General features: G+C 35.9%; 2 protein-coding genes and 1 non-coding gene across 3 annotated transcripts; 1 reads left to right on the plus strand and 2 right to left on the minus strand.

Moving 5' to 3' along the window:
* Positions 1-11,179: 11,179 nt before the first annotated feature.
* LOC140162363 (alpha-N-acetylgalactosaminide alpha-2,6-sialyltransferase 1-like) lies at positions 11,180-59,734 on the minus strand. The gene is made up of 8 exons (XM_072185575.1): positions 59,561-59,734; positions 32,971-33,086; positions 27,619-27,787; positions 26,877-27,057; positions 22,832-23,080; positions 21,096-21,179; positions 17,384-17,471; positions 11,180-12,470 (listed from the first exon to the last, which is right to left on the minus strand). Exons 1-8 carry the CDS (start codon positions 59,727-59,729, stop codon positions 12,297-12,299), a joined length of 1,230 nt encoding a protein of 409 aa, XP_072041676.1. The 5' UTR covers positions 59,730-59,734; the 3' UTR covers positions 11,180-12,296.
* A 13,515-nt stretch (positions 59,735-73,249) lies between these two features.
* Positions 73,250-73,322, minus strand: Trnat-agu (transfer RNA threonine (anticodon AGU)). Its single transcript has one exon. It is a non-coding gene; the product is annotated as a tRNA-Thr (tRNA).
* A 13,787-nt stretch (positions 73,323-87,109) lies between these two features.
* On the plus strand, positions 87,110-115,134 carry LOC140162364 (CMP-N-acetylneuraminate-poly-alpha-2,8-sialyltransferase-like). Its single transcript, XM_072185576.1, has 7 exons — positions 87,110-87,212; positions 105,483-105,768; positions 106,586-106,847; positions 110,316-110,421; positions 113,138-113,250; positions 113,398-113,484; positions 114,285-115,134. The coding sequence occupies exons 2-7, from the start codon at positions 105,594-105,596 to the stop codon at positions 114,751-114,753; spliced, it is 1,212 nt and encodes a 403-aa protein (XP_072041677.1). The 5' UTR covers positions 87,110-87,212; positions 105,483-105,593; the 3' UTR covers positions 114,754-115,134.
* The last annotated feature ends 29,045 nt before the right edge of the window (positions 115,135-144,179 follow it).

A 144,179-nucleotide genomic window follows, 5' to 3' on the forward strand; every position in this document is an offset into this window, starting at 1 on the left:
TAAAAGTTCAATGAAATAGACCCCTGGTGTGCATCTTCAGTGTTAAAATTATACAAATCTATTGTTATCACATGTTACACCCCGGGTTATACCATGTTTCAAAAGTTGTAATGTACTACAGTGCATGTTAAAGATAATTTTCAGTCAACATATTGATCTGAAAAAACACAATCCAACATTTGTTGACAATTAATAACACTTTATTCACATGGTCACATGCTTAGAACAATGCTGAAATAATTGGCTAACTCCAGTGTGACTGACTGGACAGTTTGATAGACCTTTTTTTTTTTCAAATACCTCAACAAAAAAGACATATCCCAAACTTTTATACTCCAAGTCAAAGAGAACATGTCATAATTTAATTTAAAACACTCAATGAAGTGATTCAATGACTGTATGGTTGCAAATTGAAATACAGCGTGACTGACTGACGTCATTTGGCTCTGTTTCTTTGAGTTTATTCATGCATATCATTCAATTTACAGACTTCATATTAAAAAACAGAGAATATAAAAAGACATTAAAATTACATTTAAAATTACAATATACAATACAATTGCAGATATGCATAGGATAACCCTTTAAGCCCTAATAAGAAGGGCTTGTTTCCGAAGGGGTCCTTTAAAATTTTTAACATTGCACACATTAACATCAAAATATCAAAAAAACTAAATATGATACTATCAAAAATCAAAAATTATTATTGCACAAATATTAATCAGGAAGCCAATATTGCAGACGTGTATGAAAAGGCCAGTCCATCATGATAAGGCCCTTCACAATTGAGTCTTAGTTTCCTGTTTCATGGTTGAAAACAAGGGATGAGGCGACTTTTAATTATTAATTATCTATTATTTTCTTTATTTTAAAACAAGTGGTCGCATTAACCTGTTTTGATCGGAACATGCATTTAATTATTTTACAACTATGTTTGATTTTATACATAAGTAATGGTGCAGTTATGTTCTTTGTTTATTCATCATTATAGTTGATACAAGGAAAGTAGCAAATGGAAGTCATTAAAAGTTATTTTAAAAGAGAAAATCCAAAATAAAAATAAAATAATTAAATATTTAGCAATTCTCTACTTTGGACGCGCGCGGGAAACATGAAACTAAGTATTAATTGTAAAGGGCCTAATTGGGATTCAATGCCAGACCCCACCCCCACCAACCCAACCTCCACTACAAGCCCACCCAAAAAGCACCCCCCGGTACATAGGGGAATTGCCTTTTCATAATTTCACAGCTACAAAGTAAGATTTTGCATAAGATATTCTTTAACAGCCTTCTTAAAGTTGACCCTATCAATTACCTCCTTGATTGACTTAGGGAGATCTCAAGTGAGATTTATTGAAAAATTCTGTCAAAATTAAACATTGGTACATAAACTCTCAGTAAACATCATGGGCCTACTCAAAAAATACAAAGCTGATATTTTTATACCTGGGCTCGCCAAAGTTGTGACTGACGGGACGTAACTGACGGGACATTTTTGAACATTTTTTACAGTATTCTTTAGGGCAATGGCGAGTTGCTCATATACTTTGTGGACACAGAAATTACAAACAACATCTAATCATGATAAAATATTACCTTAAACGTCATTTGAGGCCTCTCATGCGAGTGGAGTCAACCTCAAAGACACAGAGCCAAATGACATTAAATATAATAAATATATACCATATATATATATATATATATAAATAAATAATGATTGAATGCAGAACATGCCACAGATGACACAAAGACACAGAGCCAAATGACATTAAATATAATAAATATATAGCACATATATAAGGAATGATTGAATGCAGAACATGCCACAGATGACACAAAGACATAGAGCCAAATGACATTAAATATAATAAATAATATAGCACATATATACAAGGAAAGATTAAATGCAGAACATGCCACAGATGACACAAAGACACAGCAAAATGACATAAAATATAATAAATAATATATCACATATATAAAGGAATGATTGGATGCAGAACATGCCACAGATGACACAAAGACACAGAGCAAAATGACATCAAATAAAATAAATAATATAGCACATATATATAAGGAATGATTAAATGCAGACCCTGTCACAGATGACACAAAGACACAGAGCCAAATGACATTAAATATAATAAATAATATACCATATATATATAAGGAATGATTGAACGCAGAGCATGCCACTGATGACACAAAGACACAGAGCCAAATGACATTAAATATAATAAATAGTATAGCACATATATATAATTGAATGCAAAACATGCCACAGATGACACAAAGACACAGAGCAAAATGACATAAAATATAATAAATAATATAGCACATATATATGCGGACCCTGCCACAGATGACACAAAGACATAGAGCCAAATGACATTAAATATAATAAATAATATACCATATATATATAAGGAATGAATGAACGCAAAACATGCCACAGATGACACAAAGACACAGAGCCAAATGACATTAAATATAATAAATAGTATAGCACATATATAATATATATATATATATATAAGGAATGATTGAATGCAAAACATGCCACAGATGACACAAAGACACAGAGCCAAATGACATTAAATATAATAAATATATACCATATATATATATATATATATATATATAAATAATGATTGAATGCAGACCCTGCCACAGATGACACAAAGACACAGACCCAAATGACATTAAATATAATAAATAATATACCACATATATATATAAGGAATGATTGAATGCAGAACATGCCACAGATGACACAAAGACACAGAGCAAAATGACATAAAATATAATAAATAATATAGCACATATATATAAGGAATGATTGAATGCAGATCCTGTCACAGATGACACAAAGACACAGAGCCAAATGACATTAAATATAATAAATATATACCATATATATATAAGGAATGATTGAATGCAGAGCATGCCACAGATGACACAAAGACACAGAGCCAAATGACATTAAATATAATAAATAATATACCACATAGATATAAGGAATGATTGAATGCAGAACATGCCACAGATGACACAAAGACACAGAGCCAAATGACATTAAATATAATAAATAATATAGCACATATATATATAAGGAATGATTGAATGCAGACCCTGCCACAGAAGACACAAAGACACAGAGCCAAATGACATTAAATATAATAAATAATATACCACATATATATAAGGGATGATTAAATGCAGACCATGCCACAGATGACACAAAGACACAGAGCAAAATGACATAAAATAAAATAAATAATATACCATATATATAAGGAATGATTGAATGCAGATCCTGTCACAGATGACACAAAGACACAGAGCCAAATGACATTAAATATAATAAATATATACCATATATATATAAGGAATGATTAAATGCAGACCATGCCACAGATGACACAAAGACACAGAGCAAAATGACATAAAATAAAATAAATAATATAGCACATATATATAAGGAATGATTAAACGCAGAACATGCCACAGATGACACAAAGACACAGAGCCAAATGACATTAAATATAATAAATAATATAGCACATATATACAAGGAAAGATTGAATGCAGAACATGCCACAGATGACACAGAGACACAGAGCAAAATGACATAAAATAAAATAAATAATATACCACATATATATAGGAAAGATTGAATGCAGAACATGCCACAGATGACACAAAGACACAGAGCAAAATGACATTAAATATAATAAATAATATAGCACATAGATATAAGGAATGATTGAATGCAGACCCTGCCACAGATGCCACAAAGACACAGAGCAAAATGACATAAAATATAATAAATAATATACCACATATATATAAGGAATGATTGAATGCAAAACATGCCACAGATGACACAAAGACACAGAGCCAAATGACATAAAATAAAATAAATAATATAGCACATATATATAAGGAATGATTAAACGCAGAGCATGCCACAGATGACACAAAGACACAGAGCCAAATGACATTAAATATAATAAATAATATACCACATATATATAAGGAATGATTAAATGCAGACCCTGCCACAGATGACACAAAGACACAGAGCAAAATGACATAAAATATAATAAATAATATAGCATATATATAAGGAATGATTGAATGCAGAACATGCCACAGATGACACAAAGACACAGAGCCAAATGACATTAAATATAATAAATAATATACCACATATATATAAGGAATGATTAAATGCAGACCCTGCCACAGATGACACAAAGACACAGAGCAAAATGACATAAAATATAATAAATAATATAGCATATATATATAAGGAATGATTGAATGCAGAACATGCCACAGATGACACAAAGACGCAGAGCCAAATGACATTAAATATAATAAATAATATACCACACATATATAAGGAATGATTAAATGCAGACCCTGCCACAGATGACAGAAAGACACAGAGCAAAATGACATAAAATATAATAAATAATATAGCACATAGATATAAGGAATGATTAAACGCAGAGCATGCCACAGATGACACAAAGACACAGAGCCAAATGACATTAAATATAATAAATAATATACCACATATATATAAGGAATGATTAAATGCAGACCCTGCCACAGATGACAGAAAGACACAGAGCAAAATGACATAAAATATAATAAATAATATAGCACATATATATAAGGAATGATTGAACGCAGAACATGCCACAGATGACACAAAGACACAGAGCAAAATGACATAAAATATAATAAATACTATACCACATATATATAAGGAATGATTGAACGCAGAACATGCCACAGATGACACAAAGACGCAGAGCAAAATGACATTAAAGATAATAAATAATATAGCACATAGGTATAAGGAATGATTGAATGCAGAACATGCCACAGATGACACAAAGACACAGAGCCAAATGACATTAAATATAATAAATAATATAGCACATAGATATAAGGAATGATTAAACGCAGAACATGCCACAGATGACACAAAGACACAGAGCCAAATGACATTAAATATAATAAATAATATAGCACATATATACAAGGAAAGATTGAATGCAGAACATGCCACAGATGACACAGAGACATAGAGCAAAATGACATAAAATAAAATAAATAATATAGCACATAATATAAGGAATGATTGAACGCAGAACATGCCACAGATGACACAAAGACACAGAGCAAAATGACATTAAATATAATTAATAATATAGCACATAGATATAAGGAATGATTGAATGCAGAACATGCCACAGATGCCACAAAGACACAGAGCCAAATGACATAAAATAAATAATATAGCACATATATATAAGGAATGATTGAACGCAGAACATGCCACAGATGACACAAAGACACAGAGCAAAATGACATAAAATATAATAAATAATATAGCACATAGATATAAGGAATGATTGAATGCAGACGCTGTCACAGATGACACAAAGACACAGAGCCAAATGACATTAAATATAATAAATAATATACCATATATATATACGGAATGATTAAACGCAGAGCATGCCACAGATGCCACAAAGACACAGAGCCAAATGACATAAAATAAAATAAATAATATAGCACATAATATATAAGGAATGATTGAATGCAGATCCTGCCACAGATGACACAAAGACACAGAGCAAAATGACATTAAATATAATAAATAATATAGCACATAGATATAAGGAATGATTGAATGCAGAACCTGCCACAGATGCCACAAAGACACAGAGCCAAATGACATAAAATAAAATAAATAATATAGCACATATATATAAGGAATGATTGAACGCAGAACATGCCACAGATGACACAAAGACACAGAGCAAAATGACATAAAATATAATAAATACTATACCACATATATATAAGGAATGATTGAACGCAGAACATGCCACAGATGACACAAAGACGCAGAGCCAAATGACATTAAAGATAATAAATAATATAGCACATAGGTATAAGGAATGATTGAATGCAGAACATGCCACAGATGACACAAAGACACAGAGCCAAATGACATTAAATATAATAAATAATATAGCACATAGATATAAGGAATGATTAAACGCAGAACATGCCACAGATGACACAAAGACACAGAGCCAAATGACATTAAATATAATAAATAATATAGTACATATATATAAGGAATGATTAAACGCAGAACATGCCACAGATGACACAAAGACACAGAGCCAAATGACATTAAATATAATAAATAATATAGCACATATATACAAGGAAAGATTGAATGCAGAACATGCCACAGATGACACAGAGACATAGAGCAAAATGACATAAAAGAAAATAAATAATATAGCACATAATATAAGGAATGATTGAACGCAGAACATGCCACAGATGACACAAAGACACAGAGCAAAATGACATTAAATATAATAAATAATATAGCACATAGATATAAGGAATGATTGAATGCAGAACATGCCACAGATGCCACAAAGACACAGAGCCAAATGGCATAAAATAAAATAAATAATATAGCACATATATATAAGGAATGATTAAACGCAGAACATGCCACAGATGACACAAAGACACAGAGCAAAATGACATAAAATATAATAAATAATATAGCACATAGATATAAGGAATGATTGAATGCAGACCCTGTCACAGATGACACAAAGACACAGAGCCAAATGACATTAAATATAATAAATAATATACCATATATATATATATATACTAAATGATTAAACGCAGAGCATGCCACAGATGACACAAAGACACAGAGCCAAATGACATTAAATATAATAAATATATACCACATATATATAAGGAATGATTGAATGCATACCATGCCACAGATGACACAGAGACACAGAGCAAAATGACATAAAATAAAATAAATAATATACCACATATATATAAGGAATGATTGAACGCAGAACATGCCACAGATGCCACAAAGACACAGAGCCAAATGACATTAAATATATTAAAAATATACCATATATATATATACGGAATGATTAAACGCAGAACATGCCACAGATGACACAAAGACACAGAGCCAAATGACATTAAATATAATAAATAATATAGCACATATATATATAAGGAATGATTGAATGCAGGTCCTGCCACAGATGACACAAAGACACAGAGCAAAATGACATTAAATACAATAAATAATATAGCACATAGATATAAGGAATGATTAAACGCAGAACATGCCACAGATGACACAAAGACACAGAGCCAAATGACATTAAATATAATAAATAATATAGTACATATATATAAGGAATGATTAAACGCAGAACATGCCACAGATGACACAAAGACACAGAGCCAAATGACATTAAATATAATAAATAATATAGCACATATATACAAGGAAAGATTGAATGCAGAACATGCCACAGATGACACAGAGACATAGAGCAAAATGACATAAAAGAAAATAAATAATATAGCACATAATATAAGGAATGATTGAACGCAGAACATGCCACAGATGACACAAAGACACAGAGCAAAATGACATAAAATATAATAAATACTATACCACATATATATAAGGAATGATTGAACGCAGAACATGCCACAGATGACACAAAGACGCAGAGCCAAATGACATTAAAGATAATAAATAATATAGCACATAGGTATAAGGAATGATTGAATGCAGAACATGCCACAGATGACACAAAGACACAGAGCCAAATGACATTAAATATAATAAATAATATAGCACATAGATATAAGGAATGATTAAACGCAGAACATGCCACAGATTACACAAAGACACAGAGCCAAATGACATTAAATATAATAAATAATATAGTACATATATATAAGGAATGATTAAACGCAGAACATGCCACAGATGACACAAAGACACAGAGCCAAATGACATTAAATATAATAAATAATATAGCACATATATACAAGGAAAGATTGAATGCAGAACATGCCACAGATGACACAGAGACATAGAGCAAAATGACATAAAAGAAAATAAATAATATAGCACATAATATAAGGAATGATTGAACGCAGAACATGCCACAGATGACACAAAGACACAGAGCAAAATGACATTAAATATAATAAATAATATAGCACATAGATATAAGGAATGATTGAATGCAGAACATGCCACAGATGCCACAAAGACACAGAGCCAAATGACATAAAATAAAATAAATAATATAGCACATATATAATTATAAGGAATGATTAAACGCAGAACATGCCACAGATGACACAAAGACACAGAGCAAAATGACATAAAATATAATAAATAATATAGCACATAGATATAAGGAATGATTGAATGCAGACCCTGTCACAGATGACACAAAGACACAGAGCCAAATGACATTAAATATAATAAATAATATACCATATATATATATACTAAATGATTAAACGCAGAGCATGCCACAGATGACACAAAGACACAGAGCCAAATGACATTAAATATAATAAAAATGACATTAAATAGGAATGATTGAATGCAGAACATGCCACAGATGACACAAAGACACAGAGCCAAATGACATTAAATATAATAAATATATACCATATATATATACACACATATATATATATGTGTATATATATATATATATATATATATATATATATATATAATGATAGAATGCAGACCCTGCCACAGATGACACAAAGACACAGACCCAAATGACATTAAATATAATAAATAATATACCACATATATATAAGGAATGATTGAATGCAGAACATGCCACAGATGACACAAAGACACAGAGCAAAATGACATAAAATATAATAAATAATATAGCACATATATATAAGGAATGATTGAATGCAGATCCTGTCACAGATGACACAAAGACACAGAGCCAAATGACATTAAATATAATAAATATATACCATATATATATAAGGAATGATTGAATGCAGAGCATGCCACAGATGACACAAAGACACAGAGCCAAATGACATTAAATATAATAAATAATATACCACATAGATATAAGGAATGATTGAATGCAGAACATGCCACAGATGACACAAAGACACAGACCCAGATGACATTAAATATAATAAATAATATACCATATATATAAGGAATGATTTAATGTGGCACATACAATATACATGATGTTAACAAAATATATATACATATATTTATATATATACATTTAAACGTCTGTAGCACTATTTTGTATATAGTTGATGTACTTACTTACATATATATCTAGTTATAAGATAAACGATGCAAATGTTGACTACGGAAAAAAAAAAATGCGGGCGGGGCCTAAAATTGGTCACTCAAGTGGGCCTCATTGATCAATTGAAAATGTCAGTTTGGGTTGCTGTAAATTGATTTTCCTCACAGTATTACTATAGAACCTAATGAAGCCAATACATTAAGTGGTACCACCTTTCTCTGTGTGATGGCGCTCTAACATGGTTCTAACCCCGCTACTCGTCATCCGAGCTTCTTGACTCCCTCCACTGGCTACCCATTGAAAAACGCATCATGTTCAAAATCCTCTTATACATCTACAAGTCACTGAATGATCTGTCACAAATCTACCTGTCTGATTGTTTGACGATCTATATATATAGACCACTTGATATCACTGTTTATCAACAAAGGCAGGGACTCGTCTATCGATATGCTCGAACGAGCCGCTACACTGTTCAATGGCTTTCCTGTACTATATGAAATGTGGCGGGCGATTTAAAATGCACGTGCCCTTAGCAGACTACGATGCGTACGCACACTGCAGGGCAAAGAACAATTGAAATTGCCATAATGCGCGCGCATACTGCCGGGCAATGACGTCAGATGCCAAGTAGTCTATATCCCAACCAGAGAGGGTTTACGCTCAGCGTTAGAGGCAACTCGTCTAGTTGTCCCCAGGAACAACAGATTAATTGGTGATAGGTCTTTCAGTGTGCAGGGACCCAAACTGTGGAACAAGATCCCTTTAAACATCAGAGTTTCCCCCACTGTAGATAGTTCCAAGAGTAACCTAAAAACTCACTTGTACTGATTGTTGCTGTTTTTACGCCCTTTTTTCTGGTATTATATTTTTTTGTATATATTTTGTATCTTTGTAAAGTGCTTTGATCAGGTTGGAAAAGCGCTATATTAAGTGCTGTTATTATTATTATTATTATTAATTTACAGCAATACATATTTATATTGGAGCATTTGAGCAGTTGAGTATTATTAATGATAAAATGTATTTTTGAGCGCTTGACTTCAAAAGCAAATTCACTAAGCGCAAAATACATGAAAGCAAGAACACACACATTATTTAAAAGTACAAACCAGCTGTACAAGAAAATATCATAAAAACAAGGTTACACTATTTTAAATTAAGTACAATAATACATCTTAAACGACAATTTATAAAGGTGCGCATGTTTTAAAGTTCTGCAGATAATATATGCTGCAAATGATTGTTCTGTGAATGTCCGGGCGCTTGAGGAGATGCGCAGATGATGAGCGAAGTGTGCGAGAAAAATTAGGCGAGAAATGACTTCAGTGATGTAACCATGTGATATTCCACGCAGGCTCTTGAAAGTCATGAGAGCAATTGTATAAGTGATGAGATGACGAACTGGTAGCCAGTGCAGATCATGTTTGGCTTTTTCAAACTAGATTTTTTACACAATAATACTGTCAAAATGGTCCACCAAATGGCTTTAACTATGTCTTCATTTTGCATAAGTTTCTCAGCCTTAATGTATGGATGGCGGATATCACGTGTGACGCGATGACCGCTTTGGGCCATTTTGAAACTTTTAGATGTTTTTCTCTAATTGGGACAACCCACATTCTAGATCAGCCACTGGTGATGTAATCTCGTGCGCAACCCTCAGGCTTTCAAGTGCGGACGGGAAATAGTGTCCACTTTCTGTTTGATACGGATTCAAGACTGAAATTGTCCGTATGATTTAATTTAAAAAGGTGCCCAAAGTGCTTTTCCGGGGTTGCTCCTACAATAGGGGGGGTCAAAATTACTAAAAATGTATTCTCAGGCCAATGGTGGCAATGTTGAGGTCTAAATATAATTATGTTTATGGACATGAGTTAGTCATTTAGACAGTTTACGAAATATAAAATGTCTTCTGTATATTTAAAAGTCATTTTTCGTAACTTTTATTTCGATTTGCTATTTTATAACATGTGATAGTTCTGCATTATCTTTGTATACAGGCACATTCAACTTATACCACACCCTCCACAACCCCCACCCCACCCAACATTTGTCAATGTTGGGAGACTGTACTGTAGAAATGATGACGATGTTGTCAAAATCAACTTTGCAGAATTGGAGGTTGGGCGTGGGAGGATGTTGTACAGTTAATACTAGGGTGTGGCAAATATTTTCGTCAGGATTGTGGGTCGAATTGAGATCATGATAAAGAAATACTGTACCAATGCATTCCTCAGGTCATAATGGTTCATTAGGGGAAATATAGTTTATCCTGTCTGCCTTGCACCGTTTTCGAGTAAAAGTAAAACTGTTAACCTCCCATGACATTTTGCGATCACATTATGCATAACAGTTTACGCATCTTTCGCCAACGATGCCACACAGTGACATCGCCCCGATATCTTCATAGTAGAAATCGCCATGGTAGGTTGAATCCACAGCCACACATGGATATTTTATTCGGACCTTATGAGATGCATATTATTAGCGAAGTGACCTGACTAAGGCTATGACAATAGACGGGGTAATTGATTTCTCGCTGTGTAAGCAAGCTTGTATACGACATTGCGGTCAATGGTTAATATACTGTCTCCACTTGAGTGAGTGCCACTATAGCCTGCTGCGCGCTGTAGTCCATAGGCCTACAGGACCAACGCAATATAAAATTGAGAGTTTTGGTCAAATTTTGAGTTCAAAGCGCACGGCCAATTTTCAAAGCGCACGCTAACGACTATAATATCTGTTCAACACGTATTTTCAAGTGTATGAGACCACATCTGGTTTCTTGAGAAAAATTCATTTACGGGAGATATTCATCATTTTCTAAACCAGTATCCGAAGATTTTCGTCTGATATCAAAATCGTGCATAGCAATTCACGTGTATCGATCCCGTGTATTCATTTTAATGTCTCCGCTGCACCAAATAATTATTAGCCAGGCGATGTCGGTGTGTGCCATCAGTCTGACCGCTGCATGTTTCATCTCATTCTTATATTATAAAAATTTACAAAAACGTTTTAGCGATTATCTCACTCTCCGAACATGGAAACATTTTCAGGAGTGTTCATGTATCCATCATCAATCCCTAGTATACATGTGGAATATGCCTTCATCTATCAGCAGTTTCCACAAAGTATTCTCTCTTTGCCAGTCGTGGTTAGAAGCCTTAGTTAAACTTTGTTTCACAAATGTTTGGTCGTAGTAATAATATGTAAACCTGTCTGGATCACCCATATATCCAAAGCCATTGACCTGGAAATGTATTGCCAATATATATATATATATATATATATATATATATATATATATATATATATATATATATATATATATATATATATATATATATATATATATATATACTTTCAATATGTAAACGCGTGCATCTGATTTAACAATTGCTGCAATAGTTTACATGAAATAAATAAGCGTACATAAACATCTACAAACAAGTTATACCCCACTCCCATTTAAATAATGGTCATTGTTCATTCATTCATTCATTTTTTTTTCACTCATCAATATATATATATACATAAAAATAACAGAACACAATAGTAATGTCGGAAATGCACAACACAAATAAATAATATATCAAGTATAAATATCCAATTTGGTCATATAAAACAGATGCACACTCCTCCCTACACCATACATAAATTTCCCAGCAACAGTTCCCTAATATGAAATTAAAAAAAAAGTAAATTAAGTTCGGCAGAGGTGGGGTTCGAACTCACGCCGCGCCGCTATTATGGACACAGTATCGTCCTAGCGCCTTAGACCGTTCGGCTACTTGTTGGACCGACTTGTTGGGAGACATCAACCACTTCAACATAGGCCTACCACATGACAATGAAAGACAGAAAACGTACCATATTTTGAAATTTATTTGATTAAAAACATTAATGTGTATTGATAGCGCTCAATTGTTGATAACTGTGTGTTCTACATACAGAAATCAGACAATAAATAGGCTTCTATACATACACAATACATTATATCGATTTTGACTCGCCGGGCTGCACGTGCTACTCATATATACACCAGGCACAAAAAGAAACTCGTCAGTTATATTCATCCTTGCTGTTCAATAACTTGATAATTTTGGATTATTCTGAAATATAAATTTTGTAAATTGGACTTTGCTTTCTCATTTGACACCCTGTTCGTGAAAAACAAACAAGAATTGACCAAGATATGCGCCTCCAACGCCTCAAACCCCAAAATCAAAAGTTGCATTTTCAACGATTTTCAATGGGAACGCATCGTTGTATTGCACACAAGCACCACCGGCCAATCAATAAAGCACACAGTGTAACAGGCAGAATTGAATCGTTAAAATTGCAACTTTTCATTTTGGGGTTTGAGAGTTTGGAGGCGCATATCTTGGTCAATTCTTGCTCAATGTTCACGAACAGGGTGTCAAATGAGAAAGAAAAGTCCAATTAACAAAATGTATATTTCAGAATAATCTAAAATTATCAAGTTATTGAACAGCAAGGATGAATATAACTGACGAGTTTCTTTTTGTGCCTGGTGTATATATATATACATGTCAGTATTTGAAGCCTACCATTTTTCTTGTATACACGTTCGATGTTTTCATCATTTATGTAAAAAAAAATCCACACTCTACCCCAAAGTTTATTTCAGAAAATAAAAGATTAGATTACCATAAAAACGAAACAATATTCTTTGTAATTTTTACATAGAACTTTCAACGTTTTTTCTTACTTCATTCTCACTAAATTGAAAAAAAAAAAAAATATTGTGGCGTATATAAATTTAAAATACAATTATCTGCCTCCTAAACCACATAAACTGTAGCAAAATTGGGTATCACGAATCCTTATATATGATGTACAGTTAATATTCACATAATTTTTCTTTTATACATAGGATGCTTCAGTTTTTAAACACGAATAATTTTCCTGGAAAACCCCTCACTCGGCTATTTCAAAAAGGTAACCAAGCTTCCCTAGAATGTGCAATAAATTAGCATTAAAATTTCTTTATTTTAACAGCATTCTAGGAACACTTGCAGTTGGCGAAAAGAGGAGTGCCAGATACAATACGAATTAATAGTAACTTTGCATAAGACTTTTTTTTAAATACATGGCGGAATAATGATAAATCGGTGATGAACTTTTAATGCTGTTATCAACATTTTTTTATTTGATGAGTGAAAATGAATGAATGAATGAATGAATGAATGAATAAATTATTAAATGAATAAATGAATAAATGAATAAATGAATAAATGAATAAATGAATAAATGAATAAAAGAATGAATGAATGAATGAATGAATGAATGAATGAATGAATGAATGAATAAATGAATAAAGGAATAAATGAATAAAAGAATGAATGAATGAATGAATGAATAAATAAATAAATGAATAAATGAATGAATGAATGGATGAATGAATGAATGAAAATAAATAAATAAATGAATGAATGAATGAATGAATGAATGAATAAATAAATGAATAAATGAATAAATGAATAAATGAATAAATGAATAAATGAATAAATGAATGAATGAATGAATGCATGAATGAATGAAAACATCATTATTAATAGCAGTGGTCTTTGTTTACTTAATACCATAAAACATCACAAGTTTCTGTGGCCAAGAAGGTCGCAAGAATGCCTCCCAATCAGTAAATTGTGAATATAACTTTACCACTGAAAGGACAACTTGCAATTTTAGACCGTTTATGACCTCGTTGTTCAGAAACCGATAATTGAAATCGTCAAATGTCTTATCCAGTTATAATGCGGTACTAATCCAGTGATACCAAAATAAGTACAAACATTCCCACATAATATCGCAAAATTTTGAAATTTTGGCTATGTACAAAAGTATAGGCAAATTTCTGGCTAAACATTCTACGAACAAAAGAAATTACTATATCAAAGTAACTTGATTTATAAGTCAATATCTCTTGAAATACTACAAGAGCGAAATGAAATCGTGGATTTTACTGTAGAAATATATGGTGCCCCCCCATCATTCTATCATTTTCGATGGTCGGTCCGACCTGCGGGTAAGGTGCTGGGGTAAACAGTTTATCACTAAAGTGACTGCTAATGATTAGTCTACGATTAGTTTAAGTTGTTTGCAAGTAAAGACGCGCATGTTTTACGACGGAAGACAAACTTAAATCACAAACTCGTTGTCCTAGAGTTATTAGAGAGATTGCGATGTTCCATACGCAGCACGTGGACCGTACGTTTTTACGTATGTTAATACGGTGTTAAATATTGCTAGTCTCGGTTCCAAACTGGATTGTGCTTATTCGTCACGAAGAACAAAATGTAGATATTCATATAGCGCTTAATGCCGTAAACAGCCTCAACGCGCTTTACATTTATTCCGCCGTTATTAGAATATGTCGGAACCACGTTTGCTGCCTACAAATGGCGCAGGGTTCATCAGTACAACGACTGTGACTACCCCTAACAGCTTCCCATTGCACCTGGGTGGGGTGAGGCAAGCGAGACAAAGCGCCTTGCCCAAGGGCCCAACACGGTGGCGGGACGGGGACTAAGAAGAATAAGGCGCCTGGAACAAAGACTATAAGCTACTAATAATATCTGATCTAGGTCAATAGAGGGCACAGTGATTGAATAAATAATGGTTAGCGTAGGCTACTGAGTCTCTGCCTAATTCAAACAGCACGCTTTTGATTTTGACTAAAATATTGTATTTTTATGCTCCCCGAATATTATAGTTGCCCCAAAACAAATATTTTGGTAGATTAAGGATCACTCCATCCATTATCATAACTTCACTTTCAAAATGAGACGTTTTCGTTCTGCATATTTTAACGTAGCACCTGCGTTTTATTCCACGTTGGAATCCAAAATGTGAAATCGCAATGTTATTTTTTATACGCAAAGTTTCACACACATTTCAATGGGGAATCTCTGCCTATGGACATCGCGTATAAATTTTGTCAATTTTTAACACATCGCTGCACCTTTATTATAATGATTTGTTACAAAAAAAGGATCATAATAATAATTAGACTTTCCTTCGTGTGTTCATTATCCTTGACTGGCTTTAACACATTGTGACATTTTGTGCATTTTCAAAGATGTATATACGTTGATTTCGCACGTGGAAAATCTTAAAAACTGGCTAAATGGTCATAGTGACCTTGCTTCGATGCAGGAGAGTGTGTTTTGAATAGATAAACGTACGTCCGATACCTAGGTTTGGAAATCGCAATCTCTCTTGAATGCACGTTTATACCCACGTACAACGTATCGGATGTACCCGGTATATATCTCAACGATTTTAGATATGACGCTCGGCCCTCTTGTGACCAAAATGCTTGTGACAAAAGTCTGGTAAATTCTGAATGGCGGTTGACTGGTTTTTATCGCCGCCTCTCCAAAGCTAAGCTCAATAGTGCGCAGAGGCTATTAAATTCAATGAATGCCATCCGGATATGACGGGACAGGGATATGGGAAGAGGTCCGATTGTAGATGCAGGAGGAAAACCGAAGCGCCCGGAGAAAATGGATCGGTAACCAAACTCACAAGGCACCGTGGGGGATTGAACCGAGAAGCGAGTGAGAAGACCACTACCATGACTACATTAACCAGCCCTCCTACGCTAACCTATAATAATTTCTTACCAACCAAAATGGATCAAAGTAATAGTTAGAATTTCCTGCATGTGTTCATTACCCATGACTGGTTTTAATATGGTTAAATGGATACCTGTTTATGCATTTTCAACGTTGTCCCAACTTTTATTTTGTACGTGCCAAATCTTCAAAACTGGTTAGAGACGCATCCTTGATTCGTGTCAGAAGAGTGGTTTTAATAGATAGAGGTGCGTACGATTACGACGTATGGAAATTGCAACCTCTCTATTACTGATACAGGTGACTGCCCAAATATAATTAATGTGAGACCTATTTATTGTTATGTTTTCGTAGTGGGTGTCTCCCTTTCGTATCTTTCGTTAGCTCCCCCCCTCCAAAAAAATAAAAAATAAAATAAAATACTTCTTTAGAGGCATAGTTTCTTTTAATCAGAATTCTACGGTATTTCAAACATAACCTTACGTATAGGATGCAGGTGGAGGGGCGCAATGTATCATATTTTTCAAGCACGAATTTCACCAATTATACACTTCTGTCTTACCTCGTCACATGTGTGAAGTGCAAGAAATAGCATGATGGCTCCAGTCGTTGCTCGGCCCCCTGTTCGTAACTTTGGAGACTTTAACCAGCTGTTGGCAAAACAAAATAGTGTATATATCACTCAAGTGTCTATTCTCAGGGTATTCTTTTGTAATCTCGGTGGAAATATTTCAACGGTCTTATATTTTTACAGTGAAATAAGCCAAGGCTATTTCGAAAACTAAATCAGGCATTCACAATATAATATAATTATATTGAATTGTTCGACTTCTCTGCTCGTGAAATTTAAAAACCTCGTTTGTATAATTTGATCAAGGTAACTTCAAACCTGATTTCACACGATAATATAACAAACTGAATTGAAAACTGAAACGACTTTTTATCGATAATGACGTCAATCAAGGAAATGACGTGACCAAAACCACAAACCAAAACTAAAATTTGTCTTGAGATCACGCGCGTTTGGTACAATAGAGTACCAGACGACAATACTCTATTTATGTGGATCGATATAAAGGAAAGCTACATGACTTCCAATTATAGTCTGGTTTAAATTAACTTTTAAAGGTGCGAGTTTGCTTACAACGTAACTTAGAGACGAAAAAGACAACCTAAGTTGTTGTACAGTTATATGTGACACGATCTGGTCCATGGGGGCCAAAGGTGGCAAATTTGAAACTGAGATAAAGGTAAACCTATGGAGAAAAAAACAATAAAATACATAAGAAAATAGACATCATCAAAAAACTTCATAACTTTAGAACCAAGTATGCTAGGCCTTTGGTGTTTTCACCAATTCCAATCCCTCATTTCAAATGATTCGTTTTGGTTTCTCTTTTGTTCAGAAACCAAAAATCAATGGATTAAAAAGTGGAGATGGACTGATCTGCAATCATAACACTATTGTGCTGGGAGGACACAAGAGGGTATATATAACCAAAAGTATAATGGCCTATAACCATGCGTATATAATAGCCTATTGTGCTAACATTTTCATTATCGGATATCTATCAACGCGGGCGTCAGTTGATGCTCTCTGTCGTAGGTGGCACACTTTCATGACACCTTATAATTACACCCGAGTTCTACGAGGCCTACATGTAGAAATCATGTGCATATATTGAGGGGGTGGGGGTGTTTTGTTTATTTGTCTGAATTATACGATGCATGATGATGTAGATGATTTGATTATGAATTAGTTTATTCCCCGGAAAGCACAACCCATACCTCTTACCTATGCTCCCTCGGCCACATATATAACCTCCTCCCTCCCCCCTCCCCACACTCGATATCGACTCTTCCCTATTATTCCACTCCACTCTTGAGCTCTCCTCTCCCCCTCCTTCCATTCCCACTTCCAATGCTCTCTCCCTTCTGTGTCTCTTTCTCCCTTACCCTTAACCCCCTACACACACACACCCTCTTTCTCTGACGATCTCTTCTCTCTCTCTCTCTCTCTCTCTTCTCCATCTTTCTTTTACTCTAAGTCTAGGCCTATCACATCATGCGATACCCACATTTATTTTATTTTATTTATTAAAACTTCTTTTGCCTGGGTAACAAAACTCAGTGTAAACACTGTTTTTCAGTTTGGCCCAGGGGTCAAACTTAAAACATCAAAAAATAAACAATACATATTAAAATACATTATAAAAGTATATATCAGATTGCACATTTTAACAAAATTATGAATACATTAAGAACTAGACCAGCTAGGCATACAATTTGCATACAAACAACAATGATATATAAAAACAGTGATATTGCACTATAGGACATCATCAGGTGAAATTTACTTGCAAGCATATTTAAAATAACCGACTGTAGCTGGCAACGGATTTTTGGCTCTGGTAGGAAGAAGATTAAAGGACAGTGCACCTCTGGAGGAGAATTTTCTTTTGGCAGAGGCACTTCTGTTAGTTGGAGGGACAAGATTACCTTGGGATGCAGATCTAGTAGAGTGGCCATGACTGTTACTGACTGTGGAAAAGATGTTACATAAAGGGAGTGGAAGGATGTTGCTAAGGCTCTTATAGACCATGATGTTAAGGTGGATACTGCGACGGGCATCAAGTTTATCCCACTTCAAGGTATTTAGAAGAAAATCAGTGGGGTACCTACGTGGGAGACCAAGAATAATTTTGCCAGCAGTGTTTTGCAACCTGTCAAGCGTTTTCAGAAGGGTCGTACCAGCATTTCCCCACACTGAGTCGCAGTAGTCCATGTGAGGTAAAATAAGAGCCTTAAACAGGAGATTGAGGTTTTTTTGAGGTAAAACCTTTCTGAGTCTGCGCATAATAAATTAATAAATAAATTGAATAAAAGTCAATTTAAACCAGCTTTCTATGGTATTGATCTTCCGTCATGCGACATGCACATAAATACAGTTGTGTACAATAGTGTTTATATCACTGAAGTGTCTATTATATCACTCAAGTGTATAATCTGTCAAGTGTCTATTGTAATGTCTGTGGAAATATTTCGTTGGTCTATATATTTTCACAGTGAAATAAGCTAAAGGCCGACTTACACGAGGCAATTTTCCAAGCAATTGCCTGTTGCACAGACCTTGGAAAAAGATTGCTCCGTGTATTTTGGATTTGCAAGGAATTAATCCCCCAAGCATCAGGCAATTAATCCCCCGAACAACAGGCAAAAAAGGTAGAGACATGCTCTACTTTCAAGGTTGTTGCATGCAATCTAACCTCCTTCAGCCAATCAGCTGAGTGAACACGAGCTGGTCGCTGCATTCATTTGGGAAATGTAGGGACCAACTTGATTCACCATCCACAACATGATAAATGTGTGCACATGCTATTATAATACACTTGTAGGCCTATGTTGTTGGCGGTGGTGGTGTTAACTTTTGTGATCTTAGTTTTCCTTAGCCTTTTCTTTATGGAAAATTGTATAGATATACAGGAGAGGATGGCAATCTTTTGCTTTCAGGACAAGACATGAGCCATTTGGATATGACTACGAAAATCATTAGCCACTACTTATGTTTTGAGTATATCCCCAAATCTATGAGCACGCTCAAGGAATTGCAAGGCCACCCATTGCTTCGTGTATTTTGTACAATTGCGTAGCTTCATGGTCAGTGAGCACATACTCTATGTAACTTAGTAATGGGCCTTGCAATTGAAATTTCCTCGTGTATGCCCACCTATTTCGTAGTCTCAAGTCAATGCTTTCAATCTAAATCAATGCTTTCAATTAAATGTAGACTGCTTTGTTCGACTTCTCTGCTCGTGAATATTGCACTGCGAAATTTAAACATTTCTTTTGTATACTTAGATCAGGTAACTTCAAACCCTGTAATTTTCTTCTTCACACCACTTATAAGAAACTGAAACGAAAACCGAATCTGCCTGATACAAATGTTTAGTTTTTAACAAAAGGTAGAAACAAAGAGTTCGATATCTTGTGACTCAAGTGATTAGGCAGGATAATTCGGAAACCACGTGACCAAAACCAAAACTAAAACTAAATATTTGAAATGACCGAATGTTAATTAAAAGGATATCGCGTGGGACTATCAGAGAGTTAGACTATTCCAAAGAGATCTTCCAAATAAAATATTCCAAAGAGATAAGATCTTCCAATAAGATCTTCCAATAAGAAATCACAATGAGATCTTCCAATAAAAATAGCAATAGCAATACATGAGTTCTTGTATGCTTATGTACGCATTGGGTAGAGTTAATACTCACGTCTTGTCAACATATCTACAAAAGTCTGGATGAATAATTTTAATTTCCTCAGCAATCAGTGGTTTTGGGAATATGAATGGTTCTCTGAAACAAAACAAAACAAAAAAAACAAAATAATGCATGGTCGGGGGAATGTCAGGAAATAAGGTTGTTGAGCTCTGCGGAAAATGCTATGATGTGGGCGCTACATGAACTTTATTGAGGGTGCAGCCATATATGACCGTTATTACTAAATATAGTCAGCATTTTGGATAAAGAATAATACAATTAAATTTGACGAAAATTGTACATGATGGCTTTAAAATTAATTTACGTTCTTCAGCAACAATCTCCTTTTCATAGAGAGAGAGAGAGAGAGAGAGAGAGAGAGAGAGAGAGAGAGAGAGAGAGAGAGAGAGAGAGAGAGAGAGAGAGAGAGAGAGAGAGAGAGAGAGAGAGAGAGAGAGAGAGAGAGAGAGAGAGAGAGAGAGAGAGAGAGAGAGAGAGAGAGAGAGAGAGAGAGAGAGAGAGAGAGAGAGAGAGAGAGAGAGGCCCATCATTTGTTTCTACAGTAACAAAAATGATTTTCATTTTCATTTCGATCTTGTCAAATTATTCCTTACCTGTTAGTTTTATATTTAGGAGATAATTCGGTGTAAATCGCATGTTCGTGGAATTTTTAGCCGAAAATCAATTTTGCCTATACTTTTGTACACAAACATAATTTCCCAGTTTGCATGGGCGCGCTCACATTATGACGTCATAGCGACATTTTGATTGCTAATAGATCAGTTTGACACCATATACTATACTTGCTAATCTAAGTACCCAGCAAACACAAAACGGTCTCGACATGATTCACAAAAGGTTATAATGTCGGGTTAAATGTCGGGTTAGATAAAGGGTATATTAAGGTTATAACACGTTTTTTTGATAATCTACTACCCAGCAAACACAAAATGTTTTACAGAAAACGATTAAATGTCGGGTTATATAAAGGGCATAAAAACGTTTTAATAACATACATTCCAAAAACATTTTTGAAAACTTGATACGAAACATTCTAAACAGAATATTATTTTGGGGTTGAACAAATATTTTGCGAAAAATGTTTGCCCAAAACGTTTTCATGACCTTTATATAACCCGACATTTAAACGTTATTAAAACGTTTTGGAAAAAAAATATATTTGCAAAAATAGTTAACAATAACATTTTGAACACATTTTAAAAATATTGTTGTAGTGTGTTTCATGCAAAACGTTTTAAAACGTTTTCATGACCTTTATATAACCCGACATTTAAATGTTATTAAAACATTTTGGAAAAAACATTAAGATCATTTTTGTGTTTGCTGGGCACAAATATTTTAACATAATGTTATTTAAGTGTTGACAAAATAGTTGGCCAAAAATGTTTGCAAAAATAGTTTTTTATAACCTTAATATAATCCGACATTTTAATGTTATGGTCCAGTAACGTATACATGGTAGCTTGGTGGTGTTCGCATTCTAACGCAGTTCGCAATCCATGCCGCGATTCCCTTTCTTTTTCTTTTTAGGTCATAAACATTTATATTTTGGAAATAAACGAAAATGAGAGCTGTTAATACCATATCTTTTGATGTTGCTAATATTTGGGGAGACGATCGTTTCTGATCCAAACAATTGAGAATGTCACCTTGATTTTTGAGATTTTTTTTACATTTTACGGCAATGTTACGGGAGGATGTTTAGCTTGTGCATCTTACCCACTTACCGTTTAGCGTAAATTCCTGTGTTTCCTTTAGGTAAAGTTCTATTTGTCAATGCAGCATAGATGTATCGATACGCCCAATCATTCTCTGGAAAAAATATGTAACGTATCTTTGGGTTCCATGGTGGCTTCGGAAAGCCTTTATTTTTCATTCTTGATATTGCATTAGAGAGAGTTACCATTCCAAAGCAGTAGAATGATGTTTTACTCCCGACGTCTTCCTCGTGTCCTTCTGTAATTGCCGCGTTAGTTCTACAATGTATAAAAAATAAGCATGATTTAAGCAAAGAGTATGGTAAACGAACTGAGCTGTCCCCTTTGGTCAACTAGATACGACGAATTAACTTCGCTCTACACAATTAAGCCATGGCGTTCGTTGACAGGGAAATACTGTTTCTGCATTGTGTCGTTGTTATAGGTTTGTCCAGAAATCAGCGGGCAAAAACATCAAATGTCACTAAATCCAAAGCCATTGACCTGTTTTGAAACTATGTTTGTCTTTCATTTCCTGGATAACATGGTAAACAACATGTAATAGCCCACTGATTTCACTCAACTTTTGACCTTTCGTAACTCAACTAACCATTCATAACAAAGGGTAGTTTAGTGAAATTAAACTGACGACTCGTCGTAAGTTGCGAACGATTTCGAGACTTACGAAGCTTCGTAAAGTTTAGTGAAATGGACCCCTCGACATATTTTGTGAGGTAACAATTTGAAACAATTTTTTTCATGATGGGTGTGGAGAAATAAAGATTTCGGGGGCAAAGACGAAAACAATTTCCCGGTTGCATCATATTATCGATGTATAAATATCGATGTTTATATTTGGGACAATGTTCGTTTAAATACTCTATTTTAGCCCATTTTATGCAATTTTTTCATTCCCGATTTTCTCTTTCCTTTTTTTTTATCAGAGGCCCCCTGCCCCCCCTATATCTCCACAACATGACAGGTGATGAGAGCAGTGATCGTTTGCCCGTCTATCTATAGAGGTTATCCGTGTTCTATAGAGTGTATGCAATAAACCAACCGGAACGGTATAACAATTGAAATGGCAGCCACTTACCGGTAATAACTCACTTATGTCCGACCATGTGAACACGACTTAAGATAACTTAAGATGACAGATGGACAGGTCTCTAGATCGATTCCACAACCATTCATACCTATCACACGTTTTATTGTATTATCGTGCGAATTTGTCCGTGGTACCGTATGGAGGACAGAATGTTATTTAAATGAGGATGACTCTGTTTGAGTGACGTCGTATTGCATACCCTCTATAAGCTGCATAATATATCAGCGACTGATATACCTTGTTTAGGACTTTCCAAAGAAGTATCTGCATGTTCAACCACGCAGGTTTCAAAATAGCCCGCCAAAGCCATACCGGTAACTCCGAGGTCATGCATTGAATTGGTTTGGATGAGGCATACTACGGGGACCAGCGCATTTTGCACATGAGTAAAGTGGATAACCTCTATTCAAAAATCACTCTCCTCTCGCTATTAACCAGTTTTGAAGATTTTACATATACGAAAAGAACATGTAAACAACGTGGAAAATACACACAATTTAACCATTTAACAATATAATTGAACACCTTCAAGGATAATGAACATATGACAGAAAGTCAAAATATTAAAATGATTCTTTTGTTTGTAAGAAATCATTATAATAAAGCAATAGAGAGGTGTGGAGATTTGACTTTATTTGTACGCGCGGTTCATTGAAATGCGTGAGAGAACGTCGGTATAAAAATGAGATTGAGATTTGACTTTTTGATAAAATCACACGGTATATACGCACGGTCCAAGTTGAAATTTACATTAATTTCGGCGTCAAGACGGTTCATGCAACGCGACTAATTTTCACCTTGAAAAACTTTCATTTTGATAATACAGCCTGTCTCAAAAAAAACTTGTGCAAGTGAAAAGCACCCTCTTTGGCAATTAGAAAATACCGTTGTGACATGATGCTTACATCAACGTCAAGGGCACAGTCTTAGCTCTCAAATACCTTTTGTTCTGTTCAATTTGCTCTTTTTAATCTCGAGATATGTTTAGTTAGCAACGAAAGAGTAAAATCACAATTGTGCCAATTTTACTAGGGAACAACATAAGCGCGCGTGCATTATTTTGTCTAATTTCATTAATTTGTCAAATTTCATGAACTTGTCAAAGTTCATTACCCTATAAGTGTGCAATGTTTGTTTGCTTTTAACATGTCTTGAATGACAAAGAGAACTTAACTGTATTTACCATAATAAAATCATTGACATGCACATGTACTTAATTTACAGCAGAATGTGAAATGTTTATTTATCGTTTAATTTGTCGTAAGTGGAAAAAGAGAATCATTATACCTTTGCCATGATAAAACAGTTTTGTATTGTTGTGTAATTGATGCATTCTTTTGATTTCACGAAGGAACTCTTGAAAAACTTGATGCTATCGTTGATTTAAAGCCCTCTTCCCTAGTAAAAGTGGCACATTATTGTGATTTTACCCTTTCGTTGATAAGTAAGCACATCTCGAGATTAAAACAAGCAAATTGAACAGACTAAACGGCATTTGAGAGCTAAGACTACGCCCTTGACGTTGATGTAAGCATTTTGTCACAACTGTATTTTCTAATTGCCAAAGAGGGCGCTTTTCACTTGCACAACTTTTTTGAGACAGGATGTAAAGCCATGTTTTGCATCTAGTGGGCAATGATCTACAAAAATATTTGTTTTGGCAACTATAGTATTTGGGTAGCACGGAACTGCAATTGCTTTTAAGCAGGATATTGAACTTGGTTTTATTCAAACTCAAAATCATGCTGTATTGAAGCAGACGTAAAACCCAGAGACCACTAAATTCCATGTGACCAGATCAGATGTTGGTACTTTTTTTCCAGCCGCCTCGTGCTCCTTCGTCTTACGCATGACGTACACGGTGTCCCAAAAAAAAGGCCCCTCATTGCGCCCTCTTTTTCTCCTATTTCTGAAAAGTTGATTAAATATATGTTGGTATGTAAAGAAACCTTTATCCTTAGCTTTAATAAACCAAAACAATTATTTCAAACGGCTCACAACTTTTGAAGATATGCTCTTTTGAATAAAGGTACCCGTTTTTCACTCTGATAGCAAACAGAGTGGTTGGGATGGCTCGTGCTGTGGAGTGGCCTACACGATCATCAGACCTCACACCACTTGAATTTTTTCCTTTGTGACAATATCCAAGATTTTCGCAAACGTATTACTGAATGCATTCGCAAGTATCCGGCGCACAAGGATGATACGCAACGCAATTGATGCAATGAGGACCATGGCCGAAACCTGTATTTGCCAAGGAGGCAACCAGGTAGAGTAAACTACAGAAGAACCAAAGACAAACCAAACAGCCTTTTAGGGCTACCTTTTATCCTAAAAAGAGAAATGACTTATGTTGTAAATAAAAAATAAAAAAAGCAAGAAACAGCAAAGTAAGAAACATAATAAAACAATAAGGCATAAATAACCAAGAAAAAATAAGTAATTGCAAGTAAAGCAAAAGAAGTTCCATTCGGCATCCATTTTACCCACAAATTAATGACACTATTAACAAAATCCATTGCCCATAAACCCACCGGTAAAGCCCATTTCATAAATAAAGTCATTTTATAAAGTTATCATTGAGGAATGTTTGATATTCATGTATGGAATGTGTACTCCTTTTCAATCTTTGAAGTAGCCAAACCTTCTCCGTGGACAGAGTGTAAAACGGGTACATTTCTTTTTAAAAGAGCATATCTTCAAAAGTTGATTGATATAATTGTTTTGGTTTATTAAAGCTAACGACTCAATGTTTCTTTACATAGCAAAATATATTTGATCAACTTTTCAAAAATAGGAGAAAAAGAGGGCGCAATGAGGGGCCTCTTTTTTGGGACACCCTGTATGAAACAACGCAAACTCTCGCAAACATTAAAAAATGTAGACTCATTGCTGTGGTAATTGATCCTGTTACATCACTACTTCTACAGATATTAGAGAGGACGTCTGTATCATAACCCTACTTGCCTGAACACATAGTCATGTGAGTCGATTTCTTTTCCCATTCTTGAACCATTCAGGATCCCTCCGTTTCCTATTACAGCACACCGGGTACACGTTCCAGTACCTCTTGTGTTATTATCCAGTATATCGTCAAACAGATACTTATGACTAGTAGTGTTTAACAAAGACATGGCTTTTGCAACAACTGAAAAAAAAAACCCGAAATCAAAGTTAAATTCAAGAGGATTGGAGCGGTCTGGACTAACGGTGTTTGAGCTGACATAATATGAAAAACAAAGCCCACACTTATTGGCAAAGATCTGAGAAGACCTGAGATCCCAGAACTAATTGCAATGTGTTATATTTTCTCAATGTGCATGCTTTTCACTGAAAGGTGGCAAATAACGAAAACTTGATTCTGACCTTTTAAGTCAGTACTGCAATACACATGGAAATATAAACGTGACCAGCGGCTTCCTGTACTTTCTGGACTCCTTGACTCTGCAAACAGAAACTGTATTATTTAAAGGGACGTGTAGAGACCCACAACTTCACCTACTACTTTTCTGAAAATAAAAATGATATTGTTATACCATTGGAAGCCTCTAGTTACATAATGTGCCAAAATATTATTGCAGATTCATTAGTTCGGCTAGAGGGAGTAATAGCGCACTATCCATGGCTATAATACCTTCAGTGATCAGTTATTCGTTCAGTTGTCTTTGTAAAGAACAGACATAACCACCGATAGATACAAATTACGTACATTCATATTTGCTGTGCTTCCATCCCATCATATCTCGAAATGCCTTCAGCCGGTCGTACTCAGATTTGGTAACATGTTCAGGTGTTAGCAAAATGGGAACATCCGGAATATATTTTCCTTTTAGCGCTTTTCTGCTTTTCATTCTGTGCCTCAGTGAGTTGGAGCATTGCTGGTATTTAAAAAGAAACGGTTAAGACCAGATAACGCATGATCACATGTATCATTGTTTTAATGTAATGGCAAAATCAGTTGGAAAGAAGGTTAGGGATTAGGAAAAATTGATTTTTTTTAAAACCTGTTCATAATATAGAGTATATACACACACATAAACATATGTAAAAAATATCACTAACAGTTTGAGAGTGCTCGATACCCAAAAGGGTAGAGATGTTCTAGACTGCTGAAATTATCTGCTCCTGTAATTGGTAACATTCTTGCTAGAATATTCAATCTTTCTGTGGTCTCGGGAACTTTTCCCGAGGACTGGAAAAAGGCAAATGTTGTGCCTATTTACAAACAGGGTTCCAAGGACGATTTTAGTAACTACCGGCCCATATCTCTGTGCTCTACAATTGGAAAAGTTGGAGAGGAGTGTTGCCAATAGACTACAGTCGCACCTGATACGGCATGGTCTAGTCGCAGAGGGTCAGCACGGTTTCTGTCCAGGAAGATCGTGTGCTACTCAGCTTGTCACCATGTACCATGTCTATTCTCGACGAACGCTGTCCTCCTAGAATTGATGCTGTGTTACTTGATTGGTCCAAAGCCTTTGACAAGGTCAGCCAAGTCTTCTTCTGTCTAAGCTTCATGGATATGGTATATGTGGTCAAATACTTAAATGAGTCACCTCGTACCTCTATAATAGAACCCAAAGGGTGCAATACCTTGGTGAATTCTCCGACTGGATTTGTGTTAGGTCTGGGGTCCCACAAGGCTCCATTCTTGGCCCCCTACTTTTTAATGTCCATGTTCTTGATCTTCCCTGTTTTGTTTCATCGTCTCTTCTACAGTATGCCGACGACACGGTCCTTTATAGACCTATCACATCTTCCCAGGATGAAGATATTCTTCAGAATGACTTGGATGCAATAAGGACGTGGAGTACCATCAATGCACATTACCAGATCCCATCGCACTCTTTCCGTTATATATCAGATGGGTGATATTCCTCTTGAAACCGTGTCTACGCATAAGCACCTCGGCGTTGTCTTGTCTTCTAACCTTGAGTGGGGTCCCCATGTTGATACTATCACTAGTAAGGCCCAACGTCTGCTTAGCTTCATCCAAAGAACGGTTGGATCCAATGATCCGGATACCATGAAGAAGCTTTTCTTTGCTCTGGTGAGACATATCCTGGAGTACTGTGCTCCAGTTTGGCCTCCTATCAGGGAGGGTCACAAAAGTAAGCTGGAATGGGTCCAGAGAAGGTTCACCAGATACTGTTTTCCTGGTCCTTGGCAGTCTAGGCCTTCTTACAGTACAAGGCTCCAGACCCTTGATATTCCCACCATTCTTTCTCGCTTTGATTATCTTCGCATTATGTTTGCTGCCCGGTTTGCTGTTGGATGTCTATGGAATAAATACAATATTAGCTGGGCTGACTATATCACGCTGAATACTCTTTCCTCCAGACAAGCAGTCAACGCAGATTTCCGACATTTCCATCGCAGCAGAACTGACGCTTTCCATAATTCCCTCTTTGTCGCTTTTCCTAGGTTATGGTCCGCCTTGCCAAATGAGGTCTCCAGTGAAATTGTTTTAGTTTGTTTTCTTTTTCGCGCAAAATGCTTAGTTGTATGTACCTTTATCAGTAATATGTTGTGTGTGCGGGTTTTTTTAATCGCTTTTTTATATAATATGTTTCTTTTTTCGTCAACGGGCTTATCGGAGATTTAGTTTGTTATTAGGGATAACAGTCAACATTTGCCGACAAAATCAAGAATTGGGGGTGTCTCACCCCCACATCCCACTCTAGTGACAACCTACACATAATATAGACTATAGGCCATGCGTCTCTACGGCCCTTGGTTTTCCACTTTCGTTGTCCACTCTTGGGCAGAACATGAAAACACAACAAATCAACAGTAAAGATATGTCTGAATTGATATCCAAAAAGTTCCCACGTTTTACTTTACTCATTTAGGAGTTATTTGGGGTTAAAAATGTGTTTTCGTGATTTTTTGCCATTTTGCCCAAAATGTCAAATATTAAAATAGCTGTAACTTTCAAAATAGAGTAGAAATTTAATTTCTATTGTAGATGTTACATATCACATGGATGTCTTACACTGGTGAATAAAAATGTCACAGCACAACTCTAAAATATAAAAAAATGGCAAAAACCATATTTTTGTGCTATTTTGGCAATTTTTGAACTAAAAAGGTAATTTTTGCATGGGGAAAAAATAAATATATATTTTATTGATTTCAAAAATATGTCATTATGTCAACCTAGTTATTCTGAACAAAAAAGTTATATGATGGTGAATGTCTGTGACCTATAGTTTTTGATCTATGGCCCTTTCAAATTCACATATGGACTAAAATAGCATGTTTTTGTTCAATATTTCCAATATTACCCCAAAAATGGTCCTTTATGGCCATTTTAACCAACTCGTTAGTTTTTGGAAAGTGGGAACTTCACTTAATAATATGATCATGTAATTGTACTTAAATGTTAAGCTATTTCAAGATCCACTAGTATGCCCGCTACCGTGGTAGCAGCAATTTTATCTACTTTCAATGCAGTAAAATGATGACTAAAATGATTTTGCTGCATTGAAAGTAGTAAAATTGACGATATAATTGCTTCTGCCATGGAAACCGAGCTACCAGTGTATCTACAACTAGCTTAAAATAAAAGTACTATAATATATCCATAATATATGTGAAGTTCCCACTTTCCAAACACTGACAATTTTGTTAAAATTACAAAAAGTACCATTTTCAGCCTAATATTGGAAAAATTAACAAAAACATGCTATTTTAGTCCATGTGTGAATTTGAAAGTGCCATAGATCAAAAACTATAGGTCACAGACATTCACCATCATTAACTTTTTTGTTCAAAATAACTAGGTTGATATAATGACATATTTTTTAAATCAAGAAAATATATATTTATTTTTTTTCCCATGCAAAATTACATTTTAGGTCAAAATGGCCAAAATAGCACAAAAATATGGTTTTTGCCATTTTTTTATATTTTAGAGTTGTGCTTTGACATTTTTATTCACCAGTGTTAGAAATCCATATGACATGTAACATCTACAATAGAAATGAAATTTCTACTCAATTTATTTTTAAAGTTACAGCTATTTTAATATTTGACATTTTTGGGCAAAAATGGAAAAAAATCACGAAAAACTCATTTTTAACCCCAAATAGCTCCTAAATGAGCAAAGTAAAACGTGGGAACTTTTTGGATATTAATTCAGACATATATTTACTCTTGATTTGTTATGTTTTCATGTTCTGCCCAAGAGTGGACTACGGAAGTGAAAGATAAATGCCCATGTCTCATAGTCTAATATAACGATACACCAAACTCACCAAAATGTCTCCAAATGGGATATTCATTTGCTAAGAAAACTTGATTTTAGAGAACAGGTTTATACGATTTTTATACGTTTTTATACGTTACTTCCCGAGCCCTTAAAATATTGAAATACCCATAATTTTCATTCTACTCTACCATTTTCTTTGTTTAATATGTCCATGCTACATGTTGCAAATACAAATAAGTAGTAGGTTAATATAACCTGATACATCAAATAATTATAAAACTTGACGACTGATAAAAAAGAATGCTAGAGATTTTTTTTAGGCTTAGGATTGAATAATCATTGGATGATATCCTTAGCTTTAATAAACCAAAACAAATATTTCAATCGGCTCACAACTTTTGAATAAAAGTATCCGTTTTTCACTCTGTCCGCGGATAGCAAACAGAGTGGTTGGGATGGCTCATGCTGTGGAGTGGCCTGCACGATCACCAGACCTCACACCACTTGATTATTTTCCTTTGTGACAATATCCAAGATCTTCGCAAACGTATTACTGAATGCATTCACAAGTATCCGGAGCACAAGGATGATACGCAACGCAATTGATGCAATGAGGACCATGGCCGAAACCTGTATTTGCCAAGGAGGCAACCAGGTAGAGGGCAGAGCAGCACATTAAACTCACTTCAGAAGGACCAAAGACAAACCAAACAGCCTTTTAGGGCTACCGCTTAATCTAAAAAGAGAAATGACTTATATTGTAAATAAAAAGAGAAAGCAAGAAACAGCAAAGTAAGAAACATAATAAAACAATAAGGCATTAATAACCAAGAAAAAATAACTAATTGCAAGTCAAGCAAAAGAAGTCCCATTCGGCATCCATTTTACCCACAAATTAATGACACTATTAACAAAATCCATTGCCCATAAACCCACCGGTAAAGCCCATTTCATAAATAAAGTCATTTTATAAAGTTATCATTGAGGAATGTTTGATATTCATATATGGAATGTGTACTCCTTTTCAATCTTTGAAGTAGCCAAACCTTCTCCGTGGACAGAGTGTAAAACGGGTACATTTCTTTTTAAAAAAGCATATCTGCAAAAGTTGATTGATATAATTGTTTTGGTTTATTAAAGCTAACGACTCAATGTTTCTTTACATAGCAAAATATATTTGATCAAGAAAAAGAGGGCGCAATGAGGGGCCTCTTTTTTTGGGACACCCTGTATGAAACAACGCAAACTCTCGCAAACATTAAAAAAATGTAGACTCATTGCTGTGGTAATTGATCCTGTTACATCACTACTTCTACAGAGATTAGAGAGGAAGTCTGTATCATAAGCCCATTTTTGGTAGCCCATTCTTGTGCTAGTGACAACCTACACATAATATAACGCTACACCCAACTCGCCAAAATGTCTCCAATTGGGATATTCATTTGCTAAGAAAACTTGATTTTAGAGAACAGGTTTATACGATTTTTATACGTTTTTATACGTTACTTCCCGAGCCCTTAAAATATTGAAATACCCATAATTTTCATTCTATTCTACCATTTTCTTTGTTTAATATGTCCATGCTACATGTTGCAAATACAAATAAGTAGTAGGTTAATATAACCTGATACATCAAATAATTATAAAACTTGACGACTGATAAAAAAAAAAATTACTAGCGATTTTTTAGGCTTAGGATTGAATAGTCATTGGAAGCAGACTGACATAGACTACATGTGTTTAGACAAATGATTCCGACCAATGCAAATTTACCGATGCTGTCATATTTACGTTTGGAAGTCAATACCCAAAATGCGTAGTCTGGCATATTCCTTATTTAACACTCACCATATATTTAAGATACTGCAAATCATGTGTGTAGTTCTCCGAAGAATCTTTAGTAGTTTTGGCCGCTTCTAGCTTCGGGGTCCCCCTGGTTGTTTGATTTGCTTCTACCGGAATCCCTTCAATGTTAGGGTCAATGAACAGACAATATTAAGGTTATTAATTATTTTAAACTGTTGTGATTTGGTAGTTCACAGCATCTTACAAATGGTAGTGAGCTTTGGCAAAAACTGCATTGCTTAATTCATAGCGAGCGTGTAGAAGAATTAAAATATCACAGATATACTTTTATAGGTGCTGCGGTTCTTGAGTTACGTTGTGAAGAGGGCTGAAACAACAACACTTTTGTAAAGCGTACATAACTCATTAAAAACAATAAATTAAGCAAGTTTACAAAGCATATGATTTGTAGAATGAACTTTTGCAAAACATCAATGTGTTAATTTTCAATAATATATTGATCTAGATAATAAAAATCAATGTTTAGGTTGCTTCGACCAACAATACCTCGTCTACCCTTAATTGGTGATTAGCGAACATATGTTTACATAAGTTGACAAAAGAGCTTTCTGATATATTCCAGATTTGAAATTCCAGTTTTACATCATTTAAAATTATAACAAACATGTTACGATGTCTCCCTGCTTTGGTGTTAAGGATTAATATTTCCTCCAGATTTTTTTTGTGTTCTGTTGAATCTTCTCATGTTTAAGTTTTCGATGTCCTCATTTATGAGCTGTGGAATGCTATGCACCTGGCCGTACTTGGGCCGGGGTCTGCCGTGGAAATAATATTAATAATCCACTGAGTCGCCACATTGTTAATGTTCATAATCCGATTCCAAAACAAAATCATGGATATTGTTTCCAAATTCTGCAGTAGACCCACCTGCTTTTTAGCGGGGCTCTTAGCCAGATCATACTGGCTTCTTGACACGTGTGTGCAAACAAAATGTATATTTCAGAATAATCCAAAATTGTTAAGTTATTGAACAGCAAGGATGAATATAACTGACGAGTTTCTTTTTGTACCTGGTGTAGTTTTGTCAGAATTTCCATTTTGATTTCACCTTTTTTCACGTCATGCTCCTAAAATGTCAAACTTTATCTCGAAAGCAAGTAGCAGAAATAGTCGATATTCCAGGTCAATCCAGGTCACTTCTGCACTGAAAGCAAGTATTACTCGACTAGCGATTTTGTAGCCCAAATATCCTATTTGGATGCTTTGTTAAAATAACGTGAATTTTGGATATTTGCTTCCGTGATCATTGTGATAGCCTGCAATGGCAAATTATATGGTTTCCGTGATTATGTCGACCATTTGTCTGTTTATTGGTTTGTTTGTTTGTTTGTTTACCTAGGTTAGTCCGTATTAAGAGACGAGGGGATTTTAATTTTCTGTCCCTCCTACGCGGGTTGGCATTTTCATTATACCCTTCAGACTTGTGTTCGGGTTTGTTTTTAATTTGACATGTAGGCCTATTTGTCATAATTTAGCGCTATAGGACCTACTTTCTAATGTATAGCTATAGTCGTGCTATATAAATATATTATACCGGTATGTAATATTATGTAGGCCTATGTAGTTGGAGTGGGTGCAGAGGTGTGTGAGGTGGGTAGTGGGGGTGTATGTAGGGAAACTTTCATTTTTGGGGTGGTACTCGACACATTTTAACCATGACTTTCAATGCAAGGCTCATTGTTGCCACAAATGTTTTTTTTTTCCTTTAGGTCATTTAATAGGTTTTTATAAACGTCAGTTTTATTGTTTTAGCTGCTTCAAAGCGCGTAAAGCCCGAAATTGACAAACAAACATAAAAACAATAAATTTACAAAGATTGGTTTTAAGCTGGCGTTTAAATAACGAAAGTCTCGGGATGTTACGAAGGTTACTAGTATTAGGAAGTGTAATATTTATGTTTTGTAAATGAAGTTTAATTTTGTTTAAAATATTGCCCAATTGCATATAAGATTGTTGATTTTTTTACCAAATGTTGGGCAAATATATTTTGAGGAGAAGCAAATTTCAAAACATTGGTACGATGATCACCGTAATGATGAAATCATATAATGAATCACTCACGTGATGAAAGATCCTCATGGTGCTTAACATGATCATGTCATAGGAGCGCTATTATATGCCTGGGTATCTCTTTGCTATATTGAAGTTCTGGCAACACTGTAGCAAGGCCGGGCACCCAGAGATATCGATCCACAATGCTAATATTAGCCTCAGATTTCACGCGTTGATTTTGAAAATTTTTCAGCCGGCAGTAAAACATTGTGAATCAAAACGGAAATTCTGACAAAACTGATATATCGCTCACGGTGATGTGCGTTAGAAAGTTGGGAAAAATCCTTCATTAGCGAACTATATTACTTTGAAAAGCTAAAAGGTTGATCAAAAAAAAGGCTCGCGGGCAGAGTTGAAGCCTATCAAAATCGAAAATCTAACACTAAATGACTGAATTTCACGCCTAAGTTTAACACTAGGATTTGAAAAAAAATATAGTATCAAGCATTACAGTTTTTTCTGACATTTACTGAAAAAAATGAAAATTATTGTTTTGCATTTGGTCGAGAAAATTAATTTTACATTGAAAAGGTGTAACTCAAAATTTACATTGAAAAGGTGTAACTCAACACCAAATACGATCGTTTGTATTGCCTCATTAAATGGCTGAGTGCGCCTTGTACAACAATAGGCCCATTGTTGACCATAGTTCGGAGTGATTTTATCATGTTTATTATCTATTCCAAATCTTGTGACACCTCATGCATATCAGTTCTGGGGCACTGCTAATTCAAAGACGTCTCTGATATCAAATACTCTTGAAGCGTCATGTCACATAACAGTATCATATTTCAGAGACGTCTCATAAATCACATACTCCCTAGTTTCAAAACCTAGTCGCAAACGATATTAGTAATTTTGCCAGCGCAGTGGGAATAACTTGTGATAGATAGATAGATAGATAGATTTATTATTATCTTTTCACTCATTACATGATACAAGAAAAATACATAAGAATAATACATTATAAAGATATAAATAATGATACAAATATAATAATTATGGAAATGCATAATACAACGATGAGTGAAGGAATTACAGTAAAGGCCCAAAGGCCTGTAGCTCTGTAACCCCTTGATACAGGTATATGGCATTTATTTGACATGGCAGCAGGTTGGTAGACAACAAAATGCCGAGTCCAACCAACCAGCTGTCATGTCCATCAATGACATATATCCTATGTTAATATTTAAGGAAAAAACAAAGAAAAACAAAATGCACATATCAAAAACTAATTATTGAAGTAAATTAATGAAATTAGTGAACAAAATATTGGTGAGGTACACATGATTGAAAGACTAAGAATAGCTTTGCATAAGATGTTGTTTATACTTTTTCCGGAATTGCTTCACTGATGACGAGCACTTGATATCAGAATCAATAGCATTCCAAAGCTTTATACCTGCATATTTAATAGATTTCTCACAAAAGACTTTCTTGACTCGAGGTAAGATGAGATTGTTTCTATATCTAGTGTTTATAGCGTGAATTTCAGAGTGCTTTGTAAAAGGTCGTCAAAAACATTGGGTAATAAGCAATTTGTATGTTTATACATGAATGTCCCAAGCTCTAGAGCGTACATATCTTTGATGCTTAAAGTATTATATTTAAGTAACAGAGGATTAGTTCTAGATCTGTAATTACTGTTACTAATAATACGCAATGCTCTTTTTGAATTTTAAACAGATTATGAATATATGAAGAGCAGGCACATCCCCATGCTAAAATACTATAATTCATGTACGGCAAGACTAACGAACAATATAATGTATACAAAGCTTCACTGGGTAGAAAATGTTTAACTCTGTTAATAACGCCGACATTTCGAGAACAAGTTTTAATGACATTTACAATATGCTCCTTCCAAGTAAGATTTTGATCAATTTGAAGGCCTAGAAACTTTGTGCTGGTGACTCTTTCAAGAGGGGTGACTTCACTATCATTTGAGTCAAGACAAAGATGTAGAGTATAGTCAGAGCATGTATTTTTACCACTGCCAAGTAACATGTAGTTGGTTTTTTGGCGTTTACAGATAGTTTGTTTACTTTAAACCATCTGTCTATATGAGTAAGCTCTTTATTCATTACTGTTTCTACCTCCTCAAGTTGGCTGTGTGAGAAAAACAAGTTGGTATCATCTGCAAAGGATATAACATCGAGAGAATTTGTAACGAGATGGATATCATTCACATACAGAATAAAGAGCAGTGGCCCCAATATTGACCCCTGAGGCACGCCACAAGTGATATTTTTGCTCTCTGATGAAACACCATTGTAAGTTACAAACTGTTTTCTGTTACACAGATAGTCTTTAAACCAGTCATAACATACACCTCTAAAGCCATAATGGTATAGTTTACTAAGAAGTATTGAGTGATCAATTGTATCGAACGCTTTCGATAAATCCAGGAAGATACCAGCAGTAAATTTGTTTTCATTTACTGCGTCCGTAATTTTATTCACCAAATCTATCACTGCCATATATGTACTGTGGTTCTTTCTAAAACCATATTGGCGCTTATACAAAATGCTATGTGTATCTAAGTATGATACAGATCTGTTGAATACAAGACGTTCAAGAATCTTTGATAGAATGGGTAAAACAGAAACAGGACGATAGTTTGAAAACAAATCACATTCATCCTTCTTATACAGGGAATGACCTTTGCTATTTTAAGACTGTCTGGTACTCTGCCAGTGGAAATGGATACATTGAAAATGGTTACAAGTGGATGCACTATTCCAGGAGCTACCTTTTGATGATGAATGAACCAAGACCATCCTGGCCTGGACTTTTATTTGAATCAAGTTTATTGATTATTTTGAAAATTTCATGTTCAGTGATGGGTGTAAATAGGACGCTGTTGTTGTTCGCAATCTTACTCTTTGAAAGAAAATGTGAATAGTCAATGCCAGGAATACTGTCAATTGATTGACCTAGATTTGGACCAATGTTTACAAAGAACTCGTTAAAGCCATTAGCAATATCCTTTGAATTAGTGTAAACTTTATTTTTGTCCCGAAATTTATTAGACTGTTTTAAAACTTTATTCTTATTCAAAATATTTTTTTTTTTTTTTCAAGTATTTCTCATATCATGCTTGTAATTTTCTAATTTATGAGTGAAATAATTTTTCTTAGCTTTCCTTAGCACTGAATTTAATTTGTTTCTATAAAGTTTATATCGATCTTGTTTATCGGCCGTTCGGTGTTTCAGAAACGATTTGTATAATTTATTTTTATGATTAATTGAATTCAGAATACCTTTAGTTATCCATGGCGAAATCGGCTCATTTTTCCTCCTATTTTTAATTTCTTGGTGGGAATACACTCATCATATAAAATACTAAATTTATCCATGAATTTATTATACATTGCGTTAGCATCATTTGGTGATTGACAATTTAAGAATTCATCCCAGTTGACTAAAGAAAGTCTGTTGTTTAGTAAGTTTATGTTATCATCTGTAAATTGCCTTTTATAGTTACTTTTATTTTCTTTGCATAGATTATTTTTTTTTTTTTTTTAAATCAATATTAGTCCTGGCAAAGATTGGAAGATGATCACTGATATCTGCTACAAATATACCAGAATGATACTGAGTGTTGTTATTCGTAATTATGTTGTCAATAATAGTAGCAGAAGTTTTGGTGATTCTGGTTGGCTTATTAATTATTGGATGAAATGTATAAGAATATACCATGTTCAGAAAATCGCCTATTGGTCTATGAATCTCTTCCTTCAGCAGGTCTATGTTATAATCACCGAGTAAGTAGCTGATTTTATTCTCATTCGAAATTTTATTCAAAGTATAATCAAACTCAGAGTTGAAATGGGCAATGGGGTTATCATTTCCCGGAGGTCTGTAGATAGCTCCTACAATAATATTCTTGCAATTTTCTCTTTCAATTTCGACAAACACTGATTCAAATGTTTGAGATGTTATTTCAGTTAAGTCAGATCTAATTTTGAAATTTATGTCATTGTGAACAAAAATGCCAACACCACCTTTGGGTCTATCTACTCTGTTTTTATACACAAATTGGTAACCTGGTAGCTGAAAATAATCAGGTGGTGTACATTTAAAGTAAGTTTCGGTGACGGCAATGATCGAGAACTGTTGGTTGATGGATTGCAACAATAACTTCAGTTCATCAAAATGCTTGTTCATACTGTCTATATTAAGATGAAAAATTGAAAGACCAGATGTACCTTCACTGATTGAGCTCGAGTTGTTAACATGACTGTTAAAGCTATCATAGGTGAAATAAGTGCTGTTACAGTTTGTGTTTTGCTCGCTTTCATTTGAATTGAGATCATCATCATCTCTTAGAGGATTAAAACACAAGTGATCATAACAATGAATATTATCAGCATTAACATGAAAGTCTGCATCTGATCCTTCAATAGCATCAGTGAAATCATCATCATCACTATAATGATTAAAAGGAAAATTAACTATTCTTGTGGTACATTCAGAACAACTCCAAAGATTTGAAGATATTTCATTCCTGTTTACAAGGATGCAATCATTGTGAGCATAACCATGACATACAATGCAGTAATTATGGTTGTTATCAATTTCATTAACATATTTGGAACAAATAATACAGATGTGTGCATTCAGCATTTGAAAGTAATTTAAGCTAACTAATAAGATAAATAATAAGACAACTTTACACAAACAAACAATATACCTGCAAAATTATTTTTTTGCAGCACCTGGTCTCTCGACCAAAATGAAATTTTTTAAAAACATGTCTAAGCAATCAATTTTAAGGAACTGAGCAAATCAACACAGTAAAAATTTGTCTTGCACCTGAGACAGTAATTCAGATGATTTTAAACTAAATATACCAACATTTTATGAAAATATAAATGAAGCAAAATCGTTTAACTGGTTGACCATAACCATCGATGAAAACAACTAAATAGCAATATATAAAACGAATTGACAAATATATCTTGAAATTATCGATGTATGTAGATGGCTGATGCAGATACTGGTATATTATCGAGTGCCGATAATAGGGTTATGTTTACAACAAACAAGTTAATCAAAATCTCATAAATTATGGCACTCTCAAAAGTAGACAGATTTGAAGTGTTAAGTGGTATAAACTGATGATCAATATAATACACTGTAAAACTCAACCACTTGTATAGAACATGGTGAACTGATTTACTCAAAATCATTGTATATGCCTTATCAGGGTTGTAGCTAGCCCAAGTTGAGCATGCTGAGTGCCTGCTAATTTTACTATCCAATTCATGAATTGGATAGTAAAATTGGGATTTTTTTACTTCAAAACATTTGATTTTGGCCATTGCAATCTAAGTGTGTTCTGGGACCATTTGTCAGAATTTGCACAGATAGATATAATTTTTGCACAGGTGGATATTTGCTAAACATAGGAAATCTTATTCTAATCCACTCAGCTTCGTTCCGATGTGCTGCATCGAGTGCCGAGCTGTCAACAAAGCTCGACGCGTCGGTATGTGAAATCACTGACCCGTCTTTGAAATCAGAGACGTCCGTTTATTACGAGTGCCCCCGAACTGATATTGCAAGAGGTAGGATATTGACTGGAGTGAGATGTGATGATTTTAAATTGTTAAAAGCAAGTGTCGAAGTAGAGCATGTTTAGGGCAAAACATGGTTCGCTAGTGACATAGGTGATAAACATTTCATATTTTACACATATGACACATTAATCAAGATTGACAATAGAACAAAATTTATTTCTCATATAGGTAGGCCTAATATAAAACGTTAGACATTATCATGTTTTCTTTCAATTAAGGTCAACATAATTATGAGGAGTAACTGGAAGCACGATTATATAAGTTCCTTCCATTTTAGTTCATAATAATCGGATTAGCTACACGCGGTTTCTATGCATTGATGTACTTGCGAACAAAAGGACTATGTATGAATAGATGCGATGGGATTACCTGCGGAATTATCTCTATTATATATATTATTCTATTAACCCTCCTTGTCCTCGAAACACCAGGTTGGTGCTAGCGGCTATCCAAAGATGTCCGACCAAATCCTGACCATGACTTGGCTCGTTGGATTCGTAATATAAAAAAGTTAGACATCATAATTTCAATCAATTACGGTCAACATATGAAGCACGATTTATAATTTCCTTCCATTTTAGTTCAAATAAAAAGTGATGTTATAACCCAATTTGTATAGAGATGTTGGCTACCTAAAAAAATGTGACCAGTGCCAATATTTATACAACTTCGTAATTTTATTTAAACAAAATGATACGCCTTTAATTAAAATTATTACTTACAGCTCAAAATGTCCAGTTTAGTTCAGTATACAGGGTGTCTCAATAAAAATAGGCCCTGTGAAAAGTGGTGCATAACTTAAAATATCGGCGGTAAAATAAAAAATTGCTTAAAGATTCAAAAACCGTGACGTGTCCGCTAAAGAATGGTGCAAATATGATCCAAATCCGTTCACGTGTCACTGAGATAATTAAGTTTGTACAAATAGACACATTTTTGGACCATTCCAATGGGGTAATACACATTAACAATAATATGTAGTTTATTATAAAAGAAATAAAAGGAAACGCCAAGTGTTGCTGAAATCAAGCGTAATCAAGTGAAGTGTTCAAAATCAATCAATCAATCTCCCAAAGACTGTTTTTCACGCGTTTCTCTTTGGGTTAAGGGCTCGGATAGCAACGTTTGCACAGTATTTTGAGAGCACATCAGACATATATCGATTTGTATTCTGAATACGAGGAATGTCAAGTATTTTCTTATTTTTTGAGATATTTTTTATATTTTTGATATTTAACCATCCTCGAAGTAAACTTCATAAATCTAATGATATGTACTTAGTGTAGGTAGCTGGGATGAAAAGCCACCATCAATTAACATTTCATATTCTAGATATTGATTTTTCCCCCAAATACTCATTTTTTTTTGTGTGTGTTTTGGAGACATTTTCATATTATAGACGGCTTTTCGCCCCAGTTACATACACTTTAAGTACCTACATATCATTAAATTCACATACAATTTACTTCGAGAACAGTTAAATTTCATTTTTCATAAAATGACATTATATTGCAAATTTCAAAAAATTATTTGATATCAGAAGGACATTCCTCATTTTTGAAATGCAATTCGATATGGCTGATGTGCTCTTAGTCCCACAAGAAATATGTGAAAATGTTGTTGTTCATACATTTGTCGAGTAGGGCTGAACTTGATTCAAAAGAAATATTGGTGGTGAAATAAACAAAGACTGATAAACAACATCAATAACAGAAAAGAGGCACAGTTGCTGATCAGGCAAGTTACCTCCTACCTAGCAACACTGGGAATTAAGGTTTGACACTATTTCAAACTATTATGCTTTGGTAGTTCACATCATATTGCGAATGGTAGTGAGCTTTGGCAAAATTTACATTGATATTACATATATACTTTTGTAGGTCCTGTGATTCTTAAGTTATGTTGTAAAGAGGGATGAAAGAGCATCACTTCTGTAAAATGTATGTAACTCATTAACAACAATAAATTAATGATGTTTTCATAGTATGAAGATTTGCAAAACATCAAGGTGTTATTTTTCAATAATATTTTGATTTAGATAATGAAAATCGATCTTTTTGTCTGCTTCGACCAACAATACTTAGTCAACCCTTAACTTCATTAATGTCTTCAATTCTAAACTACAATGCCGCACATTATTGTTAATGTATATTGTCCCATTGGAAAGGTCCAAATTTTGTAGTTTCCCAATTATCTCAGTGACGAGTGAACGGATTTTGATGAATGATGCACCAATTTATAGAAGACACTTGATGGATTTTGAATCTGCAAGAAACTTCTAATTTTACTGCTGATATTTTAAGGTATGTCCCCCAATCCACAAGGCCTATTTTTATTGAGACACCCTGTATAGTTGGCCTTAGGCCTATAAAGCCTATACTAATATACCACTACTGTCTGTTCAATTAGCTTAGATTCTTGAATATTTAAGATATTTGAAAAATAAAAAATTGTGGTCAAAGTCATCAAAGAAAAGTATTAGCACAGCCTTAGACCTAACGTGATTTATACTTTTCAAATTCTAAAGTTCAATTTGAAACCCCATTTCTTTTCAATTCTGGTTTTTTTCCGCGATAATTTTATAAAAAGCCGTAGAACGTCGGGTACCATAAACTTTCTTGAATCAATCCATTTAGAGCAATAGGGACGAATGTCATAATGCGCTGAGATAGTATTTATTCGTCCAGCAAAATAGCTACCGGTATATTTGCCAGTACATGAGTATGCCTAATTTGTGTTGAAACCCTACTGTTGAAACATTACGTTATTATTTATGAACTAAGGTTTTCTAAATGGGCCCAGTTTATATAAATACATTCCTAGCGTTTTTTTGTTTCCTATTTATTTATTTATTTATTTATTTATTTATTTATTTATTTATTTATTTATTTATTTATTTATTTATTTATATATTTATTTATTGTGCGAATGGGTCTGAGAAGATGTAGACTTATAGGCCTATTATGAAACTACACATTTATTTTCAATTTGTTATTTCGTTTTGTTTGTTGAAAACAAACTATGAGAAGGACATGTGGAAACAAAAGAAGTTTTGTACAAGCAAATAGTATTTAAAACAATCAGGTTACAGAAAACAATTCTTGTAAAGTCACTGTATCTGAAAATGTCAAGCGAATGCTGATATTCTTGGGAAGGAATGATGGTATTAAACAAAACTCAATTTACATTGTAAACCAGTTGAAATAAGAACGAAATCCATAATTTTTAGGAAAAAATAATGCTCAGAATAATGTTATGCATAAAACGCATATAATTTCGTGTAACAAAAACCGGTGGACCATCATCACCTATAGAACCTAACCAATAACCGGAACGGTGTTATAGCAGATTGCTGCACAGATTGTTTTGCTAAATTGGATAGGGTCTATGCCCTAAGTTGAGAATGGACCGTCCCACTCGATTTGTAAAAAGGTCGCGAACCCTTTTGGTGGACCCAAGTAACTGCCTAAAACGAGGCAAAATTGAAAAGAAATTGGGGTTTTACTTGAACTTTGGAATTTGAAAAGTATAAATCACGTTAGGTCTAAGGTTGTGCTAACACTTTTTTTTTGATGACTTTGGCCACAATTTTACATTTTTTCAAATATCTTAAAAATTCAAGAATCTAAGCTAATTGAACAGACAGTAGTGCCTCACACTTCCTGAGGTAGGTGGTGGGGTAGTAGAGGAATAATGATAGTGCATAACTCTGTCATTTTTCTAAACAAATTGGGGTGTTTTGTTTTGTTTTAGCCCCGGTTTTTGCTAGTGTGTCAGTCTTGTCTTGAAAGTACCCGAAAGCTATTGTACTAAACTAGTCCTATTATCAGATCAATGAACCTTTGTGAATGTATTGGTTTGTGAATGGTCTTTTAATCAGGATAATGAGGCCAAATATATATTTTGTTGTGTTTGTATTAATAGGGGACACTCAAATACAGAACTACGTGGTATTTTTTTCTATGGGATCACATTGGTTTATGAATTGAATAAACAATTGTTAAAAATATGCTGTGCTTATTGAAATTAACTAAATTTAAATTCAGCACTATCTTGCATAATCACAAAATACAACTGAAACACCTGCATGTTTAACTCATAATATATTATATATAGGTCTATATATTAGGGTCGAGGCACTACACACTGTGCTATACACTTCTTTATTTGCCTTTGGGCTACTAGCTGCAATGAATAATTATTGAGACTCATTGCAACGAAAAATATGTCGGCCGTTGTTCTAGATTTTTAGAGCTAATTATGTATGTTTTGACGGATTTAAAGGTCTGCAAACATCGGATTTCCATGAAAAAACAACAATAACCGAGATTTGCATACCTTCGGAGATTAGCGACCATAAAGAGACAACAACTTCATATAAGTTGCTAAGTGACATGTTTATTAATCTAAAACAATAACCAGTAACAAATTAATATAAAGTTAATTGTGTAAGTATAATTTAAAGCATGTTAAAGTGATTTTCTTAGGGGGGTGCAGACTTATGAGACTTTGAGACATGTGTTTACATTTGATACGCCCTCTGTTGGTCTGAGATGAAAACTGACAGGCAAAAAACACTATGGTTTACATGGAAGAAGTTGATTTTTATTCATTAAGTTTGATTTCAAAGCAAATAATACTAAAAATGTTATCAAAATTGTTTACAAATGCATCAAGCTATACACATAATATCACACAAAATTTCAAAGGTTTTTTTAGTCGAGATTTATGTGGTCTGTCATAGACACTCCTGTGTTATTTTGCCTGGGTTGAAACAACAGAGGGCGGTCTGAATGTAAACATGTGACATCATAGGTCACCTCATCTATAGTACAGTTCATTCCGCTGGATTTGTATGAACAAAATGGATTTTATTTGCTAACTTTGTTCAATCTTGGAAATTGAACTTTTGAACCACTTGACCTAGAATAACTTATAATACCACTTGTTAGGGTCTTTAGGTGCGTATAATATATTTTATTGTGATCTTCTTAATTCAAGGTCAAGGTCAGGTGCTGAAGGTCAATTATTCAAAATGACCGCCGGACGCCATCTTTTAAATTGAAATTTTGAACCATTTACCCTGGAGTAATGTATAATACCACTTTTAAGGGGTTTAGGAGTGTGTAGAATCTATTTCTAATGTTATCTTCTCAATTCAAGGTCAAGGTGCTGAATGTCAATTATTCAAAATGGTCGTCGGACGCCATCTTGAAAATTGAAATTTTGAACCATTTGCCCTGGAGTTAGTTATAATACCACTTGTAAGGGGTTTAGGAGTGTGTAGAATCCATTTCTGATGTTATCTTCTCAATTCAAGGTCAAGGTGCTGAATGTCAATTATTCAAAATGGTCGCCGGACCCCATCTTGTAAATTGAACATATAAACCACTTGCCTATAATGCACATATCAAATGCATCCCCGGCCCCTGTGGACCCGGGGATGGCCGGGTCGTGGGCCGTGGATTTTTGGTTTAACTTGAAGTTCAAGTCCCGGGTAAACACCTAGCCAGTTCCGGACCCACCCGGGCAAAACTCTCAGCCACTCCCCGGCCCACCCGGGGCCAATATCCGATGCAAACCGATGCAAACCCCGGGTATTCCTCGGCCCAAGTTCCCGGCACTGAGCATCGGATATAGGCCTGGATCTTAATATGGTTTTAATATCGCGGCAATCTTGTCAGTGCGGGCTCAAAATTTGGCAGGTATGTCTTCAACGGACTGCAGAGCTCTGGACATGCTGGGTGGATTCAAACGCTTCAATATAGGCCTACATGTGTGTTCCATTTCAAATACGTCAATTACTCAACTTGTTGCGGAACATCTAAAAACGATAAACGAAATTAGGCTACCTAGATTCTCGTCACTAGCGCAGAACAGCGTAATTCTTTCCTCTCCTTTTAGGTGTAGGCCTATACTTGCTTTACTGTTTGAGTATCAACGCACAGGCTTCAACGTGCACAGTTTACATATAGGCGTGGAATCAGACAATTTGATATGCCCCTTTATTTTGCCACAGTTTCGGGGTACATTTCAGTGATTTTGGTGTTTCAATGGGTGGGGTTTCAGTGGAGAATAATGCACCCAACTGGATGCCCATTTAAGACCAAAATGTTGCTGAGTATGTAAGGACTGAGAAAGGCAAATAATATAGGCCGAGACCATTTCATGGGTCAGCAAAAACGCTGCTTAATCCGACACGGCGTAACGGTCCGATTATGAACACACGTAAAGTTAGAAGGAAACTAGATCCATGTTTCATATTCGGACTATGAGTGTTTTTCATATTCAAACTATATTGAAGTGTGTCTCACATTCAGAAGTGAAATGTCAGACTGTTTATAAGCCTACTGTTTCCACTTTCGGACTAACGTCTATTATGTCTAGTGTCTCGACTTTCCCACTTAGTCATTTCGTGTATTTTTCATGCTTTACAGTGGCAGGGGGAACGGGACAAGAGGGGGATCCCTGTGTGCCATCACTATATTTAATATGCATGCTTGTTTTAAATATTATATTGGATGGCGGGTCGGAAAATGCCGGGAATAAACCAGGAATATCGTATTGATATAGGGCCTACATGTAGGTCTATATGATTAAAACATCAAAGATATGAAAGAAACAGATCACTGCATTTACACCTGTCCAGGATAGTCCACGGGAGTGGGGAATGTTCGATCTTTGCATGAACATTTTAAGCACATAATATTATAGGCCTATATATGAGTATATGTCAATGAATCCAAAATGCAACTTCAAATATAATGAGGCTATTCTGTAAAGGCCCAAACCCCATCCAAATAGGCCTACCTTGTTTCTTGTTTAAAATCAAATGAGTGTAGACCTAATAATTTAAAACTTTACTCTCGGCGGGTTGTTAAAACTTTTTAAAAAAAACCCCAATACATTTGGCATAAATAATTATTTTATAAGCGTATAGCAGGCTCTCGTTTGCACGTGCATGTCAAAAAGCCAATGTGGTCTGGTTAAAACGTGCTAACTTTAGAGTCCCGCTAAATCGCAGATACATGGCCTATTGCAAAATGTGGAAACAACAGCCAAGATTTTGTTTTTGGAATGGATTTATAATATTATGAACAGTAACATTAATGTGGAGACTCAGTGGATTATTAATATACATCCACGGCTCAAGTACAGCCAAGTTATATGATTCCCCAGTCCATAAATGCGGGCATCCTAACTAGCAAACCACGGCCATGTTCACGTCCCATTTTACTGGTTGGAAAACCCCGGGTAAGTTAATTACGACATAATCCCGGCCCTCGCCCGGGTAAAGTCCCAGCCCAATTTCCCGGGGTTTTGGCCGACGTCAAGTCTTATACCAGTCCCGGCCAACACCCGGTTCCCCCCGGGATACAGTTTGAGTCAAATCCCGGGTCACATGATGTCAAGTCCCGGACCATCCCCGGGTCCCCAGTTGCCGGGGTTGCATTTGATATGTGCATAATGATGTATACCACTTTTAAGGGATTATGGCGTGTGTAGAATCCATTCACTAGGAGACACTTTTCCGTGAAAAATCTGTCACTGGTTGAAAATTCCGTGAAAAGTTGATGTTGGATTACAAGTATTTCACAGATTTTTAAACCGATCACAGACTTTTGACTCCTACTGATTTCTGGTGCATTGTATCAATTAGAGGTCAAGGTCAGGTGTGAAAGATAGCCCAAGGTATCCACGGTGGCCACTGTGCGGACATTCATTCTCCACATCATGCAGTTATTGTTAACTACATGTATGCACACAACACAGGGGCACTCACAATAGGCAAATGAACCCTACTGGTAGCGCTGTATCGTAGCTATTTGGGATGAACTAGTTAGTATCATATATCAAAAAGTATAAAAGCTATGATTTTAATACTTTCTCTCTGTTTCAATTACTTATTCTTTTCCAAATATCTGAATCTTCAATCCGGTACAAGCTTTAATAACGGGGGAACATACATTTTTATTAAAAAGAAATCCTACCATCTATCCAAACTGGCCGTGTTATTCCAATGCACATTTTACTTCACCGGGCAGCCATTTTTTGATAGTATTTTGAAGATTGGCGTCATAAAACCGTCATAGGTACAAATTTAGTACTTTCTATCAATCAATTATGGCTTATTCTCTACATGTCAATCTTTAAATAATTGGCATAGTCCTTATAATAACGGTACTCCGCCTTGATGAGTAAATGACAGCAAACAGCTGCAAACCAGTGAAAAATATCCCCAAACTCGGTCAGTGGGGCTCCGTTCGTACATGACAAAAGAGTCATTATCGATTGGATTAGTCGTCCGTAGCGGACAATTCGGTCGCTCATTGGATCAATATTATCAGGTGGTAATAAATTTGCATTGTACAATAGATTACTATATAATGGTTTAGTACTGTATATATCGGTTTAATCTTCAATAAGCGGGTTTATGGCTGGAAAGGTCACGGTGAATTCGGCTTGGACGTAAGTGCACTATGAAACGCTCCTTGTCTACTGGTTTGAGCGTGCATATTGAGAAAGGGTGAAATCTACTCGAAGCAGGTGACCATGAAACATGCATGATGAAACACTTCTTCCTTGCTGTCCATGTCTAGTGCCTGCCAGCTAACCCAGTTCCAGATGTGTGTACTCAATGCTTGAGGTCAAAGTGGTCCTTGTCTGTTGGTACTACGATGTGTACAGCAACGATTTCTCTGCTGACCAGTTTGGAGAGCAAAATGCCTTTAAAATTGGCAAGGGAGCTCTCATGACTCTCGCTACTGAGCTTGTAACGACTATTCTATATATCACCGTTCATGTGTCTGTGTATACTGTTATGTATATACTCTGATTTTACACCAGGTCAAACTGTGTACAAACGGCACAGGGAAGAGTGGACGCATCAGCGTATTTTGGATGCAGAAGGTTAACGATGCAGAGGCGGAGAAGTACCCACGCCCAGTAGAAGATCAAAATCATCTGAACTGTACAATCCGCTCACTAGCCAAATTGCCTCTGCCGATGTGAATGTGGCGGATTCAAGTGAGATTGGAAAAAAAAAATAGAAAAGAGCAAATACATCACCAGTCTTTCCAATGGATTCTACAACGCATTAAACCCCATGAATACAATAATGTTAACAAGAATCAGGTCAAGGGCTATTGATGGTATGATCAGCAGCTATTGATGATATGATCAGCGGCGCCAGGTGGCAAACTATGTCCAGTGCCTTCATTGCTCATCAATCAGCATGGTTTTATCCGCATAAAAAAAACAAGTTGGATCTGGTCAAATACATTGGTGTGCTTGAGACGTTCCCAACAGCTGCTGACATTGTCAGCGTTGCTGTTACGATACGATACTGTGTTACGACATTGTGCAAAATATGTGGTCAGATGGTGGCAGTAACTCAGATCTTATTGCGTCCATGCAGGATCGTTGAAGTCGCTATCAAGATGGTACTAAGAAAGTTGATGTCCTTGACAAGTACCAACATGTATTTGCCAAGGATCATAAGAGAATGAGACAGGCTAATGAAGTAATCGTTGATAGATCATGATCAGCATCTCCATCACCAGTCATCTGCGTAAAATAGATGCAATCACGAACAGCAAGGATAACAAGTAGATGCTGGTGAGTTATGTACCTTCAATCCAGAGAGAGAATGCGATAATAGAGACTCAGAACGATGATGTGTTTGGTTATGATGAGGTTGACTTAACCATGCTCTCTTATATCCTTTAGGTTATCCGCTGTGGCCAGAGAGTGCTCCGTATGCTTTGTGAAAATATGGACGTGTATGTCTTACTGCTTGATTGGGTGTACCGATAGGAGATGCAGTGCAATGTGCAGATGGAGCGGAGTGATGGGACTACTGGATGTTAATGCCACCTGCACAGATGTAGGGCTGAAATGTCTGCATCTGCTTGACATGTATACCTTCACTGAGTGTGACAACATAGCCACATGCCAAATGCAAGAACAGTATACTAATAGTGGTTGGTTAAAGAATGATGATGCTTCAAATTGCTTAGGGAACCAGCTTATTTGATGCAGTATGATCTCCTGAGCATTTTCACACCCTTTTCATCCAAATTTGCCAAAAAATGAGAAGGTGCCGGCCAAAACAAGTATTTGGACAGGGGGGGTCTGTTGGGGGTCTGAAAATCAATATTTTCATCAACAATTATTGTTATATGCCTGATTCTGTTAAAGTTGGTTTTGATTTCTATGTAATTGATGTTTAGAATTCCATTTTTGAAAGTTACATAAAAATTAGAGTTGTCGTTTTCTTAAAATGGCCATTTTACGTCCAAATAAGGATATCAGGGCGCTTCGCATTCAACTTGCAAGCGATCTTTAAAACGGAACTTTCAATGGTGTATGTATGAAGATAATCATAGGTAGTACCTGCTCAAGAAATTTGAGCGATTTACATTGTACGGTTTAATTTTGGCAGCCATTTGAATATTTCATAGAACGCTGCCACGGGGGTCAATGCACTTTAAACTGTGTATGTTTCAATTGGAAGCATAAAAATTGGAGTGCACACGTACTTTTCACATGGAATTTTAATGATGTCAGTATGAAGATAATCGCATGTGGCACATCCTCAAGAAATTTGGGCATTGTATATCTTTTCGTTTGACCGTGGCACCATTTTTCGTATTCTCAGGAAGCCTTCTGGAATTCTAGACATCAATTACCTGCAAACCAACACCAACTTTAACAGAATTAGGCATAAAATAATGATTATTGATGAAAATATTGATTTTCAGACGCCCCCGTCTAAATATGTTTACCGACACCTTCTCATTTTTTGGCCGATTTGGATGAAAAAAGGTGCCGAATTGCTCAGCAGATCATGCCGCATCAAATAAGCTGGTTCCCTAAGAAATTTGAAAGATCACCCTTTTTAAAAGGCTGTTTAACCTACCCCTAATACTAAATATTTTGCTCGTTGGAAACTTCCCAGGCCAGGATTAGTTGGTGTGCTGGGTGTGGTGGGAACCACACAGACAGACCCAATGGTGGCAGCAAAACCTCCTTAATTGCTCTGTAGGGGCTGTCGCTGGGACATATGGAGTCTGCCAGCTTCACACACTTCAGAAGAAGAAAAGTCTGGAAGTGGCCTTGTCGCCAAACGTAAAGCAGCAGAAAAGCAAGCCCCACCCGATGAGTCAGCCGATATTACTCACATTGGGTGTGGTAGATCCACCACCAATGTATGTGGCTGTTACAAAGACATATTTTGTACACGTCATTTTGCAACTGCTCTGCTGCAATCCATACAGTCATTGGGAGACGAGACGCCCAGGCTGGAGATGAGAAGGGTGTTGAGATAGAGGATGTTGAAGGACGGGACTTTGAAGAGGGTGTGGATCCACGGCCGTTTTTTATGTATACTATTATCCACAACAATGAAAACTGAGGGGTAAACCACTAGTCTCGTATATACGTTTGTGGAGTGTTTGATGCCTGCAAAGCGAATGCCCACCGTTACTGATGAGTACGTTGAAGATATGGACACGTATAACCAATAGATTCATATTGCACTTTTAAGCTTACTGAAAGTTAAGCTTTTAAGCTTCCTTAAAATCCCGGGTTAAAATCCCATTAGATCATGTTTATATAAGAGTTAAAGTGTCCAATACCTTTAATTTAACAATAATTTTGACTCTATGATAAAGCAAATGTAAATCTTATTGAATATATTCCCCCGTGATCTATTCGGAAGTGAAAATCCGATTCTTGAAGACACGGCCACCTGTCACCCGTGTTTTGGACGGGCAGTTTAGAATGTAGATGGGTAGAAAAGTTCGCCCATGCCCTTGTTATATACATGTAGGGAAGTAGCTGAAGATGTAAATTTACTGAAATAGTTTAACTGCCATGTCAGGGCCAAAATACGATGCCTTTTATATTTAAAAAAATGTAGTATTGTCAAGTAGGATAAGGCATGTAATGCATATGACATGCTTCATATCACATGCCTGCATGGCCGAGTAAAAGCAACTAAACCAGTTGCGTGTCAATACGTATGCGACATAAACCAAATTGGTGTTCGTAATAGTTTGACAATGAATCTGAACACACCGGTACGCTATTTTAGCCTATTTAACATCGTAAAGAAGTACGGAATAATGAAATGTAGGATTTTATTGAGATTTTAGGCACCGGAAAAAATAAGTTACGTAGCTGGTTCAAATAAGCTAAAACTTATCGCGTATTGTTGTGTATGTGACACATACAATATTGGTCTTTCGTATTGAGCTTAATGATGAAATGGGAACTTGCCGGTATGTTATTTCAGCATCGTAAAGTACTACGGAACCCGGTACTGAACAAGACATGCAGAATTTTATCGGGAATTTACGCCCTGTAACGCATTTAGTTACGTAGCTGGTTAAAACAAGCTCAAAATCATCGCGTAACTTTACATAATAAAACGGACCAAATTGGTCCTTCGGAAGAGTGTGACGATGATATCGGAACATACCGATACACTATTTCCGCATCGTAAAGAACTACGGAAGGAAATGGAAAATCTAGAATTTATCGAGCTTTTAGGCCCCCGCAGAAAATGTTGTAACATAGCTGGTAAAAACAAGCAAAAACTCTTCGCATATTGTTACGTAACTTACACATGGGACATAAATAATATTGGTCTTTCGTAAGAGCTTGATTATGAAATCGGAACATACCGGTATGTTATTTTACGCCGTAAATTAATACGGAATCCGGTACGGAACAAGAAAATAAACAATGTATGATTTTCTTGAGAATTTACGCCCCGTAGAGCTGTTAGTTACGTAGCCGACTAAAACAAGCTAAAATCATCGTGTAGCGTTACATAATTATGTAACACGGACCAAATTGGTCCTTCGGAAGAGTGTGACGATGGTATCGGAACATACCGATACACTATTTCCGCGTCGTAAAGAACTACGGAAGGACAAAATGAAAAATCTAGAATTTATCGAAATTTTAGGCCCCGCAGAAAATTGTGTAATGTAGCTTGTAAAAACAAGCGAAAACTCTTCGCGTATTGTTACGTAACTTACACATGGGACACAAACAATATTGGTCTTTCGTAAGAGCTTGATGATGAAATGGGAACATACCGGTATGTTATTTTACGCCGTAAATTACTACTGAACCCGTAACGGAACAAGAACATAAACAATGTAGAATTTTATCGGGAATTTACACCCCGTAGAACATTTAGTTTACGTAGCCGGTTAAAACAAGTTAATATTGATCGCGTAGCGTTACATATGTAACACGGACCAAAATGGTCCTTCGGAAGAGTGTGACGATGATATCGGAACATATCGATACACTATTTCCGCATCGTAAAGAACTATGGAAGGACAAAATGGAAAATCTAGATTTTAGGCCCCGCAGAAAATTTTGTAACTAGCTGGTAAAAACAAGCGAAAACTCATAGCGCATTGTTATGTATCTCACACAAAACAAATGGATGCTTCATAAGGGTTTGACAACGAAATCGCAACTCACAATGATTTCAGTTGGAACACACACACTACATGTAATTATACTTTTGGGTTTCTATGTATAGTTTACATAGTACTATAAATATTTCATGTACTGTAGTACGTAGTACAGTGTGGTACATGTAATATCATTTCTGCAAAGTATATGGACTGTGACACTGGTATGTTCGCACAAATTATTATCATTGGCATCTGTTTTACTTGCAAATAAAGCCAGGGTGATTATTAACTGTTTTTATGTTCCAATATTTTGACTAAAATACGCTATACCGTACTATATAATTCGCATTTTGTGTAGTGAAGCAGTGATGGTGTACGGACATAAGTTGTCAATTATTACGCATCTAAGAAATGTGAACGGTAAATCTTGGGTATCTTTTTTTATTTATAGCTTCTAGTTTACTTGAAAAAATAATAAAAGGAAATTGGGAGTGTCTTTGTGGGTCTATTGTAGTGATCAAAATGGGTTATTTTCACCTTTGAAAGGACATTTCGTCGCCATTATGGGCGATCGAATACGTTCGGTAACTATGTAGGGTTGGGCGGTATGAGAATTTTGAGTCAACAGTACCGCTATACTTTTGTGTGCTAATTGGTATCGGTAGTTTTAAATTATAACTCTTTGTATCGCCCTACACCACTTAAACGAAATGAGACTCCTTAAGTCGAAACTGAGGGCGCTCTAGATAAAAGTAGACATCACGCATAGGCGGCGAACGGCCGTGGATCAGGAGCATGAAAACAATGAGGATATTGGTGAAGGTCATGCTGATTACCTAGATAATGAGTGAAAGTAAAGATGAAGATTTCAGGGTCTTGTACCGAAGTCTTGATTCTTGTTTTTATCAGCCTTTTCAGGATCTTCATACTGATGTCATACTTTCTGGGTTTTCATTGAGCGTATTTGACTGATTAGATTCCTTCTGATGATGGAGAGTGGAATTCAACTCGAAAATGTGAATCACTAATTATGTAGCATCCTGATACAATGTCCTTTGCCATCGTATAATAAAATATCGAGTATAAAAATGTGTCACTTGGTACTGCATGATAACTTCTGTCATTGACTACCAAGGACAGTACGATTATAGCATAGCATTGTATAAAACTACCATCTATCTACAGGGTGTCCCAGAAAAAATTACCAAGCAAATAAAATTGAACGTAAGTCGAGAAATAGGCATCCGAATCAAAAAAATTAAAACGCAGCGCATAGCTTATTTTGTTGTGCATCACATACAAAAATTTTTTTGATTCGGTTGACTGGTTGCGAAGAAATGAACGATTACATAATGTGTGCATCAATTCAGTTCATTCCAAGTTTGATCAACAGACACTTTTTTCATACTCGCTCGCCGCTGCCTAAAGTGTGTGTATCTCATTAAATTTAGTCCATATTATCTATTTTATAATCGGACGGTGTGATGCCATTCATGCTTTCACTGAAGATGAATAACAGTTTGTCCGTAAAACTTTGATTTCTGCAATTGGAAGCTTTCCAACTTCAATTCTTTATGTTGTGCAAATATGTTATGTTTTAACTTTCCAAAGAACATTTGAGACAAGAATAACAATGATCAAGTGCTTACAGCTTTACATGTGATTTTTGATACCATGCAACATTATTACTGTTTCAAAAGATTTAAACTTTGCATTACAATTTCTTGGAAATATTCCAAAAACATTAATGTGTGTGAGAAATTTTTAAGCCAGCTGGAATTCTTTATGCAATAATTCTTTATGCAACATTAACGAAAAATATATATTTACAAGTACCGAGCATCATCTTATATGCAAGCTTTCATTTTCAATATCATGCAGGTTTTCAAATTTGAACAAAACCTAATTAAATGTTTTGCAAGAAACAGATTGGTTAAAAAAACGAGGATTTCACAGAAGAAAATATGGAGCCATTGACAGTTAACAACTAGTGTGCATTATGTTGAACGATCTTTCTTTCAAACTTGGAATGAAGTGAATGGACACATGCGTTATGTAATCGCTCATTTCTTCGCGATCAGTCAATCGATTCTAGCGAAATTGGCGTATAAGATGCAGAATAAGATGGGCTACACGCTGATGTTTAGAATTTTGGATTCTAATGTCTATTTCTCGACTTACGTTCAAATTTGTTCGCCCGGTATTTTTTTCTGGGACACCCTGTATTATGAATAGCCAGGGCAATGAGTTAGCTTTAAAAGGTCAATTTTGACCCTGACATGACCTTTAGCACCTGAACTTGAACTTGAATTCAGAATATAACATCAGAAATGGATTCTACACTCGCCAAAACAAAAGTAAACGTGGTATTATACTGGAAGACAGTGATAAAAAGACTATTTTGCGTCTGACGTCATCTGTCAATCAAACTCGAGCACTTTGTTTACAAATTGTCGTGATGATATGAGTTGCTGAACGCGGCGGTAAAACCGGGCGTCTTATTGTTAATGTTGCACCTTCAAACATACAAACCGTCTCAAAGTTAGGTCTTTATTATAGTAGGAAACTTTCTTCAGCGAAAGCACAATTTCAACAATGCCTAGTAAAGTTGCTTTTTGCCTTGTTTTTTCGCCATGTTCTGCTATTCCTTTTCTCCGATCGGCACCAGACAAATCGACCTTCCTTTTACGCGCTAAACCAATCAAGGTTCGCAGGGAATTTGGTTGAAGGTGACGTCAGACGCAAACTAGTCTTTTTATCTCTGTTTTCAATTATATTATACAATTTTTTAGGGCATGTGGCTCGAAAGTTCAATTTTCAAGATGGCGTCCGCCGGCCATCTATGATATTTGACTTTCATCCTGATAAACAGTTGACAGTTCCAAATGAATCTGTTGAGCAACATGCAACGAAATCATCCTCCATAGAATAATCAACCATTCAAAATGAATCTGATAAGCAGCATGCAACACACTCTATAGTTAGGTCAAAAACTTCAATTTGGTGACCACTCTCTGGCTAGTAAGGTTTGACGATTGATTCGACTTCTATGGACCATTTAGAAAAAAATTGCCCCCATGTCCCTCTCGAAAATCCCGGCATTTTTCGCTAGAGGCCAAATTCTAAAATGGCCCCCGCCACCATTTTGAAAATTCAAGTTTTGAACCAGAGCACCTATAATCATGCACAAAGACACTTTTTCGGATATGTCGAGTACAATGATTCCGATTCTGACATTAGTTTGACATTACGGTATCATTTTCACACAGAAATCCAAGATGTTGGCCGGCACCACCTGGAAAAATTTAGTTTTGAACCAGAGGACCTAAAATCGTGTACAAAGACACTTTTTGGATAAGTCGACCACAAGGATTTCAAATTTGACATTACTTTGACATTCCAACCTCATTTTTACCCAGAAATCCAAGATGGTGGCCGCCGGCACCATCTTGAAAAAATAAGTTTTGAACCAGAGTACCTAAAATCGTGTACAAAGACACTTTTTCCGGTAAGTCGAATCAATCGTCAAACCTTACTAGACAGAGAGTGGTCACCAAATTGAAGTTTTTGACTACTTTTACTTTTACTACTTTTACTACTGCTAAAAACAAAACAAACATAATACCGAAGTTGCTTCATCTCTGTCAAAATCAGTGACTGTTGGTCATACTTATGATGACCAGCTGCAGTACGGAATGATAACATGTTTGCAGTTTCACACAAGTGTCCAAGCTAGTTTCTTCGCAGCACATCCCTAGAAAAGTAAGCCGATACTTTGATGTTGGTTTCTCATACAGGGATTCTTGAAATACACAGAGGTAATCTCTAAGAATTGAGCAGCAATGGTTCATTTCCACCGAACTCTGGGCTACAACTTGCCTACCATCCATCACTTTCTGGGTAAGTGCAGAGATCTCAGCTACCCATTGGGATCCTATTGTGAGCTCCATTCTTCAAAGGCCTCGTAAAATAGCTGCCAGATTTCTATGGATGGCATTAAGATTTTTTAATCAGCTTTTTCACCAAATATCTTCTTTGTTGTACCCTCTTTGCATAGACTAGCACTTGCAAAGATTTCTTCTGCTCCACTTTCTCTCATAATACTGCAAATAGCCCTAATGAAGTTGTGAGCTTAATGGAAGCCCCCAATCAGAAGGATTGCTTTATTGAACAGGTTGTCGTGTTTTTTTTCTCTTTGATGGCCCTCCCAGCAAACACAAAACGTTTTCGACATCATTCGCAAAAGGTTATAAAATGCTGTCAGAAAATGTTTAAATGTCGGGTTATATAAAGGGTACATTAATGGTATAAAACGTTTTCATAACATCAAATAACATTTGTTTGTAATTTACTGCGGAGCAAACACAAATGTTTTACAGAAAACATTTAAATGTTGGGTTATATAAAGGGTATAAAACGTTTTAATAGCATTCCAAAAGCAGAATGTTATTTTGTTTGCCCAAATATTTACAATAACCATGATAACGTTTTTAAAATGTTTTCACGACCTTTATATAACCCGACATTTAAATGTTCTTAAAACGTTTTGTAAAAAACATTTTAAGAACATTTCTGTGTTTGCTGGGTGCAAATATTTTGACATACTGTTATTTAAGTGTTGACAAAATATTTGGCCAAAAATGTTTGCTTAAATAGTTTACAATGACATTTCGAAAACATTTTAAAAATATTGTTGTAGTGTGTTTTCATACAAAACGTTTTAAAACGATTTCATGACCTTTATATAACCCGACATTTTAATGTTATTAAAACGTTTTACCTAAACCAAAACCCAAAATATAACTTATTTAAAACGTTTTTGTGTTTGCTGGGCTAGCAAGCTCATACGTTGTTTCGTGATGTATTCGGGGAAAGACGCACTTTATGAATATGCAGATATCAGCAAGAGTGATAGCAGCATTAGATGTATTTGATTCCAATATCAGTGAGCACTCACACAAGGTCACAGATACCCTATTTCCTATGCATGTGCTTGATACATCCAAGACTGATGGAGATATCTGATGTATGTTCTAACTCATCAATGACATTCCATGCGAGCTTCGTTCATCACCGGAAAAGGAAAGGTGAAGCGTACATTGACATACGTGCAAGGGTTGCAGCTGTTAGAAGCCAAAGAAGTAAAAGTTATTGGGTAATTTTAGTTGAAATCCCACGTACGTGGTGAGTTGCAACGACCACGAGGAACTTCGACGCAGCATCGAGGTCTTGAATGGTACTTATAGTAGATTGTTTGTTGACATTTGGGTGGGGGGTGACGTTTGGGTATTAAAAATGAAGTATATTGAATAGCTAAACTGATGAAATATGTTGCAAAAGTGGAATAAATGCGCGCGAAAATGTGCACTTCTGTGGAAAAAATGGGCAAATATGAGGTCAATTTGGTCAGAACCCCACATTCATGCGTCAACAGGGGGATTGTATGGACCCCCCGACAAAATATGGGGGGGTATAAAGTGTAACCATACTTACAATTCGTTCTGAATGCTTTTTCCACAGACCATGTTGTTTGATACCTCTCCGCAATCAATCTCTGGTAGCTAGCCGTTAAATACAGCGGGCTGATTGATGTCAACCATAACAATATCATGCTAAAGAGACTTACTAAAGATATATATAGATACATTCTTTTCACACTCATCTTCCCTTGATACAACAGCCACGTATTGTTTATCATCTGAAAAACAAAATTTCCATCAATTTTTATTAATATAATTGACCCTTTTTTAATTTTCTCAGGCTAAACAAAAAACGTTCAAAGACGCAGCGCACGTTCCTTTTTCTTACCGCGTATTTATTTATTTTTTTAAGTTTTTCCTTTAAAAAATTGAAATGAAATTCTAAAACATATATATTTTGAAGACAATTTACTTAAAGTGGGTAACCTGATTGACAGCCTCATCCCCCTACTTAACCCCATTAACAAACTGTTGAATTAATCTCAATTGTAGTATACCACTTTTGTGACAAATTCTACAATTTTTTGATGACATCTTACACTGATTTGAGATTTAAATCTGTTAATGAGTTTACAAGAAACATTTACGTGTTCTATTTGCATGAATGCTTGAAAGTGACAACATTTTGTATTATCAGGTCACTTTTCCTTTTATTTTTACTTGTATTGTTTAGGTATAAAATCATAAAATCCTTGATACTGATATGATGTAAATCAACCACAATTGCTGTGTACTCACTCAGAAAGTTAAAAAAAAAGAATCATTCCGCATTGTTTTTTTAAACTGCCATGGCCTTTAAGGTTACACAAAGAAACGTATAAAAAACGTACAAAAGACGTATAAAGTTGTTCTCTAAAACAGAGTTTTTCAGTAATCAAATATCGCAGCGAGTGAAATGTCGGTGCATTGGATGTAGCTTAACCATGTTAACATTGTGTGTATACACATTTTTAGAATAAATTTGAAAATCCTTCGTTTAAATCCTTTTTACGCACCATGATCACAAGATAAAAAAACGCGTTTCATGACGTTTTTTTTTTCAAATGTGCGCCCCGTATAAAACCACGCCGAGTGATTATTTTCTTCTTTTTTATATTGTACTAAAAATCGATCAAAGAACTAATGTTGCCATGGGGAAGAACCAAACACAGTACCGATTAAATTTTAAACGCCCGTTTTTGTGGAACATTTTCGAGAATCTTGCTTGAGAAAAAACTGTTTTGTTACATTATCGATATCTTGATTGGGGAACATTAATTTTGACATCTAACTACCAACATTATTTCTCAACTGTCTGTTGATTACGCTATCATTTGATTTTCCTTCAAAATTGAAGCTACTTTTTCGTCATTGATGCGTCCGACTTTGCGGGGGCAATGCGCTTGTTTATCATAACATCATTTTAACACTATTGCATATTATAGTCAGTTTGAGACCATCGATTTTCGTAAATTCCTCCGTGGCGCAGTCGATTAGCGCGCTTGACCCATACTACTCTCGACTATGTAATATATAGTTTTGAGCTGGACGACGACTAGTACGGGTTCGAGTCATGAATCTATCTATCTATGTCCCATAGCTAGTAGGCCGTTGGGGCAACGTAGTGATGGCTTTAGAGATGCATAATTTCCAAAGTTCTCTGTCCTCAGCTGATCGTATGAGCTGGTCAAAGTTCAGTCCAGTCCAGTCTTTGAAGTTATCAATCCACGTCTTCTTTGGTCTTCCTCTCTTCCTTACCCCATCTGTACCTCCTTGCAGAATGGTGTTTGCTAGACTGTTCTTCCATCTGATCACATGGCCAAACCACTGGAGTTGTCTTCTTTTCACAATGGAGATCAGGTGTTCATGCTCTCCGATGAAACTTTTATCATTGCCCTTACTTGTTTGTTGGTAGTATTCGTAGAGTAGTGGACCTGGAGGAGCCTTCTCATGCAATTCATCTCAAACGCGTTAATCATCTTTTCCATCTCGGCATTCAGCGTCCAGGTTTCACACCCATACAGGAAGACGGAAATTACCAATGCTCTCAGGAGGCTCATTCTTGCTGCCATTGAGATGTTCTTGTCTCTCCAAATGGGTTTCAGATTGGCTAGTGATGATGTCGCTACAGCAATTCTGATTTTGATTTCTTGCACTGATTTGGCATCATCTGTGATGGTTGCACCAAGGTATTTGAAATGTGTAACTGTTTCAAGTTCTTCCCCTCCAACATGAACTTCTACTATTTCATCAGACCCCATCTTCAAGACCTTGCTGATGTACATGACAAGTCGTCTTGCACTGTCATCTAGCCTTCTTGTGAGGTCACTTAGTTCTTCGGGTTGTCCTGCCAAGAGGTCGATATCATCAGCGAATCGCAAGTTGGTAACCCTTCGCCCTCCGATGCTGACTGTTCCCTCGAATACATCAAGAGCTTCCATCATGATATACTCAAGGAAGATGTTAAAGATGGTTGGTTACAGTAGACAACCTTGTCGGACTCCAACTCGGGTACGAAACCACTCACTGATTTCATCTCCTAGCAGTACAGTACTCTTAGATGTAGTGTACAATGCTTCAATTGCATTTACAATTCCATTACTGATGTTGAACTTTCTTAGGATTACAGTGGCATATTTTCTAAGCACCATGTGGCCTGTACACAAAGCTGAAAGATGAAGGTCAGCCAAATCCAATGGTATTTGGTACTTAGTCTAGTTAGGTCAGATGGTTCACAACTATGATAGTAAAAAATCAGGTGACCCCTGGGGAAATTCCATGACCCCTAAAATTGGCCCTCTTTTGACCTGCCTCAGAATTGATATAGCTTAAAAATGCCCAACATTTGACATCATGAAAATGTACTTTGAAATAAACTGGGTCTGACAGAAAGTTGAACATATTGGAATTGAACCAGGCTTTATAAGATGACCTATTCAGAAAAAAATAATTCTTTTGATATAATTACGTAAAATCATGGTAGAATTTGGGCAAAACAGGATTTTTCATAATTTTGAAAGTAGCGAAAAAAGAACATTTTCAAATCACATTTTCTGCTATATTCAGGCTAACATTGGATCAAACCTTTTGGATAATATAACCAACATGTTGTACTTCTGAAATACGTTTAAATTAGCGTGGTACTTTTTTCCTATACTGCAGGGGAGTTTGTTGATTTTGGTGGATTTTCCGTTTTTTGCTTGTTTTTTGGTAGACTTAATTAACGTTTTACAATGTATAAACATACTAATTATTTTACATTCAAAATACCGCTTCAATTCTCAACCAAGGTTATTATTGATTTGAGTTTGATAACTATTTTCATGTGGATTTTGCTTTTTTATTATAGTGGAATTTGTTAATTTTCATGGAATTTGCATATGAATCTTCCTGCAAACTAATGATATGAAACTTTTATTTACTGATTATTTTGATTGCTGATTTTAGAAATATGTTTCCAATAACAGAATGTGCTTGTTTTGTGTTAATGGAATTTGTTTTTTCCAAGGAATTTGTGTCTTTTAACATATTTTCGAAAGTGGAATTTCGCAACCAACATTACACTGTTTAGGTTATAAATCATATTTTAAATAAAATAGACTAATCTTTAGTTAAAAAAACATTTATAACAAAACAAAACAAACACCACACCATACTTCATATTATCTACTACCAATGCAATGGAATTTTCATTTCTTTTCAAAGGCGAATTTACCAAATAACATGTACAGGTACTTCAACCATGGTCTAAAATTGAATGTGAATGTACATGTAATGATGTACGTTTACAATCTCAATATCTCATTGAGCGTGAAACTCACGCATTCAGGGACTTTATCAGGTGTCAGGTCTATTGCCATTTGGTCTAACACCATTTGGTCTAATACCCATTTTATCTACAGACTTGACATTTAGTATGTAATATTTTCTCACAAAATTCAAGGACTGTGCTGGAATTTCGGACTTTATGCAAAATTGTTCTGTTATCAGTCTAAACGCAGGACAACCGTTCTTTTGTTCTGCTTAGTCGCGCTAAAAGTCGATCGATACATGTTAAAATCAGCACAATTCCGAGATACACCTTTTTGCTATGAAATTTATTTTCTCGGTCAAATATAAAGCAAAATTTTTTTTTCTTCAGTAATGTCAAATAAAAACATAGTGCTTGGATGAACATTTTTTTTAATTTTTTTGGTGTTAAAATTAAGCATCAAATTGTGTCTTTAAGTGTGATATTTTTGATTTTTATAGGCCTTTAGTTCGCCCGTGAGTTTTTTACAGAATTCATTTTTTAGCGTCTCAAACTAATATAGTTTGCTAAAGAAAGATATTTCCCACCTCTGTAAAGCACATCGTGTGGGTCTATATATTATAGTTTTGTCAGAATTTCCGTTTTATTTTACCCTTTTTCCCTTCATGCCCCGAAATGTCAAACTCAGTACTCTATTTCGAGAGCAACCAACAGAAATAATCGATATTTCAATTGTTGTCAACCAGGTCCCTTTTCCATTGAAAACCAGGATTGCCTGACCAGCGATTTGGTAGCCCAAATCCCCAATTCTGGTAAATGAGGTGAATTTTGGAAATTTGCTCCCGTGATAGCCTGCAATTTCAATAGGGGCTATGGATTCCATGATTATGAAAACCATTTTGTCTGTTTGTTTATTTGTTTATTTACCTAGGATGAGGTCCATGGGAAAATCCAAACCTAGCAAAATTCGCGTGTTATTAGAGGGGATTTTAATTTTATGTCCCTCCTATCTCCAGGTGAATTTTGAATGACCCCCCCCATCGCGGGTTGGCATTTTCATTACACCCTTCAGACTTGCGTTCGGGTTTGTGTAGGCCTATTTGTCATAATTTAGCGCTATAGGACCTACTTTCTAAATGTATAGCTATAGCCGTGCTATATAAATATTATAAGGTACCGGTATGTAATATTATGTAGGCCTATGGGGGTGGGGTGGGTACTCAACACATTTGAACCATGACTTACAATGCAAGGCTCATTGTTGCCATAAATGATTTTTCCTTTAGGTCATTATAATAGGTTGTTATAAACTTCCATGTTTAACCTTGTATTGTTTTGGCTGCTTCATTATGACTTTCGGTGGCCAGCAATCACAAACAAAAGGCACTATACCCAGTCACCTTCATGACAATTGAAACACTAGGTAATTTCTTTGCTATATTGAAGTTCTGGCAACACTGTATCCAGGCCGGGCACCCAGAGATATCGATCCACAATGCTAGTATTTCACGCGTGGATTTGAAAATTTTTCAGCTGGTAGTCAAAAATTATGGAATCAAAACGGAAATTCTGACAAAACTATGATATATCGCTCACGGTGATGTGCGTTAGAAAGTTGGGAAAAATCCTTCTTTAGCGAACTATATTACTTTGAAAAGCTAAAAGGTTGATCCAAAAAAAGGCTCGCGGGCAGAGTTGAAGCCTATCAAAATCGAAAATCTTACACTAAATGACTGAATTTCACGACTAAGTTTAACACTAAGATTTGAAAAAATACAGTATCAAGCATTACAGTTTTTCCTGACATTTACTGAAAAAATGAAAATTATTGCTTTTCATTTGGCCGAGAAAAACAAATTTACACTGAAAAGGTGTAACTCAAAATTTTGTTCATTTGAATACCAAATTCGATCGTTTGTATTGCCTTATTAAATGACTGAGTGAGCCTTGCAGAACAATAACAATCGGTTGTCCTGCGTTTAGACTGTTATTGTCCAATAAACTCACGCTGCTTCTTTGTGTACAGTAAGATTGTAACATTTCATCTGGCCTCAGGGGGTCATTCAAACTTTCTGAGTGGGTACCTCTTTTAAGAGCCATATTTTTAAAGCTCCTCCCACTTTTAAAACGGGTAAATTACAAGTGCATTTCAGTTCTGATGGACACTTATTGGTATTAAGGTTCAGTAAACATCACCTTAAACCTCAATAAATTTGACAATAATGTTGCTCAAATTCAGAAATTTTACCCCACAAAAATCCAATTCAGTCTCTTTAAAACCGCCATTTTAGACTAATTCACTACATTATGAGCGCCATAATCAAACTAATGGAATTTGGAAAGCACATTTTCTGTCAAAAAATTGTGTTACACCATCTCCCGACACACCCTGATTAATATTTAGTCTGTTTATACAGACCCCTTCCAGACCAGTCTTGGAATTTTGCAAAAAAATATTCCATACTAAATATCAATTCTGTATATATAAACGGTCTAGTACCAGAAAGGCTAATTACCACGTCTAATAATTGAATATATGAATACAAAAGCCACCTAAGTCCATACTTAAACCAAATTGAGTTAAGCATGGGAAAGTGTTCCTTTACATAGGCCTGTCATATGTATGAAAGAACAACTCAAATTCATCCTCTGTGTCTATTGAGCATGTGAAAAATAGCATGTATGAAAGAATCACCCAATTCCATGATTTGAGTCTTGTAACACATTGATTAAAATCCAGTATGTATAAAAGTCCACTTGTAACACATTCATTGCTAGAGAGTGACTTTTGAAGAAAGAAAAAAAGGTTTAATAAAGGAAAGTGTGTGGTTTATATTACATGGAAGAATGCTTATCAACATTATACATACCTGTGCGCTTTATTTTGTATTATCTTACTAGTGGTAATCTCATTCTAACATTGTTGTCTTTGTATATGATTCAAAAAACCACCTAAGTCCAAAATTTAAAATGAACCCCACGAAGTCCCTGAAATGCTAATCGTCATACCTAATACAGGTTAATCCACTCATTTGCACGTAAAACTTACCATATTGACCAGGTAAATCTAACTGAAGGAATTAAAATGATACACAGGTTTTTCTCTCAAAATCACTTCCCATGGACTTAGGTGGCTTTTGTATTCATGTATTCAATTATATAGTCTATAGTCATTTAGTATAATATTGTTTGTTCTAATAGCCAGTACCGGTATGTCTACTGACCATATACATGTAGACTAATAACCATTTGGTCTAATATTTTATTATAAACAATTTGGCCTAATTACCTTCTGATCTAATAACTGTTTGCCGTATGGTCTAGTAACCAGTTCGTCTACAACTGGTTACAGGCTGTAAATATGTTATGTTATGATGCACGAAAAAGAAGTGGGCCAAAAACAGTTATTTTTGGGATTTTGGGCCAAAAGTGCCATTTTGGCCCAAATTTGACCTCACAGATGAACTTATCAAGTCTTTGCCATTCTAAATATGTATACTTTTATATACTTTGGACCAACAATTTCGAAGTTATGAGGCCCGAAAGTTTCCATATTTCCAGGGTTCAGACCAACCTTAATCTTAAGCCAACACCTTCCAGTGGCCCTGTTACAAGATCTGCCCTGGACAGAACTCTCCTAAACATTCCCATGTGCAAGTTAACCTGTGGTGATAAGTCTTTTACAGCTGCTGGACCGTCCATCTGGAACAGCCTGCCACGGAACATACAGGGAAGCTTCTTCTCTCACACAATTCAAAAAGCTGCTGAAAACTCACTTGTACAATTTTTAGTATTCTTCATTTTGTCTTCACATTGACTTGTTTTCCACTGGCTGGTTATTGTTTGTTGTTGGTATTGTAGTTTTGTGCGTTTAGATCAATTTTTTGCATAAGCGCCTTAAATCACCTTTATGTATGTATGTATGTATGTGGAGAAGTGGCTTTTGATCTGTGCGAAATTTCTCACTCAGAATTCTCAGATGCTCCACTGTGCTGCGCCCTTTTCTGAATCCTGCCTGTTCTTCTGCTATGATTCACTCTGCTTGAGGTCGAAGTCTATTAAGAATGTGTCGGAAAAGTATCTTGCTCGGATGACTGATCAAACTGATGGTGCGGTAGTTGTTGCAAGATTTAAGGTTGCCCTTCTTCGGGAGAGGAATGATGATCGACCATGTCCATGAGGATGGCCAAACTCCTGATGTCCATACCTCATTGCAGAGCCTCTGCCGGAACATTATCAATACCTGGTGACTTCCCATCTTTCATGTGTCTTATAGCCTCTTTTCATTCATTCATTCATATTCATATTTTATTTTGCCAATCACCAATCAATAATACAATGTACAAATGTAATTCAATAATGATATAAGCAGAAGTAATAATAGTGATAATGATAATAATATAAATCATGGTAATAAATAACTAATATAATAACAATAGTAACAATCCTAATAATAGGACTAACATGATAATAATAATAATTATGTACATATAAGTTAATGGCATGAAAAGGCCCGTTTAAAAAGAAATATAATAACAGACAATTAATTTATCAGCATATGATGTTATTATACCGTAATTGTTGATAAATGAGCCGTATATCATACAAGTCGCATTTATGCGATAGTATTGCCTGTTTACAAAAAGTAGTTAAATTGAAAAAATGTACAATCAAATAATTAGAAAAAAAAACTATATGACAAGATCATTGAATCAACCTGAAAAAATAGGGTTAAATCAGGTGATTGACGAGGACCCTGCTAAACGCGGAGCGTGGGGGTGCAGGGCCCTCTTAAGTAGTTACCAAACAGACAGACATACAGACAGACAGACAGACAAACACAAAACAGATGATCCGATTAAACACGAGGATGATAGTTAAGATAGAAGGAATGAAGTTGAAGTAAAACTATGGCTCCTGAAGACTAAGGATGAGAGGGTGTGAGCAAGTACTTACTAAAAAAATGGATTGAACTAAAGTACAAAAGAAGAACGAAATGTATCGTGAAGGTATTAGTTGCCCTCTGTGTAACCACAAATGATATATTTCTTAAAGTTGGATTTGAAGGTAGCAAGAGTCCGAGTCAATTTGAGAGAAGAAGGGAGTTCTTTCCATAGTATGGGACCTTGCGTTTTGGAAGAATTGTTTGCAAGGGCAATGTTAGAAGGAAATATAACATGTTCATGAACATTCCTAGCATTGTAAGAGTGAGACAGAGTGAGAGTGTTGAAAAAGTTGTCAGGGACTAGATCCGGAGGAAGAAGGTCATTATGAAAGTGATACATGAATGAAGCCAGTTGGAGTCTATAGAGATCACGAACTTTCAAAGTGCGTAGTGAAGAGAAAAGCGGGTCTCTATGGGCAAGCCAGAGGGAATTGGTACAGCTTCTGATCACTCTCTTTTGAAGAAGAAATGCAGAGTCTAAGTTGGCATTGTTAGGATCAGCCCACACGAGGGCCCCATAGGACAGATAGGGAAGAACCAGAGAGTTGTATAGAGTGGTAAGTGAAGGAAGAAAATGGCGGACCTTTTGAATCACACCGTTGTATTTAGAAACAATCTTAGAGACATGTTGGGTATGTGAGTGCCATGAGAGATTATGATCTATTAATAGGCCTAGGAATTTAGTTGTATTAACATTTTCAATTGGGGTATCATCTATTTTAATATCATATTTAATATCAGGCTTATTACTATGTTTATTTTTAGTGTTTTATGATGTTTAGTGATAATTTATTCAGTTTAAACCAGTTTGATATTATTTTTAGATCCCTATTTATGTTTTGTTGGAGTATCTGAGGGTCAGAGTGAGAAAATAAAATGTTGGTGTCATCTGCAAATAAAATGAAGTGAGGAGCGGAAGTAGTGCAGGGGAGGTCGTTGATATAAAGTAAGAAGAGTAGAGGACCCAAGATAGATCAATGGGGCACACCACAGGTTACATTAATGGATTTAGAAAGGCAGTTATTGAAGATGACACGTTGATTTCTACCAGAAAGATATGCTTTGATCCAATCGTTAGCAAGGCCTCGGATACCATAGTGGTGAAGTTTTTGAAGAAGAATGTTGTGGTTTATGGTATCAAAGGCCTTACTAAGATCTAAGAAGATACCAATGGCGCGCAGCTTGTTGTCAAGATTTTGAACAATTTTACAGTAGAGGTCATTAACTGCCATATTAGTTGATCTGTTTGGTCTAAATCCAAATTGATGCTTCGAAAGGATATTGTTTTTAGTTAAAAAATCCTGGATCCGGGTATACACTGTTCTTTCCAAGAGTTTGGAAATGGCGGGAATGATGGAAATAGGCCTATAGTTTGTGAAATCATGTTTATCACCAGCTTTGAAGATGGGAGTAACATTGGCACATTTCAAAGAGACAGGAATAGTGCCCGTTGAGAAGGAGAAGTTGAATATGAATGAAAGAATATGGTTGATTGAGGGAATAATTTGTTTCAGGAGAATGTAACTGATGTCATCATTACCACTACTATGGCTATTCTTCACACTTGATTGGAAACGCTTACTGATCATGATGTAGTCAATCATGTTGAAAAGCTACTTTTCCAAAAACCAGAGTTTTTTTTTCGTCATTGATGATTCTCTTCAGAAAGTCAGCCAATCAAGATATCCAGGCTTAATTAAGTTAATATAGCTAAAGAAATTCTTTGTAGTAATTTTGAAATTTTTAAGATTCCTGTATATATAGAATCGTACAGCCATACTGGACTAGTAATTAAGCTGTTATAGTGTGTTTGTGTGTTTGTGTGTTTGCTAATGCTTGAATTCGGAAGCAGGTGATTTTGGCATGCGTCATTTTAGTGACCATAACAAATGTAACAACAGGGAAAATCTGTTCCATCTGACCAGCGGGGAACCAAACGATGGATCAATAAAAATTCCTTTAAAAGGAATAGGGTGGGCAAATGAAAAATTGTCAAGAGAAATGAAAGAATGAGTAAGTCAAGTTCACAATAAATAAAAATTCCTTTAAAAGGAATAGGGCGAGCAAATGAATTGTCAAGATAAAGGTGTAGTTCCATATTGATAAGTCCAAGTAAAATAAAAAACATGTTTCACGTCCAGGTTTTTGAAAAAAAGGAGTAGGAGGGGCCTTTTTATTTTGTATCGCAGAATCAATGTAAATACCCATATTTAGAGCTATTTTAGCGTGCACAATAATGCCTGCAAAAGGAGGAGGCCTCTTTTTATTTGTTGTTCTGATGGGTAGGCCTCCTCTAATGATCTCGAAACCTTCCAAATTGTTTCTTGTATATTGAGAAGGCTATAGAAAGCATCTCAACTCCCTAGACATAATTTTTAAAAAGTTATAACTGAATTGCAAAATATAAAAATATAATTGAAGGAACCTCCAAAAAGGAGGGAGGGACGTGAAACATGTTTATTTTTGTATTTGGCCTAATGCAGTATTACTTCGATTATCACTTGTCATCATTAGCAGAGGAGTGAAATTTTGATTGAAAGAATTAAACTAAGGGACGCACCATTTGATACTGAGAGGGGGGTAGGAAGTTGGGGTCAGGGGAAAGTTTTTTATTTTTATAGTTGGTGGGGAAAGTTTGTTTTTTTGCTCATGAAGTGGGTGAAGTTTTTTTTTTTTTTTGAAAAACTTCCTACCCCACCCTGAGAATCTAATGGTGCATCCCTAAGAAGGTTTGTGTTTGAAGTTATATAAATAACGAACTAAGAGCAATCGAATTAGGACAACAAAATAAAAAATAAAACCCACACCATAGGACTGTACGGTAAAACATGTACCAACAGGCTACTTTTTAGTCACCCACCTTTGTAGGACTACACAACAAAATAGCCCTCCACCATAGGACTTTGCGGTAAAATATTTAGAGGAGTATGCCAATTAAGGCCAAGTAAAAAAAAACTGTATATGTCCGGACTTTTTCAAAAATTGGTGAGGGAGGTCCTTATTATTTGTTATCGTGTTATTGTTTTACCATTCATTTCTGTGTAAAATTGCAATGGCAAATGTTTGTCAACACATCATAAAATCGGGGAGGCCACTAATATTTTTGTTATTTCCCCAAAGCCCTACCCCTAGCTTGAAGAAAGTGTTTGCAATGTGTTTATAAATGATAACCAAGAACTTCTAAACATGTCATTTCATCACAACAATTTTATAAACAAAGTAAGGAAGCAAATAGGAAAAATAACTAAAATATTTGAAAATCTCCAAAAATCGGAGAGGGCGGGGACGATATACACGTTATTTATTTTACTTGGCCTAAACAATGAATCACCACTCATGACTCGAGGTCAAAACCATTATGTAAATAAGATAATGTTTGCATGCGATGTCAAACAAGGAAATGTTGACATAAATTAATTGACTGTTTGGTTTTCACGATGCTATTAATTTAGCCCAAAGATTAGGAAAACTAGCAAAACTGGTGAACTGGTACTGTTCAAATAAAAACATCTGCAAATCTTGCTGCAATTTCCAAATAGTATTTCTATTACTTAAATAATTATTTTTGTTATTTCTTTTAATACAAACACATTACTGCCTATGACGACTTTATCGTATTACTTACATATCAAAATCAAGTAATAATTACAAAACTCGCCGTAAACTATCACCTCTGTGGGTGTTTGGGATATAACCGGCACGAATATTTTCTCAACACTGCGGCATGTGAAAAAGTAGGTCAATAGTCAGAGAATACAGGGTGGGTGCGGCACGCCGCACCCACCCAAAAAGGATACAACTGTGTCACATTTTTGATAATTATCATGATAACATGATATCTAATCCAATATATATATATATATATATATATATATATATATTGTGATGTGCCCCATGGGATTTCCCCTCAGGAAGTGATGTAATGAGAAAGGTTAATGTTATAATTAAGGCTTGGGGAATTCCCACAATCATTTGGCTATTAATAATTGGGGATTTCCAACTGCTTGGTATATAAGAAAAACATATTTCTTCACAGTTAATAGTGTTGATCTGGGCTAGCTAGCTAAAATGCTTACAGTCCAATTCCTTCAAAGAAAGGAAATTGCTAACCAGAATTAAAATAGCACCAAGTTTGGAGAAAGCAGCGCAAGGAGTTAAATTTGGAGAACTGCGCAAGGAGTTTAGCATAGGAGAACGGCGCAAGGAGTTTAGTATAGGAGAACTGCGCAAGGAGTTATAAACGTGTTTGGAGAACACCATTTTTGTATAAGGATTTTATAAGTAAGGATTTATCAATGCAAGTGTACAAAGGACTTCGCTGATTTTTGCAGGACAAGTGAATAAGGATATATCAGTCGTCCAGAACATTGCAAGAACTTTATGATCGCCAAGAAGAAGAATGCTGGCTAAGTACTAAATAGATAAAGAGTAATTATATTTGATTATTGTGTATGTGTATTTGTTGTCATATATTGTACCAATCATAACGTGCTTTCAATTAAAGATTTAGATTGTGTTAGCTTAATTAAACAGTGTATTTGTGTTGTGCATTCGTGTGAGTTCGGGTAAAAGGTGATTTTGGCCTTGAGTCAAGTGCGACTTGTAACAATATATATATAGACACTGAACAAGAATAAAGAAAAACCCATGAAGAACGTAAAGCAAAAATCTTCGCCCGGACTAGAACCGGGGACCTCATGCGTACTATGCACACGTCCTAACCACTAGACCATGAAGGCTGAGTGGTAAGACGGGTCGCTAATCCAGCCGATATAGGCGAGGCTTTGCTTCACTAATTGTTCCACCATGCATATAGGCCTAATACGGCTTTTTAAATGCCATGGTATACTGCTGGGTGATCACCAAGTGATGCAATCCACTGAAATAATTATAAAGACACTGAACAGGAAAGTGAAAAAACCCTGGCAGTACTCATATTGGGGATCGGAACGATGCGCTTCTCTATGAAATAAATATAAAGACACTGAACAAGAATAGAGAAAAACCCACGAAGAACGTAAAGCAAAAACCTTCGCCCGGACTCGAACCGGGGACCTCATGCGTACTATGCACACGTCCTAACCACTAGACCACGAAGGCTGAGTGGTAAGACGGGTCGCTAATCCAGCCGATATAGGCGAGGCTTTGCTTTTGTTCCACCATGCATATAGGCCTAATACGGCTTTTTAATATATTTATATATATGCGTCGGTCACATTCCTCGATCTTTTAAAAGCTCTCCATCCGAGATCGCTCCATCAGCACCAACATCCATTTCAAGGACACTGATTCTCACAGCTACTTGTTATATTCTTCTAGTCACACTCCTTCCTGTAAGAACTTCATTCCTTATTCTCAGCTGTTACGCGCCAGCGCACTTGTTCGGATCACAAGGATTTTGTGCAAGTCTCTCAACAGATCACCAATTTCTTTGATGCCCGTCAATACCCTGGCGACATCACTCTTTCTGCTGCTGAGAGAATAAACACTGTCGATAGGGATCAAGCTCTTCAAAGATCTGAACACAAGTCTACTGATCGCATCCCTCTTGTTTTACCTTACCACCCTTTGCTCCATCCTATCCGTTGGATCATTTTGAAGAATTATAGATCGCTGATGGAGGACCCTTCCACCAATATTTTTGCTAAGGTCCCCGTCACTGCATACAAGAGGGACCAGAATCTTGCTAACCATCTGGTTTGCGCCTCACATCCTAAACCACCTGAGACTGTTAAAGAATGGGATGATACTAAGTGTGCCTACGCGAGACCAATAGCAATGGGAGTCCACACTGCATTTGTGTGTGATAAACCACCGTCTTTACCATGCAAAGCATTGAATGATTATATAGTCGATAGTAGGAAAACGAACTGAACCATCATCAAACATCTGAAGACCCATGAAGAAACTTTTGGCTATGATTTGGATGGCTGCGGGTACATTACCCTGCTATTTGACGACGACTTCTGTCTAATGACATCAGACAAAATGCCCGTCATGAACTGAAATGGGTTTATACTGTGTCTAATGTTAGCAGTCGTGGTATACAATACACACAAACCGTAGTTAGGCGTACTAAAACTACTACTGGTATAGAGACTATTGACCTGAAGGAAGTTGTTCCAAGTTAAACTTTAATGAAACCAATGTATGTTTTTGTATATCATAACGTTGGTTTCCCTAAACAAATATTACGCAAGTACACAAGTAAAGGAGATCAAATAAATAAACACAATGGGGAACGATTGCTCGCTAAAAAAACAAGAGAAAACTGAATATATTTAATAAAAAGAATGAACAGTTTATCAACCCAAAGTGTTACAATTAAACATGACAACAAATAAACACAAATTCCGACCGGTACACAACCCAACTTGAAAAAAAAAAAGCAAGGGAATGTACCGGCATGGGAATCGAAATCACAACATTCCGACTGGGTCGATCGTATTATTTGTTTTTAATTATTATTTTGGCGATATCCCCTGTTAAGGTCCTGGGTTGATATTGTTATCACTGAAATGAGCGCAAAGGGCGGACGATTAGCTTACATGCAAGCCGTTTGGGTGAAAAGACAAACCCTTTTTATGCCATAAAAACGCTTCGTAGTGATAAGGTTAAATTAGAGTAGGAAATTGTGTGAGATCTTATTTTATAAGTCAAATATACTTGACCTCGTAAGTTTGATAATGTATATAGCCTAATCTATATAATCTAGATGTTTACGTGTATAATAAATAAGGATATGAGTGCCGCCATTGTCTGCATGCTATACCTCCTTATGCCACAATCACGGCTAGTGATCACTGAGTTCGCATATATTCACAAGTATTCACAATATGTTACAATCATATAAACAAAGTACTTACCTAAATTATTTCTACCAAAATTGCCGTACTAAATATATTTCTTCGCGGCGCATCAAATGCTTTTGAAATGAAATTCTATACGAATACAAAATACGTTAATGTAAACACGTCAAGGGTATCTCTAATTAAGCCACCGTTGGTATGCTCATGGTAACGCGAAGATATAAGTTTCTATGGTTATAGGTTTCGCTTCTGTGGTTCCCGTTAATAGACCCAAATAATTGAATATTAAATGGTGCCTCCACGATTGTGTGCCACAATGTCCCCTTGAATTAAAGTTGTTGGTCCATTTGCTTACCCAACATTTGTTACACATTCCCCACTCACATTAACTCCACACTTACATACACTCAGAACACTAGCAAGCAGCGCCTTTGTTATGATCATGTATTTAAATGAGGCTCAAGAATAAGTAAATATTATGTTGTACAATGCTTGTGCTTTTTAAATCCATAGTTTGGCTATGAATAAATATCATAAAAATCATAAAATATTGCAAAATTTTTTGGTGATCATTATTGTAAAACAATAAATAGGCGACAAATATAGAAAAGCTTTATTTGCATAATAACTCAAAATGTGTGTTTTACCTAATACATTTTGACCTATTTCATATATTTCTGTACAGACATTGATGAATGTAATTTGAGTACTGATAACTCTGACGCAAATGCTCAGTGGGTGAAAAAGGAAGAATTATAAATAAATATATAAATAAATAAATAAATAAATAAATAAGTAAATAAATAAATAAATAAATAAATAAATAAATAAATAAATAAATAAATAAATAAATAAATAAATAAATAAATAAATAAATAAATAATATCATTATGTTACCTTCATACAATCTTACAAAGAGTAAGAACCATGAAATAATAATTGCATTTGCACGCACTTAGGGACCGTTCACAAACACTTGTTAGTGGAGGCCTGATGCAAAAAACGTTTATCGTGAACATTTTTCGCCCCCCCCTTACAGATCTCAAAAATGTCAGCGCCCCCCTTTTTGACATTATATTATATAAAATATAATATTAAATTATATTAAATTATATTAAATTATATTACATTATATTAAATTATAGTAAATTATAGTAAATTATATTAAATTATATTAAATTATATTAAATTATATTGAATTATATTAAATTATGTTAAATTATATTAAATTATAATTGCCGACAGAGCAATTGTACGCATACACAGTGTAGCCTGCTTATAATGCGGCAATACATTAAAAATATTGTAAATCTGATGATGCTAGTGTGTTTTATAGAGTAAAGAGTTATATGTATTTTTCGTGATGTAAAAAACAAACAAACAAGAAAGTAAGGCTAAAAGATACTTAAATAAATACCCGGGATCGATACACGTGAATTTGCTATGCACGAGTTTGATATGAGAAGAAAATCTTTGGATACCGGTGTAGAAAATGATGAATATCTCCCGTAAATGATTTCGTATAAAGAAACCAGATGTGGTTCCTTGCACATGAATATATATTTTGAACAGATATGATAGTCGTTAGCTTGCGCTTTGAGACAGCAGCTTGCGTCTTGAGTCAAAAACTGACAATAAATCCGCAATAATTCTGATTTATATGTGCCGAATTATATAGCGCAGTGTATCGGCCAATCGTGAAGGTAGTCTAAAAGAATATGACCTATGGCTACCATGCTCGACTTGACACAGCGAGGTCAGTCACCGAGCTAATCGGGGCTATTGTCAGTAGCCTTAGCCAGATGTCCTTCGGCCTATTATGCCATTCAAAACTATTAAACAGATCGATACAAATGGCCATGCGTGGCTGTGGATTCAATCTACCATGGCGATTTCTGCCATGAAGATATCGGGGCGATGACACTGTGCGGTGTTTACAACCGGTTGTATCTAGGGAAATTACAGTATAGGCTAATTATCAACGCTAGGCTGAAATCGAATAAAGCTTGCTTCGACTCGGGTCATTGAACACATTAAATTATAACAATATATCAATTAGGCATAGTCTTGTCCAACCATGGTAACAGGTTGCCATGATACACTTGCTTTAGCTATCTTATATCGATTACAGAAAGAACAACATTATATTATATAATGGCGATTTTACCAAATGGTTAAGAAAACCATTATGAATACTATTACATTTAGATTCAATATATTTTTTTATATCTTATACCGTAAATGAAATAATGTTTAAAAAATGAAGTATTAGAAAGGTAAGACTCTCAAACGGTCCTCATAACTGCTAAATCGTTGTCATAAACTATGTACATGTACAAATATTTAGTATGGCAATAATTTGACGGATCCAATGTAATGCTAAATTATTTTATTTAAAGCTTTTTTTGAGAAAATCATCAAAAGAGCTGAAAAGCATGATTTTGAAAAAAAAAATGGCCCTTTTTTGTTTGTTCATGGATCCAATTTTCAACTTACTCCGCTTTGGGCAAAAATGGTAGCAAATTGTTTGTGTAGCTGAGTAGAACCAGAAAAAGAACTAGAGGGCCTTATATTTGTACACAAATACGGCTATACCTGCATGTTATCGGTGTACACAAACTTATAGTCCTTATTTTGCTGAGCACTTAAAATAAAGAAAGTTTACAATTGTGCTGGGTGGGTGTAGTTCTGTCAAGAAGTTTATGTTCGTTAAGTCATCCAACTTCGGGCCATCAGCCAGGGGAGTCGTCTCTCTTACTCTCCATAGGTCACTGTTGTCAGTCTCTCTTATTCACAGTAAAGTATAGATTGAAATTCACAATATACAATTTAATTAGGGGAAAGCTATTCCAGAGGGAGTATGTAAATTAAACGGAACAGCCATTTCAGAGGGAGTATGTAAATTAAATGGAACAGCCGATGGATATGTAATTTAACTGGAACAGCATTAACGTTTATATCATCTTATTATAATTACGCTATTCTCTGTGGATCTGTGGGGTGGGTGTTAGTAACAATATAATTCTCAGTTGCAATCTGTGTACAAACTGAAGCCATAAAGCTGCTTTATTTGATGAGAAACGGCCGGTCCTTTGTTTTAATATTTGAGGCCCATAATATCGACTTATAAGGCACGTGTTGGTCACTTCTTCAGGTTGGGTTGTGTAATTAGAGGAGTGAGTTGAATCCAGGCTTCTGATAAGAGCCCCTCGGTCATCGGAGCTGTTGGACTGGTGTGAAGACCCTTTTCCTGCAAATGGGCTTTACATGAGTAAGAAAAATACAAACAAAACTTGCGCTTGTTTTGAGATTAAAGACGGTATTTTAAACTTTGTTTGCATCAATCACCGTACATTAACCATTATTAACGTATGAAATGATAAAACAATAAATTATAATTTGTTTCTCCGAAGCAACATAATGGAGACGTATAGCTGTATTTTAGATGTAGATTCCGGTAGATATTTATTATTATTTTAATGAAAAATAACAGTTGAACATGTGTTTTGTTGTTGTTGTTGTTGTTGTTGTTGTTTTCCAAATAATTTTTTAAAGGCAAGTACATGTATTTTTCACAACAAAATAAACAAAAATTTGGTATCTCTGTCGAAAACACAGGTTCTTTATCAAAACAACACGGATCATCTATCGAAAAACACTGTCTTGTGATAAAAAACACGGTTACTCAAATAAATACGGTTCTCGTTCAAAACATGGTTTTCCCGATCGGAAAATCTCGGATTCTTACCATGAACATGATGCAACCTGGTATCACACCCATAAAAACTAGGTTGATCGCAAACTCGGGATTTGAATCGAAACATCAGCTCTATCGACTTAAAAAGTACAGCCCCCCTCAAAAAACAACAACAAATACTGCCTTTTGGATTCGATAAGCCTGGTATCTTGCTACGAAAAAACCGTGTTTCGATGATGAAACCTGGTTTCTCGTTTAAAATGCATATTACTTGCCGTAATTTTCACATCATTGTTATGGACTCTTGTAGATTGAATAAGATGGGCAAGAACGGCCGCCTACCATCACGTGACATTTGCTTCCCTGAAATTTCATATTGGCCATATAATATATAATACCATAAACATGATAAAGATCACGGGAAAGCAATGACAAATATCTCTACGAGACATTAAGGGTGGAGGCAATAAACATATTTACCAAAAGAACATAATCTTGTTTATACCATGATATTGTTGCAGGCTGTATCTCAATACTATCACAACTTCACCACTGTAACTTACCTAAAAGCGGTTCTTTTAATTTTAGAAAATAAAATGAAAATCACTCTGCGCTTTTTGTACTGACCAGACTATAGTAATATGTATTAATCGAGATGATCGAAACAATTTAGGACACTAAAGATATGCACGCATACAATGAGCGAACGTAGATACAGGGTGAGTCAAAAAAAGTGCAATAGAGAAATAATTCATTTTAATTAAGAACCGAGTTGAACCTTTTACGTTTTAAAACATTTTATAATTAACATATCCATTAGTGATCTTGTGTGAAAAAATCAAGGAATTAGCATTTACCGTTTGGTTTTATGACATATTTTATAGCGATACGAAATTTTAATGTTTGTCCAAGAGACATCTAAAATTTGAATGTCAGCCCACTCTGTGTAAGGTAGATTTGGAACCACTGTAATTTTCTTAACCTTAAATAAAATGGAGTGCCCAAATTGTTATTGCCCTTGGTCTTGTTTAAGGGGAAGAAACATTATTTGTTGTTATTTTCATTTCCCCTTTATTTTAAAAATGTAAGCGAGTTTTTCAAAATTGAAGTGGAGTGAATTTCAAAAAGTTGGACATATTGGGATTTAAAAAAAAAAACTGGAGTTGGAGTCGAGTGAGGTATGAAGGACTTAAAGAAATGATAGAAAGTTTGGTTGAAAAACAACAAAAAAAAAAAATAATAAAAATAACCCAAAAATGAACCTTATTTAAGTTAAAATCAGTTTCGGAGCTGATGCATTTATCGTGCATTGTGTGCCCCCATTCAAAATACATGGTACTTCGTGGACAAATAATGAAATTGGGTATCGCCAATAACTCAATTTCGTCAAAATGTCACTTAACTACTTTATCTACTGGGGTCTTCAATTGCAATTGCTAATACGAGGAAATAAAATTTAGTGTATGATATTTGATGCAAGGAATAAAGTCCATATTAGGGCGTGAAAACAGGCGCGTGTTACCCGAGGGTATCGTTTTAGTCAAGGGTTAAATCCTTGTCTAGGGTGCTTTTCAAAAGTGCCACAATGGGAGTGTGCATCTGAAATCCGTGTACTTTGAAGATTATGAGACTTTTGTGCCTAAATTGAACAACTCGGATGAAAGATATGGACGTGGAACTCCGGGTGGCACTCTTCTACGTCACACCTCGGCTTTACGAGTATATGAAACTTATCATGGGACACAGGTGAGGTGTCACTAAAACATTTAACATCTCACCTGAACCTTTGTAGCCTATTTGTGTACTTGTGTGATAAAAAAAAATCTACACTAATCAGAGTTACTGAAGGTGATAGCCTGCCAGTATTGCCAGTTCCAACATTGATTGGTGGGGAGAGGGGAAAGGTAAATTATTGTTGTAGATGTCATGTTTGTTCATAAACAAAACACACGCAAATTCTGCACGGAATTACGACAACGTGTACCAAGTGTTCCAAGATTTTTATTCGAAGATTGTATCTGGCAATACAAAAACATTTCAGCTAAATTTCGTCTTCGTCTCATAACTCAAAAACATAAGTTCGCACGAGGTTTATATTGTAAACGATTTGGGAGTAGATGATATCCTTTACAATCATAATAAAATTGTAGATAAAGAAATTGACTTATTTAAGTAGTGGTCACTGAAAACATCCCCATATGCTAAATTACACACATTTTGTAATTATAGGGCTCTAAATTGCATGATATTGTGTCAAATTGTGTCAAAACTCAAAAACCGAATGTAGTATGAGCTTCATATTATACACGCTTTGGGAGAATACTACTTGCTTTCGAATAGCTGTAGAATTGGTAATAACAAGTTTGGTTTATTTAGGGAGTGGTCACTCATATCATCCCTAATGTTAAATGACACACATATGTCATAATTAGGGCCTAAAACTGCATTAAAACTGATCTGCCCGAGTTATTTTTAAATTTGATTGTTAAAGTTAACTGTATTGCATTTGTTAGATATGTGAATGTTGGAAAAATACAACAACAAAATTCTAATTGATATAACGATTTGTAAGTAAATAAACAATGAGCTACTACTCACTTAATACCATTAACCTTTTTGGACATGATGTACAGCTATCTTCAGAAGATAGCATTGTATGACTCACAATGTCATTGTGTGTAAATTATTTGTAAGTGAAGCCTAAACTAGCATTACAGATTCACAATTTTATTCCATAAAAAATACTTTAAAGTAATGGCTCCGGTGCGTCAGTTAAAGGGGTTACTTATACAGTGTCATAAAATTAAGGTAAACATACTGAAACGAAAAGAAGGATGTACATTGGCAAAAATTAATCTCTCTCTGTCTGGGTCAGATGGCACAGGATTGCGCTGCCGTGGACTTCACAAGAGTACGCCATCTACTTCTATCAGAAGCCAAACGTGTTGCACCATACATTCCGTGTGATGAAACGTTCTTCACATCATTTTTCCGAGATGTTGATGGACGTCCCCTTCCACGATGGCCTTCCACGGTTCCCTGAAGAATCTGCTTCTCAACTCCACCATCCTTTCTTACAATGTGGCCAGAGTTGCTCCATTTCCTCTCAATGATGGACTTTCTGATGTTTAAGTATGTGCCAATCTTATTCAGGGCCCAGATATTTGTCGTCTTGTCTCTCTCAGATACTCCCAACAGCCTCCTATAGCACCACATCTCAATTGCAACTATCTTCTTCCTGCCATTCTTTTTCATTGCCCAGGATTCGCAACCGAATGTAGCAATTGGTAAGATTGTTGCACGAAGTAACCATACGTTGAGGTTGATCGATAAACCACGACCCTTCCAGATCTTTGGCATACTCTGAGTTCTTGTCCTTACCATAGCTAATCTTCTTTTGAAATCAGATGTGCTATCTCCTTTGCTGTCTATCATTGAACCCAGGTATTCAATTAATTGTTTTAATTCCCCAGGAAGGGAGTTCCATACATTGGCACCACAGAACGAGATGGACCTCTTTTTATAATCTGTTTTGGGTTTGTCAGCTTCTACACTGTTTACTTGTTACGTGTCATGGAAGTCAGTGATCAACAGTGGCCTATGACCACCCAATGAACACAGTATATAAGCAAAACTATTCTTTTTCTGGATCTACTCTGACTACACAAACAATTTGCTACAATGTTTGCCTAAATTGGAGTAAGTTGAAATTTTGATCCATGTACAAACAAAAAAGGGTCATTTAGCCTAAAATTAGGTTTTTGTAGGATAACTCAATAACGATACGTCGTAGATAGCATAAACCAAACATTTTCTTTACCGTACGATTGGCGTCCATACCCACCAGCAGTGATCTAAAGGGTCTATACTAACACCTGAAGGTAACGCACATCGGTAGACAAGGGTGTTGAACTCAACCATTTTTCAAGACCTTTTGCTCCCAGACTAATAGGGCAAACCAGCATGTTTAATGGTAAACAATCGGGCGATTCTCTTGACAAAATTATACCGCTCGTGGAGGATTATGGTTAGGCACATGATGGGCTGTCGTAGCTCATGGACTATTTGTAATTTTACACAAACGGTGTTTTCAACTGTAATAGAAAAATTACAGTATAGGCTAATTATCAACGCTAGGCTGAAGCTATATTAATTAGGTATATAGTCTTGTCCAACCATGCATGGTAACAGGTTGCCATGGTACATTTGCTTTAACTATCTTATATCGATTACAGAAAGAACAGCATCAATATATTATTATAAATACTTTCAATAATTAGAAATAATAAATTCTCAGTTCCTTGACGACCTGGGCGATTCGTGGCGATTTTACCAAATTGTTAATTAAACCATTGTGAATACTTTTATATTATTATACGGTAAATTCATTTAAATTCAATATTTTTTTATCTTGTACCGTAAATAAACTAAAGGTTAGACTCTCAAACTGCTTTAACTATCTTATGTCGATTACAGAAAGAACAACATCAATATATTATTATAAATACTTTCAATAATTAGAAATAATAAATTCTCAGTTCCTTAAGGGATCCAAAATGAGCGTTTATTGAGTTTCGACAGTATTTTTTGTGGGACATGAAAGCACCTCAGACCTATCGAATTGCATTCTGAATACGAAGCATGTCTTTCTGATAGCAAATAATTTTCATTTTTAAAAATCACAATATAATACAAATTTTATGACAAATTATAAAAATTTGATATTTTTCAAATTTTGATATATAACAGTCCTCGAAGTAAATTATATAAATCTAATGATATATTCTTAAAGTGTATGTAGCAGGGAGGAAAAGCCGACGGTCAATTGAAAATTTTGACCTTTCATATTGAAGATATGGATTTTTTTCCAAAAGACCTAATTTTTTTGGTGTTTTGGGAAAAAAAATCCATATCTTCAATACGAAAGGTCAAAATTTTCAATTGATCGTCGGCTTTTCATTCCACCTACATACACTTTAAGTATAAATCATCAGATTTATAAAGTATACTTCAAGTACTGTTAAATATCAAAAATATCAATTTTAATGATTTGCCATAAAATGTGTATTAAATTGCGAATTTCAAAAATCAAAATTATTTGATATCAGAATGACATTCTTCGTATTCAGAATGCAATTCGATATGTCTGATGTGCTCTAATGTCCCAAAATAAATACTGTCCAAACGTTCATACCCCAGCCCTTAACGACCTGGGCGAATACTTTTTATCTTATACCGTAAAAAAACTAAAGGTTAGACTCTCCAACATATAGATATCTTTACAGGAAAAAAAAATATCATTAAAAAGGAAAAGGGTAAATGAGGAGTTTGGAAAAAATGTGTTCCAACTCAGTAATAGAAATGACTCTTTCATATAAGCCACGGTTGGGCTGAATTTTCCATAATTGCATATGAAGGGTTAAAAATAATTATTTTGTGCTGTGTTTTTGAACTGTATCACTTCAAAAAATGTTTACTTAATTATAGATGGCTTACATGACCGACGTTTCCCTATTACGTATTTTAAAAGAGATAAGCCTATGTTGGCCTATATAGGTCTGTACAGAAATTAAAAAAAAAACATTTATTTTTCTACGGTGTTTGAAGCATTCGACAGTGGTGAATATAAAAAAATAGTCCTCATTAAAATTTAACGCAATGCTTTATTCTTCTATGTATACCCTTTGCATGCTCTTTGTTTAATCTGTTCACAAAAAGATGGCATATGGTTGGTTTTTCGTCACTGTAATATTGTAGACAATGATATAAAATTAATTAATATGCAAGTAAGATTGTTTCGCTAGTAAAAGTATAATTGTCTCGTGAATAATAGGTTTTGTTGATAAAGTGTTGGTAGCGGCATGTATATTTAATAATTTTGTATGTGTTTTTTTGACGAAGTGAGTGGCAATTTGTATAAACTAAATTTTTGATAATTTTCTATAATGTACCTTTTTTCGTCAATCAACTGTTTTAGTTCCTTTTGTTTTTGTTTTGATTTATCATCTTATTTACCAGTGCCACAAAGAAGTGGTTTCGCGACCACTGTTACTTCTTAAGTTGCTTTTTGTGGCCCCTTTCGGCGAGTTTCAAATTTAATTTTGTCTATAAATTTAAGTTTGTTTGTTGTTATATATTTTTGCCAGACGAGTTTTTTTTCTGTTTTGTGTGTAGGGGGGTGGGGGTGTGTGTGTGAGGGTGTGTGTGTGTGTGTTTTGGTATGTATAGTGTTCATGGGCCTTGCAAAAAATACGTTATATTGCTCAAATGCTACCGAACCCAAGTAAGGAGTTTATAAAAACGGTAAATGATGAGATATATCAATATGTTTGGAACGGCAAGCCAGATAGAGTTAAAATAATCAAGTCTGTACACAATTATGAGAATGGTGGAGTAAAGAGGCCAAATGTTGAAATGCATATAAATGCTTTCACGGTAAATTGGATTCGGAGGGTTGCCCGTGGTGATCAAAAATGGGTAAAGTTATTTCGTCTTTGTATGAATGTAATAAGTTACGATATTTATTGCTTTGGTATATCTCGTTTTATTGAGATGAAAAACACGATAGATAATAAGTTCTGGTATGATACAAAGACCAGATCAATATAGATCTACTTATGACCCCTCGGTTAATTCTTTTTGGATCGAATTTTGATTTTTTATTCTAACACTGATTTTGACTATTGCAACATTTCATTTGTATAGAGCAAAGATGGCAGAAAAACGACTGAACCAAGCAATATGTAAAAAAATAATAAGAAATGGCAATCCAATTAATGTTAATGATAACTCTTTTTACCACTGTGTATTTTTTTCACAGTAAATTAATTTGCGTGTTTTCAATTCTCGTATAATTTATATTATAATGCTTGTCATTAACACTAATAAATAAAATGGGATGGGAAGGAGGGGGGGGGGGGTTGCTGGTGAAGGCCTGTTTTGTCCTTGTTTATGGTGAGATTTTGGGGTTATTTGGCTTGGGGTTGTGTTGTCATTGAGTTTCATCTTTTTTGTTGCAAGATTATCCTATACTTTCAATGCTTTAGGCCCCTAGTTTCCTAGCAAGAAATTTAGTTTGCAATTTTGTGTATTTTCATAATTTACATTAGTTATTTAGGGGTTCATTCATGTATTCTCATGACTGAACGGTTGTTTATGCCCGAGGGGCCGCTTCTTATGTCATCAAAACATTACAAATACATTATTAAAAACATGATTTTCATTTCCCTTACCCGGCGATCTCACATATTGACCAATCACTCGCGCTGTTATATAGCGTGTGTGTATGAACGTAAATTAATGCTAATTTACCTGTTGATTAACCATCATTTTTAATTTGCCGGTAATTTAACAACACTGACTTATTTATTTTTTTTGTTTATCCTTTGTTTGTTAGGCACGGTTGTTTGATGTATATAGAATTGGCTTCATTATTAACTAAATGCAAACTATAGATGGCGCTATTTATCCTAAATCATATTTGTTTATTTGCAAGGGGTAAGTGATTAATACTGCCATTAAAACAGCTGGAATAGGTGAAACAAGCAACAAGGAAATTTTATAAACATATTTTATCAAACAATGAAAGGAATTATCTGTATTAAAAGCTTGAAAGAGTAATATCCAGTAACTAAATAGCGCCACCAATTTTGTCATTAATAGATACATTTTATATCCGAAAAAGCTATAAAAATGCTATAAAAGTGAATAATTTTGTAAAAGAGGGGAAATCAAAGTTGAGAATGACTCAAAAGCATCTGTATACATTAGCATGATATCACATTTAGCTGTTTAAGCCTAAAATTTGGTTGTACATGATGTTTTGCTTGAAAAACTAATAAATGATCCCATCAAACAACCGTGTAGGCCTCCGTACTTGTCTTGTTTAGTTGTTATCTGTGTGTGTTTATTTTTTGGTAAGGTGGTGCAACACTTTTGCAGTCATTGGCCTTTTGTTGCATCTTCTCCATCTTGTGTTTTTTAATCATTTTGGTGTTAATGAAGTGTAATTCTTTGTACTTTTGATGGAAATAAATGGAATTGAATTGAATTGAATATATCACACCACTATTTCGCTACGCAAATCTAGCAAATCATCTTTAAATAATAATATTAATTACTATTATCTTATCCACTTTTATTTTTCAACGTTTAAAATTTAATTTTATAGGTCAATTATACGACGTATGTCTGTCAATTTATATTACAAGCTTAAGTAGTATAACTAACTTTTTAAGCAACACGTGCTAGTTTCATTTACAAACATCACCTGATTTGATCACTGAAGCGAAGACGTATACCATAGTAACTAATGTATGCCACCATAGCTACCAGTCAAAGATGGCTTAATTGCACGCCATAGGAACGATATCTTATATTCATTCATAAGCATGCATTTGATGTGCAACGAGGAACTTAACTCCTTAACCTAACGTATTGGAATATTTTGAATTTTTGAAACACTGTGAATTTGTTTAGAAATTGGTAAGTATTTTTTCTTTCTTTAAATGTAAACCTATCACATAATGGAGTCAAATGAAAAGATGGGAGGGAATTCAAGTGGCGTAGCCATGTTTTCGGAACAAGGACGGTGGGTATTAACCGTGTGAATGCACCTAAAACAGTATGATTTCTCCTAAGATTGTTCTTGTCAAGTATGTCACGTCAGTGGCACCTCCTACACATCAGCGTGCCAACCAAATGTACGAATTACTTTGCTGGGCCAAATGCACGCAAAACGCGCAAAAGTGTGCAATTTCAATGCTTTAAATTGGTGAAATCAAACGTGCACTGATGAGCAGGCCAAAAGGAAGACAATGCACGTGTTTGTTTTAAAACACACCAGACATTATGACATTTGGCACAGTTGTACACCATGACATAGGGAATATTTTTAAAAGTGGAGACATTGCGAAAAAGTCCTAGGTCAAAATTTGAGAATTTCTGCTTACTGGAGGCATTTCGTGTTAAAAGTGGTTAAATAAGTTTTTTTAGGATAATTTGATGGTGCTGAATTCGACAATGCTGTTTAACCGGTTCAATTTTGGAGTCTTACCCTTCAATATTCAAGAAACAAAATGGCCGCCATTTTCAATATATTTTGATAATAACTTGAATTTAATCCATGTTTATAATACAGAGTAACCCAAATTTATTGTTACTGACGTTTTAACTAGTATGGTTTTGCCAATATGTTGAATTCTTTTTCAAAATTGGCCACCATTTTCATCAAGTTTGTCCCTTTTCTACATTAACTTGGACAGTAGGCAACACATGATGGCAGTACCCATGATTTTGATACCAAGGATTTCAAATTATCTGTTACCTTGTTACCTACTCACTGTTGTATTCAGTTAGAGTTGCCACCATTTAGAATTCGAAGATGGCCGCCATTTATTTGGTAATTTCTGAGGTGTATTTCAAAAAACAAAATTGTCATCCTTTTCATAGTGGTGTATTACTTTATCTGGCTAAATGCACTTTAAATTTCTTTACAGGAAAACAGTGGCATTAAATTAGTTTTTCAAGTGCATTTACGTACTTACGGTTAATTGTTGTGTTAGGATCTTTTTTTCTTTCTATATATTTGACATTTCACTTTGTAGTGCAGTGACTATTCTGATGTCTTTAGTCTTTTCTGTTTCCGCACTCTTGTTGGCTGTTAAATGCACATGTACTCCCATCTGACGTGCATGCTAGCTGCAATTGTCACTTATACATCCTTTGGTACATTTGCATGTAACTATCTCGCGACATGCTTTGGGAATCGGATGTAGTGTTGTGGAACCCAGATTATCTATGTATGACCAGCAAGCTGTGATACACTGTCATAAGCAGTTACAGGCTAGCATGAAATGGCAGCAACGTTTCCACGTGGCATTTTTCGGATGGGGATGAATTTGGGGTTCTTACGAGTTCCTGACGAGTTCCTGACTAAATCCACAGCTGAGTATATGGCATCTTGTCAAAATGAGTAGCCATCAGGATAAGTACGTCAGTGTCACGTACGGATACCACCACAGCTTCAGCATTTTTCAGCATTTGTGTTAACGCAATGAAGTACACGACTAGTATCCACCTCCTAATGATTGGCCTCTAACAGCTACCACCTGGAGCTGATTCTACATGGCCTGAGTGGCGGTGTCTCAACAGACTACGATCAGGGGTCCGAAGGTGCAAGGTCGCTTTGCAGAAATGGGGCTACCTACCAGAAGGGCAAAACACTACCTGTGAGTGTGGAACGGTTCCACAGACTATGGAACACCTGTTGGTGTGTCCACAGATGGGGCAACACTGCACACATGAGCTGAATTCAACGATTCTGCTCGTCACTGTGTCAGCTATTGCCTCGGGCGCATTTGGAAGAAGAAGAAGAAGAAGAAGAAGAAGAAGAAGAAGAAGAAGAAGAAGAAGAAGAAGAAGAAGAAGAAGAAGAAGAAGAAGAAGAAGAAGAAGAAGAAGAAGAAGAAGAAGAAGAAGAAGAAGAAGAAGAAGAAGAAGAAGAAGAAGAAGAAGAAGAAGAAGAAGAAGAAGAAGAAGAAGAAGAAGTTGAAGTTATGTGTCCATCCCTGAATCAGATTAGTGTGTGTGCAATTGACCTGAGCGCAAGAAGTCCGTTAGTTCACTTGGCCCCTCAACATGTATACACTAAAGTTACGTATTGTTTCTTAGGGTTTTATAATCTTAAATACATGTTCCAGGGTGAAAACATCATTAAAGGTTGTGAAAGATTTGTTTTGGGCCCTGAACATGTATAAAACATTACCAAACTATACTAAACTATACGCAACTTTAGTGTATACATGGTGAGGGGCCAAGTGGACTTACGGTCTTCTTGCGCTCAGGTCTTCAATTGATACAGCATTTGTCATAAGCTGTTGTGAAAGTACAGGTGGATGAGTTTGTTGGTCAGCGCCTTATTCAGCTTGCTGATAACACACATCATGTCGATTTCAATGATTTGCATTAATCTATGTATACTGTAGACTGCAAAGAGAATGAAGTCAAAGAACAACCATCAAGTCAGAAAGAAACATTCTACAGCGACTTGTGAAAACTCCTAAGGCAGGATCGACGTGCACTAAACCTGGACCAGATTCTGCAGCATGAACTTATGCCTGTTCCAATTTCACTTGCTGCCATGAATGGGAGCCTGCACACAAGCACTGGCAGCATATCAAAATGGGCAAATGAGTTAATACAAGTTAATACGGGATAACTGGACTAACTACTATCTCTCACTTGGAGAGAATAAATCAAATGACAAATGATGCATCCACAACACTTGTAGTGGCTGGAGGATATGCACAGATCACAAAAGTAAGATTTAATCTTCCGATTCACGGATGGACACACCACACCTAGAGGCCAACCATGAGGAGGAGGATACTCGTCTTCTATTTGATTGCTTTAATACAAATGCTGAAGCTGTGGTGGTATAGTATAAGTACGTGACACTGACGAAATATCTTGTTGGCTGCTCATTTTGAGGTCATGCACTCATCTGTGGATTTAGGCAGGAACTTGAAGACATCCCCATCTACAAAAGCCACCAGGAACTGCCGCCTTGCGAAGTGGAAGCGTTGCTGCCATTTCAAGCTATAACTGGTTGAGACAGTGTGTCACAACTTGCTGGTCACTGCAAAAAGGTGTTTCAAACACAGAGCCAAGTATTGTTATCAGATCTTGACACAAGACATATTACCGAAGATAAAAAGCACGAGGCGCAGAAGTTAATTTACCGTCTGTAGGTGCCAGATGATGTTGACAGATACGATAAGGCACGGGTGATACTATTCTCAAAGGGCAGTAAGGCTTCACATAGAGCGTGCATATTACCAGGCTTGTATTTGGAAACAAGCAGTCACCACGTCTCCAATTATACCCCAAGTAGCAGACATGGGATGGACATAAATAGATTATCTTGGTTCCACAACACTACATCCGATTCCCAAAGCATGTCGCGAGATAGCTACATGCATATATACCAAAGAATGGCAATTGGAGCTACAGAAAAGCTAGCATGCACGTCAGATGGTAGTCCAGGTGCATTTAACAACCAACAAGAGTGCGGAAACAGAGGAGACTAAAGACATTAATCAGAGTAAGAACACATATCCGTAAGTAACATAAAGTGCCTATATGGTAACAGTTAGATGAATTGTAAGGAGGGGGGCATATTTTGCCGAAGGAAATATTTTTTGTCTGTCTAATACAATTGTGAATTGTAGATCCCAATTTTATTTTTTCGTCAGGGCGCTCAAGAATCTAAAAAGTGTGTGTGGGTGTGTGTGTGGGGAGGGGGGGGGGGGGGATTATCAACATTTTTCCTCAATATTTTTTTTTTCATTTTTAACTAATTTTACAATAACAATATTGTATAACAACAACTTCCGCACATTGAATTTTTATATGGCTTTTGTAATATGCCGACAATCCTATAAGTTTTGCCGCCAACAGTCACTTTTGCCGACAAAATTTAGAATTAGAGGAGGGGTGTCTGTCCCCATACCACAATCTTCTAGCAGCAACATGCAATGTTATGCCACCGCAATCAAAAATGATCCTCTTTGGTGATATATCTTTTAATTTTCTCTATTTAATTAAAAAATTATAATACAGTTTATTGGTAAGTGACCGATTTTGTTTGAAACAGAAATCGCATGTGCCCAAAATGGTTTGTGGCCGAATTGGCGTGGGACCGAATTGTTTTGGGTGCGAATCGACCTGGCTCTCAAGACGGGTATAGTCGAGTACTCAGGGAAGGTAATATGGATTCTGCTTAAAGCCACAATTAATGTACGATTTTTTTAAAGATTTTTTTTTCAAACCTTTTTTGCAAATTTGTTATATAATGTTTACACGTGTGCCAAATTTACACTTAACTCATGTTAATTGGTTTCAGACAAATTTGGTGTGATTGCAGGACAACATAATCGAAATCTATGATTTTCACACATTTCAGATTTTCGCAGTATTTAGGGAGCGGTCATTATTTACGCCAGCAAGAGGGGTGAAGGATTTCCATATTTTTCTCGATTTTTTTTCACGTTCCGCCTTTCAGGTTCCTCCACCAATCAGGTAAAAAAATGATGTTCTCCTCTCACTAAAAACAAGTCCTTGGTCTTTTTTGTTTTTGATTTGTTTTTATCGAATGGTTTCGGTTGACACTTGTACTGGTTCTCACATTATCCAGTCAGAATTTTACAGCACTAAAATCATAGATTTAATTTTTAGAGTTAACAAGTCACTATACAAAAATTAGAGGAGAGCATGGCCTAACGGTTAAGGCGTTGGACTGTGAATCCAAGGGTCAAGGGTTCGAATCCCAGGTCCGCCTGAGCTCGGTTGGCTCTTTGTGTCCTTGAGCAAGACACTTCACTCTACTTGCTTAGTGCTTCGGAGGGCACTTTAAGCTGTCGATCCCGTGTACATGCATTTTTTCTCACATTAATGTAGTGTGCACGTTAAAGAACGTCACAGGCTATTCGAAAAGAGCAGGGGATCATCCCGGTACTGTTGACTGTACCTCAAAAATACACTCATCTACTCTAGGTTCCAGAGTAAAAAAGTACAGCTTGTCTGTACGCAGTGCGATAATACTCATACATATGAGGGAGGCACTTATAAGGAAGAAGAAGAACTGATCATGTGATGCCGCGATGTAGGCCTACAAAAGTATAAAAACAAGTCGGAAATTATTATGGAGGGGAATGACGTTTCTTGCTTCCCTTTGAACATGAAATTGCTGCAAGAATATCATGGGCGTGCCCAACAACATCGACAGGGGGGTCCAGGGGCTCAAGGCTAGGCCAGGAAAATTGACATTCGACTATTTTGGACTAATTTGATGCATTCTGGTGTGATTTATAAAACAAATAATGGTTTAAGGCCTATAAAGTTAGGCGCACCAGGTGCATAACAGGAGGCTAGAGGGGGAGTGGCGGATTCCAGAAAAAGGGATTCTCTTCTTTTAAATTTGATTCCTGGTTGACCCACAAAAGCTTTTGTGGTGAGTGAAAATGTTTATTATGTGGTGTCGGTTTTACCAAAGTATTGTCTTTTTTTGGAATGAGCTAACAAAAATATAGACCAATTTAGTCATTTTTGGCGATATTAGCAACTTAAAAAAAATTGACTAATTATTTTTGAAATTTTAGGTTCAAGCAATAAAAAGGGGTCATCAGATAATGCATGGGGGTAGTAACTTCAAATTTGGTGTGTTCGTTCAAGACATTTGATTTTTGCGTGGAAATTAAATTTTTCGGTGATTGTTTTTGCAGCTTTGTCCCAACAATTTAAATTTTACATGGTAAATGTTTGCAAAATGGTTTATGCGATTGAAAGTATATCAAGTTTCTGCGATGGATATTTGGATAAAAAGTCAATACAAACATTTTTCTGTGACCTCTGGTTTTTGACATATGAATTCTTGAAACTAATAGTAGGCACTAATGCGTGTTTTCAGTGATTTTAGGCATTTTGGACACCAGTAGGAATATCCGATTCAAAATAAATTGAAGAGCATATGGGATAATACTGGACACTTCACCCCCCGCACACTTTCACCACGTATATTTCCACACGACCGCGCACTTTCACCCCAGCACACTCTCATCCCGTACGCATTCGCTCTATTATCAAGTTATTCTATGTTCAAAATGGGAAGAATGGGTCGGTCGGTCCAGTCGAGTTTTTAAAAAAACCCTCACAAGCATTAAATACTGCTTCATCCATTAGGGACATTGTAAATGTTTACTACTGGATACTTGTTAGATAATCAATTAAGACTAGTCTTTCAAAATAATTTAAATTAAAAAAAAACACTTTTATTTTCCTTATCTGTAAAAATAAGAAAATAAAAAATCTCCACTCGATTTATTTTCTTTCTTCGATAAATATTGGAGGTCAAGTCAAAATGCGAAAAAATCCGGATGAAAGAACTTTTCCGAAAGTGTCGGAGCCAAAACGCATAACGTAACAAAAAATTAAACCTCTCGATTTTGTTTCTTTCTTCGATAAATATTAACCGGAGGTCAAGTCAAGTGCATTTATGCGAAAAAATCCGGAAAAAAGAACTTTTTCCGCAGTGTCGGAGCCAAAACACATAACGTAACAAAAGTTAGACCTTCTTTACTTTTTTCTTTCTTCGATAGGTAAGGTATTAACCGTAGGTCAGGTCAACTCCATTATGCGAAAAAAATCGGATTGAATAACTTTTCTGACAGTGTCGGAGCCAAAACGTATAACGTAACAAAAATATTAGACCCCTCAAACTTTTGATAAATATTAACTGGAGGTCAAGTCAAGTTCATATATATGCGAAAAAATCCAGATAAAAGAACTTTCCCGACAGTGTAACCTCCAAAAGGCATAAAAAATGTATAGAGCCCAATACATAACAAAAAGTTAGAATCAATCGATTTTTTGTCTTTCTTCGATAAATTTTAACTGGAGTTCAAGTCATGTCCATATATGCGAAAAAATCCGAATAAAAGAGCTTTTCCGACAGTGTAACCTCTAAAACGGATAAACAAATTTATAGAGCCCAATACGTAACAAAAAATTAGAACCACTCGATTTTTTTTTCTTTCTTCGATAAATATTACCCGGAGGTCAAGTCATGTCCATATGAGAAAAAATCCGGATAAAAGAGCTTTTCCGTCATTGTAACCTCCAAAACGCATAAAAATGTATAGAGCCCAATACGTAACAAAAAATCAGAACCAATCGATTTTTTCTTTCTTCGATAAATATTAACTGGAGGACAAGTGATGTCTATATATGCGAAAAAATTCGAACGAAAGAGCTTTTCCGACAGTGTAACCTCCAAAACGCATAAAATATGTATAGAGCCCAATTAATACATAACAAAAAAGTTAGAACCACTCGATTTGTTTTTCTTTATTAGATAAATATTAACCGGAGGTCAAGTCATGTCCATATCTACGAAAAAATCCGGATAAAAGAGCTTTTCCGACAGTGTAACCTCTAAAACGGATAAAAAATGTAAAGAGCCCAATACGTAACAAAAATTAGAACCACTCGATTTTTTTTCTTTCTTCGATAAATATTAACAGGAGATCCAGTCATGTCCAAATATGCGAGAAAATTCGGATAACAGAGCTTTACCAACAGTGTAACCTCCAAAACGCATAAAAATGTATCGAGCCCAATACGTAACAAAAAATTAGAACCAATCGATTTTTTTTCTTTGTTCGATAAATTTTAACTGGAGGTCAAGTCATGTCCATATAATTATGCGAAAAAATCCGGATACAAGAGCTTTTACGACAGTGTAGCCTCCAAAACGCATAAAAATGTATAGAGCCCAATACGTAACAAAAACTTAGTACTATTTTAGCAATTTCGGAAAATTGTGAGTGGACACTACGAATGAGCCGTAACCTCAGCAAATTTTATCCTGAGATACAGTGCAAAATGTGCCGCAAGTCGTATTCTCATTTGACAACATTTAAACCAATCAATAATCCTATTGCTGAAGAGGATAATAATCTTCTACATATAAAATCATTAAATAGCTCTAGTCCTTGTTTGCTTTGGCTAAATCCTGTTCAAGTGGTGCGTTACAATTACATTGTATTTAGGCTGGGTATGTATAACCAATTATTAACAATGAGAGGACATTCCTGTACCTCGTTGACTCGGGGATGATTTGAAATGACCGCCAATTATGACTTTATTATCAGCAAAGTGGAAAAAGAGACACATATAGAACCGAAAAGGGTATACAATTTTTTGAAGGAGCAGAGTTCAACAAACCATAACCCCGCTTCTGGATATCGTTTGAAGTCAAATGATATACTATTTTAAAGCTGATGATATATATTTTCTAAACACGAAATAAAACACAATTGAACGGGGCCGAGTTTACGGCTGATTCGTAGTGTCCAGTCACAATTAAAGCTGAAAAATGACTAAGTTAAGCTAATTTATATGCAAAATTGATGTCAATAGAAAACCGTACATGATATCAGGGTGCTTGTTTTTTTGCACACATATGTATACAAAGTTCTTTCAATTGATATCAATAGCTAATTACAGCTAATTATGTATTCATGATATTATTATGTAAATTAGCCGTGAGTAATTTTGGGGTTTTTTTTTTCAATTTTGAATGAAAGTATTTTTATTCATCATAAATTTGTCAAGTATGAACCTGTTATAATGTTTGACATTTTGAAGTTTGACATTTTGTTTTTGTAAACATGGTATGTGCCACCATTGCTCAAAGCCAAATCCGACTAAAAGTAAAAATAAAAACTCATTTGCAATGATACTTTAAATTAACATTTTGTTATCTGAATTAACATGGGAGGAGATATGGTAAAAGGAACATCCACTCCTCTATACCGCGTATAAAACAATGGTGTTGCCTTGGACACACACACAATGGCTTAGAGCTGTTGTGGTTTGGAATATTACTCCCTTTTAAAATCACTTTGATAATAATTGATATATCAAATTTAAAGGACAACCAGTAATTTCTACACAAAAGCTCCAAATCAAGAATGCGTGATATGGTTTACATGTAGTTGAATGCGTATGCGACCTCGTATTACAACTATATATTTGCGCAGCGGTAGAGACATTTTGGATTTAGCATAAAGCCGAATAGCTCTAAATACCCGTTTGGAGGGATGATATCGATTGTTTCAGAACATACAAGTATTGCAAATAATTCGTGCACATTCATTTCTATAATATACATTTCAAATGAGTGCTCAAGAATGTTCTCAATTTTTAGAAAGACCAATGGAATGGTACCAAGATTTTCAAACGTCATTTACTCAGAACAGCAATTTTGCGTATTCGGCACTCTTTCATTTTTCTCCTGGTTTGGACCATAACTGATATTTATTTCATATAATCCGGCTGCAAACACCATACATGGTGTCCCATAATGATTTATACCGAGAAAGATGGAATTTTTTTAGGTATGAACGGCATTTCTATTGGTCATATTGTTTTTTATTTTACGTTCTAAATATATTTAGCTTTCTCAGATTTTTTAGATTTTAAAAATTGGACGTTTCTAGTAGAATTTAGAGAGAATTGCGTAAAAATGGTGAATTCCAAGTTTTGATAAAGCAAAATGTTTTGAAAATTTGTAAAAATTACTAACCGTTCAGCACAAAGTAATGTTATGCAGTATATTGCTGTGTCCTGTTCTTACTTCTACTAAATAGTCGATATCTGTCATTTATTTATGATGTTACGAAGCAACCATAGTATGGAATAAAGGATTTGTTACGCTTGAGTGACCTTAAACTATTCCTTCTTTGGCGGCAGTTTTGAAGACAATTATTGAGGTTTGTGACTTTCATCATTTGAAATGCCGGCAGAGATGGATTTTTCATAAAAGTACGTCGTATAGTGAAGGTTCGTCCTTAGTGTCACAGCATGCATAAATGTCCACAGTATAATGGGCAAACCCACAGCTACGTAACGAAGAAGATTAAAATTTACTGCGGAGGATCCCTGTGGAAGTTATATCCTCTGTGATAATGACATTTCTGGGTAAAAATTGTGGTTAAATTCAGATGACAAGTATGTTTTTCAACCTTTATATCTGATGTCATATTGAAATGTTTCACTTAATCCCACATCAAGAATTATTTAGCATTGTAAGCTCCACATGCGCCAAATTTGTTGTATTTCCTATCAAAGAATGTATAATTTCTCCAATATATTGCACAGTGCGGCTGGAAACGAATCAAGTCGCAGAATAAGTAGGAGACATGTGTGACATTGTATTGCACTTATTAAAATTAGATACACTGTTGACTATATATTTTTGGTATAAATCATTATGGGACACCCTGTATTTTGGGGGTTAGGTGGTTTTGCCAGTTAAAGTTTGTTTTTTTGCTGGTTATTGATCTTTGAGTGGTGTAGAAAAAGATTCCGTGGGATGTAAAATCGTCACCCTTGGGCAATCCAAGATATTCAAGATGGCCGCCACGTATCTCTGAAATAACATTCAAATGGTGTTTTAGTAAAAAAAATGTATCATACCAAATAATTATAGTGTTTTGGGCAGTTAAAGTTTGTTTTTGCTGATAAATGATCTTTGAGTGGTGTAGAATAAGATTCTAAGGCGTGTGAAATTATCACCCTTGGGCAATCCAAGATATTCAAGATGGCCGCCACGTATCTCTGAAATAGCATTCAAATTGATTATTATTGATATTGATGATAATATTTTTGATCATTATTAATATATTGATGTTAATATTTTTGATTATTATTGATATTGATATAATAGTTTGGATTATTATTGATATTGATTTTATTATTTTTATTATTATTGATATTGATTTTATTATTTTTATTATTATTGATATTGATTTTTTTTTATTATTATTGATATGTGTAATATTTTTTTTTATTATTGATATTGATATTAATATCTTTGATTATAATAATTGATATTGATGTTAATATTTTTGATTACGATCAAGGGAATGAGTCGGATGTCGCTAATATTGATTTTGAGATATTGGCAAAGGAACTGTTAAAATTATTTTGTTTTATATTGTTTTCAGCGATTGATAAAGTTTACGTAACTTCACAAAGAAAAGTCGTATCAACATGGGGTTTTCAGTTTCTGAAAGCTCTAAATGTCCTCTTTAGAAACATGTGTAAAACTCATTTTCGACCAGGGCCGACATGTGACTCATTCCCCTTGATCATGTCATATATTACAAATATTTACTGCTATGAGAGGCATGGTTAAAATTATAGGCCCAAGGTGATCTCAAACCATGCTATGTTAACCATGGCTCGAATAAAGCAGTCAATATTTGTTTTTTTATATACCTCATTAATATAGCTTTTTGACATTTGATTGGTTAAAAGGCATATTTTATTGTTTATAGGCCATGGTAAAATTTACAAACAAAGTTTTTCGTTATGAACCGATCGCGTCACCGCAACTGGCAGGCACACACACAGACTTTGATGTCGGACGCTGATTCACGTCATATCGCCGCAATCCACCGCCAGCTGCCGTTTCTTGCCGCAAGCAAATCCGCTGCCAGCCGTCTGACCTCGTTGCTTGTTGTCGGGCTCCGTCGAGACATCGTTACTCGCCGCCCAGGCAACGTCCGGTTTTGGTCTTTGCCGTCAACATTTTGTGATTTTCACGTTCGTCACCTTTCGTTGGTTATCGTCCGTCATAGTGTGATCGGGCCTTAAAGGCCCGGTCACACTATGACGAATAGGGGTGAACGGCAAGCGACGTTAAGCTGCGAATTGCAATTTTGAATTTACCGCCACTCATCGTGGGTTGCCGTTAGTTGTCGCTGACGAATCCGTCAGCGACCGCAGACGGCCGAAATTATTCGTCGGGAATTCGTACGACAAAAACGTAGTTGTGATTCCGTTCAAATTTCGTTGGAGACGGCAACCCTCATTTCTTTGACGTTTCCATACCGTGCGAAGCCGTCTCTAGTCGTTTTGAGGTCGTCACAATTTCGTTGGTAGTCGTTGTCAACGACCGTTGACGAATAAACAACGGCAAGCGACGTCACATCTCGAACCCTGACGACACGTTGCGGCAAGCAACGAAATTGTAACGATCTTGATGCGACAGTGACTTGCAAATTTTGTCCGGAGAGTGACGGATATTGTTTGCGAGTATCGTTTGCGAGTACCTGCGGCATTGAAACGGTGGTCTGCGATGGGTTACGATTTTTAAACGATGGTCAACGATTTTAAACTTTTGTGCGATTCATGAAATAGATATATGCATTTGTAGGATTGTAGAAATTAATCAAGTCTTTTTTTTATGGTCGTTGACAACGACTACCAACGAAATTGTGACGACCTCAAAACGACTAGAGACGGCTTCGCACGGTATGGAAACGTCAAAGAAATGAGGGTTGCGGTCTCCAACGAAATTTGAACGGAATCGCAACTACTTTTTTGTCGTCACAAAATTTTCAACATGTTGAAAATTTCCCGACGAATAATTTCGGCCGTCTGCGGTCGCTGACAACTAACGGCAACTCACGATGAGTGACGGTAAATCAAGTCTTTTTGTGCGATGTTTGACGTTTTATTGACGTCAGTTCGATTTCAATAGACTGTCCGGCACGATGCAATTTTGAAGTTCATATAAAATGAATTATCGATAATAATCAAAAATATTAATATTTCTGATTATTATTGATATTGATATTAATATTTTTGATTATTATTGATATTGATATTTTATTATTATTGATATTGATATTAATATTTTTGATTATTATTGATACTGATATTAACATTTTTGATTATTATTGATAATTGATGATAATATTTTTGATCATTATTGATATATTGATATTAATATTTTTGATTATTATTGATATTGATATAATAGTTTGGATTATTATTGATATTGATTTTAATATTTTGATTATTATTGATATTTATATATTTTTTTAAATATTATTGATATGTGTAATATTTTTTATTATTATTGATGTTGATATTTTAATATTAAAATATCTTTGATTATAATAATTGATATTGATGTTAATATCTTTTATTATTATTGATATAGATATTAATAGTTTAGATTATTATTGACATTATTTTATTTTACTATTTTTGATTATTATTGATATTTATATTATTTTTTTAAAATTATTATTGATAGGTGTAATATTTTTGATTATTATTGATATTGATTGTGGGATAGGCTTTTACGACGGGAATTCATAACAATTGGTGGGTTTTTAGCGGGTTGCCGTCGGACAAGTTTAGAACTGTCAAGCTTTCGTCAGGAGTAGCTCTGACTTCTTCAGTACAAAGTACCTAAGAATGAGACATGTAGACAGCCCCTTGCCTACTGATGACTCTGAAAAGAGCAGTTCACTGAAGACTGAAGACTGCCCCTTGTCAACAGAGAACAAGGAGATCTCGCCTATCTGCTAATATACAGGTTTTGGTGGCTCTGAAAAGAGCCGTTCACTGAAGACTGCCCTTGACAAGGGGCAGTCTTCATTGAACGGCCCTTTACATAGCCACCAAACCTTTAAATTTAGCAGATAGGCGAGGTCTACTTGTTTCTGTAGACAAGGGACAGTCTTCGGTGAACGGCTCTTTTCAGAGCCATCAAACCTTTAAAATCATCAGATAGGCGAGGTCTGCTTGTTTCTGTAGACAAGGGGCAGTCTTCGGTGAACGGCTCTTTTCAGAGCCATAAAAACATGTATATTAGCAGATAGGCGAGATCTCCTTGTTCTCTGTCTTTTCAACGGCTCTTTTCAGAGTCATCAGTAGGCAAGAGGCTGTCTACATGTCTCATTCTTAGGTCCTGAGGAAGTCAGAGCTACACTAATTGTAATTGATATTAATTTTACAATTTTTTATTATTATTGATATGTGTAATATTTTTGATTATTATTGATATTGATGTTAATATTTTTGATTATTATTGATATAGATATTAATAGTTTTGATTATTATTTATATTGATTTTAATATTTTTGATTATTGTTCATATTGATGTTAATATTTTTTATTATCATTGATATTGATATTTTTGAGTGGGTGATCAGAACGTTGTGAAGAGTGGAAACGCCAAAGTGGACTATACGACACGCACACACACACAGGCTTTGATGTCGGCCGCTGAGTCACGTCATCATCGCCGCAATCCACCGTCAGCTGCCGTTCCTTGCCGCAAGCAAATCCGCTGCCAGCCGTCCGACCTCGTTGCTTGTTGTCGGGCTCCGTCGAGACATCGTTTCCTGCCGCAGCCTTTCGTCCCCTGCCGTCGTGTTGTCGCTGAAGGTCGTTCCCACTCGTCAGCGAATCTTGTTTTTCCTCTTTTTGTCGTCGCTTTGCCGTCAACATTTTGTGATTTTCACGTTCGTCACCTTTCGTTGCTTATCGTCCGTCGTAGTGTGACCGGGCCTTAAAGCAGCGCATGTAAATCCACCATGCAGGAGAAAGCACTTTAAAAGGCAGGTCTATTGCAAAAACAACATTATATCATTTGCAAGCTACTATTATGAGGACAATGAAAATGACCCCTTTTTTGAGAAAATAAGACGTTTAAAATTGATATTCCGCAAAAAACAACTTAAGCGGTGAGTTCCTTCGAACGAGACAGATTTGGCCTAGAAAAAACGTGACGTCATGAAATGAGATGTGCCCGCTTTGAAAAAAGGGACTATAAACGCTCTCAATGGACAGAACGCATTATCGTGTTCGCTCTGGCGTAAGTTTGGGCCATATTTGACTCATTGGAACGTTCGAAAGGACCCCCTCGACTGTCAGAGTGGTGTTGGTCAGATTGTAGATGGTTTCATTTGGAATCCGATTCACACGCTTGATATTTAACATGACTCTGTAGCAAGATGTTGCAAAGGCATTGATTTTGTTTTCCATGTCCTTGGCGATTACCCGTACAGAAAGACAGTAACACAATTTGTCTCAAACAGCTTGATTTTTGTTTCGATTGGCAGGGATGGGCTTCTCCAAAGGCGTTCCAGTTTCCAGAAAGCTGTCCAGGCTAGTGTTTTTCTTCGTTTTAGGTCCCCAGCACTAGAGCCCATCTTGGAACCCAAGTACTTAAAGTCTGTGACATGGTTGATGGTACTACCATAGACTTCAAGTGCTGGTTGGACGTTACAGTTTGCAGTCATATATTCTGTCTTAGGTGCGCTGATGACAAGGCCTAGATCTGCTGCTGCAGTTGCAGTCCTAGTAAGCTGCGACCCGGCAATATCATCAGCAAAATCCAGGTCATTCAGCATCCTAGCAGGATACCTGCTTGACCGACGTGGGTAGGTAACAATTCCAGCGTCAATTCCAGAAGTTGATTTCTTCAGAAGGTAATCTACCAGGATAATGAACAGGAATGGTGCTAACACATCAAGCACTCCAGTTGTTACTAGGACAGGCTCTGAGATACTTCCATCTACCATAACGGCACTATTGGAGTCCTTGTAGAACACCTGGATGACATTTACCACAACCTTTGGTATTCCATAATGCCGCAGCACTGAACACATGACAGACCTGTTGATGGAGTCGAAGGCTTTTTTGAAGTCCACAAAAGTGACTGTCAAGGGAAGTTGGTACTCCTTGAAGCCTTCCACGATCCTCCTCAAAATGTGTATTTGCTGAGCACAGCTGCGACCTGATCTAAAGCCAGCCTGGTTGCTCTCAGTAGAGGATCAATGTGAGGTCGGATCCTGTTCAAAAGGATCTTGTTGTACACTCTTGCGACAATGCATGGACATAAGCGAAATACGACGGTAGTTTGTCATAAGAGAGAGGTCGCCTTTCTTTGGTAGAGGAATGATGACATTTGTGACCCATTGACGTGGCGGTGTCAGCGTTGAGAATACTACCATGCAGAATTGAGAATCATATCAATCATGCTATCCCCTCCTCCCTGAAGTGCTTCAGCAGTTATAGCATAGTCCAATGCTGCTGCCTTGATGGTCCTCATGGCTGCTATTGCTTTGACTACTTCTTCACGAGTTGGGGGTTCAGTGATGATAGGAATATCTTCAACAGCTGGTGCAGGAAGTTCTGAAGCTGCTGTGCCACTGTCGTTGTTAAGGAGTGGGCTAAAATATTCCTTCCATCCCTCAAGGAGTTCATGGTCACTGGTTGGCGCTGTGCCATCCCTCTTTTTAACTTTCACCCCTTTCCTTGAGTTCTTCCCAGAAAGCGAGTGTATGATTTTCCAGGGGGTGTTGTCATTCCCCATCTCGTCGGCCAGCTTCAGGTCTTCCATCTTCTTATTGAGGGTAGCAAGCTCGTCAGCTTTATAAGAGTTGTTAAGGCTGGTTCTCAAGTTCCTCCATCTTTCTCTAGCTTGACGAGACTTTGAAATGGAGTACCGCTTTTTGGCTTCATCCCTTTCAAGTTTAAGTCTGATGGTTGAATCGGATACCCAACTTGGCAGTCCGCATGGCTCTTGCTTTCCAATAACTTTCTCAGCAACTTCACGAACCGCTGTTTCAAAGGTCTCATACCTATCAGAGATGGGTGTGGCATCATCCATGCTTAAGACCTGGAATCTGTTTGATAGCTCCAGCTGAAATTCCTCCTTTGTATCAGGATCTTGCAACTTCTTCCAGTTGAATTTTGGTCTCTTGCAAGGTTTTCATCAACAACATATTGATCTCTTATTTGAGAACCAGGTGTTTAACTAAATTTCATTAGGTATTAGATATGATCATGGTGTCTGTTAAAAAAATGTACGTTAACGATCCTATTATGGAAATAACACACCATTATCATATCTAATAAAAGTTTACATGCAAAGCCGATTAAGCTGAAAAGAGAGCAGTGTGGCTCACTGGTTAAGGTATCTTCCTTTAGTGTGAGAGGTACCGGGTTCAATTCCCTACATGACCAACAAAATTCCCGTTCTCCCCGTGGTTCATCTGGTAATGGCGGTGCAGAAGATCCATGATAAAAAGACCTCGTTACAGTTGATTCCGATCAGGGTACACTTGCCTGTCCTGTAAAAAATACCCCGACCAGCTATCTACGGCGACCCCCACACCGACATTGCCTGGTTAATAATTACATTCTACAGCAGAGACACTAAAATGAATACCCGGGATTGATACACGTGACTATGCTATGCACGATTTGATATTCAGACGATAAATCTTTGAATACCGGGGTAGAAAATGATGAATATCTCCCGTATTTTTTTTTGTTCTAAAGAAGCCATATTTTTATGCTTACACTTGAATATATGTGTTAAAAGGATATGATAGTCGTTACCTTGCGTATTGAGAAAGAACCGTACGTATTGAGCTCAAAAACTGACAAATGTGCCGAACTATAGCGCAGCGTAGGCCACTCGTGGAGGCAGTATAAAAGCAGATGACCTCATGGCGTATACCATGCTCACTGATCGTACAGAGGTCAGTCACCAGGTTATTGTCAATAGCTTTAGTCGGATGTTTGTTTGTTTGTTTGTTTGTTTATTTCTTCTTTATACTGGGTTCATATTCAGGGGAAAATTTTCGGCCCATTATTCGTCTCAAAACTATTAAACAGGTCGAAACAAAATGTCAATGCGTGGCTGTGGATTCAACCTACCATGGCGATTTCTGCCATGAAGATATCGGGGCATTGACACTGTGTCCCATTCACCAGGTCACTTGCACTTGGCCGAAGTTTCGTCAGCGTTATCTCCTATATTTCAGCTGTTAATGCCTAAATATGTTCGACATAAAAAAAAAACCACCACCATTTACATTGTTTAGTTAAGACCATTCACATGTGAACTCATCAGATCCTAATTATTCTTATATCACCCCATTGTCAGGCTTTCCATGCGATGGACAAAACGACCAAAACGTTGGGATTATATGATTGGCATAACCTCAATAATAATAATATTTTAATGACAAACTAGAGCTGCTACCGCACCATATCTGAACCATGGGCTTCGGAAATATATTGTGGTATACCACTTTCACCCGTGGGTCATACCTTCTTGGGATTTCAAGATATAGACCCAAAATATGAATATTGACCCACGACTTATGAGGAGTGGGAAAATATTTTTATTTTTATTTTTTTACTCTTTTCTCTTTCATTTCGGGTGGGGGGGTGGGTCATACCTTCGTAGCATTTCGAGATATGTTCACTTCAGACCAAACGGCGAGTGAGTTTGTAAGTAAGTTAGTAAGTAAATACTTGACTGCTAATGTTGTACTGCAAAAACTTAAGATTTCATTTGTCTACTTTGATTAGGTGACTTTCAACGGAGAAAAATTGACATGGAAACCGAAACAAGTTTTCGGTTTGTAACAACTGGTAAGCCCATATAAAACCATGGATTTTTAAAAGGAGAATTGACTCAAAATGAGAGTGAGAAGCATATATCTATGTATTTGCTTAATATGCCTCGTACACTTCATATTGATATGGATGACATCAATCAATCTACTTAACAAGATTGTGAGCTACCGGAGATTAGTTGTGGAGCGGTATAAAACAACATGGACTATGGAAATAGCAAACCCATTCATTATGAATTGTAAGTACACTTTGCTAACTCATCATGAATAAAACTACCTTTCCCAAAATATCTTAACACTCAGATAACGAATAATTCTATATAGAAAAAACGTGAAACACCTATGGAGTATTTAAAAATGTACCGTGAAGAGGAATGTCAAGCTGTAGTATAAACTGTATTTCAATTCATTCAAAAGATATGCCTCATCAAATAAAGGGGTAAAAAAAACCCGACAGCATTATTATTAATATTATTATTATTATTAAAGCACATTTCTATAGCGCTCTACAAATAACACAGCGCTTTTACTCCAAAACAAAATACATAAGAAAATCAAAATCAAAACAACAACAACAATAAATCACAAGTTTGGAAAAAGGTACGTCTTCAGAAGCCGCTTAAAAGCAGGGAGCTTGTTCATTATTCGAATGTAATTTCATACGTGCTGGTGATAAGCAAAAGTTTAAGCTGCAAGTTCTGCTAACCTTGAATTTTCGCTGTGTTACACACATCTTCATCAAAAGAAGTCCTATAGCCTCTTGTTGTGTTGGACTTGCTGACTATTGGTGACTTCTGGACAAATGAGGGCGTTGATCGCGAAGGCCTCCCTCACCAAACGGGAGCACTCTCTATCATCCTTTTCTAAAACATTCGAATCTGTAATTTTTCATTCAAAGTGTCACCATGGGAACAAATCTTGGGTTATTAAGGTATCACAACCGGCAACACATAACGGGATTCTTTTTGCTCTTTCAATTCAGGTCAAACATAGTGTTTGAGTTATTATTACATAATGAAGTGGAATGGTAACTTGTTGTTATATTATTTATTAAAGCTTCTAGATTACTGGTGACGTCATTAGGATCCAATTCCACTACAAAGAATGAAGTTTTGATACATGGATCCCATCCTCAGGCTGCTACATCTGCGGGGAAGATGATTCACGAAGCAGCAAAGACGATGCTGAAAAATCTCCGCGATCTTGCTCAAATGTTACCTAATGGAACCGGGAATGGAACTGACAATTTCATTTCAAATGTGTCCAGTATACTTGCTAAGCCATGGAGACATGAGCATAACAACACTAAGTTATTCAGGTACATATGTGATGCGATCAACCAAAATCAGTCGGAGCTCAGAAATATTCAATTTGTAGTTTCTTATAGGATCGTAAAACGCATTTGCAAGGCTGAATTTTGCAGGAAATCCCATCGAAATTGAACAATCTGTTCCAAAGATATGAGCAATTAAAGAGTTTCCAAAACAAAAGGAAACAAAAGGAATTATTGCCTTTGTTTGGCTATATCTCAAAATCAATATTTCCGAGTTCCGACTGATTTTGCTTGATCGCATCACATACAGACCATGTCACTTTTCTAATGTTATAACTATGTTGTAACTTGTAAGCCTACGTCAAAATGATGAATAAGAATAGTATTCTTCAAGCAAACCAGCATTGAAGTAATTAGATGGTTAAGGCCTGCTCACAATATGACGAATAGGGGTGAACGGCAAGCGACGTTAAGCTGCGAATTGCAATTTTGAATTTACCGTCACTCATCGTGTGTTGCCGTTAGTTGCCGCTGACGAATCCGTTAGCGACAGCAGACGGCCGAAATTATACGTCGCGTCCGTCGGCAAATTTCCAACATTGTGACGGCAAAAGAAGTAGTTGTGATTCTGTTCAGATTTCGTTGGAGACCGCAACCCTAATTTCTTTAACGTTTCCATACCGTGCGAGACCGTCTTTAGTCGTTTTGAGGTCGTCACAATTTCGTTGGTAATCGTTGTCAACGACCATTGACGAAAAAACAACGGCAAGTGACGTCACATCTCGAACCCTGACGACACATTGTGGCAAGTAACGAAATTGTAAAGATCTTGGTGCGACAGTGACTTGCGAATTTTGTCCGGAGGGTGACGGATATTGACTGTTGATGGCGGGTCGTGCGAGTACCTGCGGCAATGAAACGGTGGTCTGCGATGGGTTACGATTTTTAATCGATTGTCCACGATTTTAAACTTTTTGTGCGATTTTTGACATTTTTTGACGTCAGTTCGATTTCAATAGAATGTCCGGAACGATGTAATTTTGAAGTTCACATAAAAAGAAATATCAATAATAATCAAAAATATTAATATTTTTTGATTATTATTGATATTGATATTGATGTTAATATTTTTGATTATTATTGATATTGATGTTAATATTTTTGATTATTATTGATATTGATGTTAATATTTTTAATTATTATTGATATTAATATTTTTGAGGGGATGACCAGAACACTGTGAAGAGTGGGAACGCCAAAGTGGACTATACGACCCGCACACACACAGGCTTTGATGTCGTCCGCTGAGTCACGTTATCGTCGCCGCAATCCACCGTCAGCTGCCGTTCCTTGCCGCCAGCAAATCCGCTGCCAGCCGTATGACCTCGTTGCTTGTTGTCGGGCTCCGTCGAGACATCGTCACTCGCCGCCCAGACAACGTCCGATTTTGGTCGCTAGTCTCCGTTTCTTGCCGCAGCCTTTCGTCACTTGCCGTGGTGTTGTCGCTGAAGGTCGTTCCCACTCGTCAGCTTTTCCCCTTTTGCCGTCGCTTTGCCGCCAACATTTTGTGGTTTTCACGTTTTTCACCTTTCGTTGGTTACCTGCCGTCATAGTGTGAGACTTTTATATGCGTGTATATTGGTTTGGGGCTTGGGGCGCGAGCCCCCCCCCCCATGTTAAAGTATGGGCGGCAAAACAAGAAGGGGGCGACGGAAGAAGAAGGGGCGGCCAAATTGCAGACTTATATCATTTGGGATGGGCCTGTGTTGGTTTTTTTCCCATAAATTGTTTTCAAAAATCGAAAGGTGGGATGGTCCTAGAGGTGATTTTGCACCTGTTTGTCCCATTTGCTGGCATTTTATTCTATACTGCGCCAATAAAGTATCCTTACACTTGGAAAAAATAATCACAATTTCAAAACTGAACAATATTTGGGTAAATTTGGTTTTTTTAATAGATGCATCTAATCCTGCATATTATGACACCACATTGAATCCAATGTGACCTCAAGAAGTAAAGTTACACGGAATTGAATATACGAAGGTCCAGTTTTAAAAGTGACAAACTGGCCTATACAAGGCGCAAAAAGATTCCAACAAGCGCAACAAAGAGGCAACACAGTTTCTTCAATGAAGCGTTATTTAAAGCAGTTTTTATTTCGGTTTTTACTTCTCTGTACTTTTCACAACTTTCATTTTATTTGTTAGTTCTTTTGTTTCGGTTTTCTTTTGTTCCTTTTGTTTTAAATTAAAGCCAAACGCATAAATTAGCCATTCACCACTTTCAAACCAGATGTCTAATCTGTGGAGTTTTGAATAGGTCAGTTTGTCACTTTTAAAACTGGACCTTCAACTAATCAAATGCTCGTAACATTGCTTCTTGTCACATTGGATTCAATGTGGTGTCATAATGTGCAGGATTAGATAGTGCATCTATTAATTAAAAAAACAAATTTACCCCAATATGGTTCAGTTTGGAAATTGTGATTATTTTTCCAGGTGTAAGGATACTTTATTGGCGCAGTATATTTACTTTGTCTTGATTAGTATGTGCAATATTTATATATAATATAGTTGCCTTTGTAATTGTATATGAGCCAGTGATGAAGCAAAATAAATAAATAAATAAATAAATAAATAAATAAATAAATAAATAAATAAATAAATAAATACAATTAATAAAGAAAAAAGGGTGACAAAATAACAAATAATGTTAGAAAATTGTGAGACAAATGGATACATGGCTATCTACAAAATTATAGGCAAAATTGATTTTCGGCTAACAATATTACGAACATGCGATTTTCACTGAATTTTCTCCTAAATATAAAAGGAAATGAACATTTTAATCTAACTCTTGGAATAATTTTACAAAAGCGAAATGAAAAGTATGGTTTTACTGTAGTAAGCAATGATGGGGTTCCCCACCCCCCATGTTTATTAAAGGTAAGGTGCCTGGGTAAAAATCGTATCACTAAAATGAGCACAAAGGATGGATCTACGATTAGCTTATGTCGTTTGGGCGTAAAGACGCACTTTTTATGACGGATCTTAGGGGTGGTACAACCCCCTCCCCCCCTTCGTATTTCTAGGGGTAACTAAAAATGTGCAACGTACTTCATAATATTACTACATTGATCTTACAGGAAATTTGCCAGGGAAGTCAAGAATTACATTCATATTTCCATGGTTAAGGCCAATAATAATTAAATCATATCTTGTCAGTTTATTTGTCTAAATTCTGTAGGCCAAGCACCGCTAGGTCATGATCCTTTCCTACCTGTCTAAACAATTATTCCATAATATAGTGGTATAATTAAGTTTACCTAAGTATGATCGTTGTCACGTGTAAACATATTCATAGATCTTCAGAGGAAACAGGATGACATTATAATATTCTCAACTATACAGATAGTTGAAAATGCATCAATTAAACGTCAAACCATGTCAGAATCCGGCACAACCACGGTGGAAAACATGCTACAATATCGTGTTTTTTTTTTAACTTTCATAGATTGTTCCTGACAAAGGAAACGAACACTATCGTTTATGATGAAATGATGTTAACGCAAAAACATCGTAAAAAGAATGACAAATCTGGAGGCATAGGCTACCCCAAGGTAAGGGTCGTAATTGAAATAAATACTATAGATAAATATGGCAAATCTTAGCAATAAGCTGCATTCCTTCCGGTCAAAACTATTGAATATTAAACTGGAAATGACAATGACAACCACTTAGGGTCTTTTTATCTTTTCTGTTTCGGGAGCTCTATTGTTCAGAAACGAAAACGCAAGGGATTAAGTGAGTCGGTGTGTAATTTGACTTCATTGTTACGTTTGGCGCATCATGCTTCTCATTTCAAGAGGTAATAATAGGTGCTGTCAATTACATTTATGTCTATCAATAAAGGTTGGATAAGTCAATAATAATTATACAACACTGGTGCTTCAAGTGGGCAATGTATCTCATTTAACTAAGCAGGATAGGCCTGCATCAGGTCCGAATGCAAATTTGATATCATTCTGGTCTATATTAATGTGACATTTAAAAAAGGACCACTCCCTCTTCTCCTCTCGCTTTCTTCTCTTTCTAGTCAGTCTGTCTCTCCCCCTCTCGAACTCGTGTTAGGTTTTGAATTACGTGGTTATCTGAATTTTATTGGATGTTGTATTTTAAGTCTGTATTCTACAACGTTTCCCTTTACCCTTCTCCCCCTCTCACTGTTTTAGCATTAGGCCTGTGATCAACGTGGACAAATTAAAATAAACGGAATAAACTCGTCCTCCTATCTTGTTCTCTCTCCTCTCCTCTCCAGTAGCGTAGCCAGCAGGGGGGGCAAGGGGGGGTAGAGTGCCACCCCTGACAAGAAATGAAAGAAAAAGTGCTCCTCTAGCAAAAAAGGAAGAGAAAATCTGGAGGGCAAAGGAAAAGAAACAGGGCGAGGAGCCCATTTATCAACCAAAATTCAACCAGATCATGTGCCAAAATAGTCAATAATAAAAGAATTTTGCGCACATTGTCAAAACATAGTTCTTTCATCCCAATCATGGGCGAAAATAGTGTCAAATACACAAATTGTGTGCGCTACGCGGGCACATCGTCCCAGTAAAGCCTTTTTGGAAGCTCCAAGACATGTCATGTACAGCCTCTCTAAAAACAAAAACGGTAATGTACCAATAGTAATGATGCAACTTTTTCATCTGTGCCCTCGAAATTTTATTTTGCCACCCCTGACCAAGAAAGCTGGCTACGCCCCTGCTCCTCTCCTCTCCTCTCCTCTCCTCTCCTCTCCTCTCCTCTCCTTCCCTCCCCTCCCCACTCTCTCCACCCGAGCATCTCCTCGTCTCATCATCCCCACTCATTTCCTCTACTTCGCAATTTGCAATCTTTAACATGTTTAACAGCCTGGTCAATGAATGACAAATAATATACACTTAAAATAGATTTGAGTCTGGCAATTTTGCCTGATACAGTTATCAGATTACCAATTCCCATGAAAGAAATCCAATTAGTTTCACTTTAACGTACTTCTTTGGTGTTGCATATTACCACACACGCAAGTTTTAAGGTGAACAAACAAACAGACAGACAAAATGGTTTTCATAATCGTGGAATCCATAGCCCCTATAAATTGAAATTGCAGGCTATCACGGGAGCAAATTTCCAAAATTCACCTCATTTACCAGAATTGGGAATTTGGGCTACCAAATCGCTGGTCAGGCAATCCTGGTTTTCAATGGAAAAGGGACCTGGTTGACAACAATTGAAATATCTGCTGCTGGTTGTTCTCGAGATAAAGTACTGAGTTTGACATTTTCTGAGCATGAAGGGAAAAAGGGTAAAATAAAAACGGAAATTCTGACAAAACTATAATATATAGACCCACACGATGTGCTTTACAGAGGTGGGAAATATCTTTCTTTAGCAAACTATATTAGTTTGAGACGCTAAAAATGAATTCCGTAAAAAGCTCACGGGCGAACTAAAGGCCTATAAAAATCAAAAATATCACACTAAAAGACAAAATATGATGCTTGAATTTTAACACCAGGATTTAAAAAAATATATATATCCAAGCACTATGTCTTTAACTGGCATTACTGAAGAAAAACAAATATTGCTTTATATTTGACCGAGAAAATAAATTTCATAGCAAAAAGGTGTATCTCTGAATTGTGCTGATTTTAACATGTATCGATCGACTTTTAGCGCGACTATGCATTTCTAAAGAATTGGTAGTCCCGCGTCCTAACTGAAAAGAGAAGTTATCTTCGTTCAACTTTTCAGTAGGCAACAAACGACTAGAATAAAAGGATTGTTCACACGTACCATGCTAACACTTCAAAATAACAATGAGATCCGAAACTGAAAACTGAAACAGGAACCGAAACTGAAAAGATAAAACGACCCATAGTATAGATCACCTTTCTGTGGGTGGACAGCTGTAAATGCTGCTCCATTGCTTGGCTCTATACCGAACTGATCACTTTCAATGTTCATCATCGGGACCTGAGAGATTCTCGTCACTTTAAAATGTACGCTTTTTGCAACTTGGAGGTCAGAGAAATACCATTCAATAACATAATTTTCCTCAGAAATATGATCCGTTGTTGCCGGTTTGTTATATTTCATGTAATGAGGCCTGACGTTTGGATCTAGTGAAAGGTTTATTTTAAGCTTTTTTTAAACTCCGGCTCTCTCTCTGATGCCGAAAAGTCTAGATAAATTAGCCTATATAGGACTTGTCACAGTAAGACAAGGTATTTTATTAACGCAGTCTGACGTTATCGTATAAATATGTATTTTTTTTTAAATTTCCACACCTTCATGTAGAAAAACTTATTTCCAAAGCCACCTTACATATCATGCAGTGTTGTCGGCAGTAGCGGAATACTATTAGGATCAAAATGCGGCAGACTTATTGATGACAAGGACTTCGTTATAAGGTACAAAGTTTTTCTTAATGTTAATTTTTACCCATCTTGCTCTCCTCTTCTCTCCTCTTTCGTTCCCTCATCCTTTCCCATTACCTATCTTTCTCTCTCCTTCCCTGCTGTACTAAAATATTTGTTCTTTTCATTCGATTATCGTAGATTTAATTTGGCTACACTAGCAGGATTTGAAGAAGATGTTGGCATCAAAACTAACATGACAACAATGAATCCAACAATAGTGCGAAAGTAAGCTTTCTTTGCGACGTTCCATTACACAGACACTTTCTCTACCCTTTTGACGTATACATCAATCCGACTACGCCATTACTGCGGTGTCCCCGACGTGAAACTGCGGTGTCCCAAGGCCGGGGGTTCCATCAATTACTTGTTAGTGTGCTATACAGAATTGTGCACAACAGTGATTTTCAATACCCGATCATGAATTGATTGAACAAATTAAATCTCCCGCACTACTACATCTGTGGTTCCGTCAATAGAGGGCCAAATGCAGTAAACGCTTCTCGGATTGGTGTATACCGTTTCTGGATTTGACAGAAGATTTGTGGGTTAAAATAGATAATTACGGTTTTACGGGTTAACCAATAGGATCGATCAATCTGATGTTTCAAGTTGCTTCTGGTGGAAATTAGTTGTGAAAGTTGTGAATGTGTCGACAAATAAAAAACAACAAACAAAAACATGATTTCACCCACCGACGCCTGTTTACCCCCACCTCCTATCATAACATAGTAGCTTTCAGTAACTTTTACAAGTTTACTAATGAAATGAATTCAAATTGATTTTTAAGAAGTACCGTTTTGGTAGATCCGACTTAGATTATCCGCATTGACGTATAAGGTCGAGCATATTTACTCAAATAGAAAGGACTTAGTTGCAGATTAACGCCATCAGCGCTTTTGTTACAAAAACAAAAACAAAAACAAAACAAAACAAAAAAAAACATACAGGGATACACCATCAAACTGTTGACTAAGTATTAAAGCTTTGAGCATCTAATTTTTATGTTTCGCATGTTTCTCAAATAGGTACTACGGTGGGTTGAAGAAGGAGTCTGACCGTGTTAATTTTGTGCAATCGAAGCTCGTTGACCAAGATGGTCTTATATGGACACCGCCGCAAGACTTAAACAGAACCATGGGCGCCATTAAACTACTCAATAATTCAAAATTAACACTAGTTAGAGGGAATATGCGTCATTTTCACCGTCTTGGCAAATTTTGGAGCAGATACGGACTTAATCATCTTCTGACTACTGGGTTTTACTTCGTAAACTGTGCCCTTAATTTATGCTCAGAGCTCCACCTGTTTGGGTTCTGGCCTTTTGCTACATCATTAGATGGTCGAACTATTCCAGCTCATTATTATGACGACATTAAACTATCAACATCACAACACAATGCCTCCTATGAACTAAGGCTATTATTGGCTATGCATCAGTTAGGAATGTTAAAATTCCATATTGACAAATGCTCAGCGGAGGATCCTAAATATTAATATTATAGAAGTAAAGGATGTAGTAAAGTTTAAATCTACCAGATTTCTTACTAAATTGGCAATATACTTAAGGGATCTGGAATGAGCGTTTTGAGCGTTTCGACAGTATTTTTTGTGGGACATGAGAGCACATCATACATATCGAATTGCGTTCTGAATACGAAGAATGTCTTTCTGATATCAAATAATTTTCATTTTTTGAAATTCACGATATAATACAAATTTTATGACAAATTATTAAAATTTGATATTTTTCACGTTTTTGATATAATAACAGTCCTCGAAGTAAATTTGATAAAACTAAGTGTATGTAGCTGGGAGGAAAAGCCGACGATCAATTGAACATTTTGACCTTTCATATTGAAGATATGGATTTTTTTCCCAAAAATACCTAATTTTTGTTGGTGTTTTGGGAAAAAATCTTATCTTCAATACGAAAGGTCAAAATTTTCAATTGATCGTCGGCTTTTCATACCACCTACAGACCTTTCAGTATAAACCATCAGATTTATAAAGTTTACTTCCGAGTACTGTTAAATATCAAAAATATCAATTTGTAATCATTTGCCATAAAATGTGTATTACATTGCGAATTTCAAAAAATCAAAATTCTTCGTATTCAGAATGCAATTCGATATGTCTGATGTGCTCTAATGTCCCACAATAAATACTGTCCAAATGTTCATACCCCACCCCTTAACATCCTTCCAGATGTCTAACCACTATATTCTCTCTCATCTGCAGCTTGTCCTTGGTGACACTGCAACATCAATATTATTAAGTAAAATGTAGATGTCTCTTGCAATAATTTTACAAGAGCAAAATGAAAATCACGAGGTTTTCTGAATAAACCAATTGTGGGCCTCACCACGCCCTTAGAAAGTTGTATTACCCTTTAAGTCAGCGTCGGTCGGCCGGTTTACTTGTTTTTGCATCATACAATATCAAGAAATGTAAGTTCACTTTGAAATACCATGGTAAACAATGATGTATATGTTTTTTATGCTGTTTTTTTTAATATATCAGAGTTGGGCAGTACGAATTACAAACAGGCAAAACATTTTAACAACATTCTTCACAACATTTTATTGAAACAAAGCTTATGCAGTAGCTTCAGAAATTACCTGACGAGCAAGTAAAATTCAATATGTAGCAGTAAGTAACATGTTAGCTTAATTGTTATTTTACAACTTGTATATTTTGTTACAACTTGCATATATAGGGTCCACAACTTATAAGTTCCCCCTAAATACTTTTTTTTAAATAAATCGAAAAATATTTGACGAAATGCAAACGTGTAAAAAGGTATTGGTAGCCTTATTTGTTTTACACCTATGGACCCAATTACAGCGTCACACGTCATTGCGTTCAGTCACAATGGTTCATTATGTTAAAAAAGAGACCGTTTTAAACAGTGACATGAGTCCATAGGTATCAGCTCTCAAACAATACAGTAGGTCAGGTCTACAGCCTGTCTCAAAAAAAGTTGTGCAAGTGAAAAGCGCCCTCTATGGCAATTAGAAACTACCGCTGTGACATGATGCAAAGTGCATTGTCTTAGCTCTCAGATGCCGTTTGTTCTGTTCAATTTGCTTGTTTTAATCTCGAGATATGTTTAGTTAACCACGATAGGGTAAAATTACAATTGTGCCACTTTTACTAGGGAAGAGTGCTACACAAGTAGGCCCTAATCAATGATGATAGCTGATGTTTATGTGTCTAATTCACTCCCCCTTCGGCAGTGTTCGGGGCTCGTGCATAAGACGCATCAACCTCAGCGCGCATGCATTATTTTGTCTAATTTCTCTCCCAACAAATAATACGCGTTCATTAACTTAAAATTTTGCAATATTTGTTTGTCTTTTAACATGTCTTGAGTGACAAAGAAAACAGTATTACCATGATAAAATCATTGACATGCACGTGTATTTACTTTTACAGCAGAATGTAAAATATCTATTTCTCTTTCAACCTGTTTTAAGAGGAAAAAGAGAATCATATAATACATGTATCATGATAAAACAGTAAAATCAGTAAAAACTATTTTTATTGTTGATTTCACGAAGGAACTCTTGATAAACTTGATGCTATCATTGATTTACATGTACAGTCCTCTTGATCTTCCCTAGTAAAAGTGGCACAATTGTGATTTTACCCTTTCGTTTTTAACTAAACATATCTCGAGATTAAAACAAGTAAACTGAACAGAACAAACGGCATTTGAGAGCTTAGACAATGCCCTTGACGTTGATATAAGCGTCATGTCACAACGGTATTTTCTAATTGCCATAGAGGGCGCTTTTCACTTGCACAATTTTTTTTGAGACAGCCTGTATTCATGTGTTTGTTAAAGAAAACCTGACTGCTATGGACTCAGGTGCAACTTATAAAACGCAAATGTAGTGAGCATTAGTGATTTTTTAGTAGAGGGGTTTTCTCCTTCTGCCTGAGTATAAAACAACAACGTAACTCTTTGACCATGTGAACTTGACCAAACTTTGGATTTATACAACAAGCAGACAAACTTCTATGTGAAACATCTCCTTCGAAGAAATCAAGAATATCACCATCATTACTTCGTCCTGAGTGCCAGCAAATTTGCGACTGATATCAGAATATTATAAAGACGTAGAAGCCGACAACTGCTAAGGTATGATTTGACTATCTAAGGTTGTGTTTTCTGGACTTCAACAACAACAACAACAACAACAACAACATCAACAACAACAACAACAACAACAACAACAACGACAACAACAACAACAACAACAACAACAAACAACAACAACAACAACAACAACAACACAACAACAACTCATGGGCGTTCTGTCCATGCTCTATTCAATCAATTAATCAATCAATTAACCGTCAGCCAATCAGAGCGCAAGACGGCCGCCTTGCCAGACTGCTTCGTGGAAATCCTTCTTTCGCTCATCAGATTCGAATTCATAGGTGAGGGAGAGGGTGCTAGCTGCGTAGTATTACAGAAGCCATTGTAGGAGTATGGTGCCAGAGTATTGAATAGGGGTGTGACTGAATCCTGTATGTTGTAGTCTGGAAATAAGTAAATAAAGTACTGTTGAAGTTAAATTGGAACGACCTACTTGAAGAATTATTTAGATGCACTTCTGTTTGTTAAAGGTATCAAAGGTGGGGTTCTGCCCCCACGACTTGCCCACGTCTCAATACAAAACTTTTCGTGTTCCCATTTTGGGAACTGGTGTCAACCCGGCCACCTGACTTTCATAATCAAATTACAGTCTAACCAGGTTTCATTTTAAAATACACATTGAGACAGTTTTAATAAAAACAAAGGCTCGTCCTGTTCCACTCAATCGGCCATCCCGCCACATATCAAAAGATCGGACTTACGGTATCGTAAACTAGTAGGTACCGGTAAAGATAACAGTAAGAAGACCTACATTGTCAATGATGCAACAAATGAAATTGAAAGTAAATAGGGATACGCCCGGTCCCACCGCAAACAAAATGAGATAAATGAATATCAGATATTTATTTAGTAGGGTTGGCCACGGTCAAAAATTTGTAGAGTCACATTATCACCATGGACACATATCTCTAAACACAACTTCGTTTGTAGATAGAACAAGGATAAGGCTTTTTGTGATATAATTTATTTATTAATACCAACTTGTATAAAAGGCAACAAGGCGTCCTTTTAAGGGCAATTTTCACTTTTTTAGCTCCAAAATAGGCGAAAATTGTAAAAAACACAAATCGGGCCGTTGCCATGGCTGAATTTTCGAAATGCATTTTTGTAACCTCCAACCAAAGTCCTTTCACCTCAGTAAGAAAAAAAATTTGACCGTGGCCAACCCTACTAAATAAATATCTGATATTGCACTTAAAGGTCCGTGACCCGATCGACAGCATCATCCCCCCGACATTGTTCATTGTTGATGAGGTTTTGGTATCACATGATAGATACTATTTTTCTCATTACTATCCTGAAATTTGACGCTCCAAGTCGATGTATTTCCGGAGAAATCATGAATCACAGCGGTTTTTACAGGTTACCAGTTTGTAAATAACAAAACTTCGTCGGAATTGTGGGGACGGAATTAAGTGCGAATCATCAGTCTCCTCAACAGCTACTTTGGTTTCGCGTCATACACATTCTGTGAAAAAAGCGAACCACACTAACTGCTGAGGAGACGGTACGCCGTATATAGTTATACAATTCCAAAATGGACGAGGTGGGCGATTTAGCTCAATCGACTAGCGCGTTGTGTTTTACCCGATAGATACCCGGTTCAAAATCGGGTATCGGAAGTTTTTTTTTCCTCTCCATTTTTAACCCAAACTTTTTATATTCATTTGAAATGTACATATTGCAAGGGGAAATATATTTTGTTTCCTTTTTTTCTGAAACGGAACGAAAAAAACAAATATTTTCCGTTCAATACGGGCCGGGCATTGTACAGCATTGTCGTCATACGTACGAACGGGAATTGTTGTTGTTGCTTGCCTGCCCATAATGCAATTCACGTATACCAAGGTATTGGATTGCAAATTTGGCTATTTATTCACATTTACGCTGAAAATGCTCTCGTTTTCTCACAAAACAGCATAAAGGGGCAATATTTGATATTATTATGTAATTTTAAAGACAATCCATATCCAAAACCAATAGGGTTACCCCCCTTTAATAACATTTTGAACACTTTTATTTCGTTTATGGTATGGAATATAAATGGTTTGTCAGAGTATAAACTCGAAGATAATGATTTTTGTTTTAAGTGAAACATGGTCTAGAACTGTTAAAAATGAAAAATGTGATAAAATGTTTTTCGAATATACTGCTTTTACACAGGCCGGATGGAAGTAGAGGTAGATTTACAGGTGGTGTGCCTGTTTATATCAAAAACACTATTATTCAAGGTATTAAAATTTTTGAAAACAATATTACCGATTGTATCTCTATCAAGTTTAAGAAAAGGTTTTTTCAACTGTCTCATGATATTATGTTTGTCACTGTATAGACGAATCCAAATACACGCATTCCTACACCTGACTAGCAGCCTTTAGTTGGGTCCCCGTCGGCTACAATGCATCCAAAATGTGAAATGATTCGGCCTTGGCGGAAATTTTAAACTGCATTCCATCACCCGTTTTACACCTTCCGCGAAAACACAGGTAGACAAAAGAATGATTAAAGTTTACAACACAATACAGTTCCAACGGTTGTGCAAATAAAAGCCGCCTTACACCTACTGACCAAGAGAAGGTCGAGGAGGGTTAATAGAATAATACAATAGAGGTAATCCCGTCGCATCTATTCATAGATGTACAAATGGATGAACAAAAGGACTATGTATGAATAGATGCGATAGGATTACCTCTATTGTATATATTATTCTATTATTAACCCTCCTCGTCTTTGCATCTTCTCTAGGTGTTAGGCGGCTTTTATTTGCACAATCGGGGCTCAAAACATCAGGTTGGTGCTAGCGGGAAACCAAAGATGGCCGACCAAATCCTGACCATGACTTGGCTCGTTGGATTCGTCTATATATTCGTCCTGAAAATTCTTTTATTCATGATATATCTGACACAAATAGTATTGATGTTTTGGAGGATGAACTAATCCGATTACGGTATTCTCATAATAATGCTCAACTCCTTATTGCAGTTGATTTTAACGCACGTACTTCAAATGACGTTGATTATTTAATTGATGCTGAAAATAGTACATCTGATCAGAGAAGATGATAAAAGAGGAGGTCGCTCGCTGCCCACATCAAATAAATAATGTGTGCATCCGCCTATTGATGGAAACAATGATCTAATCCGATTGATCAACTAATACGATAAGTGGCTTTGCGAGTCACGACTGTCTAGCTCTAAACAGCGCATGCCCGGATATCAATTTGTTACGTCAGTTGACCGCGAAATATAATTTCTGTATTGTTTGGCATGACCGACTGCTAAGGTTGACCCGAGATCCCTGTGAAGAAGACCCTCATTTTGGATCCAAATAGCATTTTTGGACACGTTTGGACACAAAACGGGAGTATATGGAGAAACTGACACGAGTTTGAATTACTGATTGCACTAGTTTTAAGTTTCCGTAAACTGCCGCAAATATTCAAATGCTTATCATTTAAATTTCTTTTCCTTTGACCTTATATTAATTTTACTGGAAAATTAATTATGCTTGACTTTCCATAACTTAACAAAACTTTTGATTTTTTTAATGGGAGTTGCGTTATATATGATGCTTTTTCACTTGTTTAAAAATCATGGTCACCCTAGTTAGTATTATTTGTTTTAAAGAAAAAAAGCATGATTTGACTGCGAAATTGGGAATTTAACGATGTACTTCCGTGTGTGGAATATTTTCTCCACTAAGAGAACTACCGAATCAGTCGAGCGTGTGTCGGATGAACAGATTACCACAAAGGAAGCTTCAAGTGGTATTTTAAGTACCCATAACAAAGAAAAGTGAATGGAGGTTAACTGTGGGTAATCGGATTATATGTTCGAGCGATCTCCTCTTTTCTCATCTTCTCTGATCTGATCATAGATCGTGAAGAGATGGACGGTCGTAATTCTATAGAAATTTCACATTATGCTGAGACCATGGAGGTATATAAATAAATGGAGAATGATCGCCAGAATTCTAATCTCTTAAGTGGAGATTATCCGATTACCTCTATTCAATGAGTCACCAAACTTGAATGACTAGCCACTTCAGCCAAGCTATTGATCTCCACGATGGTTATGAGACTCTACCATGGTTCATTGATCGTCACTCCCAAAATGTCCTCATAGGAATTGACCTACATTGACCCGTACCGGAAGGCTTGTAAAAGAGACTGTATAATGACGTCAGCTAGTCAATTAGCTGTTCAAAGTCGCCAGTTTTGATAGCTTATAGTTTCAATGTATGATTGTGCGAAAACCCGATGAAATTTGGATGTTCTGTTCTCAAGTTATGAAACTGTTTTCAACACTAGTTGTGCCGTAACTTGACAAATATACTTAGTTTTCATGTTCATATATTAAGCTTTTAAGGTGGTCTGAGGGAGTTCAAATATAGTGCAAATGAAAGCAAAACGTTTTTACCTTCCGATTGTGAAAAAATTATGTTGGGCCAATTTGGGCCAATTGAGTTAGAGCGAGTAAAATTTACCGGAAGTACTTCGGAATTCAGCTAAAATCTTTTCATCATCATTAAACTTCTCATTTTATAATAAATAATTATCAGTATTTAGGCCTAAATGATTATTAATATAATTAATTAGGGGCCATCATTTTCTTTGGAGGGGGTTCCAAATAGGCCTATACCGGGGGTCATAACTTTTGGAAAGAAAAATAGGGGTCATAGCCTAATTTAATTTTTCAAGAATCATGACCAAAATGTAGGGGGGTCACAATATGACCACAGATATAGGCCTACAGATAGGGTGTTTATTTTATTCAAAAAGACTGATTTCAATGCAATTTTTTGGCGAAAATGACATTTTGATATTAAATTTTCTGAAACATGAGCACTTTCCAATAAACATTATAAGTAACTGCATTTAGCACCCCAATGAAATAAATGACCAGTGAAACAGACTTAACAATGTAATCAGCTTAACATAATCAATATCCCCTGAAATTGCCTATTCAACAATAATTGGTCATAACCAACGTAGTACAAAAGATGCTTGGCTAGATCATTCTCCATTTATTTATATACCTCCATGCTGAGACCATGTACGTCTCGCTCGCACTTGTTGGATTATCGTGTTTGAAAGAAGCGGCATTCAATAGAAGTATACACGTTGTCTCTGACACAGTTACGACTGCAATGTAAACTATGTTGTCACAAAACAATATTCTAGTTACAAGAAATGAAACGGTAAAAAACGCTTATTTGCTGCAGTTTCAAGTTAATTAAATAAATACATATATTCACCGTTTCGATTTCTCTAACACTACATGTTACTCTGGCATTGAATGAGTTTCAATTTGCGTTACATAAGCCTTGCTCTCAACGTCATGCTTGCACGGATGCTAAAATATTTGAACCCAGCAAACACAGAAATGTTCTTAAAATGTTTTTTTCAAAACCTTTTAATAACATTTAAATGTCGGGTTATATAAAGGCCATGAAAACGTTTTTAAAACGTTATTGAAAATATTTTGGGCAAACATTTTTCGCAAAATATTTTTTCAACCCCAAAATAACATTATGTTTAGAATGATTTGTATCAAGTTTTCAAGAATGTTTTTGGAATGTTATTAAAACATTTTTATACCCTTTGTATAACCCGACATTTAAACGTTTTCTGCAAAACATTTTTGTTTGTTGAGCAGTAGATTATCAAAAAATTTTAAGGTTATGAAAACGTTTTATACTCTTAATATACCCTTTATATAACCAGACATTTAAACGTTTTCTGACAACCTTTTATAACCTTTTGCTAATTATGTCGAAAACGTTTTGTGTTTGCTGGGTCCTTGCTTGGGTTCAGTAGCATTTGAGCAAACAAACAAAAAAAAATCAGGAAAAAAATCTGGCAAAAGTATATACCAACAAACAAACTTAAATTTATAGACAAAATTACATTTGAAACTCGCCGAAAGGGGCCACAAAAAGCATCTTAAGAAGTAACAGTGGTAGCGAAACCACTTCTTTGTGGCACTGGTAAATAAGACGATAAATCAAAACAAAAACAAAAGGAACTAAAACAGTTGATTGACGAAAAAAGGTACACTATAGAAAATTATCAAACATTTAGTTTATACAAATTATTCGTCAAAAAACCATATACAAAATTATTAAATATACATGCCGCTACCAACACTTTATCAACAAAACCTATTATTCACGTCACGTATATAAGTAATGTTTCATATATAGATAATTACATATTTATTAGAAAAAAAGACATTCCTACTAATTAATTTGGGGCTGCAACTTTACCAACTAGACATGTAGTAAACACCTCTAAGTATTAATTCCTAGACAATTATACTTGCATATTACTTGCATATTATTTAATTTTATATCATTGTCTACAATATTACAGTGACGAAAAACCAACCATGCATATTTGCCATATTTTTGTGTTAAAAACTGTTTAATATGTACAACAACATCCAAAATTTAGGGTTAAAAAGACAAAACAACCGACGTTTCGGGAGCATAAAACATCCCTTTTGCAAGGTTAAAACAAGTAGCACTAGTAGCTAGCACTGCAAGAGATACTTTTTAACATTTATTTATAACATTTATTTATAACATTTATTTATAACATTTATTTATAACATTTATTTATAACATTTATTTATAACATTTATTTATAACATTTATTTATAACATTTATTTATAACATTTATTTTTAACATTTATTTATAACATTTATTTATAACATTTATTTTTAACATTTATTTTCCTTGGTTATGTACACTACTTGAATCTTTTTAAGATCCATTCAAAGTTTCCCTGCTGGTCAGTTGGTACTGTTTTAGTTTGCTTTTTTGCTCATATTTTTGTGAAAAGATAAAACAAAGAGCACGCAAAGGGTATACATAGAAGAATAAAGCATTGGGTTAAATTTTAATAAGGGCTATTTTTATATTCACCACTGTCGGCCCAATGCTTCAAACACCGTAGAAAAAAAATAAATGTTTTTTTTTTTTTTTTTTTAATTTCTGTTTAGACCTATATAGGCCAATATAGGCCTATCTCTTGTAAATTACGTAATAGGGAAACGTCGGTCATGTAAGCCATCTATAATTAAATAAACATTTTTGAAGTGAAACAGTACAAAAACACAGCACAAAATAATTATTTTTTAACCCTTCATATGCAATTATGGAAAGTTCAGCCCAACCGTGGCTTATATGAAAGAGTCATTTCAATTACTGAGTTGGAACACATTTTTTTCCAAACTCCTCCTTTACCCTTTTCCTTTTTAATGATATTTTTTCCTGTAAAGGTATCTATATGTTTGAGAGTCTAACCTTTAGTTCATTTACGGTATAAGATAATATATATATATATATATATATATATATATATATATATATATATATATATATATATATATTTAGTAGATCCATTAAATTAGAGTTCTGGAACAATAACATAAAAGTATTCACAATGGTTTAATTAACAATTTGGTAAAATCGCCACGAATCGCCACGGTCGTCAAGGAACTGAGAATTTATTATTTCTAATTATTGAAAGTATTTATAATAATATATTGATGCTTTTCTTTCTGTAATCGATATAAGATAGTAAAAGCAAATGTACCATGGCAACCTGTTACCATGGTTGGACTGGAGTTTATACCTAAATTAATATATTGTTATAATTTAATGTATTCAATGACAAGAGTCGAAGCGAGCTTTATTCGACTTCAGCCTAGCGTTGATAATTAGCCTATACTGTAATTTACCTAGATACAACCGGTTGAAAACACCGTTTGTGTAAATTAAAAATAGTCCATGAGCTACGACAGCCCATCATGTGCCTAACCATATCCTCCACGAGCGGTATCATTTTGTCAAGGGAATCGCCCGATTGTTTACCAGTAAACATGATGGTTTGCCCTATTAGTCTAGGTTAAGAAAATGTATGGTCCGTGCTAACTACGACCTATCGTTATTTAGTTATCCTACAAAAACCTCTCCCTTTTGGGATTGAGCACTTTATTCAACAGATAGTCTAACTTGAGTAAAATGTTGTTATTACGCTCCTATTTTGCAGTTGAGCACTTTCTGACTATCTCCGATAGACAGACTGACTCTGGGATAGGCTTTGTCTGTGTTGACACCATGGAATGTATATTCTTTCACATTCCCAAGAGATGGTAGTCCACCCAAAGCATTTCATGTCCGGCAAGGCCCGCAGAGCTGGCATAGTATTTACTCGCGGGCAACTCAACCCAAACCTCCACGTGGTGTCGGATGGATAACGCAAACTTGGGCTCTGGGGAGCAGGCTTGGATGCGAGGAAGTCAAGCTAGCGGAGGATCATGCAAAGTAATTTGACCACGTTTTAGCCCTTCCTCGGCTGACTCAGCCTGGTGTGGCTCTGAAGAGACACCGTTTGGTTTTTACCACGCAGACAGAGGAAAAATCTGGATTTTATTGTACGAGCATATACAGCAGGAGATATACAACGAGCTAGGCATAAAGAGGATAGAAATTACTAAGATGCAGTGAAGCAGAAAATTACGTATTGTGACTGAATGGATTTATACAGGTGCAACTTGGCAAAGGAGTGAGTACTGGCGCAAATAATATTCACATATTCTTTTATACATAGGATGCTTCAGTTTTAACACAAAAAATATTTCATTGAAAACCCTCTTACTCAGCGATTTCAAAAAGGTAACCACGCTTCCTTAAAATGTGCAATGATTTAGCATTAAAAAATTTCTTATTTTAGCAGCATTCTAGAAACTCTGGCGTACGGCGATCACTGCTGTAATACATGACTAGCTCCAAATCCCTCTCATACACGGCATCTTTCGGCAAGAAAAAAGATTGCCCATGACTAAATTTGCGATACGTAAAATATCGTGTATTGCCCATCACTAATAATGATTGACAATTCGTCGAAAACGAATATTGTTATCTTGATGCGTCTATTTCTCTCTGTTTATTAAAATTTCGGGCAGTCTAAATGGTTGAAAGATGAATTGAATAGAAATAAAGAAAGGTTTAGGAGAGTTTAAAGTTTTACTGACATAAACATTGGATGTGTAGGCGAAAAAATTACAGCTTTATAAACCCTTCAATTTGTACAGATAAGAAATCCGTGGTGTTAAAACTGCTAAAATGACCTAAATTCAGTTATTTCCCGTAAAAGAGAATTGCGAAGACTTTTAAAAGCTTTTATATTATTAACAATTTCAGAATGTCTGCTTTTTGTGTAAATTGATAATATCCCGGGGCCAAAAAAAGTGAATTCATAGTGATTTTTTTAGATTATTGGTCTACGTCGCGTCTATTGCACGCACTGGACCATTAAAGTCCCCAACCCCGATTAAAACCATGCTTTCACAGCTTGACCACAACTCCTCAAAAATAAACTAGAAACGCAGTGGCCATGTAGACTACGAACGCAGTCGTGCTATGTGTCGCCACGTTTGACCCCCAAAACAGTTACTGACTATTAATCCGATTCTAATACCGTCAATATCACGTGTCACTTGTGGTTCCTTAGCATATAGCCCCAATATTAGGCAACCCATATGCTTTGGGTATAAAAACAAAGCAATGTTATATATGTGTGCTAAGTAACATCACTCTTCTATGTAATTACTAACAGAATAGGCATTACAAGCCGACGTCAAACGTCGGCTTGTGCTGTCTCTTCTCAATTCTTTCTTCTTCTTACCTAGCCGGGACACCGGCTAGGTCTTGTGATGCTATCGGATCTTTCTTCTTCTTTCTTCTTCTGGCAACAAATTTCAAAATGCTTCTTCTCTTACATGTTACATCCTACAATGACGTCACTTGCACATATGCATCGGCTATATCCAGTGTCTATAAGATGTTCACAAATTTGGGGTCAAAGGTCATTAAGGGGTCATTTCCGGTATAAAACCAAATATCTTCAAAATGCTTCTTCTGCCACAAATTACATAGTACGATGATGTCACTTACACATATGCATCAGCTATTACAGGTACACAAAAGTTTTTCTTCGATTTTGAGTCAAAGGTCATTAAGGGGGTCATTTCCGGTCTGAAAGCTAAAATATTCAAAAAATCACTGTTTTTACAAAATACATAGCAGAGTGTTGTCATTAGCACACATGCATTGCTACTAACCAGGGTCTTTGGGGTGTCTACAGTTTTGGGGTCAAAGGTCATTAAGGGGTCACTTCCGGTCAAAACCCAAAAATCGTCAAATATGTTCATTTTTTTTTTATCTCAAAACGTAACCAGACCAGAGTGACATAAACTTCATATATGCATTAGTGTTACTCGATGTATGCACGGTATTTTTATTATTTTGGTCAAAGGTCATTTAGACGTCATTTCCGGTTTGAAGCTAAATAACTTCAAGAATTTTTATCTCCATAACTAAGCATAGTAGATTTCTTTTATTTAAACTGTAACAATGCATTTTCTCGGTGTATATGAGGTTTTTTTTATATTGGGGTCAAAGGTCATTAAGAAGGTCAAAACATCAAATTTGCAAAAAAATGTTTAAAATTATGGAAAAGTAGCTGTATCTCAGCCTATGGAAGACGGATAAAGCCCCTACATGCTACAGTGATGCACCATTAATGGTGTGAGATGTCCATAATAGCCGGTCAAAGGTCAAACTTTAAGACGGGCATTTCCGGCCCCGGCTAGGTCCAGATCTGTAGCCAGATCTAGTTCTTTCTTCTTTCTTCTGGCAACCGCAATCAACTGCATCTAGCTCCGCAAGAGATTGACAGATTCCAACCAAACTTGACCCAAATGACCACTGGGCTAGACCAAACCATCCATTTGACTTTGACCTGGCTTTGACCCTTGACCTTGACCTTATGGCCAAAAATGTTGATTTCACAAAAAATGCTACTCCTTCCACAAATTACATGCAATGATCATGTGACTCATGCATATGAATCAACGTTAACCAGTGCTCAAAACTTGTAAACAGATTTGAGGTCAAAGGTCATTAAGGGGTCCTTTCCGGTCAAAGTCTAAAAAATATTCAAAAAATCACTGTCTTTACAAATTACATAGCAGAGAGTCGCCATTAGCACACATGCATTGCTACTGGCCAGGGTCTTTAGGATGCCTACAGTTTTGGGGTCAAAGGTCATTAAGGGGTTACTTCCGGTCAAAAACCAAAATTATCACAAATGTTCAAAAAATTTTTATCTCAAAATGTAAACAGACCAGAATAATATAACCATCATATATGAATCAGTGTTCCCTGATGTATGCATGGTATTTTTATTTTGGGGGTCAAAGGTCATTAAGGGTCACTTCCTGTTTTTAGCTGAATAACTTTAAGAATTTTTATCTCAAGAACTAACCATGTTAGAATTTTTTAAATAAAATTGGAACAATGCATTTTGTTTGTGTACATAAGGTTTTTTTCATTGAGGTCAAAGGTCATTAAGGGGGTCAAAAGGTCAATCAAAAATTAAAAAAATCAAAATCCATGTATAAGTTCCGATTAAGCTGAAATTGACCAGGAATATTTCTTATGACATCCTAAGCACAATGCAAGAGCAGTTGACCCCATCCGTAACCCAGGGGTCAAGTTATAGGGGTCAAATTGCGGCTTGTATTCAGCGTCTGTTTACTCTAGTTTTAGAATGTATTTTGATATCAATCAATGTAATACTCCTAATTAAACAATTGGTAATGACCAATGTGTCATTTTCCTGGTGTGGGAAAATGGTGTTTTAGTTGAATTAGCGTTTTGCTCCCTTTTGACACTTCCAGGTTTAACCCACAAGACACCAATCTAGTTGATGGCTAAACATCCCTCTACAATCATGACAATACTACATCCCTGCACACACCCACCCCTACATAGTATTCCGTGTCTGCATCGTCTTAATTAATTAAGAAAAAAAAAAACACTTAACTTGTTTTTTGCAAAAAGTTTGAGACAATCATTAAGATCTCATATCCTACACTCTTTTATGGTAGTTCCATAAAATGTACATCATAGTCCAAAATCCAACTCTGCAAAGGATCATGTTGTTGAAAAGCAGCTAGAAAGGACATCATTCCTGATCGAATACTTGCCACTAACGGGAGCAATTTTGAGTACACCACATTGACATTATCAACTATTGAAACATATACTTGAAAATTCTTATTACGGCAGTCACATGATACCTCTACAACCAACCCAAAATGCGTTCTGCGTTCATATATGAACAAACAATCATTTAAACTAACCACTGTTGATGGATGGTCGAATACAGTGTGTGGTATCTGATGCCAATACGTCTTGGTTACATGTGCCTCATCAGTTTCCTCAGATAGTGAGCAAACGCAGAGAGTACCATCAACACCAGGATCTTTGCATTTGTCATACACGGCGAATGTACTTATTCTGTTGTAATCAACAAGTTCCATCAAAGTTGTGTTTGAGCTGTGTGGAGACTCGTGGATGACAACACTAAACACGTCTTGCGACTGTTGCGCATTGGTTCCGGCTGGTACGTGGATGTTCATTTCCGTTTTTACAATATTCTTAAAAAAGATAAGAAAAAAGAAAGTTGAACGGTTTTATATCAAAGTCCAAACCGGGAGTTCAAAGTAACATAACAAGCTGGACAGATGTGTTGTCTCATGGTAAGGATGTGATATGTCACGGTGTATGTCGTGTGAATGCAGTAAGCGAGCGGGTGTGCGAACCCTGAACATTTGTACAGCGCATTCGTTTTTTATTTACATGAAAAACAAGAACACTATGCAACTATAAATTATTATGCTTGATACAATTTATTACATCTCCAGGGAGTGATGTCAAGAGTCATCGGTACCTAACCGGGCACCGATAGCTCTACATGTATAGGACCAAATTCGATGAGGTGCCTTATGGTTTTAATACGGCGGCAATCTTGCCAGTGCTTCGTAGCCACTGCTTCTGCGTGCATACAATGGTTCTAAATTCGCCAGGTATGATTTCAATGAATGCTCTTGATGGATTTTTAAACGCTTCAAAAGTTGGCCTATAGGCTAGGCACCCAGTGCAAATGCGTCAGTTACTCACCTTGTTGCGGAACCTCTAAAATAGCTCTAAAATAGCGAATAATTTTATTATGTATGCTACCATGTCTAGCGACCCTTATTTGGAAGAGCACACCTAATTTCGAAAGAATGTTACATAGCAATTTCGGACCCCAGTCACCTAGCTTTCCACACTTTATCACCTCATGTACTTTCATGCTGACAGTCGAACAAGAGGGGATCCTTTAATTTTGTTCCCGACCCCATCCAGTGCCACAACTAATATTTTGCCAATTTGGAGTTGTTGTTTTTTTTGTTTTTTTTGTATGAAACCAAAAAAGACATTTTCTATTTGAAAAAAAAATCTTGGCTCATGACAATTTTGCTCATGACCCTTGAATTGTAGCATTATCTTAAGACTCCTGTACATTGTGCATTATATCAACCATCTTTTAATAACATTTAAAGCCATATTATAACATTTATGTAAAAATAGAGCTAGCATTTTTTTCCATAAACTGTTAGCTTTTACTGTTTTTTTGGTACTAATTTTGAGCCGAAACGTTTGGTTTCTTGACGTAAGGCAAAGGAAATTAGAATTTACTACCAACGCCAATGCGTGTTACCCCCGCGATTGTAATACGGTGCGATCATCTGATGGGTGTGTGTATGTGTGTCCCGCACGCCGTGTACGTACTTTGTCATGTGTTATGAAAATCGCATACGTGTTCGACTGATATTTCCATCGTAATAATAAAACGACGTTTTTTATTCAAAAACTCGGATTTTGACAAAACTACCGCACCGAATGTCTTGATTTTTGCAGAGTGTCTTTGTTTACTTAAGTACATTACAATCGTGTTAAACCCAGAATTTAAATTTTTTTGAGCGCGTTCTCCTCATACTTTTCATGAAATTTAGCAAAAGAGCAAATCTGCTGGGTGTCTCTGAAATAACTGAAAACTGAATGTTTTTGGGTATTTTGACTGATGTGGTTGAGGAATAAATCATTAATCACATACTTTTTTTTGAATTTTGACAAATGACCACACCGTTCGTAAAATATAGTAAATTTACGAAACTCTCTCATTTACAGACCTATTTTGAGGGCTAAAACCACTGCGCATCATAAACGCATGATAGATAGTTGACACCGTGGAATGGGATAAAACTGAGGTAGTTTCGTAAATTTCTTCTTTTATTTCCAAAACGGAGAGGTCATTTATCAAAATTCAAAAAGTACGTGATAGCTGACATATTCCTCAACCACATCAGTTATTTAGTTATGTTAGGTCAATGCGTTACAATACCCCCCCCCCAAAAAAAATCAGTTTCCGACGATACAGTTCTTTCAAGGACACCCTGCATTTTATATCGTGATTTCTCTCGCGTCAAGCGACTTTATTACAAATTTTGAATACCAATAATAATCTCAAGAAATTTTTCTTTAAAATACAATAAATCCCATTTGTTGTTTTTATTATGCGTCGTTTACGATTCAATGATATGATGACCCTTTGATCCAATGCTCACTGTAAGGGTTTCATACCACGAAATAGCTAAAGTTTACGTGTACAATAGGGGTTGCGTTTCCAGTCATACCTTGCGTTTTGAAATGTACATTTGATATCATCTTAATTAAGTATATAACATATCTGAAAATGACTTTTTGGGCAATTTTTTAGACATTTGCCGTTTACTAAATTCAAGAAATTGAAATAACTTTAATATTATATAAATTATTTTAAAACCATTCTTAATTCATATTTTAAAGTTTCCAACACCGGCCGAGATCAAAGCTTTTATCAAATTGGAAATAATAGTAGGCATATATAATACCCTAGCAACGTTCATGCACGCGCTTGTTGATGCATATTTCTTTATTTTTGCGTGCATTTTAAATAGAGAAAAATGTGCGGAAAGCAAATGGAACTGCTTCTTAAGGGTTCACACCATAAAATATCTTTCCACAGAATTAACATGCAAAATAGGGAGCGTGTTTCCAAGTCGAGTTAAGTTGCGCTTTGAAATACAAACGCATCAAGATACAAAAGTAAACTAGACTTAGCTGTGGTCTAAGACCACGAACACAGCCGTGTTGTGACCCTTTAATGACCTTTGACTCCAAAATATATGAAAACCCCATAGACATTGGCTAATGTCAATGTATGTGTGTACGTGGCATCACTTTGCCATGTTATTTGTGGCAGAAGGGGCATTTTGAAGGTTTTCGTCTCAGACCGGAAGTGACCCCTAAATGACATTTGACCCCAAATAAAAAATTCCACATATGAATTGGGTAACCACAATTCATGTGTGAACATACCTTTACTGTCCTGTTTTTCTTAGCGTTTAAAAATGTTTGAAGGTTTTCGTTTTATACCGGAAGTGACCCCTTAATGACCTTTGACCCCAAATCTGTGTACACCCCATAGACACTGGGTAATAACAATGCATGTGTGCAAGTGGCGTCACTGTCCTACAGAATCTGTGGAAGAAGATGCATTTTAAAGGTATTTCGTTTTATACCGGAAGTGACCCCTTAATGAGATTTGACCCCAAATAAAAAATACCACATATACACTGGGTGACTGCAGATCACGTGTGAACATACCGTTACTGTCCCATGTTTTACTTAGCTTATAAAAAAATTTAAGATATTTCGTTTTTTACCGGAAGTGACCCCTTAATGACCTTTGACCCCAAATCTGTGTACACCCCATAGACACTGGGTAATAACAATACATGTGTGCAAGTGGCGTCTCTGTCCCACATAATTTGTTGAAGAAGATGCATTTTAAAGGTATTTCTTTTTATACCGGAAGTGACCCCTTAATGAGCTTTGACCCCAAGTAAAAAATACCACATATACATTGGGTGACTGCAGATCATATGTGAACATACCGTTACTGTGCTATGTTTTACTTAGCTACTAAAAATTTTTGAAGGTTTTTCGTTTTATACCGGAAGTGACCCTTAATGACCTTTGACCCCAAATCTTTGTACACAACATAAACACTGGGTAATAACAATGCATGTGTGCAAGTGGGGTCGCTGTCCTACGTAAGTTGTAGGAGAAGATGCATTTTTAGTTGAAATCACGTTTTTAACCCCTGTGACCCCTGCGTGACCTTTGTCCCCACGAGTTTCATGTGACATGTAGGGGCATGGTCACTGATCATTGTGACCAAGTTAGGTCAAAATCGATGTAAGCATGTGAGTGCTAGAGCAAATGTAATGGTTGACAGAAAGAAGAAAGAAGAAGAACTAGACTTAGCTGTGGTCTAAGACCACGAACACAGCCGTGTTGTTACCCCTTAATGACCTTTGACCACAAAATATATGAAAACCCCATAGACATTGGCTAATGTCAATGTATGTGTGTACGTGGCATCACTTTGCCATGTTATTTGTGGCAGAAGGGGCATTTTGAAAGTTTTTTGTCTCAAACCGGAAGTGACTTCTTAATGACCTTTGACCCCAAATCTGTGTACACCCCATAGACACTGGGTAATAACAATGCATGTATGTATCACTGTCCTACGTAATTTGTGGGAGAAGATGCATTTTAAAGGTATTTCGTTTTATACCGGAAATGACCCCTTAATGACCTATGACCCCAAATAAAAAAATACCATATATACATTGGGAAAACACAATTCATGTGTGAACATACTATCACTCTCCTATGTTTTTCTTAGCTAATAAAATTTTTGAAAATATTTCGATTTATACCGGAAGTGACCCCTTAATGACCTTTGACCCCAAATCTGTGTACACCACATTGACACTGGGTAATAACAATGCATGTGTGCAAGTGGTGTCACTGTCCTACGTAATTTGTGGGAGAAGATGCATTTTAAAGGTATTTCGTTTTATACCGGAAGTGACCCCTTAATGACCTTTGACCCCAAATAAAAAAATACCACATATACATTGGATAACTGCAACACATATGTGAACATACCGTTATTGTCCTATGTTTTCCTTAGATAATAAAATTTTTTGAAGGTATTCCGTTTTATACCGGAAGTGACCCCTTAATGACCTTTGACCCCAAATCTGTGTACACCTTATAGACACTGGGTAATTACAATGCATGTGTTCAAGTGGCGTCACTGTTCTACGTAATTTGTAGGAGAAGATGCATTTTGAGTCGAAATCACGTTTTTGACCCCTATGACCCCTGCGTGACTAACGTCACGGCTGTGTAACTATTTTGTTCGACATGTATTGACATTGTAAAGAGTTACTGATATTGCGCACTGTATGTTACTGGGCATACACAAAACAAAATTTCCCTTGCAACATATGACCCATGACAAAATGGATCCCTTAAATTGGGTCAAAGGTCACAAAGGGTCATCAAATGTCATTTTAGCAAACAATTATTGATATAATTTCATTGACCCATTAAACATCTAACATTTCTAATTATTATGTAGAGGTGAAGGGTCATCATACACGCTGCCTCATTCATTTCTGTATAATGCGTGCTTTTTACGCAGAAGGAACAAAAGCCCAAACGGTGGTTTGCTTATTGAATAATATATTGAGATATTATTGATGTTCAAATTTTTTAATAAAGACGTTTGACATGAGACAATAGAGAGCTTGCGAAATGGCGTTACTTTAACTTAAACTTTAACGTCTAGAGGATTATAGAGGATTATGTATTCAAAACCAAGGTGGTTTTGAATGCATAATCCTCTATAATCCTCTAGACGTTAAAGTTAAAGTTAAAAGTAACGCCATTTCTAGCTCTCTATTATTTGTTTGATGAAATAATGCACAATTTGCATACTCTAGAGAAATCTTTAAAATGGTGACATGTATTAAGGATAGACTACAGTCAAGGAAACTAATGTTGGCACACTCTGGCATCATCATCATCATCATCATCAGCCCATATCATCCCACTGCTGGGTAAAAGCCTCTCCCAAATTTTGCCAATTTCTCCTGTCTCCAGCACTTGCTGCCCAGGCTGTTGTTCCTAGGTAGCTTACCAGCTCATATCTCCATCTAGCTCGAGGTCTTCCTCTTTTCCTTACTCCATATAACGGCTGCCACTCTGTTTTGAGCTGACTCCATCTTTCATCTGTTATCCTGCTCAGATGTCCAGCCCAACTCCATTTAATTCTTTTACTGTTGTTAACACATCCTTTAGTCTTGTTCGTTCCCTAATCCAGCTGTTCTTTTTCCAGTCTCTCCTTGTATACCCCGGCATCATCCTTTCCATACTTCGTTGTGTAGTCTGAAGTTTCCTTTCCATATTTTTGTTTAATGTTCAAGTTTCACTTCCATATGTTATGGCAGGTAAGATGTGCACATTTTGATTGAAAAGTATCCTTTTCAGACATTTGGCATGTGTTTGTCTGTTAGTATATCTTTGTGTCTGCTGAAAGCTGCGTGCCCACCCTGCTTGTGTTTTTCTCGTTATTTCCTGCGACTGATTCCCATCTGGCCAAATCTCTTGTCCTAGGTAAGTGTATTTGGATACATGTTCCAGTGTTTCATTTCCAATTTTGATCTCCTTGTTATCTGCATACATGTTGTAAATTTTTAGCCCCACTTTCCTACTCTCAATGCTCAAATCAGTTAACATTTCTTCCAACTCGGCTGCATCTCCAAATATGATTACAATGTCATCTGCAAACCTTAGATGGTTTAATTTCTTTCCATTTACATTGATGCCTTTATCAACCCAGTTCAATCTTTTGAAGATTTCTTCTAGGGTTGCCCCAGCAACTTGAGTGACATAGTATCTCCCTGACGAACTCCCCTTCAAATGAAAATTTGTTCACTGTCCTGAAGTGTTAGTGTAGCTGTGGCATTGGTTTATATTTCCTGGATGGTCTTAATGTAGATTTTGTTTATGCCTTGGTTTTTGAGTGCTTGGATGACTGCATTTGTTTCCATTTCATTCCTGTGAAGACCATTTTGGCTTTTCCAGGTGCACTTCCAGGCTTTCCTTCTTTTTGAAGAAAGTATTTCCTATTTCTAGTTTATTTGCCTCTGCGTAATCTATTAAAAGAGCCATTCGTTCATTTCGCTTCTTGTATCCAAAGTTGCCAACTGATGTTTCTTTTTCATCTTCTTTTTGTAAATCGCCACCTCTTTACCCCAGTTCAATGTTGATGAAAGCACTTTTTCCATTGGGCTCTCCAGTCTCCCCAACATTGATTGAGGGGAAATGGGTGAGGGAAGGGGGAAAGGAGATGGTATGTACTTCTCATCAAATATAGTTATACTAATTGTACTGAAATATCAGAGCGGCGACGAAGAGTTCCAGCATATTGTCAAGGTGTGCCAACTATTAATTTCGTTGATTGTCTGAGACGAACGCAAAATATGACATCTAAAAATCGTTTTTGTCTCATAACCCAACAACAGAATATCGTATGAACTTCATATTGCATACGATGTTGGATTGGACCATGTGCTTCAGAATGTTTATAAAATTGTTGATAAATAGATTGGTTTATTTAAGAAGAGGTCACTGAAAGCATCTCCAATGCTAAATTACATCATATTTCGTATTAGGCTCTAAACTGCAAAATATTCATCTAAATTTCGTTTTGAACTCATAATTCAACAACGGAATGCCATGTGACCTTCTATTGCACACGATATGGGAGTATACCATATGCTTTGTAATCTTAATAACATTGTTGATAAAGATTTTTTTTTTTTTTAGGGAGCGGTCAGTGAATCATCCCATAACCGAATCTACACGAATTTCATGATTAGTTCTCAAAGCTGGGTCACGACATTGACGTGACCCATGGGCGCCGCCATACCAAGACCACCAAGTGATCAGTAGATGTGCTATAATGCTAAGACATATAGATTTTTGAGACAAAATTCATCAAAATTGCTGAAAATTTAATAAGCACCTTAATTATACATTGGGGGATTCTGCTTTTGGTATGATTTCAAGAACTAAATGCAAACTTACAATAATACTACAAAGTTGCAAAAAATGACTAATTTGCTAGAAAATTTGGACACACATCCCGCGTTTCCAATTGAAATACACAGGAAAACCCCCCGCTGTACCAGAGGTTACTTTTCCAGACATACTGTCTAGACGCTGTAATGTCAGCGCCCATCTGGTCACGTGGGCATTAAATTAAGTGCCTTTATTTAAATGCCCTAAGCCGACTGATGATCGGGAGGTACCGGGTTCGAACCCCATCATTTTTTTTTTATCTCTTCTTGATAGAGTTCAGCGCTATTCTCGGCCCTCTTTACAACATTACTCAAGAACCACAGGACCTACCAAAGTGTATCTGTGATATTTGAATTTTTCTACACATACGCTATGAAATGATCAATGTAATGTTTGCCAAAGCTCATTACCATTCGGAAGATGCTGTGAATTACCAAACCGCAACAGTTTAAAATAAAGTCTGCACAAAAAGTAACTCAGCTGTTATAGACACGCCTATAGCTTCAGAACTAATAATTGTTTCCACAATGTTACATAGAAAGAAGGATGATTTATTTACGCGCATTTTGATACCCCATTTGTCAAATATCGCTCAATATTAACAACACAGTAGTGCTTTTAAAGAAAAATATCCGAATTTAAAAGTTGCAATTTACAGCGATCAATTGTTTTTAAGCAAGCATTGTGGCACGTAACACCCTCCATTTATCTTCACGCTGACTTCAAATCAATACAAATAGCTGCAGCTTTTAAATTCAGGTAATTTTCATTCAAAACACTGCTTTGATGTTAATATTCAACGAAATTGGACAAATATGGTATCAAAATGCGCGTAAATAAATCGTCCTTTTTTCTATGTTAAAATATTGTGGAATAGTTCTGAAGCTATAGGCGTATTTACAACAACTGCTTTTTGTGCAGACTTTAGTTGCTAACCTGAAGTGTCATGAACAATATCGTTTTGGAGTTATAGATTTTTTTTTAAACTAGCATGTTTTTGAATATATGCAAAAACTGTACAACTTTGTAAACGTGACATCTAGAAACACTGGGAAACATGATCTAAGAATTAGTTCTTCCATGAAAGGCGGTTCAATAATATCTGATGCTTGGACTAAAGTGTAAATGATTTACATCCCCAAAGATCAGGTGGGTTAAAATAAACACAGCCTTAAACGTTGTCACTATACGCCCCTACACGGGTGCATCACTCAGTTACATGCGTAATTGTCCTATAAAAATAAATAAATACAATAACACCCCCACACACAAACACACAAACAAACAAACAAACAAACAACAACACAACAACAGGTAATTGGATCATAAACGCCTACATGAATTCATACGAGGTCTCTCTTGCAAGAGACCTCGTTGTAACACCTGCGCTCATATTACATCTATGAACTCTATTACAGGTCCTAACAATCATCGCCTACAGATTCGCAACTCATTTACATGTATTTCAACAAATATTGTATACGCTATTTTATGTACCAAATGTAATCTGATTTACATCGGGGAAACCAAGAGGAGAATGGCTGATCGCTTTACAGAACACTTGCGCTCTATTAGATTGAAAATGCCTGGCCTTCCAATTGCTCAACATTTCGCTCACAATCATACCAAAGATGATATTAAAGTTACTGGTGTAGCTCAGTGCAGTGGTCCTGATGAGGTTCGGAAGGACACCGAACAACGTATCATCCATAAACTAGGATCACGGCATCCAGCTGGCTTAAACGTTAGTTTCAATGCATTCAGGAAAAAATCTCCTCTTGGTTTCCTTGGTAACTATGCTTCTTTAATTTAAGCATACTTTTTACATCCTCCGGGTATCCTTGCATTCCCGTTGTATGCGGTATTTTTGTCTGTGCACCATTTATCCGTTGTTTTTTTAAACTTATTTCTCCGACGTCCAAATCGTATTTTGTGCGGTGTTTTTGTTTTGCATCAACTATCTGGTGCTTAATATTTTTCTTATTTCTCCGACGTCCGTGTTTTGTAGATATATATCGCGCTTTTCGCTCGTATTTTTTCTCTACAATCCTGCATTGCTTTTTTCACCTGATGAAGGGCTAGGCCCGATACCGGTTGTGTAATTGAAATATATTCACGGCAATTCTGTCACTTGTAAACGCTAATTAACTTATTGTACACGAATTCATATGTGTCGGGGAATGTACCTTTAAACCCCATCATTGTCACATATTCCCTGGGATATGGGATGGAGTAGGTACTTTAATAGTGCATTATAGTACTTTGAAATTCCTTACCTCAATAACTGTTTCCTGTACTTCAGAAATCCATTTTCCAACAAGACGTTGACAAAGCCCAAATCCAGCCTTCGTATTCCTTTTAGTCGCCGTAAATTGGTCCTGGATTTGATTATTGATTTGCCCTAGTGCAAAGTCTGCAAGTATTACTACTTTTGTATCGTTACGGACTTTAGAACTGACACGACCTTCTTCACAAATGCATTTTTCATGCGTTGGTGTTATCCCCATGGATTTACATGATCTCTTTGGATCAATGGGATAGAACAACCCATTTGGATGTGTATCGAGCTTTTTATCAACAACAAGAGTTTTGTTGTCAATGCCAGGTAACATCGTTAATAACGTTTGTCGCAGATCCATAATATTGACCATCCGATCCTGGTTAACGGCTAATGCTCTCATTTTTTCAACGCCAAGCTTGTTTTTTAAATCATTCGAAACAAGTGCAAACAATACAGTATGAGCCATTTCTATCTTAGATTCCTGTGACGCTTGTACAAATGTTCCATATGCGTTACCGTGGTCTCCAAATATAAGAGTAAACGTGTTCTTTTGTCGACTTAGAAATGTGATCAACTTAGCGAAACTTCCATCTAATGTTTGGATACGACGTCCAGTGGCTTCATGTCCAGTATTTAGATCCAAGAAATTGAAGAATGGTCTTCTCACTAAATTCAGTTGTGTCTGTAACATTTCTATGTAAGAAAGTATATAGTGTGTTTGGTAGTGGCCATTATAACATATAGCAAGATTTTTATATTGGCCTTTCAAAGGGTTCGTTATATTATTAGCTTTCATAATTTCACAGTTAGCTAAAGATATGTCGATTTGATCAACTCCTTTTTCAAATATTTTTTTCTGCAACAATTCCCACGCACCGATGAAATTATAAGGTTTCTTTTTATAGGTCGGCATTCCCAGAAATCGTGGAATACCACATGGACAGCCATTCATGTTCCATGTCCAGCAAAGATCATCAATCCATGTGGTATAATGACCTTTACGTTGAAACATATCAAAGAGATCACCAATGGGGACTCTCGTTTTAAGCAGATGACTACGAGGGTATACCCTTCCTGAAGTGAATGCTACTGTATTGGTGATCGTGCCGCCCTGCATTGCCTGCATCAAGTTATAACAAAACACATATGCATCCTGACTTGATTTGATGTGCCGAAACGCTTCAACAGACTTAGGCATGGATCTATTGAAGTGACTGTGAGACGTGGAGTCCAGCCATATTACGTTAATGTTGATGGAGTCTCTGCAACTAGTACCTTCATTACATGTAATATGTTAGAAGTTCTTCGGCAGTAAGAGAAGCTGTGATGCAATCGTTTTGTCATTGAGTGTACATTGAACAAAACAGAAACCAAAGTGATCTGTACGTTCGTCTTTGTCGATGATATTACGGATAGCATCTTCCAAAGAAGCAAGGTTTACCTGTGTCTTCCACTGTAATGCTCCAGTACCACGCTCGATTGTGCCTAAATACACGTTCTTCCTACAAATGTTGTTGCTACAATTCACCACATGCGAGTTACTTTTGCTCTATTTTGAAGGGAAAGGGATACATAAGTCAATGTCAAAGTTATACTTGGTAAAATCCAATCGAATACTTTTTGATCAAGCTCAACCTAATGAACACATACCATTTTACCTGAAAGCACACTTTGCTGTATTATTATTATTATTATTATTATTATTATTATTATTATTATTATTATTATTATTATTATTATTATTATTATTATTATTATTATTGGTATGATACTGCACTCAAATCTACATTTTTCCTTCCAATAGGCCTTTTAGGAGATATACAAATACGAAAAAAATTCATGCCGCATAAACACTGATTATGCAAAAAGTGAAATTCCGCGAAGCTTGAAACTTCAAGAATATAACGTTTTAATGGTGAAATAGTTACTGGTAAAATGAATCAGTAAATAAATATCTCCAACAAAGCATCCATTAAAATTTGTACTCATTGCAAGTTATTAAGAAAAAATATATAAACTCACTTGTATTCGGCAGATATTGTAAGTTTTTTTTGATGACTACAAGTCGGAGTTGGTACAGCATGAAATGTTTTGTTGGCAATTTCACAGGAACCCTTGATAGGTCTAGTACGCTTGCAGGCTACATAAGATGGATGCACGGAGTCGTTAAATCGTGGAACGGTACAAGTTTCATCTGAATCAAAAGCCTTTTACAAATCAAAGGAAAAAAAAACTTCATTCGTTTATGTAATTCAATGAATTAACTACCCTGTTCAAAACTTTAAACAGCGCTGATTAAGGGATCGGATATAAACGTTTACACAGTATTCTTTTTGTGCCATGAGAGCACATCATTGCGTTGTAGTGTTATTGGGGTGGTAAAAACCAATAAGTGGCATACCATTGGCAAGGTTGGACGTTAAGATTTTATAAAAAGTTTAATAATTAACTATGTAAATTTTATGTACATTAGCTCAGGAATAAATAATGAGTTCATAGCCAAATATGGTGAAATTATATTTTGATTTACATTTTTGAAGTGTATAAGTGTATCAATGTGGCATTTTCATGCAGCTTTATACACTGCTGTGATTCTACATTTAATTTAAAGGGGCATTTCGTGATCCACAGCCTCATCCCCCCCTTTTCTCAAAAAAAGTTGAGATTTTTATGTCACTGGAAACCTCTGGCTACATAATGTTTATGTACAAAATATTTCTTGCAGAATAATTCGTTTTGCAAAGATATCGTGAAATTTGAATTTCGTTCTGGTGCACCAGAACGAAATTACAATGCATTGTCTATCACTAGAGGAAGTTTTGGATGAGAAAACGGACATTTTGATGAGAAACGGCCAAAATGGTGAGAATTTAAATTTTCTCATTCTTTTGGATGAGAAACTTCCTGGTGTGTGTGTCAATCATTATTGTCGTATTAAAACTGGTGAGAATTGCTAATCCCCGCTGAGCTCAAAATAAACATTATTATTTTCTCATCCAAAAGAATGAGAAAATTTGAATTCTCGCCATTTTGGCCGTTTCTCATCAAAATGTCCGTTTTCTCATCCAAAACTTCCTCTAGTGTAAGTTGTCATACAGACCAAAAATCACATCATCAACATCATCATCATCATCATCATCATCATCATCATCATCATCATCATCATCATCATCATCATCATCATCGTCATCATCATCATAAATACATACATACATAATTATCATACGTAGGTCTGGGCATACGTAATTATTTATTTATTTATTTAATTATTTATCTATCATTCAAACATACAACAAATCCGTATGCGAGTTAACGCATCATAAAGAATTCCTTCATAATCACTATATGTAGCAAGTCCTTCATTCAGTCTCGTTCCAAAACTAAGTCTAATCGTGAAATTTAAATATACTGTATGGACTTTGCATTTTAGGATGCGCACATGACGATAAGCCAACGGTATACCACACGGAAATCAATGCATACCATCGATAATCCACTACTGTTAAAGATTTGATCATAGTGATTTCTAATATTCTATGAATATGGTGGTATATCGTTAATTTATGTGTTTATGATGTACAAATCGACACAATATTTTCACAACAATATGGATTACCGATATGATCATTTCAGAAATTAATTTTTTTTAGCGCAATTTGTCAATTTAAATAACATGATTAATATGACACTTGTCTATGAACAAAACCAAACCAAAACCACTGGCCTTCAATAGCTCAATCGGTTAGAGCGCTCTTGATATGCAGTTAACGGGGCGGGTTCGAATCAATCCGAGTATTTTTTTCCTATTTATTAATTGTTATAAATATTTCAGGAAAATTTTCTTTCAAATAACTGTGCAGAGCAACTGTTGTCAAATTCTTTATTTTTTCAACTAACATGCAAAATGTCACTATTTTTTTGTGTCTTCTTAGTATATCAGGCAGATTCTCCTATACTCTATTTGTTGTGCTATAAGTTAATATCTTGTTTCATGAAGATGATTCATATTTTCCTGTGATTTATCCCTAAATCGTGGACTATACATTTACCATGTTTACCAGTATTCATCCTTATGATCACCAGGACCTACAAGGATATGAACTTGAAAACATCTCCTTGCGCATTTACACATAGATTTTCTTAGAATGTGAATTTGCATGGTTTTTATGGTCCGGTATACATTTTCATTGACCGTTCCTTAATTTACAATATTTAATACTGACCATTTTATAAAACTGAGAACATATTGTTGTGATAAAACGTGCCAAATTTGGTTGTAATAGCTGCTTCCGTTTGAAAGATATGAGCCAAAAACCAATTTTAGATGATTTTTTTGGACATCGCCAATACAATCCCGGACATAAGTCGTTCGAACACCTGTGTCAAAGTAGGACTGTTTGAGACCGTATTTCTGATATACTTGACATATTAAAATTTCGCTTTCTTTCACGTGAAGTCTGAACCTTTTCCTACTACTACAACCCTCCCCCTGCCCCACCAATCAATGTTGGATGTTTCTAGGGTTCAT

The sequence above is a fragment of the Amphiura filiformis genome, chromosome 10 (genome assembly GCF_039555335.1).
Source record: "Amphiura filiformis chromosome 10, Afil_fr2py, whole genome shotgun sequence".
NCBI lineage: Eukaryota > Metazoa > Echinodermata > Ophiuroidea > Amphilepidida > Amphiuridae > Amphiura > Amphiura filiformis.

Bases quoted from the DNA above. Each gene is read 5' to 3' on its own strand.
- LOC140162363 (XM_072185575.1), bottom strand. From the start codon at position 59,729: ATGAGTGTGAAAAGAATGTATCTATATATATCTTTAGTAAGTCTCTTT. The intron at 33,087-59,560 runs GTAAGTATGGTT...CTAACATTGAAG, and splicing joins AAAAGCATTCAGAACGAATT to GGATTCCGGTAGAAGCAAAT. The intron at 27,788-32,970 runs GTGAGTGTTAAA...TTTAAATACCAG, and splicing joins TGCAGTATCTTAAATATATG to CAATGCTCCAACTCACTGAG.
- LOC140162364 (XM_072185576.1), top strand. From the start codon at position 105,594: ATGAGAGTGAGAAGCATATATCTATGTATTTGCTTAATATGCCTCGTA. The intron at 105,769-106,585 runs GTAAGTACACTT...TATTTATTAAAG, and splicing joins AAACCCATTCATTATGAATT to CTTCTAGATTACTGGTGACG. The intron at 106,848-110,315 runs GTACATATGTGA...TAACTTTCATAG, and splicing joins AACAACACTAAGTTATTCAG to ATTGTTCCTGACAAAGGAAA.